The following is a 109067-nucleotide window of genomic DNA, read 5'->3' on the forward strand; positions in this document are numbered from 1 at the left end:
CATGCAGGGAGCCTGATGTGGGACTTGATCCCGGGTCTCCAGGATCACACCCGGGCTGAAGGCGGCGCTAAACCGCTGAGCCACCCGGGCTACCCTCTTCTGATTTTTCTTAATAACATTTTTCTCTAGCTTACTTTATAAGGAGAATATAGAATGGAATACATATAACACACAAAAAATAGGTTAATTGACTGTTTTGGTACAATATTCTGGTCAACAGTAGATTAGTAGTAGTTAAGTGCCTGGGGAGTCAAAAGTTCACAGATTTTCACACAGAGGATCAGTGCCCCCCTAAGCTCCACATTATTCAAGGGACAATTGTATTAGTGTTGATTTTCTGATTGGCAGGGTTGTACGGTAGCTATGTGGAATGTACTGACTTGCAGGATATAGGGGCCACAGGAATTGGGCATAAATTAACAATTTACTTTCAAACCATTCTGGAGGGAAAAGGTCGTTTTCTCTATTTTTTCTTTTCTCTAATTTTAAGACTCTTCTCAAAAAGTAAATTAAAAAAAAAGAAAAGATAAAAAGCCTTAGGCAAATCTTTTTCACCATGAGGAAAGAACTATGAATAATAAGTATTTAAAATTGAAATTATACACAGGGTTTATGGCACTATAAAAATTGAAATACATACAAACATTGGTGATAGCTTTAGCAGCAGTATATCAAAATGATGTGTGTCTAAATCCATATGTCTAGTAATAAAACATAGAAAATACAAAAAAAAAAAAAAACAACTACCAATTACCAGCCCCAAAACATTATCAACAACTTGGTCCGATCTACTTGGGCAGATTGGAGCCTGTAAAACTCAATAATGCTGGTTTCCATGTAGAAAATATGCTTAAATTTAATCAGATGCCAAGAAACATAGCTTAAAATAATATATAAACCTTCATTACACACGATATAACAAAATTTCCTTTAATAAAGATTTTTTGTACATCAGATATTTACTGGGAAACAATTAAAATGTTATATTAAACATCTAGGTAATAAACTTTTACTATATATCTTTCAGATCATATACTTTCTATTCAAAATCTCTACATATTCTCGTGATGCTTGCAGTACTAGATCTTGATTTACATTTGATTCGTCAGTAGGTCCTAAAGGAGAAGATCTACAGAATCCTGATTCTCAATCATGAGCAACTGAAAAAGAGAAAGAATAATATTCTTTATCTGAAATACTTTGTAGTTAACTAGAAGTTAGTAAAAAAAAAGTTGGAATCTTCTGAGTGTTAAAAGGATGAAAAATATCTACATATAACTACAATATAAAATACAAGATTACTATTAAATCAAGTTTGCTCACGATTGCCCATTGAATTAATTACTACTGTGGATAAACACTAGAGCTTCTGGTTTTCTCATTATAAGATGAGATTGCGGGATCCCTGGATGGCGCAGCGGTTTGGCGCCTGCCTTTGGCCCAGGGCGCGATCCTGGAGACCCAGGATCGAATCCCACATCAGGCTCCCGGTGCATGGAGCCTGCTTCTCCCTCTGCCTATGTCTCTGCCTCTCTCTCTCTCTCTCTCTCTCTCTGTGACTATCATAAATAAATAAAAATTAAAAAAAAAATTAAAAAAAAAAAAGAGATTGCAAGCTGATGGCACAGTCCACCCCTGAACAATCATATACTATCAACTGAAAAATCTAACAGGCAATATCTAGAGTCAAATATATCATGGCAGGTTTAAAACAAGACATTATAAGAACACACAGAAGGGACATCCTGGTTTTCTATCAATATTGTCTGCTTTTCGGTGGAGGGAATAGGAAGGCTGATACCTGAAAGATTACTCTCTTCAAAGCAGCAGAGTAGGGTAATGGCGACAGAGAAGGCTCACCAATGTGGCAAGAACCAAATTGATTTGGGTGCTTATATTCCATGCTAAGAAACCCGGAATTTTACCCAATGGCAAAACCAGTGGCTGGAGATTGAAATGTCACCTGTCAAGGGACAGCTATATGAACTACATAATTGCTTAACTAAGTATTACTAAGACAAGTCTGGTCTGTTTGGTCTTCTATCACTAGCAGAAACAAGAATTTGAGAACGCCCACATTTTCAGATTGACAGTTCCATAGCGATGGCACAAGTGAAGGAAGATTACAGCCAAAAGTGCTAACAGGCATACAGGCTGCAGGTTTTTAAAAAAGGTATGAAACACGATGACCAAATGAGGAATAAGTCTCTTATTCATTATGTTTATGTTTTACATTTTTTATTAGATATATCTAGACAAATTTTAACAAGGGGAAGGGATGCCAGTTACTATTTGTGGTTTATTTCAGAAATTAATGACCATCTAAATTTGTAAATTTGGCAACATACCTTCTTTTAGTTCTCTGATTATACTGTCTTCCAACATCTGCTGCATCTGAAATAAGTTAAACGTTACTTACAATGTTCAAGTTAAACAAGAGACATTATTGTAGGAATTTTATTTTGCTTATGAAACGTGGTCTGGAAATGATACTTTTAGAAAGTAAAAGCTACAATTTGCTTAAATAGAAAGATAATCACATAAATAAAATAAATCCCTACTTATTTTAATCTGGATAACTGAGAAGAAACCTATAATGCTGTTTAGAGGATTCTAATAAAAAGTACAATTAATATTGATCAATCGAATATACAGAATTTCTGGAAGAAGAGGACGATGGTGGAGGAGTAGGAGACCCTAGTTTTGTCTGGCGTCTGGGATTCAGCTACATAGGTATCAAATCATTCTGAACACCTGTGGACTCAGACAGAGATCCAAGAAAAGAATTGTTGCAATTCTACAAATAGAACAGCGACCGCTTTCTGCAAGGTAGGAGGTGTGGAGAAATGAATCAGAGGCATATATCAGAAGATTAAACCAGGGGGGCAGGGAACCTCTGGAAGCCAGAAGGCAAGTCCTGGAAAGTGATATAGCAGCAGAGTGCACAACCAGAACTTTTAAGAGGTCTGTTCCAGTGAGGACATCCCTGTCTGAAAGATGCTCAGGTGGCAACGGGGGGCAGCATCCTAAGTGGGACGGACAGTGTGGTCTCAGGATCCCTGGGGGGGCGGGGTCACAGAAGGAATGGGGGCGGCGCCTGAGTATGGCAGTTGCCAAGGCGTTTGAGCGGGGAAGCCAGTTGCAATCAGTGAGCCCAGGAGTGGGCATTCAGCTCAGTGTTGCCATAAACCCCAAACCGAGGAACAGTCAGGTGACCACTTTCCAAGCAGGAAAAACTGGGCAAGACCTCCTCCTTCCCCCCGGAGGCACAGTGTGAATGGGGGCTACAGGGGTCTGCAAGGTTTGGAAAATCGAAAGGGGGTCTGTGCTTGAGATAAAAATGCTTGGTCACAGGCTGGGTGAATACAGAGTGCAGACAGAAACCAGGGAGACACAGTAGGGAGTGAGATCTTTCAATTCCAGGGCTGGAAATTAGGAGGCCACCATTTTCATTCTCATCCTCTAAAGCTGCCCAGAAAGCCTTCAGGGAACAAAAGCCACAGAGAGCAATCTGGAGCTGCTTACCTGGCCTGGCCCCCTGGCAAGGGTGGTGCAATCCCACCCTAAGCAAAGACACCTAAGAATCAGTGCAACAGGCCTTTCCCTCAGGAGGTCAGCAACAACTTCCTGCTAAGACCAACTTTACTCATCATACAGAGCTGCAGAACTCTAGTGCTAGGGGCAAACAGTATACAGAACTCATGGCTATTTCTCATGACTCCTTAGTCTTTCTATTTTAATTTTCTTTTTGCTTTCAACCAATTTCTTCATTTATCAACTCTTACAATTTAACTTTTTACACTTGCATTCAATCCTTTCATTGCTCTTAATATTATTCCTGTATATATTGAAGTTTTTCTTTCTGTACCATTTCGGGAAGTAGTTCCTTCTAAGAAATAGACTAAAATACAACCAGAATCTACTATACTGCTCTATTCTCTTCATCTGTCTGATTATAATATTTTTAAAATCTATCTTAATTTTCATATTTACAGTTACATTCTATCCTTTCATTGCATTTAATTTTATTTTTGCATATAATGAAGTTTTTCATTCTTTACAATTTTGGGATGTAGTTTCTTCTAACAAACAGACCAAAATAAACTTACGATATAGTATATTGCTCTGTTCTGTTCAACTGGCTGATAATATCCTTTTTATTTTGACTTTTAATTTCCATTTTTACACTTACATTCTAGACTTTCCTTGTATTTAATTTTATTTTTGTATATATACAAGGTTTCCTCTTAACCATTTGGGGGTGCAATTTCCTAACAAAAAGACCAAAATTCACATAGTATCGGTGTACTGCTCTGCTCTCTTGATCTCTCTAATTCTATTATCTCCTTTGTTAACCTTTAAATTGGCTTCGGGTCTCTTCTGATTTGTTTAGCATGTATTTATCTGGGGTCATTCTTGATATTTTTCTATTCTGTTCTCTCACTCATCTCTTCTTCTCTGGACAGAATGACAAGATGGAAAAACTCACCGCCACAAAGAGAACAAGAGGTAGTACTGACTGCCCGAAACCTAATCAGCATGGATAGAAGGAAGAGGCTGGAGCGAGAGTTCAGAAGAATGACCATCAAGATAATAGCTGGGCTTAAAAGACACACAGAGGACATTAGAGAATGCCTTTCTGGAGAAATAAAACAACTGATATCTAATCAAGTTGAGATAAAAAAGGCTAATCTTAGTGAGATGCAATCAAAAATGAAGGTTCTAACTGCTAGGATAAATGAGGCTTCACAGAGAAGTAGTGATATAGAAGACAAAACAATGGAGAATAAACAAGCTGAGGAAAAGTGAGAGAAACAACCACTGGACTATGACAGGAGAATTTGAGAGATGAGTCGTACCACACAGCAAAACAATGTTAGAATAATGGGGATCCCAGAAAAAGAGGGGAAGGAGGGGGCAGAAGGCATATTTGAGCAAATTATAGCAGAGATCTTCCCTCATCTGGGGAAAGAAACAGGCACTCGAGTGCCAGGAGGCACAGAGAACCTTCCTCAAAATCAATAAAAAACAGGTCAATATCTCCAATATAATAGCCAAGCTTGCAAATTTCAGACCCAAAGAGAAAATCCTGAAAGCAGCTTGGAACACGAGGCCCTGAACCAAGAAGGAGAGAAATATTCAACTGGCAGCGGATCTATCCAAAGAGACCTAGCAGGCCAGAGAGAGCTGGCATGATATACTCAGGGTGCTCAAGAAGAGTCTACAGCCAAGAATTTTATCCAGCAAGGCTTTCATTCAAAATACAAGGGGAGATAAAAAGCTTCCAGCACAAACTGAAACTAAAAGAATTTGTGATCCTTAAAACAGCTTTGCAAGAAGTGGTAAAGGGGAAACTTTAAGCAAACAGAGAGCCCAAAAGTAACACAGACCAGAACACGGACTTTACACATAATACAATGGCACTACATTCATATCTTTCAATCCTTTCTCTGAATGGAAACAAGTCAAATGCCCCAACCAAAACACACAGGGTATCACAGTAGATAAAAAAAAAGCAAGACCCATTGATATGCTATCTGAAAGAGACTCATTTTAGACACAAAGACAACTTCACATTGAAGGTGAGGGAGTGGAAAACCATTTATCATATTAAAGGACATGAAAAAAAACTGGAGTGGCAATATTTATATCAAACAAATTGGATTTTTTTTAAGATTTTATTTATTCATGAGAGACACACAGAGAGCGAAAGGCAGAGGCACAGGCAGCAGGAGAAGCAGGCTCCGTGCGGGGAGCCTGATGTGGGACTAGATCATGACCTGAGCCGAAGGCAGATGCTCAACCACTGAGCCACCTGGTCATCCCACAAATTGGATTTTAAACCAAAGACTGTATTAAGAGAAGAAACAACAACAACAAAAGATGAAGAAACTCACTATGCCATAATTAAAGGGTCTATCCAAAACTAAAATTGGACAATTATAAGTTTTAATGTGTCTAAAGTGGGAGCAGCCAACTATATAAATCAACTTTCTGTTAAGATTTCATTTATTTATTTATTTGACACACACACACACACACAGAGAACACAGGCAGTGGCAGCAAGAAAGAGAGAAGCAGGCTCCCCACTGAGCAGGCAGACTGATCAGGGCTTGATCCCAGGACCTTGAGAACATGACCTAAGCCAAAGGCAGAGCCTTAACCGACCGAGCCACCCAGGCCACCTTATAAAGCAATTAATAACAAAAATAAAGGAACACATGGATAGTCATATAATAATAGTAAGTACTTTAACACAACACTACTGTAATGGCCAGATCATCTAAGCAGATGATCCACTAGGACGCAAGGGCTCTGAATGACACATTGCACAAAATGGACTTCACAGATAACTTCAGAGCACTCCATCCTATGACAACAGAATACACATTCTTCTCGGGTGCACATGGAACAAACATTCTGCACAACAGATCACATACTCAGTCACAAATCAGCTCTCAACTGGTACCAAAAGACTGGGATCATTCCCTGCATACTTTCAGACCACAATGCTTTGAAACTGGAACTCAATCTTGACAGGAAATTTGGAAAGAATTCAAATACACAGAGATTAAAGAATCCAACTGGGGCACTAAGGCACATTTTAAAACCTCATAGAAACAAATGAAAATGGAAACACAACTGCTCAAAACATTTGGGATGCAGCAAAGGTCATCGAAAGAGGATAGTATATAGCAATGCAAGCCTTTCTCAAGAAATGAGAAAGGTCCTAAATACACAACCTAACCCTACACCTAAACGAGCTGGAAAAGAACAGAATATTAAAGCCTAAAACCAGCAGGAGAAGAAAATTCGTAAAGATCAGAGCAGAAATCAATGAAATAGAAACCAAAGGAACAGTAGAACACATCAATGAAGTCAGGAGCTGGTTCTTTGACAGAATTAATAAGATCGATAAACCCCTGGCCAGACATATCAAAAAGAGAACGGAGCCAAAAAATTAGGCAATCTAGAAGAAATGGACGCATTCCTGGAAAGCCACAAACTACCAAAACTGGAACAGGAAGAAACAGAAAACCTGAACAGGCCAATAACCAGGGAGGAAATTGAAGCAGTCATCAAAAACCTCCCAAGACACAAAGGTCCAGGGCCAGATGGCTTCCCAGGGGAATCCTATCAAACGTTTAAAGAAGAAACCATGCCTATTCTACTAAAGCTGTTTGGAAAGATAGAAAGAGATGGAGTACTTCCAAATTTGTTCTATGAGGCCAGCATCACCTTAATTCCAAAACCAGACAAAGACCCCACCAAAAAGGAGAATTACAGACCAATACCCCTGATGAACATGGATGCAAATATTCTCAACAATATACTAGGCAATCGGATCCAACAGTACATTAAGAAAATTATTCACCATGACCGAGTAGGATTTATCCCCGGGACACAAGGCTGGTTCAACACTCGTAAAACAATCAATGTGATTTATCATATCAGCAAGTGAAAAACCAAGAACCATATGATCCTCTCTTTAGATGCAGAGAAAGGATTTGACAAAATACAGCATCCATTCCTGATCAAAACTCTTCAGAGTGTAGGGATAGAGGGAACATTCCTCAACATCTTAAAAGCCATCTACGAAAAGCCCACAGCAAATATCATTCTCAATGGGGAATCACTGGGAGCCTTTCCCCTAAGATCAGGAACAAGACAGGGATGTCCACTCTCACCACTGCTATTCAACATAGTCCTGGAAGTCCTAGCCTCAGCAATCAGACAACAAAAAGACATTAAAGGCATTCAAATTGGCAAAGAAGAAGTCAAACTCTCCCTCTTTGCCGATGACATGATACTCTACATAGAAAACCTAAAAGCCTCCACCCCAAGATTGATAGAACTCATACAGCAATTTGGCAGCGTGGCAGGATACAAAATCAATGCCCGGAAATCAATGGCATTTCAATACACTAACAATGAGACTGAAGAAAGAGAAATTAAGGAGTCAATCCCATTTACAATTGCACCCAAAAGCATAAGATACCTAGGAATAAACCTAACCAAAGACGTAAAGGACCTATACCCTAAAAAGTATAGAACACTTCTGAAAGAAATTGAGGAAGACACAAAGAGATGGAAAAATGTTCCGTGCTCATGGATTGGCAGAATTAACATTGTGAAAATGTCAATATTACCCAGGGCAATTTACACGTTTAATGCAATCCCTATGAAAATACCATGGACTTTCTTCAGAGAGCTACAACAAATTATTTTAAGATTTGTGTGGAATCAGAAAAGACCCCGAATAGCCAGGGGAATTTTAAAAAAGAAAACCACATCTGGGGAAATAAGATCATGAATGAAAGAAGACAGATCACGACCAGCACCAGAGAAATACAGACAACTATAAGAACACATTCTGAGCAACTATATGCCAACAAACTAAGCAATCTGGAAGAAATGGATCCCTTCCTACCAAAACTGAAACAGGAAGACACAGGAAACCTGAACAGACCCATAACCAGCAAGGAAATGGGAGCAGTCATCAAATATCTGCCAACAACCAAGAGTCCAGGACCAGGTGGCTTCCCAGGAGAATTCTACCACACATTCCAGGAAGAATTAATCTATTCTTCGGAGCTGTTTATAAAAATTAGTAATGGAAGGGAAACCTTCCAGCGTTCTCTGTGAGGCCAGCATTACTCTGATCGCAAAACCAGAGCAAGACCCCACCCAAAAGGAGAATTACACTCCAATATCCCTGATGAACATGGATGCCAAAATTTTCACCAAGACACTGGCTGGGAGGATTCAACAGTACATTAAAGGATGATTCACCATGTCCAAGTGGGTTTTATGCCTGGGCTGCAAGGGTGATACGACATCTGCAGATGAATCAATGTGATACACTACAGAAATAAAAGAAAGGATAAGAACCATAGGATCCTCTCAAGAGATGCAGAAAAAGCAGTTGACAAAGTGCAGCACCCTTTCCGGATCAATACTCTTCGCAGTGCGGGGGGGGGGAGCATATCTCAATATCGTAAAAGCCATCTACGAAAAGCCCACACCCGATGCCATTCTTAAGGGGAAAAACTGAGAGCTTTGCCGCTAAGGTCAGGAACACGACAGGGAAGTCCACTCTCTGGACAACCAGTGTTGTTCGACATAGCCTCAGCATTTAGACAACAAAAAGAAATAAAAAGGCGTCTGAATCAGAAAAGAACTCAAACTCTCACTTTTCTCAGAGGACATGATATCCTATGTGGAAAACCCAAAAGACTCCACCCCAACATTGCTAGGACCCTTTCCTGAATTCAGCAAAGCAGCAGGATAGGAAATCCATGCACAGAAATCAGTTGCATTTCTATACACTAACAATGAGATGGAAGAAAGAGAAACTGAGGAGTCGATTCCATTGACCATTGCAGCAAACACCATAAGATGCCTAGGAATAAACCTACCCAGAGAGACAAAGGATCTATACTCTGAAGATGACAGGACATTCTGGAAAGAAATTGAGAAAGGTGTAAAGAACTGGAAATACATTCCATGCTCATGGATTGAAAGAATTAAATATTGTTAAAATGTTTATGCTAGCTCCATCAATCTACATATTCAATGCAATCTCTATCAAAATACTACCAACTTCTTTTCATACAGCTGGAGTAAATAACGGTAAGATTTGTTTGGAACCTTAGAAGACCCCGAGTAGCCAAACATATCTTGATAGAGGTAGCCATAGCTGGTGGCATTACAAGCCAGACTTCAAGCTCTATTTTAAAGCTGTGATCAACAAGACAGTATGGTACTGGCACAAAAGCAGACATGTCGATCAATGGCCCAGAAGAGAAAACCCAGAAGTGGACCCTCAACTCTATGGTCCACTCCTCTTCAACAATACTGGAAAGAAAATCCAATGGAGACAAAGCAGTTTCTTCAACAAATGGTGTGGGAAATCAGACCACCACATGTAGAAGAATAAAACTGGACCATTTTCTTATGCTATACACAAAAATAGAGTCAAAATGGATGAAACACCCAAATGTGAGATAGGAATCCATCAAAATCCTAGAGGAGAACACAGCCAGCAACCTCTGTGACCTCGGCTGCCGCAACTTCTTGCTAGAACATGTCACCAGATGCCAAATTGACCTCCTGGGAATTCATCAAGATAAAAAGCTTTTGCACAGCAAGGAAATAGTTGACAAAACCAAAAGACAACTGACAGAATGGGAGAAGGTGTTTGCAAATGCCTTATCAGATAAAAGGCTGGTATGCAAAGTCTATAAAGAGCTGATCAAAGTCAACACCCAAAGAAAGATAACCCAATGAAGAAATGGGCAGAAGAAATGAAAGGACATGTCTCCAAAGAAGACATACATATGGCCAACAGACACATGAAAACATGCTCAACATCAGCTGGCACTAGAGAAATACAAATCAAAACCACGGTGAGTTTCCCCCTCACACCTTTCATAATGGCCAAAATTAGCAAGTCTGGAAATGACAGATGTTGGCGGGAATGCAGAGAAAGGGGGATCCTCTTATGATGTTGGTGAGAATACAACCTGGTGCAGCTCCTCTGGAAATCAGTACCGGAGGTTCATCAAAGAGTTGAAAAAGGAGCTACCTATGTAAAACCCAGCAATTGCGCTAGAAGGTATGAATCCCGAAGATCACTTTGGTCGGGATCCAAAGGGGCACCTGCACCCATATGTTTATACCAGTAATATCCTCAATAGCCAACCTGAGAGATATGGATGTTCTTTGAAAGAGGTATGCATAAAGAAGATGTGATGTAGATATAAATAAATAAGTATCATATTTATTTATTAGACAGAGAGAGAGAGGAAGGGAGAGAACAGAATATTACTCAGCCAATAAATAATTAAATCTTTGGACCTTTGGGTGGCTCAGTGGCTGAGAGTAGGGCTTTGGCTCCGAGCATGATATATATATCATAACATTATAAGCTAGTTAATTGAATTTAAATAAAAAATAGTAAAGAAACCAATGGAGCTAGGAATGTGAAATAAAAGAATATACATAACTTCTGAAGGATCTTTGTAACTTCTGTTACAAAATTGTAAACAAGAGTCATTTTACACTTTAATAGTTTGTGATTTTCAGAAAAAGTGCCCTTTATGAGAGATTAATCATTTGTTTAATAAATTATTCCTCCGAATGAACTTTCCACTTTTGCACTTTTGATTTTGCACTCAACAAAATCTTGAGGTATGTTGTATGCTCTATTTTTCAGCACAGACTCTTAAATACATAAAACAATGGAAGTGGGACTACATAAAGTCATGTGGAATTTCTCCTGGTAATATTGAGTAAAACTATTTTGTTATCTATATGATGACTGATGTACTTCTTTTCATGTGAACACAGAGATTTCAGAAAATCTGCTTCAGGAAAGGAAAAAATATAAGCTAGCACCAGTTTTCCAACTTAGTTTCGCATTGATAAGTTTCTAGAATTAGAAACAAGGAAAAGAAATTTTAACTGTAACTTTGTTTCCTTTCTATGAATTAGGACCAATTTTTGAAGCACCTGACTTACTATAGTTATCATTATCTACTTAATTATGAAATATTTAGGAATATTTCAGACTACAGTTGACCTTTGAGCAACACAGTGGTTAGGTGCACTTACCCCCGTGCAGTCAAAACTCTGTATAATTTCTGATTCTCCCCAAATTTAATTACTAATAGCCTACTGGTGATGGGAAGCCTTACCAATAACACAGTCCATTAACACATGGTTTGTACATTACATGTGTTATATAATATATTCTTAAAATAAAGTAAGCTAGAGAAAAAAAGGTTATTGAGAAAAACATAAGAGAAAATACAGTACAACACAACAGCCAAGAAAGTCCATGTGTAGGCTAACTAGACCTGCAGCTACAATTCCATGTTGGTCAAGGATCAAATGTGCATTACAAATATTCCCATCTAGAATGCTCTTATTTCTTATAAAAGGCATCCTCTCATTGAATTCCCAAAATAGGGTCTAAATACGGTACTAAGTGGTGCCTAGGTGGCCCAGTCACTTAAGTGCCTGCCTTCATTTCCTTAAGGAACGATCAAAGTAATATAATGATCTTTTCGCCAAAAGTCTTTTCCTAAATACTTGCTTCTGTGACCCTGGTTTATTTCCAGGTGAGAATTGAGTTAGATGGTAGAAATAGCTTGCAATCCATTAATAAAGAGAACATATTTGCAATTTTATTTATACTTTTCCATTTATCAAAAACATAAGAGGGTAAGAAAATTATACACATAAAAACAACGTATCAGCAAATTTTAATTCGAAGACTCATTAATTAGTAGGATTTTCTCATAACAGTTTGTTTCCAAACTACCAATCATAGAAATCTAAGGTTCCATTGGGGATACTGTAGGATTGAGGGACAAAAGTCTACAGCTGTAGTCTCATCTCTCTTTTAGCTACACAGCTCCACTGGTCTCGGTTTTGTATAATACAGTTTAATGCAAAAACAGAAACAAACAAAAAAGCAAAACAAAACAAAAACAAATTAAGTTCCATTCTTTGAAAAAAATATTGTTTTCCAAAAGGTAGTCACTAATTTAGTCAAAGTCCCTAATTTTTTTATTTTAATTTTTATTTATTTATGATAGTCACAGAGAGAGAGAGGCAGAGACACAGGCAGAGGGAGAAGCAGGCTCCATGCACTGGGAGCCTGATGTGGGATTCGATCCCGGGTCTCCAGGATCACGCCATGGGCCAAAGGCAGACGCCATACCACTGCGCCACCCAGGGATCCCAAAGTCCCTAATTTTACATAAGAGACAAGAAGGCCTCAGAAAGATTGAAGTTTGCCTCAGGTCAAAAGACCAAAGAGTTGCAGGCCAGGAATGTGCTTTAGGCCCTCCTGAGCTGAGAGTTTTTATGCCAGTTACTTCATCATCTTCAGGAAAAATACCTACATTTTTAACTATAACTGACTGTAAATGAACACATAAAGGTTTGTCATGTGGCTCAATAACGACTAGGCATGAGGCACAAAACAGCTTTCTAATTAAATTATAAATTTTAAAGTCTAAAGTGTAATTTAAATTATAAATTTTAATGTTTTATGAATAAAAATACAGCAATGGAAATGATCTTTACTCCTATTGGGAACAGTTAATAGACTGCATTTATAAGCACAAATTTTTTAAACCACAAGACACGGAACTTGAAGGAGAAAATCTTTAGTTGAACCAAAGAGGCTGAAATGGAGGAAACTCTTCCTGGAAAGAATTATTCTTTTCCTCCAGATAAAACTTGGTTTACCAAAATCAATCAACAAATGAGTTATCTATGTTGTGGATTATTAAACACAAAACAGACTTCTCTTTACCACCTAGTATGCTCTGTCCAACCTCTCATCATTATGAGAGTTGGTATGTACAAAAGACAGGACTAACTTTAATTTAAATCCAGTCAGAAATTAGAGGTAAACCATCATTACCCACAAGTGGATTTATCTCTACCTCCCTCACAGCAGGAAGGGAGATTTGCCTAATGAGTGAATTGGGGAGAAGGCACTAGGCAGTGCTTAGGAGATTCCAAATCTCTTTTTTGAAAAGATGTGCTCACCCATGGTAACATGAATTCAGGTCTGCTCTCATCTTCGTGGGATGGGCATCAAACATTTGTTTCCTCCATTTACAACTGTGTGGGGAAGTGCCTAATTTGGGATAAAGAATTGGGAAGCCCACTGTGGCTACATACCCACCCAAACCACATCCTCCAATCTGTTAGCATGTATTAGTAACAAAGGCTACTAAGTTTAACTCCATCTGCCTGACTCCTGTGCTCTGAACTCAGAAAAAGAAGAGCACTGTCCTCTGCCACCTACCCCACCACAGCTCCAATGAGAGAAATGACCAGACAATACTTTGAAAAATGTTTCTTCTTGCTTGACTTTATAACTAACATTCATTGTTCAAAGCAACATATTTTGAAGAGGGAAAAGTTGGAAAGAACAATTTTAGAAACAAGCAGAGAAAGTCAGACAAAACGAGGAGACAGAGGAGTATGTTCTAAATGAAAGAACAAGGCCACGAGATAGAACCTCAGAAAAACAACGAAATGAAACAGAGATAAGGAGTCAGCCTGATAAAGAGTTCAAAGTAATGGTCACAGAGATGCTCAGCAAACTTGGAAGAATGGACGGATTCAGTGAGAACTTCAACAAAGAGAAAATATACAAAAGAACCAATTAGGGCTGAAGAATACAATAACTGAAATGAAAAATACACCAGACACAATCGACAGCAGATTAAAAGATGTGAAGAACAGATCAGCAATCTGCAAGAAAGGGTAGTAAAAATCATCCAAGCTGAAAAGCAAAAAGAAGAAATAATTTGAAAAATTAAGATACAGGGACCTCTGGAATAGCATCAAGTATAATAAAACTCACATTAGAGAGGTCCCAGAAAAAGAAGAGAGAAAAGGGTGAAGAACTTATTTGAAGAAAGAATACCTAAAAACTTCCCTAACCTGGGGAAGAAAACAGGCCTCCAGGCCCAGGAAGCATTGCCAGTCCCAAATAAAAGGAACCCAAAGAGTTTCACACCAAGACACATAATAACAAGTCAAAAATGAAAGAGAAAAGGAGAATCTTAAAAGCAGAAAAAAAAAAAAAGAAAAGAAAAGAAAGGAAAAGCAATTAGTTATATCAAAGCGAACCACTACAGGGATATCAGTGGATTTTTCAGCCGAAACTGTGGCATGCACTCTGGAAAACTTTGTGGAGGTTCCTCAAAGAGTTAAAAATAGACCTGCCCTACGACCCAGCAATTGCACTGCTGGGGATTTACCTCAAAGATACAGATGCAGTGAAACGGCAGGACACCTGCACCCCGATGTTTCTAGCGGCAATGTCCCCAATAGCCAAACTGTGGAAGGAGCCTCGGTGCCCATCGAAAGATGAATGGATAAAGAAGATGTGGTCTACGTATACAATGGAATATTACTCAGCCATTAGAAACGACAAATACCCACCGTTTACTTCAACCTGGAGGGACCTCAAGGGTATTGTGCTGAGTGAAATAAGTCCATCGGAGAATACAGACATTAAAATGGTCTCATTCATTTGGGGAATATAAAATTTAGTGAAAGGGAATAAAGGGAGAGAAAATGAGTGAAAATATCGCTGAGGGTGACAAAACATGAGAGACACCTAACTCTGGCAAATGAACAAGGTGTAGTGTAAGGGGAGGTGGGCGGGGGGTTGGGGTGACTGGGTGATAGGCACTGAGCGGGGCACTTGGGATGAACACTGGGTGTTATGCTAAATGTTGGCAAATCGAACTCCAATAAAAATCGGAGAAGGACAAACATTATATGGTCTCATTCATTTGGGGAATATAAATAATAGTGAAAGGGAATGGAAGGGAAGGGAGAAGAAATGGGTAGGAAATATCAGAAAGGGAGACAGAACGTGAAGACTCCTAACTCTGGGAAATGAACTAGGGGTGGTGGAAGGGGAGGAGGGCAGGGGATGGGGGTGAATGGGTGATGGGCACTGAGGGGGGCACTTGACGGGATGAGCACTGGGTGTTATTCTGTATGTTGGTAAATTGAACACCAATAAAAGATAAATTTATCATATAAAAAGAAAGTTAAAAAAAAAGAAAAGAAATTGTCGCATGATATTTTCCAAGTGCTAAGAGGAAAAAACCTAGGATATTTTTGGCAGGTTTATAATTCAGAACTGAAAGAAAGATAAAGAGTTTCCCACACAAAACTTAAAGAAGTTCATCACCACTAAATAGGTCTTATAAGAGATGTTAAAAGGACTTCTTTAATCAGAAAAGGCCAGGGTACCTGGACGGCTGTCAGTGAAGAGTCTCCCAGGACCCTGGGATCAAGCTCTGTAAGGGACTCCCTGTTCCCTGCTCAGAGAGGAGCCTGCTTCTCCCTCTCCCTCTGCCCCTCCCTCCCCTTCACTTGTGTTCTCACTCACTTTGCTCTCAAAGAAAGAAAGAAAGAAAGACCATAACTAGAAATAAGAAAATGAGACAGTTTTTGTTTTAATTTTTATTTATTTATGATAGTCACAGAGAGAGAGAGAGGCAGAGACACAGGCAGAGGGAGAAGCAGGCTCCATGCACCGGGAGCCCTATGTGGGATTTGATCCCGGGTCTCCAGGATCGCGCCCTGGGCCAAAGGCAGGCGCCAAACCGCTGCGCCACCCAGGGATCCCCGAGACAGTTTTATCATAAAAACAAACATACAGTAAAGGTAATAGACCAATCATTTTTATAAAGCCAGTATGAGGGTTACAAGACAAAAGGAATAATATCAATTATATCTACAGTAACTAGTTAAGGGATACACAAAATACAAAGGTGTAAACTATGACATCAAATTTATAAAACAAGGCAGGGTGTAAAAATGCAGTGTTTTTAAAATCTGTTTGAACTGAAGTAACCATCAACTTAAAAGAGATTGCTATACATACACAGGATGTTATATATGAACTTCATAGTAATCACAAACCAAATATTTATAACGGATACACAAATGGAAGAAAAGCATCCAAACATAATACTAAAAGTCATCGAATCAGAAGAGACTAGAGCAAGAAAACAAGGAAGTCGAATGAAAGAACAAGACTAAGGCTTCATTTAACATGAGTCTATGCTACATTTTTCTACATTAATAAAACCATGAATATACTATCAAAATCATAAGCCTATGTGCATTGATTGAAATGGGTATTTTAACAACAATGATACACAATGGAAATGGGTTGTTATTAAAGGCTCCCTATCACTGCCATCTTAGTCATCAATCATTCAAGTGATGGCATCAAGGTAAATATATGTGAATTTCATTTGAAATATCCAATTATTTGTGGGGTGCCTGGGTGGCTCAGTCAGTTAAGTGTCAGAATCTTGATTTTGGCCCAGGTCATGATCTTAGGGTCATGAGATCCGGCTCCACTCTGAGCATGGAGCCTGCCTAAGAGTCTCTCTTCTCTCTTTCCCATTGCCCTTTACCACCTGCTTGCTTTCCTTCATTTTTTCTCTCTCTCTCTCTCTCAAAAAAAAAAAAAAAGAAAAGAAAGAATCAAATATTTCTTTGACTTACTTATTTAGAAAATCTCTACAGTTGCTCAGCAAGCCATTTTATAAAAATTGAAATAGAAGTAATATAAGTTAAAAAAAAGGTGTTATAAGAAAGCAATTAGGGATGTGCTCTCATGTAAGAAAATGCCAAAACTTACAACATTTTTTAAACTGTTTTATTTATTTATTCATAAAAAGTACAGAGAGAGAAGCACAGACATAGGCAGAGGGAGAAGCAGGCTCCCTATGGGGATCCTGTTGCGTGACTCAATCCCAGGACCTCTGGATCATGACCTGAGCCAAAGGCAGATACATGCTAAACCACTCAGTCATACGGGTGCCCCCAAAACATAGAACTATCAATTTAGTGTTACAAGTTTATTTAATTCATAAAAAGGACTTACCGTGGAATCGTTAAAATCATAAATATCCCTACATGGTTAAGCGTTTGGATTCTAATCATTCACTTATGCATAGGGGTGGAAAATTGAGTTACAGCAAACTTTAAACATAGTATAAACTATTGCTAATCAGAGAATAAGTCAAAGCATCTAAGTGTACTTTGGGTTAGTAGGTAATAATATTTACTTTCCAAAATCCAATTTAACATAGCTTTTCAAGGAAATGGGTCTGTTTGGGGGTGCCTTGGGAACTCAGTTGGTTAAGCATCCAACTCTTGATTCCAGCTCAGATCATCATCTCGGAGTCATGGGATCAAGCCCTGAGTCAGGCTCCACACTCAGTGGGGAGCCTGCTTGAGATTCTCCCCCTCCCTCTACCTCTCTCCCCACTCATGGGCACACTCTCTTCTCTCTCAGATACATAAAATCTTTAAAAAATAAGAAGATAAAATGTGTCAGTTTAGTGGTATTTATTGAATAAAGTTAATAATAGGTATCTCTTGACAATAAGAGCTCCAGGAGCTTTAAAAAATACCATAAAATTTCTGTCCCATTTCCTTATTAGCACAAACCAGTATAACTTTTACTTAATGAGTATTATTCAGTTAACTCAGAATTTCACCAAATTAAAAACAAAAATTTTATTGGAAATCTGAAACTCAAGAAAAGAAAGATAATATAACTAACCTTGAACAAGTGAGTTTCAATGCTGCTAACTGAAGTCTGCGGCCTTGAGGTAGGAATCATTACATTTTCTCTTGGAGTAACATTTCTATCCAGCAGTAAACTACTAGTCCAATTTCCAACATAAGGCCCTTCCAAGACTGGTCCCATAGTAAGAGTGCTGTGGAAAGGTCTGTTCTGCTGTCTCTCCACCAGATATTTGGTAGTGATATCTGCCAGCCTCTCATTAGTCCTGTGAAGATTACACAACACAAGTGCTTAGTATTTTATTTCTACCCAAATCATTCCTGCATGACCTGCATTTTTTTAAGTTTCCATAATAGCAAACAGAATGTGCCAGTAAACAGTGTTTTAACACTGAAAATGTGACAGAGCAGAGCTACTACATATATTTATAGGTTTAAAATTATTCCAAAGGAGTATATATGATTCCAGGGATAACTAACTAACAAGAAATTCAAATTAGGGGAGGGAAAGAAATGGCTGACAGTGATGCACATGGATTGACAGGTAATACTTGCTACCTTCTGGAATGGCTGTAATTACAAGATTCTGGAGAATGCCGTTACACATATTTGTATTTAGTAAAGCAGCTCAGAACATAAAAATAAACCATCCCTCAAAGACATTTTCAAGGATGTGCTTTCACCACTCTTGTACATTTTACTCATTGCCTCAGAGAAATTGAGGGTTTTGCACCGAGGAATACCTCAGACCAACAACCTCTAGGGGCCAGGTAGATGGCAGAGCAGTGATCAGAAGGACCGAAACAGCTCCAGAGGCAATTAGCTGATAACACACTTACCAAGGCCCTGGAAGTAGAATCTGCCCTTTTTGTCTTCCACACACCCCCTCATGCCCACCATGATGCTATTTTTAGCCACGTTGGGATTTATACTGCCTTTCACCCCAGTGTGAATCTTTCTCTGTTTCACATGTATACTTTTATATAAAGTAGAAAACATACAAAGGTTTCCCCCACCCTCAGGCTCTCTAGTAATAATACCAAAGACACAATCAAGAAAGTTAATTTACCAACCTGTATACTATTGGCACTTGATCTTTTGGGTTAAAGGTGTAATCTTCCAAAAATGAACTCATTAATATTTCTATTTAGGGTAATTCTGACAAAAAATTTTATAGTAATATGCTGTCTAAATACCCACTATTTGCTTCGACGTGGATGGAACTGGAGGGGAGGGTATTATGCTGAGTGAAATAAATCAATCGGAAAAGGACAAATATTATATGGTCTCATTCATTTAGGGAATATAAAAATTAGTGAAAGGGAATAAAGGGAAAGGAGAGAAAATGAGTGAAAATATCAGTGACGGTGACAAAACACGGGACACACCTAACTCTGGGAAACAAACAAGGGATGGTGGAAAGGGAGGTGAGCAGGGGGTTGGGGTGACTGGGTGATGGGTACTGAGGGGGACACTTGGGCGGGATGAGCACTGGTTGTTATGTAATATGTTGGCAAATTGTTATGCAACATGTTGGCAAATTGAACTCCAAAAAAAACAAAACAAAACAAAACAAAAAACCTTTTAAGTAGGGTTGTAAAGATGCAGGTATGTGAATCTGCTCTTTCCACTACAAATTTTATGAAGTTTAAATATAGACACGTATTCCCAATGAAAATTTAGTGTTCTAATTGAAATATACCATAATTGTAAAATACATGCTGGATTTTTAAGACTTCGAATGAAAAAAATATGAAATATCTCAGTAATAATTTTATATTGATCACAAGTTGAAAGGATATTTTTTGACGTATTGTGTTAAATAAAATATATCAACTTTAAAAAAATAATATGCTGTCTAAATTATAAAGTTTTAAACAATTAGTTTGTAAAGACAACAAGATAGAGTAACTGAAAATATTAACGGGAAAAAGTAAAATCATATACCCCCCCCACACACACACACAAAAAGAGGAGAGAGGCAAACTATCCTGGATGAACATAAAATGGTAAGTTTACTTACAAACGTTATTTTCCAAAATTATACTATCCAGTTGGCTTTCACTTCCTACTAATCTCATGAACCCATCTCCATAAAAATTATGCTTTAGAGGCAAATCAATAAGCTAAATCTATTTTCATTGATTCTGTTTTAACTTACTTGCTCAGTTTTTTTGTCAATGACATTCGCATTTCTGATTCTTCTAGGTAGAGTTGCCTGTACTTTTCCAATTCTATTTTAAGTTCCTGAGAATTTCTTATTTGGGATTGAAGTTCAGATTCCAGCTCTTTAATTCTGAGTGCCACTTGACTTCTTATTGAAGCATCATGACTTGCTCTTAACTGCTCTAAGTTTTCTTGAGATGCTGCTTGTCTCTAAAGCAAATTAAAAGCACAGTTTTAAAACAGCTAAAACTTGAGTAATTATAGTATATTTCTTTCCTTCAGTTGGGACTCAATGATTCAGAGAGCAATTTTAAATGTGTAAAAAAAAGCTGAAGTGTAAAATATTTATCACCAATGTCACCTGAATTGAATCTGAATGATAAAAATAAAGTTTAATCATTCTTATATTAGTACTCATGCAATCTGATACTTCAAAGAACAAGAGAATCAATTAAAAATTTTAAAAAGTGCATAATACAACTTGAGAATAACCTGTTTCTTGATTTCTGCTCAGAGCATGTTCTCAGTCAGAGGTCCTGAGGCCAAGCCCTGTGTCGCACCCAGTATGGAGTCTACCCAGGATTCATTCTGTCTCTCTGTCTCTCTGTCTCTCCCCCTCTGCCAATCCCCCTGCTCATGTTCAATAAATAAATAAGGAAATAAATAAATAAATGAAATCTTCAAAAAGGAAGAATAACCTAGGAATGGAACATGGAGCCCAATGCAGGGCTTGATTTCACAAACCTGAGACCAAGACCTGAGCTGAGATCAAGAGTCTGCTGCTTAACCAACTGAGCCACCTAGATACTCCATGGTAAAAGTTTTATTTTTTTAAATTTATTTATTTTTAAAGATTTTATTTTATTTATTCATGAAAGCCAGAGAGAGAGAGAGGGGCAGAGACACGGGCTGAGAAGGAGGCTCCACCCTGGGAGCCCGATGTGGGACTCGATCCTGGGACTCTAGGATCACGCCCTGGGTCAAATGCAGGTGCTAAAACCACTGGGCCACCCAGGAATCTCCATGGTAAAAGTTTTATTTTATTTTATTTTTTTCCCCATGGTAAAAGTTTTAAATCACAATTTTTTCTTTTCCTCTTAATAGTCTTGTTTCAGGGGATCCCTGGGTGGCTCAGCGGTTTACCACCTGCCTGCGGCCCAGGGTGTGATCCTGGCATGGAACCTGCTTCTTCCTCTGCCTGTGTCTCTGCTTCTCTCTTCCTCTCTCTGTGTATCTCCTGAATACATAAATAAAATCTCAAAAAAATAGTCTTGTTTCATACATACTGGTCATAAATCATTCTGAAAGATCAATTTAGTGAGAATAATGATGAAAACTGAAATCTTTACAGGGAGGAACGAATGCCTCCAGAAATATACCAAACAGATTGCTGTAAAGGAAGCAGAGGAAACCTACACAATGCATATAACCAAAGTGTAATTTGTAATGAAATAAATGAAAGCATATCACAGATCAATAAACTAACCTGGAAAAATAGATTGACTTCTTTTAATCTTTCTTCTACAATCAATCTTACTCTCTGGTCAATCTCCCATTTATAATACTTTTCTACTTGAATGCCTTGTACCACATTGACTTCTGCGTGACTTCTGAGGTTTACTACTTTTTCTTCCAAGTTCTTTTTAATCTGTTTTAGTTTTTCACATTCCCTCTCTGTTGCTTTCATAGATAATAACTCCTGTTGAAGAACTTGATTTTTTGCATCCAGGTCTATACATCTTGAAGATTCAGTTTCCAATCTTGCTCTAAGATCACCAATCTGCATGAATAGAACAATACAGTTCGGAAATGGAATGAAATTAGTTTAACTCAAAACTATAACCAACATTTTAAAAAACATTTTATGTTTAAGTCTCTGTACTGAACCGTAGGCTCGAATTCATAACGTCAAGATCAAGAGTCATATGCTCTACTGACTGAGTCAGCCAGGTGCTCCCATTTTAAAATAAATTCATTTGCAATAAAATATAATCTATATTGTAGTAGAGTCTTAGAATGTGGAACCCTGAAGCACTTAGAAAATTAAGAACAGTGTTAAAACCACTAGGAGTTATTAAAAAAGATCTCTGCTATCATTGTCTTTGCCACACAACATTTGTACTTCATTTTATGTATTTTTCTATGACTGCTTCAGATCTTTCCTCCATAAAATAACTGTAAGTCACCTCTTAGTATAAAGTCTCTTATATAGTCAAATTGAATTCAAATAAAATTTTAAAAAAGAAAAGAAAGTCTCTGGCCCCTTCCCCTATCCTAACACACCATAATTTTTAAAAATTATTTATTCATGAGACACATAGAGAGAGGCAGAGATATAGGCAGAGGGACAAGCTCCACAGGGAGCCCGATGAAGGACTCGATCCCAAGGCCCTAGGATCATGCCCTGAACCAAAGGCAGATACACAAACCACTGAGCCACTCGAGTGTCCCAATGAATACTCCCATTAATTTTTAAAAAGTTTTAGTAATATCATATTGACTTATGTAGGTCTGAACCAATAAATGCTTCCTAAGAGAAGACCTTGAAAATAAGACTCTAATTATTGAATCTATAAATACTGATTCTAAGCCACAAGCCTTTTTCTGAATTACAAATGATTTACATTAATTTGAATTGCATTCCCAGGAGAAATGATTCTCAGGATTAAGAAACCACACCTCTCAGTATAAAAATTTAGTGAGATGAAACTTATACTTTCGGACAAAAAAAAAAAAAACCCGCCTAATTGAATAGTATTATCTTATAATCCTCTGTTACTCCCACAAAACAAGGGAACATACTAAGCACCAAAAACCACCACTGAAAAACCTGACAGGGTTTCAGTGATTCTGAGTTGGGAAGAACTTCTTTCTTCTGGATATGATTGATAAGACAGGGTAAGTGGATGTGGTGGTTTTATAAATTTTTTGACACTTCTCCCATGATAATCCCACCCCTTAAAATGTGCTGACCTTAGTAATTGGTTTCCAGTGAATAGAATTCGGCAGAACTGCTGTGTGATTTTTTTAAGGCTAGGTTAAAAAATGTGATATAGCTTCCATTGACATTCTTCTTCTAGGGAAACTAACCCTTAGAATCTAGCTGCTGTGGGAAGCCCAGGCCACCTGGTGTGTCTTCATGTAGACATTTCAGCTGAGACTGACCCAGCTAACGTCCTTGCCAAAAGCCAGCCTCAACAGCTAAACATTTGCATGAACATGATTTTAGATGATTCTAGTCCCCAGCTTCCAGTCATCTCAGCTGACACCAAATGAAGAAGAAATGAGTTGGCCTTACTCGGCTTTGCCTAAACTAAATACTTGTGAACCAAATAAATGCTGTTTTGAGCAACTAGGTTTTCAGGTGGTTTATGATGCCGCAATAAATAACTGGCACAGAAACTGATATTAAACATGGGGTGCTGACATTAAAATATTTAAACCTGAACCTCCTTTGAACCGAGAGGTAGGTAGAAACTGAAAGGATGTAGGGAAGAGTAAGAATGAAAACCAAAAGGGCTTCCAACAGACTGTTAATGGAAACCTGATGGCCCTTGAAGAGGCTGACAGTAAAGGTTCCAGGCAAGTGAAGAAAATGACACTAGAGGAAAAGGAACTTGCGCCACAAACCACTTGAAAGTAAAACGGGACACAAAAGATAAACTAAACAAGGTCTATGCAGTATGAAAGACCCAGACAAACTGGGTGCAAATATTTTGTCCACATTTATAGCCTTTCCATATGCTGAAATGTCAAATAATGCTAAAATAAAGAATTGCATCCTGGGTCAAGAGCAAATCCAGGAAAACATGGCCTATGGATGAAGCCAAGATTATAAAAACTTTTGTTAAGACCTCAGAAGGATTTCAGGTATGCCTCAAATTTCTTTTAAGGATCTTAAGAGTATGAGCTTCACAGGAGAGCCCAGTTGAAAAGTTTATCTCAAAAAGATCTGCGAGACTGGCTTTTCTACTGACATAAAATCAACCCATTGATTCTCACAGAAAAACTCAAGAAGTTAAGAAAATTATAGCATCAAAACCACTGTTTGCGAGCTTGGACTAAAAGAGACCTAGATAGCACGGACTGAAAATAGGCCTTTGGGTCTTAGAAGTCCCCACAGGGAGGCAGCAGGCTGAAAACACAACTGCAAACACAGGTCATTGGACAGAACCAAGAGCTCAGAGAGGAGAGACAGCAAAGAGCCATGGAGAAAAATTTCCATGGTTTCAGACTAAGTCTGACTGAAAAATGGACAGCATGCATCAGGCTGCATTTCAAACCTGCTATGGTCTAGTGTGACTTCCATCTTCTTTCTGAATGGAAGAGTCTTTAGCAAGTAACCAGAATGTTGTGTTTTCAATAGTAGAGAACTGTTCTCTTTAATTCTCAAGTCTTCATTCCTATTGAGAGAACCTGCACTCCAGGGACTAAAATTTAGACAACATAACCCTGGCACCTTATCCCCGCTGCACCTGATTAAGATGGCAAGATCTTGGACTCCATCCTGAACCCGATGCCATGATAACTGAGATTTGTCGGAGGTACTGGGAGGAGGTGAGTGCATTTTTCATGTGAAAGGAATATAGAACACTGTGGCCAGTGGGTAAATTACACTAAAAATTGCGTTCTTCATGTGTTCATAGGTGTTCCAGTATTCCATTAAAACTAAACAAAACAGGGATCCCTGGGTGGCGCAGCGGTTTGGCGCCTGCCTTTGGCCCAGGGCGTGATCCTGGAGACCCGGGATCGAATCCCACGTCAGGCTCCCGGTTCATGGAGCCTGCTTCTCCCTCTGCCTGTGTCTCTGCCTCTCTCTCTCTCTCTGTAACTATCATAAATAAATAAAAATTAAAAAAAAAAAAAAAAACTAAACAAAACAAAAAGACCGTGGGCTAACCTTAGTGACTTGCTACTAACGAACAGAATATGGTCAATGTGATGTTGTGTGTATTCCAAGGCTAGGCTACGAAAGGCAACACAGCTTCTGCCCTGTTCTGTATCTCAGCCTGCTTACTCGGAATTTAGCCCCTCCTCTTGTGAGGAGGCTCAGGCCACAAAGAGAGTCCAGGTGTGCCAGTGTAAGCATTTTGGCTGCCTGCCCTAACTATAAATCTAGGCAACAGCCAGCATCAACAACACCAGACATGAACTTTTTCTCTTGGTTTTTCCCCATTTAGGAGGACATTATCTGTGCATTTTTTCATATATTCCCTTTATTATGTTGAGGTATGTTCCCTCTTAAACCTACTTTGTGGAGGGTTTTTATCATGCATGGATATTGTACTTCATGAAACGCTTTTCCTACATCTATGGAAATGATGATGATTCTTCTTTCTTTTATTAATATGGTGCATCACACTGATTGATTTGCAGATACTGAATCACCCGTGTAACCCAGGAATAAATCCCATTTGATCATGGCGGTGATTTTCTTAATGTATTGTTAGATTCAGTTTGCTACTATTTTGTTAAGGATTTTTGCACTAGAAAATTGGCCTGTAATTCTCTTTGTGGTGTCTTTATCTGGTCTTGCTGTCAGGGTAATGCTGGCCTCATCAAATGAATTTGGAAGTTTTCCTTCCTCTTCTGTTTTATGGGACGGTTTGAGAAGAACGCATACTAACTCTTTCTTTAAATGCTTGGTAGAATTGGACTCTGAAGCCATCTGGTCCTGGACTTGTGTTTGTTCCAAGTTTTTGGATGAGTGATTCAATTTCTTGGCTGGTTAGCATTCTGTTCTACTTTCTTCCTGCTTCAGTTTTGGCAATTTATATGTTTCTCGGAACTTATCCATTTCTTCTAGGTTGTCCAATTTGTTGACATATATTTTTCATAATATTCTCTTATAATTGTTTGGATTTCTGCAGTGTTGGTTATTCTCCTCTGTCATGTGTGATTTTATTTGGGTCCTTTCCCTTTTCTTTTTGAGAACTATGGCTAGAGCCTTATCAATTTTATTAAATTTTTCAAAGAACCAGCTACTGTTGATCTGTTCTATTTTTATTTGTGTTTAGTTTCTTTATCATTTATTTCCACTCTAATGTTTTTTTAAAGATTTATTTATTGGGGCGGGGGGGAGGGGCAAAGGAAAAGGGAGAGAGAGAATCCACCAGTAGACTGAGGTTGGAGGCTGAAGCAGGCTTCAATCCCAGGACCCTGAGAACGTGACCTTAGCCAAAATCAAAGAGTTGGTCAGTTAACCAACTCAGCCACCCAGGACCCCCATTTTTCCTCTAATTTTTATTATCTCCATCCTTCTGCTGGCTTTAGGTTTCATTTGTTGTTCTTTTTCTAGCTTCTTTAGGTGTAAGGTTAGTTTGTGTTGAGATTTTTTTTTTTTTTTTTTGCTTCTTGAGGTAGGCCTGTATTGCTATATATACTTCCCTCTTAGAATCAGTTTGGCTGCATCTGAAAGGTTTTGGGGGGATCCCTGGGTGGCGCAGCGATTTGGTGCCTGCCTTTGGCCCAGGGCGTGATCCTGGAGACCCGGGATCGAGTCCCGCATCAGGCTCCCGGCATGGAGCCTGCTTCTCCCTCCTCCTCTGTCTCTCTCTCTATCATAAATGAATAAATAAATATTAAAAAAAACATTAAAAAAAGGTTTTGGACAATTGTGTTTTCATTTTCATTTGTTTCCATGTCTTTTGAAATTTCTTCATTTATTTCCCGGTTGGCCCACACATTGATAGTACGATGTTATTTCACCTCCATGTATTTGTGGTCTTTTCAGACGGTTTTTTGTAGTCCACTTCTAGTTTCATAGTATTGTGGTCAGGAAAGGTGCATGGTAGGACTTCAATCTTTTTGTACTTCCTAAGGCCTGTTTTGTGGCCTAATGTATGATCTAGTCTAGAGAATATTCCAGATCTGTATTCTAATTTCATTTATTGCACTCTTCATCTCAGATTCTTTTTAAACTCTTCTATCTCTGTTGTAAGGGTCTCACTGATGTCTTCCATTCTTTACTCAAGTCCACTGAACATCCTTATGGTCACTGCTTTAAATCCTCCATCAGGCACGTTATTTCTCTCTCTCTCACTTAGTCTCTGGCCCTGTGGCATTATCCTGTTCTTTCATTTGAGATAAATTCCTCTGTCTTCTCATTTTGTCTAGGTCTCTGACAGTTTCTCTGGGTTAGAAAAGCCAGTTATGTCACTTGTTCCTGAAAGTAATGGACCACTGAAAATGGTCCCGTAGTGCCCAGGGCCTGGTGCTTGAGGGAGGGTCTCCAGGGTGTGCGGCATGCACTCTGCTACTGGGTTCTGGCTCCTCTATCCCTCAGGCCAGTCATCTGAGAGATAGGCTCTCAGTATCTGCTGTGGGCAGTGTTTGGTACTTGGCCTGAATCTAGCGGGTTTGAACTAGCTTGCGAAATGAGACCTGTCACAGTCCACTGGAACTGAGACCCTGCAAAACTCTGGTCAGGACACATGGTGTCCGCAGGGGTTTGTACTGGTCTTCTGGGGGAAGGGCTTGCTGTGCTGGAACTGAGGCAAGCATGATTCAAAAGGGCAGTTCCCCTGGAGTGCAAACGGGTGGTGGCTGGTGTAAGCAAGTTAGGCAGCTGGTGTCAGAGTGGCACTGATTCCCACAGGTGGCTCTGTGTTTGTGCTCAGGGCCAGGGGAGGGAAATGGCACCAGCCAGCTGCTTCCGTTCTGTGTGCCTCTCTCCAAGTATAGTGCCCTACACATTCTACCATAGCCAAGCCCAATAACCTTTAAAATTCCAGGCTTTAAGCCCTCCATAGTTGCAAGAACTCAGGAAATTCAGCCACTCTCCTTTTCCAAGCCAGTGGCTACGTGCATTCCCAGGTGTTCTCTCCTGCCCTTCGCTGGGACCACTACTCCCTCCCATCTGCTGCAGATAGGATCTCTTTCTCTTCTAAACTATATCTCTGTACTTCCGACTTTCTTTAAAGTGGCCTCTTCTCTCTCTTTAGTTGTGACCTTTGTTCTGTCAGTATTCAGGTAGATTTCTGGGGTATGTAGGATGAGTTGATAGGTATCTAGTTGTATTAGTGGGATGAGGTGAGTCTAGGCTCCTCCTACCCTGCCACCATCTTCCTTTCTCTAAGACATTTTTTCTAAAGAATCCCTTCAATTACAAATTATTAAAACTAGACAAGAACTCCTCTTTTAAATTTCCCCTCATGTTAGGGGAGAAAAACGACTGGCAAGCAGAGAGACATGTGATTTGAAGTATAACAGCTGAACAACTAGTAAAAGTTTAATAAGCAAAACGGAACCTTTTATCTGAATTCAAGTAACTGCAATTCTAAAAGAAAGGCAGCATTGAGTGCTTTTAAATCAATAATCTTCATTCTCCCTTCATCAGTGATGACATAAGGAGAACGTTATGGAATAATTTCTAATCTTTTCATTAGCGAAACAAATGTATTGTCCTTTGGCACACTTAAATTAAATATAATTTCTCCTTTATCTTACTGCAAGCTTATTTTTCAGGGGAGGTAGTAAGACTATCTCATCTTTATATCGTACTAGAATGCTTCTCCATATCATATAGGTTCACTTTGAAATTTTTTTGTGATTCAAATTGCTCGCCTACTATTTGTCTCTGATAATTTGATTGTTTTTAAAAATATTTTATTTATTCATGAGAGACACACACAGAGAGACAGAGGCAGAGACACAGGCAGCGAGAGAGGTAGACTCCATGAAAGGAGCCTGACGTGGACTCAATCCTGGGTCTCCAGGATCACGCCCTGGGCTGAAGGCAGTGCTAAACCACTGAGGACCCGGGCTTCCCTGATAATTCAATTAAATGCAACAAGATATTTTACAGGTGTATTCTTGACATAATGTAATGAAATGTTTATTCTATTAATTACGTATTGACCTATCAAAGTACAGCTATGCATATCTTTCTATTTCAGTAAAAGAAGATGGATACAGGCAACTCTGTTTTCCAAGAATGTAGGATCTGTGCCAAGAACGGGATCGGCGCCAGTCTTGTATGCACAAGAACCAGGTCAAAAGAGTATCTAATTGTGAACTTTAAGATGATGGATTAGCAAGACTTCCAAACAGGAAGGCTGATAACCCAGAGTTAATCCTTTATATCCTAGATGGTGAAATCTATGGGTGAGTCTATGCATTATAACAAGTTAATAAAACACAACGAAGTACATAGTAGACAGTGGATCCTACAACCAAGACGATGGAAATGGATGCGGGAGGCACTGAGTGAGAAACTACAGGTATTACTGGAGAAGAGAAATGGGACTCTATCTTTTTGAGCCTGGCTTCTCATTGTGTCAGGTAGTCAGCAAGACATAAGCTGGCAAAAGGCTCCTTCAAAAAGTATAAGTCTCTACAGGAGTAAAGTTAGGTTCTACTACATTGACTTATTACATAATTGTAATATAAATGAGTGGTAATTTGCAAGAGGACTAGGAAAGAATTCTCATAAAATTTGATTTGGTAGTGGCCTAAGGATAGACATATAGGTCAATGTATTAGAATTGAGAATCTAAAAATAAACTCTCAAATTATAAGGGGATCCCTGGGTGGCGCAGCGGTCTGGCGCCTGCCTTTGGCCCAGGGCGCGATCCTGGAGACCCGGGATCGAATCCCACGTCGGGCTCCCGGTGCATGGAGCCTGCTTCTCCTCTGCCTGTGTCTCTGCCTCATTCTCTCTCTCTCTGTGACTATCACAAATAAATAAAAAAATTAAAAAAAAAAAAAACTCTCAAATTATGGTGGATTGATTTTCAACAAGGGTGTCGAGACACTAAAATGGAATAAGAATAGTCTTTTTAACAAATGGTACTGAGACAAATGGATATCCACACACAAAGTAATAAAATTAGACCTCTACCTCACAACATATGTACAAACTTAACATGAAATATTAAGAGCTAGGGATCCCTGGGTGGCACAGCGGTTTGGCGCCTGCCTTTGGCCCAGGGCGCGATCCTGGAGACCCGGGATCGAATCCCACATCGGGCTCCCGGTGCATGAAGCCTGCTTCTCCCTCGGCCTGTGTCTCTGCCTCTCTCTCTCTCTCTCTCTGTGACTATCATAAATAAATAAAAATTGAAAAAAAATATTAAAAAAAAAGAAAAGAAATATTAAGAGCTAAAATTATAAAACTCATAGAAAAAACAGGTGTGTATGTTCGTGATTGCATTTGGCAACAGTTTCTTAAATATGGCATCAAAAGACAGAAACAGATTAAGGATTTCATCAAAATCTAAAAAATAAAAGCTTCTATGCTTCAAATGTAACCATCAAGCAAAAGTGAAAAGGCAAGGTGATGAATAAAATATTTGAAAATCATATCCCTGATAAGGGGTCTGTAGTTAGGATATAGATAGAACTCTTACAATAATGAAAAGACAGTCCAATATAAAAATGGGCAAAATAAATGATTAGTTCTTTAAGCAAGATATAGAAATGAATAATGACCACATATAAAGTGAGATGCTCAACATCACTAGTTCTAAGAAATATGCAAATTAAAACCACAAGACAGATGGAACTCAACAAGTGTATTATGCTAAGTGAAATAAGTCAGAGAAAGACAAATACCATATGATTTCACTCCTATGTGGAATTAAGAAAAAAAAAAGCCAACAACAGATGAACATAGGGGAAGGTGGAAAAAAAGGAGAGAAAGAGAGGCAAACCATAAGAGACTCTCAACCACAGAGAATAAACTAAGTGTTGCTGTCGAGGTGGGCAGGGGGGACTAGATGAGTGATGGGTATTAAGGAAGGCACTTGTACTGATGAGCACTGGGTATTTAAGTGAGGAATCACTAAATTCTACTCCTGACACCAAGATTACATGATATGTCAACTAACGAGAATTCAAATAAAAATTTGAAACAAATGAAAATACCCCTACAACGTGTCATTTTACACCCAATAGGATAGCTATAACAAAAACAACAGATAATGACAAACATTGACAAGAATCAGGGAAAATGAGAATCCTCAAACACTGGTGACATAAATGTAAAATGGTGCAGCCAGTTTGGAAAATAGTCTGGCAGTTCCTCAAAAGGTTTAAACCAAAAATGTTAAAGGTCCTTTAACATATGAACTAACAATTCCATTTATAAGTATATACCCAAGAGAAGTGAAATGTTCACGCAAAAGCTTGTACATGCGTATTCACAACAGCATTATTAACAACAGCCAAAAAGTGTAACAGCTCAAACGTCCACCAAATGATAAATACATAAATAAAACGTGGGCTGTCCATATGGTGGGATAGTATTCAGAAATAAAAAAATAATAAAGTTCTGACACATGGCACAAAATAAATCTAAAACCATGCTAAACCAAAGAAGGCAGTCACAAAGGATCAAATATTTGGTGATTCCATTGAGATGACCTGTCCAAAATCAGCAGCAAATCGATAGAGACAGAGACTAGAACGGTGACTACCTATGGCTAAGAAGAATAGGGAGGGGGAAACTAGCATGAGGTGCCAGTTAAAGGGCATAGGGTTTATTTTTATGGTGACAAAATGTTCTAAAATGGATTGTGGTAGTCTTTGAATATGCATCTTTTTTTTTTTAATTTTTTTTAATTTTTTATTTATTTATGATAGTCACATAGAGAGAGAGAGAGAGAGAGAGGCAGAGACACAAGCAGAGGGAGAAGCAGGCTCCATGCACCGGGAGCCCGACGTGGGATTCGATCCGGGGTTTCCAGGATCGCGCCCTGGGCCAAAGGCAGGCGCCAAACCACTGTGCCACCCAGGGATCCCTGAATATGCATCTTATGTTCATTATATCTCAATAAAGTTATTACCAAAAATATATATCAAGTATGTAAGATTACTAGGAAAATCTGTATTTTACTGCTCAAAGCACAGAGGGATTTATTTCCCAATGATTTTAGAGTCCCAAAACTAATTAAAAATTACCTTCTGTCTTAGCATATTAATCTGAATTTCCATTTCCGTTTGACTGGTTTTTAAATCTCCATAGAAAGGAAGCTCTCCATTTTCATATTTACTTAATATCCTTCTTAACATGTTTATTAAGTGGTTCTTAAGCCTGCAGAAGGTATAGAATGAGTAAGTCAGGTCCTTTAAGAAGAAATATTTAATACTTATTTAAATAGATAATATGTTCTATCACATAAACAAATCTATACTTATGATATCTCATTTGTTCCAATCTCTCATTGTTTGAGAGAATACCAACTAAATTACATTGCTAAGTAAAAAAATATGGAAAAGATTTTTATGACACATATGGCAGTTGAAGGGTTAACAGGGTAACTATATTAAGAGTTCTTGTAAGTTATTATTAATATCTATTTTCAGTATGTGAATATAAAAATTAATCTATTATTAGGTAGTAGAGGCTAGTAATCCACGGTGAGGAAGAAAAGCATCCTCATCTATTAATGTTTTATAAAGACACAAAAATACATTTTGGTACCCACCTACCCCAGTCTAAAAGAAGGAAAGAAAATACAGACAAAAAACATCAAAGGAGATCATTCAAAACAGAAAGAGAAACAGGAAAGAAAAATATTTATAAAGTTTGAATTCAGAGGAAGAAGGAAGAGGCAGAGCTTTAGAAGAAAGGAAATCAGCAGAGAGAGAATGTATGATGATGGCCTATGAGACTGTTTTAAACAAAAATCTAATACCTTGGCTAGTACATTCTTAGGAAAGTGAAGGATGCCAAACAATGCAGAGAAACAAAGTTAAATGACAGAAAAGTTTTGGCGGATCAGAGCAAAACTTAAATACTCAGCAAATAAGCAGAAAGGAAGCCAGGTGGGAGCTTCAGAGACATCGGAAAGACTTTTTTAAAAATCTGAGTAGTGAAGTTGCTCATTTTATTCTTCATGAAGTCAGACATGTATTTTTGTATGAATGACATATTTTATAACTAGAAAACGCAGGAAGAAAATGTAAGCCACTTGAGTCAGAGATGGCAGAGCAAGAGGAGAACATAGTTTTGTCTGATCCCAGAAATTCAGCCAGAGAGCTTTCAAATCATTCTGAACACCTGTGAAATCAACCAGACATCTAAGGAAAGAATTGCAGCATTTCTACAAATAGAAAAGTGACCACTTTTTGCAAGTCTTGGTTAACTTTCACCTTCAGAGTTACATTCTATTCTTTCACCGTACTTAATTTTATTTCTATATACATGTAAGTCCTGCTTGTTTTTCCTTTGGGATATATTTCTCTAACAAAAAGACATAGGATATGGTATATTGCTCAGTTCTGTTCAACTGGGTGATAATATCCTTTTTTAAAAATTTATTCATGATAGTCACAGAGAGAGAGAGAGAGAGAAAAGAGAGAGAGAAAAAAGACAGAGAGAGAGAGGCAGAGACATAGGCAGAGGGAGAAGCAGGCTCCATGCACCAGGAGCCCGACGTGGGATTCGATCCCGGGTCTCCAGGATCACGCCCTGGGCCAAAGGCAGGCGCAAAACCACTGCACCACCCAGGGATCTCTGATAATATCCTTTTTATTTTGACTTTTAATTTCCATTTTTACACTTACATTCTAGACTTTCCTTGTATTTAATTTTATTTTTGTATATATACAAGGTTTCCTCTTAACCATTTGGGGATGCAATTTCCTAACAAAAAGACCAAAATTCACATAGTATCGGTGTACTGCTCTGCTCTCTTGATCTCTCTAATTCTATTATCTCCTTTGTTAACCTTTAAATTGGCTTCGGGTCTCTTCTGATTTGTTTAGCATGTATTTATCTGGGGTCATTCTTGATATTTTTCTATTCTGTTCTCTCACTCATCTCTTCTTCTCTGGACAGAATGACAAGATGGAAAAACTCACCGCCACAAAGAGAACAAGAGGTAGTACTGACTGCCCAGAACCTAATCAGCATGGATAGAAGGAAGAGGCTGGAGCGAGAGTTCAGAAGAATGACCATCAAGATAATAGCTGGGCTTAAGAGACACTCAGAGGACACTAGAGAATGCCTTTCTGGAGAAATAAAACAACTGATATCTAATCAAGTTGAGATAAAAAAGGCTAATCTTAGTGAGATGCAATAAAAAATGAAGGTTCTAACTGCTAGGATAAATGAGGCTTCACAGAGAAGTAGTGATATAGAAGACAAAACAATGGAGAATAAAGAAGCTGAGGAAAAGCGAGAGAAACACCACTGGACTATGACAGGAGAATTTGAGAGATGATTCGTACCACACAGCAAAACAATGTTAGAATAATGGGGATCCCAGAAAAAGAGGGGAAGGAGGGGGCAGAAGGCCTATTTGAGCAAATTATAGCAGAGATCTTCCCTCATCTGGGGAAAGAAACAGGCACTCAAGTGCCAGGAGGCACAGAGAACCTTCCTCAAAATCAATAAAAAATAGGTCAATATCTCCAAGCAAAGCTTGCAAATTTCAGACCCAAAGAGAAAATCCTGAAAGCAGCTTGGAACACGAGGCCCTGAACTAAGAAGGAGAGAAATATTCAACTGGCAGCGGATCTATCCAAAGAGATAGCAGGCCAGAGAGAGCTGGCATGATATACTCAGGGTGCTCAATGAGAAGAATCTACAGCTAAGAATTTTATCCAGCAAGGCTCTCATTCAAAATACAAGGGGAGATAAAAAGCTTCCAGCACAAACAGAAACTAAAAGAATTTGTGATCCCTAAAACAGCCCTGCAAGGGGAACCTTTAAGAAAACAGAGAGCCCAAAAATAACACAGACCAGAAAGGAACAGACACAGTACACCAAAACACAGACTTGACACGTAATACAATGGCACTACATCCATATCTTTCAATCGTTATTCTGAATGTAAACAAGCCAAATGCCCCAACCAAAACACACAGGGTATCCCAGTGGATTAAAAAAAAAAAAAAAAAAAAGCAAGACCCATCGATATGCTATCTGTAAGAGACTCATTTTTAGACACAAAGACAACCCCAGATTGAAGGTGAGGGGGTGGAAAACCATTTTATCATATTAAAGGACATTAAAAAAAACTGAGGTGGCAATCTTGATATCAGACAAGTTGTATTTTAAACCAAAGACTGCATTAAGAGATGAAGAAAGACACTATGCCATAATTAAATGGTCTATCCAAAGAGAAAATTGAACAATTATAAGTTTTAATGCCTCTAAAGTAGGAGCAGCCAACTATATAAACCGATTTTCTGTTAAGATTTCATTTATTTATTTATTTGACACAGAGAGAGAACAGAAGCATGGGCAGCAGGAGAGGGAGAAGCAGACTCCCCACTGAACAGGGAGCCTGATGAGGGCTTCATCCCAGGACCCTGAGAACATGACCTGACCAAAGGCAAGGGCTTAACCGACTGAACCACCCAGACCCCCTTATGAACCAATTAATATCAAAATTAAAGGAACACATTGATAGTCATACAATAATAGTAGGCACTTTAACACACCACTCACTGTAACGGCCAGATCATCTAAGCAGAAGATCCACAAGGGCACAAGGGCTTTGAATGACACACTGCACAAAATGGACTTCACAGATAACTTCAGAGCATTCCATCCTACAGCAACAGAATACACATTCTTCTCGGGTGCACATGGAACATGTTCCATACTAGATCACGTACTGGGTCATAAATGAGGTCTCAACTGATACCAAAAGATTGGGATCATTCCCTGCATACTTTCAGACCACAATGCTTTGAAACTGAAACTTGATCACAAGAGGAAATTTGGAAAGAATTCAAATACACGGAGGTTAAAGAATCAAGCCAGGGAATAAAAGCACAGTTTTAAAAACCTCATAGAAACAAACAAAAATGGAAACGCAACTGCTCAAAACATCTGGGATGTAGCAAAGGTCATCCTAAGAAGGAAGTATATAGCAATACAAGTCTTTCTCAAGAAATGAGAAAGGTCCTAAGTACACAAGCTAACCTTACACCTAAAGGAGCTGGAAAAGAACAGAAGATTAAAACCTAAAACCAGCAGGAGAAGAGAATTCATAAAGATCAGAGCAGAAATCAATGAAATAGAAACCAAAGGAACAGTAGAACACATCAATGAAATCAGGAGCTGGTTCTTTGACAGAATAAGATCAATAAACCCCTGGACAGACATATCAAAAAGAGAACGGACCCAAAGAAATAAGATCGTGAATGAAAGAAGACAGATCACGACCAGCACCAGAGAAATATAGACAACTATAAGAACACATTCTGAGCAACTATATGCCAACAAAGTAAGCAATCTGGAAGAAATGGATCCCTTCCTATCAAAACTGAAACAGGAAGACACAGGAAACCTGAACAGACCCATAACCAGCAAGGAAATGGGAGCAGTCATCAAATATCTGCCAACAACCAAGAGTCCAGGACCAGGAGGCTTCCCAGGAGAATTCTACCACACATTCCAGGAAGAATTAATCTATTCTTCGGAGCTGTTTATAAAAATTAGTAATGGAAGGGAAACCTTCCAGTGTTCTCTGTGAGGCCAACATTACTCTGATCGCAAAACCAGAGCAAGACCCCACCCAAAAGGAGAATTACACTCCAATATCCCTGATGAACACGGATGCCAAAATTCTCAACAAGACACTGGCTGGGAGGATTCAACAGTACATTAAAGGATGATTCACCATGTCCAAGTGGGTTTTATGCCTGGGCTGCAAGGGTGATTCGACATCTGCAGATGAATCAATGTGATACACTACAGAAATAAAAGAAAGGATAAGAACCATAGGATCCTCTCAAGAGATGCAGAAAAAGCAGTTGACAAAGTGCAGCACCCTTTCCGGATCAATACTCTTCACAGTGCAGGGAGGAGGGGAGCATATCTCAATATCATAAAAGCCATCTACGAAAAGCCCACACCCGATGCTATTCTTAATGGGGAAAAACTGAGAGCTTTGCCGCTAAGGTCAGGAACACAACAGGGAGGTCCACTCTCTGGACAACCAGTGTTGTTCGACATAGCCTCAGCATTTAGACAACAAAAAGAAATAAAAAGGCGTCTGAATCAGAAAAGAACTCAAACTCTCACTTTTCTCAGAGGACATGATATCCTATGTGGAAAACCCAAAAGACTCTACGCCAACATTGTTAGGACCCTTTCCTGAATTCAGCAAAGCAGCAGGATAGGAAATCCATGCACAGAAATCAGTTGCATTTCTATACACTAACAATGAGATGGAAGAAAGAGAAACTGAGGAGTCAATTCCATTTACCATTGCACTAAACACCATAAGATACCTTGGAATAAACCCACCCAAAGAGACAAGGATCTGTACTCTGAAGAAGACAGGACATTCTGGAAAGAAATTGAGAAATCATAAAGAACTGAAATCATTCCATGTTCATGGATTGGAAGAACAAATATTGTTAAAATGTCTATGCAAGCTCGAGCAATCTCTACATTCAATGCAATCTCTATCAAAATACTACCAACTTTTTTTTAAGATTTTTTATTTATTTATTCATTAGACACACAGAGAGAGAGAGAGAGAGAGAGAGAGAGGCAGAGACACAGGTAGAGGGAGAAGCAGGCTCCATGCAGGGAGCCCAACGTGGCACTCGATCCTGGGTCTCCAGGATCACACCCTGGATTGAAGGCAGAGCTATACCACTGAGCCACCTGGGCTGCCCCCAACTTCTTTGCATACAGCTGGAGTAAATAATACTAAAATTTCTTTGGAACCTTAGAAGACCCCGAATAGCCAAAGGTATGTTGAAAAACGTAGCCAAAGCTGGTGGCATTAGAAGCCAGCCTTTAAGCTCCATTGCAAAGCTGTGATCAACAGGACAGTATGGTCCTGGCACAAAAGCGGACATGTCAATCAATGGCCCAGAAGAGTAAATCCAGAAGTGGACCCTCAACTCTATGGTCCACTCCTCTTCAACAATACTGGAAAGAAAATCCAATGGAGACAAAGCAGTCTCTTCAACAAATGGTGTGGGAAAATCAGACCACCACATGTAGAAGAATAAAACTAGACCATTTTCTTACACCATACACAAAAATAGAGTCAAAATGGATGAAACACCCAAATGTAAGATAGGAATCCATTAAAATCCTAGAGGAGAACACAGCCAGCAACCTCTGTGACCTTGGCTGCAGCAACTTCTTGCTAGACATGTCACCAGACGCCAAAATGACCTACTGAGACTTCATCAAGATAAAAAGCTTTTACGCAGCAAGGAAACAGTTGACAAAACCAAAAGACAACTGACAGAATGGCAGAAGGTGTTTGCAAATGCCTTATCAGATAAAAGGCTGTATGCAAAGTCTATAAAGAGCTAATCAAAGTCAACACCCAAAGAAAGATAACCCAATGAAGAAATGGGAAGAAATGAAAGGACATGTCTCCAAAGAAGACATACATATGGCCAACAGACACATGAAAACATGCTCAACATCAGTTGGCACCAGAGAAATACAAATCAAAACCATGGTGAGTTTCCCCCTCACACCTTTCATAATGTCCAAAATTAGCAAGTCTGGAAATGACAGATGTTGGCAGGAATGCAGAGAAAGGGGGATCCTCTTACGATGTTGGTGGGAATGCAACCTGGTGCAGCCACTCTGGAAATCAGTACCAGAGGTTCCTCAAAGAGTTGAAAAAGGAGCTACCTATGTAAAACCCAGCAATTGCACTAGAAGGTATGAATCCCAAAGATCACTTTGGTCAGGATCCAAAGGGGCACCTGCACCCATATGTTTATACCAGTAAATATCCACAATAGCCAAACTAGGAGATCCGATGTTCTTTGAAAGAGGTATGTATAAAGAAGGTGTGATATAAATAAATAATCATATTTATTTATTTATTGGACAGAGAGAGAGAGAGAGAGGGAGGGAGAGAGAGAACAGAATATTACTCAGCCAATAAATAATGAAATCTTGGGACCCCTGGGTGGCTCAGTGGCTGAGAGTAGGCCTTTGGCTCCGGGCATAGGGGAAGGGAAGGAAAAGTAAAACAAGATGAAATCAGAAAGAGACACAAACCATAAGTCACTCAATACTAGAAAACAAACTGTGGGTTGCTGGAGGGGAAGGGATTGGGGGCGATGGGGTAACTGCCTGATGGGGATTAAGGAGGGCACGTGATGGCATGAGCACTGGGTGTTACATAAGACTGATGAATCACTGAACTCTACCTCTGAAACTAATATTACACTATAAGTTAATTAATTTGAATTCAAATAAATAATATAAAATAAAAAGAAATACAAGCAAATCCAAGATAACTTTTGATGTTGTTATATGACACAGTTAAGTTTTTAGAGATTAGGATATCTGCTCTAAGAAAAGAACACTATTAAAAGGAAAGATTACCTAAGAACAAAGATATCTTGCAGAAAAAATTCACGGTGGACAATGAAAAGCGCAGTTGACAATATATGTCAAAGGCATTGTTGTTATTATTTAAGGAATCACGGAAGAGTAAATGTAGTATTTTGGCAAGAATTTCTATTTAGGTTTTTATAAACTACAATTACAGATAAATTAGTTAATTAATGGTTAAAGTGATGTGAAATATTAGTCTTACCCAGTATTCTCTTTTTCCAATTCCTCATTTTTCTTCACTTCTTGATCCAACCTGAACTGCAAAGGCTGTTTTAACTCCATACATTTCTTTAGGTTTTCCTTTTCATCACCACACTTTGGAAACAATTTTTTAAGAACATTAGTTTCAAAAATCAAGAGACTCCTTCTTCTTTTATAAAATGCTATTTCTCATGAATCCATGAGTAATATGTGTTTAGACAGGTTTATAAAATACATATAAAATGTAGGTTATGAACCAAATGTCAATGAAAAGAAATCTCAAAAATAAGGATGTTTGTTAAAACAGCTTCAACTGAGTTTATATTTTCATCATTTTTGTTTCTAGAATTTAAATTGCCAAAATTTACTTGGGAAATACAGAGGTTTTTAATCCACATTAATGAAAAAATCTTTAAGGTGGCTATACTTACATCTGAGTTTCTAGAGATGTCCTAGAAGCAGTTTCACCAATGTCTTAAGATACTCTGGGTTTTGTGAGATCACAGCTTAAGATACAGTCTCTGAAAAATTCCCATACTGTCCCCATTATAATTTTGATGATCATCTGACTTTAGGATGAGATACTCTCCTTCTCTGCAAGCATTTCAAACATTTCTCTGCAAGATTTCAATGTCTTCTTTTCTATTGACCACTTTTCTCTCTAAATAAAATTCAAGGCTTCCCAATATTCTATAAAAACGTTTCCTTACTCTTGCAGCATTTTCGATCATCTTGCTTTTCCCCTTTCACTGGACTCGAACATTCTTTAATGTGTCATCTCAGCCACAGATTCATCTTTTCATCGCGTCTTTTACACTAAAATCTGACTTTCAATCCTGGAATTCCACTAAAAAGTTTTGACAATCATCAAGGATCTGTTTTTACAAGTCCTGATCCTGCTTTACTTCTCAGCAGCAGCTGAAAACAATGCCACATCTTCCCTCTGCTCTTCTAATCCCATTTCATTTCTAAATGACAGCAAACGCTGACATTCAGTCCTTGGACCCTTGCTATTCCTCTTTTTCACATCCTCTCAGAGTTCTCCAAATCCCAAGGCTTCAAAACCAGATGCTCTATTCTATACTTTCAGCCTTGACCCATTTACTGAGGTCATGTGTATGCTTCCATCTTCCTTCTAGTTCCTCATAGACAATATTTTCAACCACACATTCAATACCTGTTACCTGATGTGCATTACCTTTCTAGTTAGCTAATCTGTTATTTTTATATATTTTTTTAATTTATGTATTTGAGAGAGAGAGAGCATGAATGGGGAGAGGAGCAGATACAGAGTGAGAAGCAGACTCCCTGCTGCAGAGGGAGCCTGATGTATACAGGACTCGATTCTGGGACCTTGAGGTGATGACCTGAGCCTAAGGTAGATGTTTAACCCACTGAGCCACACAGGCACCTCACACAGTTAATCTTGTACATTTTATCTTGACTCTTTTTGGGATTACTTTGAGTTATTTTTTAAAGATTTTATTTATTCATTTATTTATTCATGAGAGGTACGGAGGGAGAGGGCGGGGGGGCAGGGAGAGAGAGGCAGAGAGAGAGAGAGAGAGAGAGAGAGGCAAAGAGACAGGTAGAGAGAGAAGCAGGCTCCATGCAGGGAGCCCCATGGAGGACTCCATCCCAGGACTCCAGGATCATGCCCTGAGCTGAAGGCAGACGCTTAATGAGAGAGACACCCAGGCATCCCGAGTGTATTTTTTTTAATTTTTTAAAATTTATTTATGATAGTCACACACACACACACACACACACACACACACACACACACACAGAGGCAGAGACACAGGCAGAGGGAGAAGCAGGCTCCATGCACCGGGAGCCCGACGTGGGATTCGATCCCGGGTCTCCAGGATCGCGCCCTGGGCCAAAGGCAGGTGCCAAACCGCTGTGCCACCCAGGGATCCCAGTGTATTATTTTTTAATCTGGGGGGGGGCACCTTTACCCTCAGGATGCTGACCATTGTACTTTGTCTTGCTTTTCTTTTATAATGCAAAAGTTCAAAAAAAAAATAATGCAAAAGTTCTTCCCAAGGGTTGGATTATGAACGGTTTGCCTTTGTTTCCTTTTGAATACTTTCCTATTCCATAGAGACGTGAACTTACGGAAGTCTTCTTCTAAGTTCTTTTCAGACACATACTTGACTATTTTCTTCAGAGGCTTAAGTCAGCTAGAGCTAACTCTTCTTCCCAATCCATATTTCTTCACCTCAAAATGGTGTCCATGAAATATCTTAACACAGATGTAGTCTCTGTCCTGGGGATTCATGAGGTGAGAACCTTCTAGAGAAATTAGGGCTATGAACTAAGTTGCTGGAAAGCTATTTAAGTTTTTATTTTATAGGGTAAGCTTAAAGTGGCTAATCATTTTATACCATAACCCTAATTCATTTCTATAGGAATATGCAGAATTATCTATGGATATTCTTACAAACTCTGTAATATGTGGTGGCTTCCTAATAGATTCCTGTGTGATATTGTAGGGGGACAACTCATGGCACTCTCAGTCAGAGAGAAGACTCCTTGTCAAGTTAACTGCATGAAAAGTACAGTAAAGCAACTTGAGCAGTTTTATATGAAGTCAGGAAAAAAAGTTTTTTTCGATGTTTCTTTGGCCACAGAAAGGACCAGTCAACAGAATGTGCTAGTTCCCCTGATAGGTATGATTGTTTAATGAAATTTGCATGTACCTAACTTATGTCACTGAAAGAAACTAGTTGTAGGTCCATCTACCTCATAGTTCCAACTTAGAAGTCCCAAAGCAATCTTCTCATCTTAAATCATTGGTAGCCACTCCTACAAAGGACGGTATGAATGGCACGATAATCCTGTACTGCTTATAAATGGTTATATAGTTTTCACTACCTATCAATAAACTGGAGTCCTGGATTGCACATTAATCTTTTCTGAGATTGGACTGTTAAATCTCTGAAAGTATGATTAACTCAAGGTAATAGAAAAACATTCGTTTCTGAACTTGCAATGAATGCTAGGAGCACTAGGTTACTCTCTAAGGCCCTGACTGAGCAGTCATTTCTACTTTTTCACTGGCATCTCTTTTCCTTTACAAAATCCAACAAGGAGAAAACTACATCCCTTTGAGAAAAATGTTTGCATAATTACCTAGTAGTCATTCTGCTTTTTTCTAAGATTCTATTTATTTATTTATGAGACACACACAAACACACTCACACACACACACACACAGAGGCAGAGACACATGCAGAGGAGGAGCAGGCTCCATGCAGGGAGCCCCATGTGGGACTCAATCCGGGGACTACAGGATCATGCCCTGGGCCCAGGGCAGGCACCAAACCACTGAGCCACCCAGGGATCCCCCTCGTAGTCATTCTTAATGAAGGCAACACACTACCAATTTGTAATTACAAATCACCACAAATTATTAGTAAAGTAATTCATTCTCAAAATCTCAGTGAAGGGTTGAGATTACAAGAGAAAGTCAGCATTCAAGATCAAATTATTACTCAAAGTTTGGGGAATTTTAAACATATTGAAAAATATTAGCAGGGACTCAGACATTAGTATACCAATATTCATAGCAGCATTACCAACAATAGCTAAGAGGTAGAAAAACCCAAATGATCACTGACAGATAAACAAAATGTGATATATATATATATAAAATACTGTTTTGCTTAGGCTATCACAATCCTTTTTATTAAAATCTTACTACAAAAATGATTAATTTATGCATTCAGTCAACTTTATCTATAAAGAGGAATTATACCAAGAGTAGTTAAATAGCAACCATATGAATATAATAAATATTTTTATGAGTGAGAATTTTCATATTATCCAAAATGTTCTTATACACTACTACTAGAGATATAAAAATTCCTTCTCCTTAGGACAGAAATTAAGAGACTGACTTACCGAACTTGAACTTAACAGGTCTTTCTGAAGCTGTTCAATTTGGCCTGCTTGCTCCTTGACTGTAACTTTTAACTCGGCATTTTCAACTTCAAGCCTAAAATGCATATTTTAAAATATTTATTCTCAGACACAAATTTTAAACATACCACATAATTTCTAAACAAACATCTAAAGGTCTTACATAAATTCTTAGAAATTTAAAAAGTAGATTTGGCAATTGTGCCATTTTTCTGGTTGTGTTTTGGGGTTAATGTACAAAATTTAAAGATCGTAAGCAAAAAAGAAAAAAAAAAGGATCGTAAGCAAAAATTATGCATTTCAAAATCCCACAAAGCTGATATTTTTACCCAGCTAAACAACGATGTATTTATCATAATGGATATATTTCTCATACTATACTACTTATCTGCTTTATAAATACTCAAGTTATTTTCTGTGCTGCTTTCACTTGTCCTGTTGCGGGACGCCTGGGTGGCTCAGTGGTTGAGAGCCTCCCTTTGGATCAGGGCACGATTCTGGAGTCCCAGAATTGAGTTCTGCATCAGGCTTCCTGTAGGGAGGCTGCTTCTCCCTCTACCTATGTCTCTGTCTCTCTCTGTGTCTCTCATGAATAAATAAAATCTTAAAATAAATTGCATACTTTTTTATGTCATCTCTGAACTTCTGAATGCACCTTACAACCTTTGTTTGTAACTCCTTTGCTTCTTGTAGCTAAAAAAGAAAAGAAATACTTTTAACTACTGACAATCTAGTATAAAACCACCATCATCTGTTTTTGTAAATACAATGTCACTGGACACAGCCACATTTTCCTCTACATACTGATTTAAGGCTTCCCCAGAATTATACTGCTACAATAGAGACCTATGACTTGCAAAGCCCAAAATATTTACAATCCCCTGACAGAAAAGCTTTCTGAGCACTCTTCTAGTATTAAAAAACAACATTCTAACGTTTTTAAATTATATTTTATCAGGTACACATACAAATTTACGTATTGTTCAAAGGCAGAAAGACAGGAAATTACCTTATGGTAAACTTTTCTAGTTTTCTATTCCAAGCACCACATCAATTATAATTTTAAATATTCACATTTACAAATCACCATGGGCATTCCAGTGATTATACAAGTTAACATGCTGCTTTCAGGGACACTCAGATATTTCAAGTAACAGCTTCTGAGGCAGGATCTCTGTAGGAACCAGAATGCCTGGATTTGAATTCCCAGCTCCCCTGGGCATTTGCTGTTTGACCTTGAAAAATTACTTCAAATTCTGTGTCTCAGTTTCTTCATGTGTAAAATGAAGTTAATAATAGTATCTACCTCACTGTGATAGTCGGAAGTTTAAATTAGGGAATATACATAAACTACTTAGAAGAGTATGTGGCACATACCAAATTCTAAGTGTCTGCAATTAGCATTATTATTGTTGTTGTGTTTTACGTTCTAATGATATTTGATATTTTAGGCAGACGGCAGGCCAATGAAAGTGGTCTCTTACACAAGTTATATTGAAATCATTCTTCATACCACTGAAAGCGGTAGCAAATGGGGAGCATAAGGCCCAGGATATAGCCTCAGGACTTCAAAACACTTTCACTACAGGTGCCTCAGTGGCTCAGTCAGTTAGGCATCTGCTGTGGGCTCAGATCATGATTTTGGGGTCCTGGGATTGAGACCCCAACATCAGGGTTCCTGCTCAGCAGGGAGTCTGCTTCTTCCTTTCTCTCTGCCCCTCCCCCTGCTTGTGCACTCATGTTCTCTCTCTCTCTCTCTCCCTCTCCCTCTCTCTCTCTCTCTCTCAAGTAAAATATTAAAAAAAGGGACGCCTGGGTGTCTCAGCGGTTATGTATCACTTGAACTGGGACTTGGCTCAGGCTTGATCCTGGAGTCCTGGGATCAAGTCCCACATCAGGCTTCCTGCATGGAGCCTGCTTCTCTCTCTGCCCGTGTCTCTGCCTCTCTTTCTGTCTCTTATGAGTAAATAAACAAAAGTTAATTTTTTTTAAATCTTCAAGAAAAAACTTTCAAAAATTCCACTAGCCAATGGTACTTTCCTCCACTTATAATAATTTTAATTTACCTCCTCTCTATACTACTCAGTGAACAATGCTCATGGACTACAGTGCAAACAGTAACTCCTACACTGAGTGATACATAACTTACATGACCATCAGAGGCAAGGTAAAGCCACTGACGTGGAAATAATGGACTCTTGCTAAACCAATGTTCCCAAATCATTTTATGTTCATATTGTTCATCTTAGCAACTGTTTATGTTAGAGGGCTTTAGCAAGTACTCTGATGAGTAGAGATTAAGGCTCCGTGGTGTGGCATATCAGAAAAGCTGCCCTCAGGGGCACCCGCTGGCTCAGTTAAAAGAACATCCAACGGTTAACCTTCAGTTCCTGTTCAAGCCCCACAATAGATGTAATGATTATATAAAATAAATAAACTTAAAAAAAAACCTGTCCTCAGAGCTTTATAGTTGGTAAAGTGCTGGAACTCTGTAAATCTCAGTTCTGGTTGCATAATGAAGGCAGGCATATTTAGACTGTTTTGCCATAATCAGAAAAAAACAGCATCTGATTGAATACTTTGTCCGATCGGATTAAATGCTTTCAGTTTTACACTTAACTGCTTAAAATACATTTAGAATACAGCTTTGTTATGTCAATGTGTTTCAATCAGAAATTACTGCTATGGTATAAAGTACTTAATTTTATCCTAAAAACTGTTAAGATATTCTCAAATTTAGGCAAGGACAGGTACCATACACATAAAATATTTTCCCTCTTAGATACATTTGTACATAAGAAGACAGAATTATCGCTCATGAAAAAAAATAAAAACAATGTAAAATAAAGGACTAAACTGGTCTGCACAGACTAGATAATACATGTAAAATAAAGGACTAAACTGGTCTGCACAGACTAGATAATACGGGTGAAGAAAGTAAGTTCAGGGGGAGTTACAATAATCAGAGAAAGCCTCATGGAGAATGAGAGACAATGAGCCAGGACTCAATAGTGTAGGATTAGGCAAGAGGAAGGGAAACTAAAAAGACAGAAAGGGTAGAATGAGTAAATAAAAAAGGGTGAGAGATGGTAAAATCACCCCAATTAACTTAAAGGATAAAATCTGATGGCAGAGAAATACAGATGTCCACACAACTAAACCAATGTTCACAGCAGCATTATTAATGGCCACAAAGTGGAAATAACCCAAAGGTGCATTAAATGATGAATGAACAAGGGCGTTAGCCCACAATGGAGGACTGTCTGACCAGAAAAAGAAATGAAGCACTGACAGATGCTAGAACACAGGCGAACCCTGAAAACAGGAAGTGAAAGAAGCGAGTCGCAAAGGACCACACATGGTGTGACTCCCTTTATAGGAAACATTCACAATAGGCAACTCTATGGAGACAAGAAGTAGACTTCTGGTTGCCCGAGGTCAAGGGCAACAGCTAAGGGTTTTTTTTCAGGGTGACGAAAATGTTCTGATGGCAGTGATAGTTGCAAAACCCTATAAATATACTCAGCGACAACAACACATGTTAAATGGGTCAACTGTATGGTAGGTGTATTTATAGCTCAATAAAGCTTTTAAAAAGAGTCAATGGCAGGACCTAGATAATTTTCTTAATTCTCTCTTTTGGCTTTATATACATCATCTGAATATTTCCATGCATTTTAATATATAAATATTAAAAATATAAATATTTTATAATATTTATAAATAAATATATTAAAAATAAATATATAAAAGGAAAAGAAAATGAAGGAAATGCCTCAGTTCCACTAGTCGTAACCTTTCTTTACAAGTTTTCCTGAAATCAGTACAGAGTCTATATCCATCAATAAAAGTGAAGATGAGAAGTAAGACGATTTTCTGAAACATTCCGTTAAACCTTATCTTCTGATTTTATCTAGCTCGCCTCATCATGGTAATAGAGATCTCATTAGAAAACATTGTTTTTAGGGCACCTGGGTGGCTCAGTTGGTTTAGGCGTCCAACTCATGATTTCAGCTCAGGTCATGATCTCATTGGTGGTGGGTTTAAGCTGGCATGGGGCTCTGTACTCAGCAGGGAATCTCCTGGAGATTCTTTCTCTCTCCCTGTGCCCCTCCCCCTACTCATGAGTGTGCATGGACATGCATTCTTTCTCTCTCTCTCAAATAAATAAATAAATCGTTAAAAAAAATCGTATAGCAGGAGAAAAAAAGTCCCTCAATTTCTGTGAATGGGTAAATGGAAAAACATAGAACACAGAGAGAGCAGAATGAAAAGTCAGAATTTAATAAATAAGTGCATGGTGAAGACACTAAAATTATGCTAAATTGAAATGAAAATACAAAAGAAAGTGGTCCATGGAAATTAGCATCCTAAAACATTTATATTATTTAACCAGCTACAGATGAACTGTTGACATGTTATATGTAATACATATCTGACTTTCGATTTGATCCAATGTTTTTAAATCCTGTACCTCATCTTCTAAATTAATACGATAATGTGATAACTCCGGTGAAGCCTGTGACATACATTGCTTTTTTAGGGCATCAGCCAGTTCTTGTTGAAGTTCTCTCATAACTACCTAATAAGACCTTCTGTTACTGATTTTAGAAATCATCCTATTATTATGTTAATAATATAATTCTAACGTATGTACTTTATCACCACATACATCAACTCACCTTTTATTCCTAGAATGTACACACTGCTAAGTGAATTCAGTTAAAGACACAAAAAGTGTTATCCCTCCTGCCTAGTCAGTATTATGTTACACAGATAATTATTTCAGCCCCACTCTCCATTCCTTGTTGATGAATTTGCAAAGCTTCCCAGCCTGCTGAAGTCTCAAAAAGAAATGGGTATTGTATAGGTGAGACTAGCAGTGGTAAATTCTACATTAATCAAATATTTTCTCTCTTTTTTATTAGAGGCTAAAATTAGCTTCCAAGTTCTTCACATACTCAATCCTCTGCTCAAATCCTTCCAATAGGTTACTATCTCAGAACAAATGTGAAGTCATACTAATGGCCCTCAAGCCCCCTACATAACCTGGCTTCTGCCTCCCTCCTGGCCTCAGCTCCTAGAGATCCCTCCCCTGTTCATGCTCACTCCACTCCTGCTATACAAGAATCCTGCCATCCCTCCCTCAGTAGCCTGAAAATGGAGATCCAGTGCCAAATTAATAAATCACAAAGATACAATTCTATTGGAAAATTTTAAGCCCAAATGGTAGTTACCAATGGAGTTTTGAAATGAGCAAATTATTTAAAAAATGCTTAAATTATAAACCGTGGTGGGAAGATGAAATCAAATACAGCTTTGCTAAGTCACCAGTTATCTCAAATTATGATTTAGTGAAAAGTAGATGCCTTCAAAGAGTGAAAAGGTCACAAGAATAAATGATTTGAGACTAAACATTTAAATTTACATAAATAAAAATAAAAGTATGCTAACTGAAAATGCTTAAAAAGCTATCAAAAAAAAGTACTGAGATACAGCACCTACACTTCAGTTCATGTGACAAATCTGGAGTTAGTTGTCAAGGTAATCCACTTATTTGAACCTCAAGGTCAAAACACTCAGGTATGAGCATTTCCACTTATCTGTTCATCATGGTATTAAAACGTGGTGACAAGAATTAAAACTATTTTAGTAGTACTAACAATAAATTATTAATATCAGACTCCTTTCTTTAACAATGTATAACTTAACCTCTTGAAGTTTCTCATAGATGACGTGCATTTTTATTCAAATTAAAGAACCTTTCAGGTCTAATTTTTATTTGCTGGATACAAGTTATGAAGATTCAAAACTGACCCATAATCATTCAGGTTGTGATCTCGGGGTCATGAAGTGGAGCTCTGCACTGGGCATAGAGCCCACTTTGGATTCTCTCTCCCTCTCCATCTGCCCCACTCCCATTTAGGTGCAGGTGCACTATTTCTCTCCAAAAAAAAAAAAATAGTACTAATAAGCCATAACCAAACATTACTTTGAACTTTCTAATAGGAAGCTTGAAAAATATTTGTCTTTCTGAATACTTACTTCTCTTTCTTCTTTCTCATCTTCATATCTAAATGCTCTTTCCATTATCTGTTTACATTTATTGATTAACTCCTTATTTTTTTCTCGCAGTAGAAGAGCTCGTTTTTCACCTGCAACTCGAACCATTCTTACAATAACCTGAACCTGGTCTTCGAGATCAATTATAGTCTTTTCTTTGCATTCCACTCTGCTGTAGGCATCATCTAGTTGCTCTCGGAGCAACATATTTTCAATTTTTAGTTGAGATAATTTCTCTTCTAAGGATTCATGCTTTCCCATGTATTTATTCACTTTACCTTGTTCGTTTTGAGATTTCTGCTCAATTTCCTTCTTCTGACCCTGTGTTTGTTTTGGGTTTCTTTGTAAATGTTCTAAAGCCAACGTCTTTTCTCTGAGAGCATCTCTTGTATACTGGAGCTCAATTTCTAGGGCATTAAATTTACTTTCGACTTCAGAAAGTTGCTGAGAAAGCACCTCATTGTTATCTTTTAGGTTAGACATCTCAAAGTTCATTTTGTCCTGTAAATGACACCACTCATCTTTTGCTCTCTGGAAAGCAAGTTCTAGGTCTCTTTTTGATGCCTGACTTTGATCACGATCCTGTATAGCTGTAGCGAGTCTAGCTCGGTATGATTGAAGTTTTGCTTCCAGTCTTTCTCTGTTTAGCTTTTCATCCAGCAATTTAGAGTTCAGCATGGTATTCTCAGTTGTCACAACATTCAGCTGCCCACTAGATTGGAATACTGTATTTGTTAATGTTACCTCATTCAGTTTTATGGCGTTTTGAAGACTGTCATTCTTTTCTTTTTCAGTTTCAGTGTCTTCACAATACCTCTTTTCCTGCTTCTGATTCCTTATTGTGTCTATTTCCAGTCTTAGCATGGCAAGTTCATCTTGCAACATGCGGTTTTCATGTAACAGACCTTTTTCTTTTTCATGAGGAGGAGAAACCTAAGTAAAACAAGAGTCTTTTAGCTGGAACTCAATAAAATGACATTATCATGATTTTCTCTGAAATCAAAGAATATCCTATGTTTATACAAGGAATGGGTTGCAGTTAAGTGGATATCCAACTGGAAAAACACAAAGTTGGATCCAAGCTCAAACTTTTATACAAGCATAAATTCCCCAAAGTTCAAAAGTTTAATTGAAAGCAATGAATGCATGAAAGGAAAAAGAAATCATGACAAAATCCTAAGAATCTCAGAATTGGAAAGGTCTTTCTCTGGTTTACAACAAACTCAGAAGGCTTGAAAGAAAAAAACTAATACATCTGACTACACTAAAATTGAGTTTATAGTCTCATGTCTAACACAGTCCACAGGAAAACCCTTAGCTCTGCATATATTTGGACAGATTCAATTTCCTAACCTCACTTTGTCCTGAGAATATTCCATACGTATTCGACTTTTCTAACATTTCTATACTCAGTTATAAGAATTTTATCTACTGATAACTAATAAATCTAGGCATTGTACTACAAACATGTCTGCACACATTAATTATCTCTTTTAGTTATCACAATTCCAGAATGGAGAGGTTAAAAATACTAAGTGAGCTGCAGGACATTCCCCAGGTCTTTGTACCCACTACCACTATTCTGGCACCAAACTGCAGCTACTTCTCTAGTGTGAATCTTAAATACAAAAGAAGCCTTGTATTTCAGGAGTGGCTGGGTGGCTCAGTCAGTTAAGCCTCTGCCTTCGGCTGAGGTCATGGTCCCCGGATCCTGAGAGCAAGTCCCGTGTCAGGCTCCCTGCTCCACAGAAAGCCTGCTTTTCTCTCTCCCTCTGCCTCCACTCCCCCTGCTTGTGCTCTGTCAAATGAATCCATAAAGTCTTTTAAAAAGAAAATAAAAAGCCTTATATTTCAAAATACCAATACTAACTAAGGTAAAATTTATGTAGCTCCTAGAAAAATCATGAGATTATTTGTGGCTGCAACTAATTTTATTTCCTCTTCAGATGTTTAAAATGGCAATAAATGCAGAAGAGGGGAAAATACACTGAGCTATTTTACTAGGAACAAAAGACTTATCAATAAATTATCAGTAAGTATATATTACAGCATATGATTATTTCAAAAGCTCCTTGTAGGGATCCCTGGGTGGCGCAGCGGTTTGGCGCCTGCCTTTGGCCCAGGGCGCGATCCTCGAGACCCGGGATCGAATCCCACATCGGGCTCCTGGTGCATGGAGCCTGCTTCTCCCTCTGCCTATGTCTCTGCCTCTCTCTCTCTGTGACTATCATAAATAAATTAAAAAATTTAAAAAAAAAGCTCCTTGTAATGAAATCAGATACTACTTGGAGCAAATTGTTACTCATCTCAAAAGTAGGAGACTAACATCTGAAGTAAGGTCTTAAAACGGGCTACACTTTTCCTCCTGTTCATCAGTGGAAGTGTGAAACTAACCCCTCTATGAATATAGAGGTGGTGAAGGAATTGCCAAAAACTAAAACATATGTTGTTAGTAGCAAGAGTTTTGTGCTTATGGAAAGCTCATAAATTCCATACTATTTTCCAAAATAATAAAAACTTCTACTTCAGATAAGGGCATTATGAATGTCACTATTTGACACCTGCAGACAAATGCATTTAAATTAATGAATGGACTACAAACTTCACTCCTCCCTATATAGACCCGTATGTGTATGTATGTACGTATGTATATATGTATATACATACACACACACTCACCCACAAATATATATGTATTCTTTTAAAATCCTCTGTACTTACCATAATGTACAGGGTTGGTTTTTTAGAAATATACACATGCATGGAGAAAAATAATAATTCCAAAAAATAAAATATACATACGTACAAATACATACACACGTACTTCAAAATAACTAAAGAAAATACCTCAGAATTCATTTTAGTATGAGACATTTCTGACTCATTTCGTTTGCAAAGGTGATTGTTTAGAATCCCATCTTGGGTGGGGCGGGGGCAAGGTGAGGGAGGAGTAGGGATCCTCAAGCACCTGGCCCCACCAACTTACCTTGATAACTTTCAAATCATCCTGAACACCTACGAATTCGACCTGAGATTGATTGATGATTGATTTTTATTTACTTTTTTACTGGAGCTCGATTTGCCAACATATAGTATAACACCCAGTGCTCATCCCGTCAAGTGCCCCCCCTCCCCCGGCAAGTGCCCGACCTGAGAATTTTTTTTTAAAGATTTATTTATTTATTTATGATAGAGAAAGAGAGAGAGAGAGGCAGAGACACAGGAGGAGGGAGAAGCAGGCTCCATGCTGGGAGCCCCACGTGGGACTCGATCCGGGACTCAGCCCTGGTCAGCCCTGGGTCAAAGGCAGGCGCCAAACCGCTGAGCCACCCAGGGATCCCCCCGAACTGAGATTTAAAGAGAGAACAGTCAGAACGCTACAGAGAGAAGGGTTTTCGCTCCTAACAAGGTAGGGAGGCGGAGAAAAATAAAAAAGAATCAAGTGGGGAGGGGCACCGGAGGAGCCGGGCTGAGGCCTGCAGCGGGGAAAGCCTCCCAGGCGGGTAAGCGCAGCCCTGGAGAAGCAGACAAGTGGGAGCTTTAAAATCCGCCCCGGATTCCTCCGGGATGGAAAGGCGCTCAGCTGGGAACTCCGCCAGGACGTGGGGGGTGGGGACCTCCAGTCTCCGGGGTCACTGACAGAGGAAGTGCGCAGGGTCGAGCGCCCCCCACACCGGCCCAGCTCCGTAAAGGGCTGGAGCGCGCTGCGCGGGGCCTCGGGGAGAAGCCGGTGTGTCGGGAGGGGCTCCGGGAGCCAGACTCCAGCAGCGCAGGCCCCGGACCCCAGGGGACACAGCCGGGATCCTGCTCCCCCCGGGACAGGCCGAGGCGGGGAGGGCCCAGGACAGCGAGGACGCTCCTGCCCCTCCTGCCCCGGGAGCATCCAGGCCCCTGTGGACTGGGAGATGGGGGGAGTCACTGCAGGGGGCGCCCTCCAGGGCCAGGGAGACCTGGCCGCCGCCGGTGTGGTTGTCCCTCCTGGTGTCACCCGGTGCCTGGGAGAGGCGTGGCCGCCAGGGGACACGGGCCTCACAGGAGGTCAGGTCGGCTCCCCGTGACCCTGCACCCAGCAGGGGGCGGGGCAGCTCCCCAAGGTACACACACCTGAGAATCGGCACAGCCCGCCCCTCCCCCAGAAGACCAGCTGGAAGGACAGGGGAAGAGCAAGTTCCCCACCCAGCAGCGCTGGAAAGCTCCAGGGGAAGTCGAGGGATCTACAGTATATAGAACTAGAGGGTACCCCTCTTCCCCGCCCCCCCCCATGTTCCAGTACAACTCATTTTTATATCAGACTGTAAGTTTCCAATTTTCTTTCTCTTTTCCCACCTTAACTACAATATTTTGCCACCTCTTCATTTTCAGGTTTCTTCCTTTTTGACTCATATTTTTACAATTACACGTCTTAGATAGATTTTCCACTTCTAGATTCCCTTCAACATACTCAACTTAATTTTGGGAGCTAGACGAGATATGTTTTGTGTGTGTGTGTGCTTTTTTGTTTTCTCTACCTCATTTTGTTCTACAATGGCACAATACCTTCTAAAACAGGACGAGCATGCACCCAGAACCAAGTGGTATACCGTGCTGGTTCATTCTGTGAGACTCTATTCTCTCTTCGTTCCCATTCTGCCCCCCTTTTTATCTCATTTATGTTTTGGGGAACAATGTTGGGTCTCTCTACAAGTATTTCTGGTTTATAGAAATTTGGGACTCAGTATCTTCTAACATACAGAACTTAATACACCCAGGACCAAGAGGATCACCCCCTAGGACCCCTCAGGTAGACTACATTCTCCCTCCACTACAACTTCATCACCACCACCATGTCCCAGTCCCCCCCAACATTTTATTTTTCTACTTCTTTTTTTCTTTTTCCCCTCTTTACCCTTGCTTTTTTTTTCTCTTTTTTTCTTCCTTGGCATTCTTGGCCTTTTATTTTCTACTACTTTGTTTTAAAATTTGTTTTTCACTTTAGTGGTCATTTTGTGTTATTTTGTTCTTCTCTTCGTTTTCAATTTCATGTCATGGACCTTGTCAGAATCATCGAAGGATAAGAAACCTTGGGTGGCTCAGTGGTTTAGTGCCTGCCTTCAGCTCAAGGCATGATCCTGGAGTCCCAGGATCAAGTGCCACATCAGGCTCCCTGCATGGAGCCTGCTTCTCCCTCTGCCTGTGTCTCTGCCCCTCTCTCAGTGTCTCTCATGAATACATAAATGAAATGTTTAAAAACAATCATCTAAGGTGAAATTGACTTAGATTGTGGTTGATATTCTTGACTCAGCCCGTTCATACAGCCACTCTGCAGTGAGCAAAATGACTAGAAGGAAGATCTCACCACAAAAGAATCAGAAACAGTACTCTCTTCCACAGACTTATAGAATTTGAATTACAATTCGATGTCAGAAAGCCAATTCAAAAGCACAATTATAAAGCTAGTGGTGGCTCTGTAAAAAAGCAGAGAGTATTAAAGAAACTTCATGACTGCAGAATTTTGATCTACTTAGTCCAAAATTAAAAATTAATTAAATGAGATGCAATCCAAACTGAAGGTCCTAACGATGAGGGTTAATGAGTTAGAGGAAAGAGTGAGTGCCACAGAAGACAAGTTGATGGCAAAGAGGAAAGCTTAAGAGAAAACAGAAAAACAATTAAAAGACCATGAGGAAAGGTTAAGGGAAATAATCGAGAGCCTCAGAAGGAAAGAAAAAATATACGCATAATTGGGGTTCCACAGGAGGGCCAGAAAGGATATTTGAACAAATCATACCTGTGAACTTCCCTAATTTTGGGGAGGGAAAAAGGCATTCAGGTCCAGGAGATAGAGAGGTCCCCCACCAAGGGGAAGGGAAAAAAAGCAGAACTCGACATTTAATGGTGAAACAAGCAAATTCCAAAGAAAAAGAAAGTCCTTAAAACAGCAAGAAACAAGAGATTTCTAACTTATATGGGGAGAAATATTAGATTAACAGCAGACCTCTCCACAGAGATCTGGCAGGCCAGAAACAGCTGGCAGGAAATATTCAGGGTTCTACATGACAAGAACATGCAGCCAAGAATACTCTATCCAGTGAGCCTTTGGTTCAGAATAGGATAAAGAGCTTCTAAGATAGGCAGAAGCTGAAAGAATATGTGACCACCAAACCAGCTCTGCAAGTAATATTAATGGGGACCCTGTAAAAGAAAGAGGAAGCCCAAAGAAATAATCCACAAAAGCAGGGACTGAATAGACATTACAATGACAGTAAATTAACATCTTTCAATAGGTACTCTGAATGTGAATGGGCTAAATGATCCCATCAAAAAACGCAGGGTTTCAGACTGGATAAAAAATTCAAGACCCATCTATTTGCTGTCTACAAGAGACTCATTTTAGATATAAGGACACCTACAGCATGAAAATAAAAGGTTGGAGAACCATTTACCATTCACATGGTCTTCAAAAGAAAGCAGGGGTAGCCATCCTTATATCAGATAAATTAAAGTTTATCCCAAAGACTGCAGTTAAGAGATGAAGAGGGACACTATATCATACTTGAAGGGTCTATCCAACAAGAAGATCTAACAATCATGAATATTTATGCTTCTAATGTGGGAGCTTCCAAGTCTATCAATGAATTAATAACCAAAGTAGGGGCATACTTAGATAATAATACACTAGTAGTAGGAGACTTAAACACGGCACGTTCTGCAAATGACAGATCTTCTAAGCACAACATCTCCAAAGAAACAAGAGCTTTAAATGATACACTACACCACATGGATTTCACAGATATTTACAGAACTTTACATCCAAAAGCAACTGAATACACAGTCTTCTCATGGAACTTTCTCAGAATAGGCCACCCGATACCAAAACATTGGGACTGTCCCCTGCATATTTTCAGACCACAATGCTTTGAAACTAGAACTCAATCACAAGAAGAAATCTGGAAGAAACGCAAACACAGGGAGGAGAAAGACCATCCTGCTGAAAGATGAATGGGTCAACCAGAAAATTAGAGAAGAAATAAAAAGATTCATGGAAACTAATGAAAATGAAGATACAACCATTCAAAATCCTTGGGATACAGCCAAAGCAATCCTAAGCGGGAAATGCATTGCAATACAAGCATCCCTCAAAAGATTGGAAAAAAACCTCAAAGACACAAGCTAACCTTGCACCTAAAGTAATTGGAGAAAGAACAGTAAATAAAACCTACACCAAGCAGAACAGAGAGAGTGAAGATTTGAGCAGAACTCAATGAAATAGAGACCAGAAGAACTGTGGAACAGATCAACAAAACCAGAGGTTGGTTCTTTGAAAGGAAGAATAAGATACGTAAACCATTAGCCAGCCTTTTAAAAAACAAAGGAGAAAAGACTCTAATTAATAAAATCACGAATGAAAAAGGAGAGATCACCACCAATACCAAGGAAAACCTAACCAAAGAGATAAAGGATTTATACCCTAACAACTACAGAACACTTCTGAAAGAAATCCAGGAAGACACAAAGAGATGGAAAAATATTCCATGCTCATGGATTGGAAGAATTAATATTGTCAAAATGTCTATGCTAACCCAGGGCGATTTACATTTAATGCTTTCCTATCCACATACCATGGACTTTCTTCACTTTCTTCAGAAAGCTGGAATAAATAATCTTAAGATTTGTGTGGAATCAGAAAAAACCCCGAACAGCTAGGGGAATATTGAAAAAGAAAACCAGAGCTGGGGACATCACAATGCCGGATTTCAAGTTGTCTTACAAAGCTTTGATCATCAAGACAGTGTGGTACTGGCACAAAACCAGACAAATAGATCAATAGAACAGAAGAGAGAATCCAGAAATGGGCCCTCGACTCCATGGTCAAGTTATATTTGACAAAGCAGCAAAGACTATCCACTGGAAAAAGGACGCTCTCTTCAATAAATGGTGCTGGGGGGGATCCCTGGGTGGCGCAGTGGTTTGGCGCCTGCCTTTGGCCCAGGGCATGATCCTGGAGACCCGGGATCAAATCCCACATCAGGCTCCCGGTGCATGGAGCCTGCTTCTCCCTCTGCCTATGTCTTTGCCTCCCTCTCTCTCTCTCTGTGACTATCATAAATAAATAAAAAATAATAATAATAAAATAAATAAATAAATAAAATAAATGGTGCTGGGAAAACTGGACAGCCACGTGCAGAAGAATGAGACTAGACCACTCTCTTGCACCACACGCAAAGATAAACTCAAAATGGAGGAAAGATCTAAACGTGAGACAGGAATCCATCAGAATCCTAGAGGAGGGATCCCTGGGTGGCGCAGTGGTTTGGCGCCTGCCTTTGGCCCAGGGCGCGATCCTGGAGACCCAGGATCGAATCCCACGTCGGGCTCCCGGTGCATGGAGCCTGCTTCTCCCTCTGCCTGTGTCTCTGCCTCATTCTCTCTCTCTCTCTCTGTGAGTATCACAAATAAATAAAAATTAAAAAAGAAAAAAAAAGAATCCTAGAGGAGAACACAGGCAACAGCCTTTGTAAACTCGGCCACTGCAGCTTCTTGCAAGATAGATCTATGAAGGCAAAGGGAAACAATAGCAAAAATAAACCATTGGGACCTCATCAAGATAAAAATCTTCTGCACAGCAAAAGAAACAGTCAACAAAACTAAAAGATAACCTACAGAATGGGAGAAGTTATTTGCAAATGACCTATCAGGTAAAGGGCTAGTATCCAAGATCTATAAAGAACTTAGTAAACTCAACAGCAAAGAAACAATCCAATCATGAAATGGGCAAAAGACATGAGCAGAAATTTCACCAAAAAAGACATACAAATGGCCAACGAGCACATGAGAAAACACTCCACATCACTTGCCATCAGGGAAATACAAATCAAAACCACAATGAGATACCACGTCACACCAGTGAGAATGGGGAAAATTAACAAGACAGGAAACAACAAATGTTGCAGAGGAGGTGGAGAAAGGGGAACCCTCTTGTACTGTTGGTGGGAATGTGAACTGGTACAGCCACTATGGAAAACTGTGTGGAGGTTCCTCAAAGAGTTAAAAATAGAGCTACCCTATGACCCAGCAATAGCACCACTCGGGATTTACCCCAAAGATAGAGATGCTGTGAAAAACCGCGACACCTGCACCCCAATGTTTATAGCAGCATTTTCCAGAATAGCCAGACGGTGGATGCAGCTTGAGTATCCATCAAATGATGAATGGATATAGAAGATGTGGTCTATATATAAAATGGAATATTACTCAGTCCCTAGAAATGACAAATAACCAGCATTTGCTTCAATGTGCATGGAACTTCAATGTGCATGGAACAAACTAGGGGTGGTGGAAGGGGAGGAGGGCAGGGGGTGGGGGTGAATGGGTGACGGGCACTGAGGGGGGCACTTGACGGGATGAGCACTGGGTGTTAGTCTGTATGTTGGTAAATTGAACACCAATAAAAAATAAATTTATTATAAAAAACAAGAAGTAAAGAAGAGCAATATAGTAAAGAAGTTGAAATCAAACAACTTCAACTTAATCTTAGAAGACGAAACTTGGAATTGAAGGGTGTAAAAAATAATTTGAATCAGGTAAATTTTTGGCAGTAATTGTATATTTCCATCAATATTATTTATAGTATCCCTTTGATATAATACATATTGTTAGGCTTCAAATAGATTAAACATTTCATTTTAACCTAATAGCAACCATGATCTTTGTAGCCACAATTACTACCTTATTGGAATTCTTGACCTCTCACATATGCCCTATGTATATATTTTGAATGAAGGGATGGAAGGTAAAATGAGATAAATGTTATATTGATTTATTGATTTATGGAATTGTATTTATTTTTACACAGAGCATGGGCTGGGGGGAAAGGAGTAGAGGGAGAGGGAGGGAAATGAATCTCCAGCAGACTCTGGTTCTGAGTCTCATGATCTGAGTCTCCAGCCTCACCTGGTTCGGAGTCTCGTGATCGTGAGATCATGACCTGAGCCATAAAAAGAGTTGGACACTTAACCCACTGAGCCCCCAGGTGTCCCAGTTTTGAATTTTTTAATGTTGAAATATGAGCTAGATTTCCTTGAGATGCTGATGAAGCTAGTTAAATGTTTTACACAGAAATTTTATTTCACAATACTATGTCTACTTGTATTTTTACTCTATGGCACATTTTGCTGTCATTTAATTTAAAATTTGAATTATTCATTGAGGATGAAAAGCCTTGTTATAAAAAAGACCACTCTTGAACATTTTTTTTAAGTTCTCTTAAGCCTTTTGACTTTTTTTTAATGATAAGATCCAAAATCCTAATGAAAATGTGTCTCTAGGTTATAGAAGAGCAAAATGATGTTCAGAGGCAGCTTTCGCGAGAACAGAATGCCCAGAGTATTACATGATGGAATACTATTTTTTTTTGTATATTTGTTATTGGAGTTCGATTTGCCAACATACAGCATAACACCCAGTGCTCACCTGTCAAATGCCCCCTCAGTGCCCGTCACCCAGTCTCCCCACCCCCCGCCCACCTCCCCTTCCACTATCCCTTGTTCATTTCTCAGAGTTAGGAGTCTCTAATGTGTTGTCACCCTCTCTACTTTTTCCCACTGATTTTCTCTCCTTTCCCCTATAATCCTTTTCAGTATTTTTATAGTCCCCATAGAGTGAAACCATATGATGTTTGTCTGTCTATGATTGACTTACTTCACTCAGCTCTTCTTTACTTCTTAATTGCTCCTTAATATTTATATATAAAATTTCAGCACTTCTTCTTTTTTCTTTTTCTTGTTTTAAGGTCAATCTGCAAATGCATGTGTTCATTTTAAAATTTGTTTTGTTAGCAATAAAACTTTTATTTTATGATCTGGTTCCACATATGTTGGTTCATTATCCAAAGGAAATTTTTCTGTTCTCAATTTTTTTCCCTTTCTAGGGCTCATGTTTTTCAATTTATCACTTCAATATCTTCAAAAAGATATATAGTTTAAAAGAAGCAATGAGAAAGCATTTTGCAACTTAGTAAGTTTTAGTCAGTAATAACTCTGGGAGATGTTGTAAGCAAAGGAATTCTGAAATTATTTAAGAAAGGGTTCAAAATTGTCATTTTTCTCCACAAAGTCATAATTACACTTCAATTAAGACAAATCATTTCATTACTAATTAAAAAGAGAAGTTGCTGTTTATCAACAACTTTATAAATTCACTAGAAATACATTTTTATTTCACAAAACATCACAGGTACCTCTAAAAATGATCTTCAGTGTAAGACAGCATCAGCAGATGTCGTTTACACACCATACACCTGCAGATGACTCTGATCCAGCACTAGACTAGGGAGCCTAAAATCTATTGCCCATGCTTTTTATGTTTCTTATTCTGTAATATTCTCAACCTTGTTGATCATTATGTATTTTATAAATCATTTGAAAACTCCTTTGAAAACATCACAGGATCCATATTAATTAAGTAAAGAATAGAGTAAGATGTGCTTTCAGCATAGACTTTTGAATTAATTTTCTTTATATATGTGAGAAATGTTAAAAAAAACTTAACCATTAATCATTTTTCCATTTTACTTTTTAACCCCTGCATATGTTAAGAATAAACCAATTTTTCTGTCTTGAGAAAAATTGGCCATTTCACACTCTGTTGGGGGGCATATAATATAAAATTTCCTGAGAAGAATTTAAAAATGTGGATCAGAGACCTCTACTAAATATTTTTATACATTAACACAATACTATATTAAAGAATTTATTCCAATTAACCAAGACTGTAGAAACAGAATTAAATAAAAGACATTCCTTATAGCATTAATTAAATTATAGGAAAATGGAAAACAACCAAAATTCAATTTGTTAAATAATGAGGTTTACATATGATGGACTTCTACATGGTCATTAAAATTATGCTTTAGAATATACATTAAATTATTAGAAGTATTCACTGTTAAAACCTTGCAGTATTATTTCAAAGAATCTCACACTTTACAACTTTTTTTTAAAAAAAAATTGGAGTTCAATTTGCCAACATACAGCATATCACCCAGTGCTCACCCCGTCAAGTGCCCCCCCTTAGTGCCCATCAGCCAGTCACCCCAGCCTCCACTCACCTCCCTTTCCACTACACCTTGTTCGTTTCCCAGAGTTACGTGTCTCTCATGTTCTGTCACCCTCACTGATATTTCCCTCTCATTTTCTCTCCTTTCCCCTTTATTCCCTTTCATTAATTTTTATATTCCCCAAATGAATGAGACCATATAATGTTTGTCCTTCTCCGATGGACTTATTTCACTCAGCATAATACCCTCCAGTTCCACCCACGTGGAAGCAAATGGTGGGTATTTGTCGTTTCTAATGGCTGAGGAATATTCCATTGTATATACATAGACCACTGCTTCTTTACCCATTCATCTTCTGATACTTCACATTTCTAACGGAGTTTCCTTCCCTATAAAATCCCAGAAGGCAAATTAGCAATTACAAAACTTCTCCTACACATCTGCAGCATAAAAGTAAGTATTTCAAGGGGTTCCTGGCTGGCTCAGTTGACAGAGCATGTGACTCTTGATCTCATAGTTGTGAGTTCAAGCCCCACGCTGAGTGTGGAGTCTATTAAAAAAAAAAAGTAAATAGTTGAAATATTTCCTTAAAACCAAGATCGTCATATCTTAAACTGTAGAGTTCTCGTTCCCATTCCACTTTTTGATGCTCTAACTGAGATTTCATTTCTTTTGTTTCTGATAGCAACTTTTCTAGTCCATTGACCTTATATTCCACTTTTAAATTTTTTCTTGTAAGTTGTTCACAGTCTTTTCTTTTTAATTCTATTGATCTTTTGTATTTAAGAATTGCATTCTGGATTGTCAATACGCTAACAGAATCTACACCAGAGGAAAAACAAAAACAGAAATAAAATACAGGAGGCATCAGGGTGGGTCAGGTGGTAAAGCATCCAATTATTGGTTTTGGCTGAGGTCATGATCTCACAATTGTAGGATTGAACCTGGCACTGGGTGCTGCACTCAGCACAGAGTCTGCTTAAGGTTCTTTACCCCCTCGTTCCCTCCCTCTCTGTTCCTCTCCCCATCTCCTGCTCATGCTCTCTCACAAATTTGTTCTTTTAAAAAGTAAAATAAAACAATATGAGTATTTTTTGCATATAAGGGACCGAGCATGTTCACATTAACTCATTCATACATGAAATAAATATTGAGTAACTTCAACGTAAAGAGATTATACCAGGTGCCTGGGTGGCTCAATCGGTGGGTGTCTGCCTTCGGCTCAGGTCATGATCTTGGTGTCCTGGGATCAAGCCACATGGTGGGCTCCCTGCTTAGTAGGGAGTCTGCTTCTCCCTCTTCCTCTGCCTCTCTCCCTGCTCATGCTCTCTCAAATAAATGAATAAAATCTTATTATCAATAGAACTTTAAAATCTTTTAAAAAGAAAAGAAAACATAACTGAAACCTTTCTAAACTGAATGAAAACTATAATCCCACAGACCCACAAAGGATCTGGCTAGGAGAGAAGAAATGGAAGTAAACTATTGTAATTTTAAAAAAAGATTTTATTTATTTATTCATGAGAGACATGGAGAGAGAGAGAGGCAGAGACACAGGCAGAGGGAGAAGCAGGTTCCCTGAGATAGCCTGATGTGGGACTTGATACAAGGACCCTGGGATCACACCCTGAGCCAAAGGTAGATGCTCAACCACTAAGCTACTCACGTGTTCCCTATTGGAATTTTCTTAAACTACATATAATGTGGTATAACACTACAAGAAGGTGGACTGTGATGCTTGAGTCATATGCTTTAAACCCTAAAGCAATCACTAAAATAGCAAATCTTAAGCTTTGTTAAGTAATAAACAAAGCCCATACATACACATATGTGTATATTTATATATATGTATAAATTGAACTCGTAAAAATTAGTTTATTAATCTAAAAGAAAGCAGAAAGCAAAGAAAATGGGAACAAAGCAGGTCAAACGGAAAGCAAACAGGATGAGAGATTTATATCAACTGTATCAATAATCAGAGTAAATGAAAATTGTCAAAAAATAAAAGAAAGAAAGAAAATGGTCTAAAAGCCTCGATTAAAAGGCAGACTGTCAGAATGGATAAAAATGTAAGAGACAACCATAGGCTGCCTATAAAAAATTCAATTTATATGTAAAGACACACACACACAAATAAATAAAATAAATAAATAAATAAATAAATGTAAAGACACAAATTTGTGAAAAGGACAAAAATAAGGATATACCACACACACTTGACAAAAGAAGGCTGAGCTTGGGTAGCAATATTAATGCCAGGCAAAATAGATTTCAAAGCAATATATATTCTCATGATGTATAAGGTCATTTGTTAATGATGAAAGGGTCGACAAATAAGCATAACAAACCTAAATGCTTATGAATCTATTAATAACATCAAAATACATAAGGCAAAAATCAACAGAACTGCAAAGAGAAGCAGGCAAATTTACAATTTTAGTCTGAGATTTTAATAGGCAGAAAATCATCAAGGATATAGAAGACTTGACCACCACCATCTTTCTCAAGTATCCATGGAGCATTTACCAAAAGAGATTATATTCTGGGTCATAAAATAAACCTTAATAAAGGGAGTTAAGTCAAAAGGATTGAAGTCATGAAAGTGTGTTCTGTGACCACAAAGTGATCAAATTAGAAATGAAGAACAAACCTACCTCTGGAAAATACTCAAATACTTGCAAACTGATTAATAATGCACATCTAAATAACCCCTGGGTCTGGGTACCTAGGTGGCTCAATGGATTAAGTGTCTGCCTTTAGCTCAGGTCATGATCTCCGGGTCCTGGGATTGAGCCCCATGTTGGGCTTCCCACTCAGAGGGAAGGACGCTTACCCCTCTGGACCTCCCTTCGCCTATGCGCTCTCTTTCTCTCTCTCTCCTTCTCTTTCAAATACATAAAAATCTTTAAAAAACCCTTGGAATAAAGAAGTAATGAAAAAAGAAATTACAAAGTATCACATATTGAATGAAAATAAAAACATAATATGTTAAAAATTTCTGGAATCCTCCAAGAGTAGCACTCATCTCACCATTTATAGCACTGAGGTATATATGAAAAAGAGAAGGAGGCGGGGCAAGATGGCAGAAAAGTAGGGTCCCGAAGTCACCAGTCCCCACCAACTTACCTAGATAACTTTCAAATCATCCTGAAAACCTATGAATTCAGCCTGATATTTAAAGAGAGAAGAGCTGGAATGCTACAGTCAGAAGAGTTCGCGCTTCTATCAAGGTAGGAAGACGGAAAAACATAAAGAAATAAAAAAGCATCCAAGGGGGAGGAGCCCCCATGAGGAGCCAGGCAAAGGCCACGCAGCTAGTGCCCCCAGGACAGGAAAGCCCAGTCCTGGAGAAGCAGAAACTTTACCAATCTTCCTGGAAGGAACGGCGCTTGCAGGGAGCTCGGGCAGGATCCCAGAAGGGGTACAGATGCCCTCAGGCTCCCAGGGGCACTAAAAGAGCAACTGCACTCTGGGGGAGATCCCTCCACACACTACAGGCTGAGCTCCCTAAAGGGCTGGACGCCGCGCCCAGTGGGGCCCCGGGAGCAGCTCAGGTGGCGGCCACTGCGCGGCCCCGGGAATGTGATTCCAGCGGTGCAGGCCCCAGAGCCCAGGGCACCGGGGACACAGCCCAGGATCCGGCACTCCCCCCGGGGCAGGTAGAGGCCGGGAGGACACAGGGCAGCAAGGACGCTCCTGCTGCCATGCGGCCCCGAGCTGTGCAGATCTATGCCCCCTTCCCCCGGACCACCCAGGCCCCTGCGGACTGGGAGCTGTGGTAGTTACTGCGGGAGCTGACTCAAGAGATGGAGAGCTGGCTGCCGCCACTCTTGTTGTTCCTCCTGCTGTCACCTTGTACCTGGGACTGAACAGGAGCTTCACAGGATAAACAGCTTGCACTGAGCCCTGCACCTGGCAAGGGGCTGGGCAGCTCCCCCAGGTGCACACACCTGAGAATCACCACAGCGGGCCCCTCCCCCAGAAAACCAGCTGGAAGGACAGGGGAAAAAGCATTGACCAAGCAGCACTGGAAAGTCCCAGGGGGAAGTCAAGGGATTTACAGTATACAGAATCAGAGGATACCTCCTCTTGCTTTTTGTTTTCTGTTTGTCCTCCCCCTTGCCCCCCTTTCCTCTCTTTTTCTCCTTTTTCCAGTACAACTTCTTTTTGGCCACTCTGCATTGAACAAAATGACTAGAAGGAAAAACTCACCTCAAAAGAAAGAATCAGAAACAGTCCTCTCTCCCACAGAGTTACAAAATCTGGATTACAATTCAATGTCAGAAAGCGAATTCAGAAACACAATTATAAAGCTACTGGTGGCTCTAGAAAAAAGCATAAAGGACTCAAGAGACTTTATGACTGCAGAATTTAGATCTCATCAGGCAGAAATTAAAAATCAATTAAATAAGATGCAATCCAAACTGGAGGTCCTAACAATGAAGGTTAAAGAGGTAGAAGAACCAGTGAGTGACATAGAAGACAAGTTGATGGCAAGGAAGGAAGCTGAGGAAAAAAAGAGAAAAACAATTAAAGGGTCATGAGGAAAGGTTAAGGGAAACAAATGACAGCCTCAGAAGGAAAAATCTAGTTTAATTTAGGGTTAATAGGGGTTTCAGAGGCCGCCGAAAGAGACAGAGGACCAGAAAGCATATTTGAACAAATCATAGCTGGGAACTTCTCTAACGTGGGAAAGGAAACAGGCAACCAGATCCAGGAGATAGAGAGATCGCCCCCTGAAATCAATAAAAACCACTCAACACCTTGATAGTTAACAGTGAAACTTGCAAATTCCAAAGATAAAGAAAAGATCCTTAAAGCAGCAAGAGACAAGAGATTCCTAACCTTTATGGAGAGAAGTATTAGGATAACAGCAGACCTCTCCACAGAGACCTAGCAGGCCAGAAAGGGCTGGCAGGATATAGTCAGGGTCCTAAATGAGAAGAACCTGCAGCCAAGAATACTTTATCCAGCAAGGCTCTCATTCACGATAAAAGGAGAGAGAAAGAACTTCCAAGACAGACAGGAACTGAAAGAACATGTGACCACCAAACCAGTTCTGAAAGAAATATAAAGGGGGACTCTGTAAAAGAAAGAGGAAGTCCAAGGAAAAAATCCACAAAAACAGGGACTGAATAGGTATCATGATGGCACTAAATTCATAACTTTCAAGAGTAACTCTGAACATGAATGGGCTTAATGACCCCATCAAAAGGCGCAGGGTTTCAGACTGGATAAAAAGAGCAAGACCCATCTATTTGCTGTCTATAAGAGACTCATTTTAGACCTAAGAACACCTACAGCCTGAAAATAAAAGGTTGGAGAACCCTTTACCATTCAAATGGTCCTCAAAAGAAACCAGGGATACCTATCCTTATATCATCTAAATTAAAGTTTATCCCAAAGACTGTAGTGAGAGATGAAGAGGGACACTATATCATACTTAAAGGATCTCTCCAACAAGAGGACCTAACAATCATGAGTATTTATGCCCCGAATGCGGGAGCTGCCAAGTATAACAGTCAATTAATAACCAAAATTAAGACATACTTAGCTAATAGTACACTAAAACGGGGAGATTTTAACATGTCGCTTTCTGTAAATGACACATCTTCTAAGCCCAATATCTCCAAAGAAACAAGAGCTTTCAATGATGCACTGCACCAGATGGATTTCACAGATATTTACAGAACTTTACAGACAAATGCAGCTGAATACACGTTCTTCTCAAGTGCACAAGGAACTTTATCCAAAATAGACCACATACTGGGTCACAAATCAGGTCTCAACTGATGATAAAAATCTGAGATTGTCCCCAGCATATTTTCAGACCATAATGCTTTGAAACAGGACTAAATCACAAGAAGAATATTAGAAGAAATGGAAACATGTGGAGGTTAACTACCATCCTGGTAAAAGATGAAAGGGTCAACCAGTAAATTCAGGAAGAATTAAAAAGAGTCATGGAAACTAATGAGAATGAAGATACGACTGTTCAAAATCTTGGGATACAGCAATAGCACTCCTGAGGGGGAAATATATCGCAATATAAGCATCCCTCAAAAAACTGGAAAGAACCCACATGTAAAAGCTAATCTTGTATCTAAAGTTGCTGGAGAAAGAACAGCAAATAAAACCTACACCTGGCAGAAAAAGACAATTAATAGATTTGAGCAGAACTCAATGAAATAGAGAGTCGAAGAACTGTGAAACAGATCAACAAAACCAGGAGTTGGTTCTTTGAAAGAATAAGATACACGAACCATTAGCCAGCCTTATTTTTTTTTAATTTTTTATTTATTTATGATAGTCACATACACACACACACACACACACACACACACACACAGGCAGAGACATAGGCAGAGGGAGAAGCAGGCTCCATGCACCAGGAACCCGACTTGGGATTCGATCCCGGGTCTCCAGGATCGCGCCCTGGGCCAAAGGCAGGCGCTAAACCGCTGCACCACCCAGGGATCCCCATTAGCCAGCCTTATTAAAAACAAGAGAGAAAAGACTCAAATTAGTCACAAATGAACATGGAGAGATCACCACCAATACCACGGAAATACAAACGACTTTAAACACTTAGTATGAGCAGCTATACGCGAATAAATTAGGCAATCTAGAAGAAATGGGACTCATTTCTGGAAAACCACAAAGTAGCAAAACTGGAACAAGAAGAAATAGAAAGTCCAAAAAGGCCAAACACCAGGGAGGAAATTGAAGATATCATCAAAAACCTCCCAAGACACAAAAGTCCAGGGCCAGATGGCTTCCCAGGGGAATTCTATCAAACATTTGTAGAAGAAACAATACCTAGTCTACTAAAGCTGCTCCAAAAGATAGAAAGAGATGGAGTACTTCCAAACTCATTCTATGAGGCCAGCATCCCCTTAATTCCAAAACCCAAGACCCCACCAAAAAGGAGAGGTAGAGAGAATAACCCTGATGAACACAGATGCAAAAATGCTCAACAAGATAGTAGCCAATAGGATCCAAAAATACATTAGGAAGATTATTCACCATAACCCAGTAGGATTTATCCCCGGGATGCAAGGCTGGTTCACCACTCGTAAAGCAATCAATGTGATTGATCATATCAAGAAGAGAAAAAACAAGAACCATATGACCCTCTCAATAGAGGCAGAGAACGCATTTGACAAACTACAGCATCCATTCCTGATCAAACCTCTTCAGGGTGTAGGAATAGAGGGAACATTCCTCAGCATCTTAAAAGCCATCTATGAAAAGCCCACAGCAAATATCATTCTCAATGGGGAAGCACTGGGAGCCTTACCCCTAAGATCAGGAACAAGACACGGATGTCCACTCTCACCACTGCTACTCAACAGAGTACTAGAAGTCCTAGCCTCAGCAATCAGAAAACAAAAAGAAATAAAATGCATTCACACTAGCAAAGAAGTCAAATGCTCCCTCTTTGTGGTTGACATGATACTGTACATAGAAAACCCAAAAGACTCCACCCCAAGACTGCTAGAACTCATACAGCAATTCAGCAGTGTGGCAGGATACCAAATCAATGTCCAGAAATCAGGGGCATTTCTATACACTAACAATGAGACTGAAGAAAGAGAAATTAAGGGATCAATCCAATTGACAGCTGCGCCCAAAACCATGAGATGCCTAGGAATAAACCTAACCAAAGAGGTAAAGGATCTCTACCCTCAAAAGTACAGAACACTTCTGAAGGAAATTGAGGAAGACACAAAGAGATGGAAAAATATGCCATGCTCATGGATTGGAAGAATGAATATTGGGAAAATGTCAATGGTACCCAGGGAAACTTATACATTTAATGCAATCCCTATCAAAATACCATGGACTTTCTTCACAGAGTTGGAACAAATCATCGGAAGAGTTGTATGGAATCAGAAAAGACACCGAATAGCCAGGGAAATATTAAAAAAGAAAACCAGAGCTGGGGTCATCAAAGTGCCAGATTTCAGGGTGTACCACAAAGCTGTGATCATCAAGACAGTGTGGTACTGGCACAAAAACAGACACCTAGGAAAATGAAAAAGAATAGAGAATCCAGAAATGGGCCCTCGACTCTATGGTCAAGTTATATTCGACAAAGCAGGAAAGACTATCCACTGGAAAAAAGACAGTCTCTTCAATAAATGGTGCTGGGAAAACTGGACAGTCACGTGCATAACAATGAAACTAGACCATTCTCTTAAACTATACACAAAGAAAAACTCAAAATATATGAAAGATCTAAATGTGAGACAGGAATCCATCAGAATCCTAGAGGAGAACACAGGCAACACCCTTTTTGAACTTGGCCACAGCAACTTCTTGCAAGATACATCCATGAAGGCAAGAGAAACCAAAGCAAAAATGAACAGCAAAATAAACAGTCAACAAAACTAAAAGACAGCCTCCAGAATGGAGAAGATATTGGCAAATGACCTATCAGATAAAGGGCTAGTATCCAAGATCTATAAAGAACGTAGTAAATTCAACAGCAAAGAAACAAACAATCCAATCATGAAATGGGCGAAAGACATGAACAGAATTTTCACAGAGGAAGACATAGACACGGCCAACAAGCACATGAGGAAATGCTCCGAATCAGGGGCCATCAGGGAAAAAGAAACAACAACCACAATGAGATACCACCTCACACCAGTAAGAATGGGGAAAATTAACAAGGCAGGAAACAACAAATGTTGGAGAGGATGTGGAGAAAAGGGAACCCTCTTACACTGTTGGTGGGAATGTGAACTGGTGCAGCCACTCTGGAGAACTGTGTGAAGATTCCTCTAAGACTTAAAAATAGATCTACCCTATGACCCAGCAGTTGCACTGCTGGGGATTTACCCAAAGATCCAGATGCAGTGAAACGCCGGGACACCTGTACCCCAATGTTTATAGCAGCAATGTATAGTAGCCAAACTGTGGAAAGAGCCTTGGTGTCCTTCGAAAGATGAAAGGATAAAGAAGATGTGGTCTATGTATACGATGGAATATTACTTAGCCACTAGAAACGACAAATACCTACCATTTACTTCGACATGGATGGAACTGCAGGGTATTATGCTGAGTGAAGTAAGTCAATCGGAGAAGGACAAACATTATATGGTCTTATTCATTTGGGGAATATAGAAATTGCATCCCCAAATGGTTAAGAGGAAACCTTGTATATATACAAAAATAAAATTAAATACAAGGAAAGTCTAGAATGTAAGTGTAAAAATGGAAATTAAAAGTCAAAATAAAAAGGATATTATCGGAGATCCCTGGGTGGCGCAGTGGTTTAGCGCCTGCCTTTGGCCCAGGGCGTGATCCTGGAGACCTGGGATCGAATCCCACGTTGGGCTCCCAGTGCATGGAGCCTGCTTCTCCCTCTGCCTATGTCTCTGCCTCTCTCTCTCTCTCTCTCTCTTTTCTCTCTCTCTCTGTGACTATCATGAATAAATTGTAAAAAAAGATATTATCACCCAGTTGAACAGAACTGAGCAATATACCATATCCTATGTCTTTTTGTTAGAGAAATATATCCCAAAGGAAAAACAAGCAGGACTTACATGTATATAGAAATAAAATTAAGTACGGTGAAAGAATAGAATGTAACTCTGAAGGTGAAAGTTAACGAAGACTTGCAAAAAGTGGTCACTTTTCTATTTGTAGAAATGCTGCAATTCTTTCCTTAGATGTCTGGTTGATTTCACAGGTGTTCAGAATGATTTGAAAGCTCTCTGGCTGAATTTCTGGGATCAGACAAAACTATGTTCTCCTCTTGCTCTGCCATCTCTGACTCAAGTGGCTTACATTTTCTTCCTGCATTTTCTAGTTATAAAATATGTCATTCATACAAAAATATATGTCTGACTTCATGAAGAATAAAATGAGCAATTTCACTACTCAGATTTTTAAAAAAGTCTTTCCGATGTCTCTGAAGCTCCCACCTGGCTTCCTTTCTGCTTATTTGCTGAGTATTTAAGTTTTGCTCTGATCCGCCAAAACTTTTCTGTCATTTAACTTTGTTTCTCTGCATTGTTTGGCATCCTTCACTTTCCTAAGAATGTACTAGCCAAGGTATTAGATTTTTGTTTAAAACAGTCTCATAGGCCATCATCATACATTCTCTCTGCTGATTTCCTTTCTTCTAAAGCTCTGCCTCTTCCTTCTTCCTCTGCATTCAAACTTTATAAATATTTTTCTTTCCTGTTTCTCTTTCTGTTTTGAATGATCTCCTTTGATGTTTTTTGTCTGTATTTTCTTTCCTTCTTTTAGACTGGGGTAAGTGGGTACCAAAATGTATTTTTGTGTCTTTATAAAACATTAATAGATGAGGATGCTTTTCTTCCTCACCGTGGATTACTAGCCTCTACTACCTAATAATAGATTAATTTTTATATTCACATACTGAAAATAGATATTAATAATAACTTACAAGAACTCTTAATATAGTTACCCTGTTAACCCTTCAACTGCCATATGTGTCATAAAAATCTTTTCCATATTTTTTTACTTAGCAATGTAATTTAGTTGGTATTCTCTCAAACAATGAGAGATTGGAACAAATGAGATATCATAAGTATAGATTTGTTTATGTGATAGAACATATTATCTATTTAAATAAGTATTAAATATTTCTTCTTAAAGGACCTGACTTACTCATTCTATACCTTCTGCAGGCTTAAGAACCACTTAATAAACATGTTAAGAAGGATGTTAAGTAAATATGAAAATGGAGAGCTTCCTTTCTATGGAGATTTAAAAACCAGTCAAACGGAAATGGAAATTCAGATTAATATGCTAAGACAGAAGGTAATTTTTAATTAGATTTGGGACTCTAAAATCATTGGGAAATAAATCCCTCTGTGCTTTGAGCAGTAAAATACAGATTTTCCTATTAATCTTACATACTTGATATATATTTTTGGTAATAACTTTATTGAGATATAATGAACATAAGATGCATATTCAAAGACTACCACAATCCATTTTAGAACATTTTGTCACCGTAAAAATAAACCCTATGCCCTTTAACTGGCACCTCATGCTAGTTTCCCCCTCCCTATTCTTCTTAGCCATCGGTAGTCACCGTTCTAGTCTCTGTCTCTATCGATTTGCTGCTGATTTTGGACAGGTCATCTCAATGGAATCACCAAATATTTGATCCTTTGTGACTGCCTTCTTTGGTTTAACATGGTTTTAGATTTATTTTGTGCCATGTGTCAGAACTTTATTATTTTTTTATTTCTGAATACTCTCCCACCATATGGACAGCCCACGTTTTATTTATGTATTTATCATTTGGTGGACGTTTGAGCTGTTACACTTTTTGGCTGTTGTTAATAATGCTGTTGTGAATACGCATGTACAAGCTTTTGCGTGAACATTTCACTTCTCTTGGGTATATACTTATAAATGGAATTGTTAGTTCATATGTTAAAGGACCTTTAACATTTTTGGTTTAAACCTTTTGAGGAACTGCCAGACTATTTTCCAAACTGGCTGCATCATTTTACATTTATGTCACCAGTGTTTGAGGATTCTCATTTTCCCTGATTCTTGTCAATGTTTGTCATTATCTGTTGTTTTTGTTATAGCTATCCTATTAGGTGTAAAATGACACGTTGTAGGGGTATTTTCATTTGTTTCAAATTTTTATTTGAATTCTCGTTAGTTGACATATCATGTAATCTTGGTGTCAGGAGTAGAATTTAGTGATTCCTCACTTAAATACCCAGTGCTCATCAGTACAAGTGCCTTCCTTAATACCCATCACTCATCTAGCCCCCCCTGCCCACCTCGACAGCAACACTTAGTTTATTCTCTATGGTTGAGAGTCTCTTATGGTTTGCCTCTCTTTCTCTCCTTTTTTTCCACCTTCCCCTATGTTCATCTGTTGTTGGCTTTTTTTTTTTTTCTTAATTCCACATAGGAGTGAAATCATATGGTATTTGTCTTTCTCTGACTTATTTCACTTAGCATAATACACTTGTTGAGTTCCATCTGTCTTGTGGTTTTAATTTGCATATTTCTTAGAACTAGTGATGTTGAGCATCTCACTTTATATGTGGTCATTATTCATTTCTATATCTTGCTTAAAGAACTAATCATTTATTTTGCCCATTTTTATATTGGACTGTCTTTTCATTATTGTAAGAGTTCTATCTATATCCTAACTACAGACCCCTTATCAGGGATATGATTTTCAAATATTTTATTCATCACCTTGCCTTTTCACTTTTGCTTGATGGTTACATTTGAAGCATAGAAGCTTTAATTTTTTAGATTTTGATGAAATCCTTAATCTGTTTCTGTCTTTTGATGCCATATTTAAGAAACTGTTGCCAAATGCAATCACGAACATACACACCTGTTTTTTCTATGAGTTTTATAATTTTAGCTCTTAATATTTCATGTTAAGTTTGTACATATGTTGTGAGGTAGAGGTCTAATTTTATTACTTTGTGTGTGGATATCCATTTGTCTCAGTACCATTTGTTAAAAAGACTATTCTTATTCCATTTTAGTGTCTCGACACCCTTGTTGAAAATCAATCCACCATAATTTGAGAGTTTATTTTTAGATTCTCAATTCTAATACATTGACCTATATGTCTATCCTTAGGCCACTACCAAATCAAATTTTATGAGAATTCTTTCCTAGTCCTCTTGCAAATTACCACTCATTTATATTACAATTATGTAATAAGTCAATGTAGTAGAACCTAACTTTACTCCTGTAGAGACTTATACTTTTTGAAGGAGCCTTTTGCCAGCTTATGTATTGCTGACTACCTGACACAATGAGAAGCCAGGCTCAAAAAGATAGAGTCCCGTTTCTCTTCTCCAGTAATACCTGTAGTTTCTCACTCAGTGCCTCCCGCATCCATTTCCATCGTCTTGGTTGTAGGATCCACTGTCTACTATGTACTTCGTTGTGTTTTATTAACTTGTTATAATGCATAGACTCACCCATAGATTTCACCATCTAGGATATAAAGGATTAACTCTGGGTTATCAGCCTTCCTGTTTGGAAGTCTTGCTAATCCATCATCTTAAAGTTCACAATTAGATACTCTTTTGACCTGGTTCTTGTGCATACAAGACTGGCGCCGATCCCGTTCTTGGCACAGATCCTACATTCTTGGAAAACAGAGTTGCCTGTATCCATCTTCTTTTACTGAAATAGAAAGATATGCATAGCTGTACTTTGATAGGTCAATACGTAATTAATAGAATAAACATTTCATTACATTATGTCAAGAATACACCTGTAAAATATCTTGTTGCATTTAATTGAATTATCAGGGAAGCCCGGGTCCTCAGTGGTTTAGCACTGCCTTCAGCCCAGGGCGTGATCCTGGAGACCCAGGATTGAGTCCACGTCAGGCTCCTTTCATGGAGTCTACTTCTCTCGCTGCCTGTGTCTCTGTCTCTGTCTCTCTGTGTGTGTCTCTCATGAATAAATAAATAAAATATTTTTAAAAACAATCAAATTATCAGAGACAAATAGTAGGCGAGCAATTTGAATCACAAAAAAATTTCAAAGTGAACCTATATGATATGGAGAAGCATTCTAGTACGATATAAAGATGAGATAGTCTTACTACCTCCCCTGAAAAATAAGCTTGCAGTAAGATAAAGGAGAAATTATATTTAATTTAAGTGTGCCAAAGGACAATACATTTGTTTCGCTAATGAAAAGATTAGAAATTATTCCATAACGTTCTCCTTATGTCATCACTGATGAAGGGAGAATGAAGATTATTGATTTAAAAGCACTCAATGCTGCCTTTCTTTTAGAATTGCAGTTACTTGAATTCAGATAAAAGGTTCCGTTTTGCTTATTAAACTTTTACTAGTTGTTCAGCTGTTATACTTCAAATCACATGTCTCTCTGCTTGCCAGTCGTTTTTCTCCCCTAACATGAGGGGAAATTTAAAAGAGGAGTTCTTGTCTAGTTTTAATAATTTGTAATTGAAGGGATTCTTTAGAAAAAATGTCTTAGAGAAAGGAAGATGGTGGCAGGGTAGGAGGAGCCTAGACTCACCTCATCCCACTAATACAACTAGATACCTATCAACTCATCCTACATACCCCAGAAATCTACCTGAATACTGACAGAACAAAGGTCACAACTAAAGAGAGAGAAGAGGCCACTTTAAAGAAAGTCGGAAGTACAGAGATATAGTTTAGAAGAGAAAGAGATCCTATCTGCAGCAGATGGGAGGGAGTAGTGGTCCCAGCGAAGGGCAGGAGAGAACACCTGGGAATGCACGTAGCCACTGGCTTGGAAAAGGAGAGTGGCTGAATTTCCTGAGTTCTTGCAACTATGGAGGGCTTAAAGCCTGGAATTTTAAAGGTTATTGGGCTTGGCTATGGTAGAATGTGTAGGGCACTATACTTGGAGAGAGGCACACAGAACGGAAGCAGCTGGCTGGTGCCATTTCCCTCCCCTGGCCCTGAGCACAAACACAGAGCCACCTGTGGGAATCAGTGCCACTCTGACACCAGCTGCCTAACTTGCTTACACCAGCCACCACCCGTTTGCACTCCAGGGGAACTGCCCTTTTGAATCATGCTTGCCTCAGTTCCAGCACAGCAAGCCCTTCCCCCAGAAGACCAGTACAAACCCCTGCGGACACCATGTGTCCCGACCAGAGTTTTGCAGGGTCTCAGTTCCAGTGGACTGTGACAGGTCTCATTTCGCAAGCTAGTTCAAACCTGCTAGATTCAGGCCAAGTACCAAACACTGCCCACAGCAGATACTGAGAGCCTATCTCTCAGATGACTGGCCTGAGGGATAGAGGAGCCAGAACCCAGTAGCAGAGTGCATGCCGCACACCCTGGAGACCCTCCCTCAAGCACCAGGCCCTGGGCACTATGGGACCATTTTCAGTGGTCCATTACTTTCAGGAACAAGTGACATAACTGGCTTTTCTAACCCAGAGAAACTGTCAGAGACCTAGACAAAATGAGAAGACAGAGGAATTTATCTCAAATGAAAGAACAGGATAATGCCACAGGGCCAGAGATCTAAGTGAGAGAGAGAGAAATAACGTGCCTGATGGAGGATTTAAAGCAGTGACCATAAGGATGTTCAGTGGACTTGAGTAAAGAATGGAAGACATCAGTGAGACCCTTACAACAGAGATAGAAGAGTTTAAAAAGAATCTGAGATGAAGAGTGCAATAAATGAAATTAGAATACAGATCTGGAATATTCTCTAGACTAGATCATACATTAGGCCACAAAACAGGCCTTAGGAAGTACAAAAAGATTGAAGTCCTACCATGCACCTTTCCTGACCACAATACTATGAAACTAGAAGTGGACTACAAAAAACCGTCTGAAAAGACCACAAATACATGGAGGTGAAATAACATCGTACTATCAATGTGTGGGCCAACCGGGAAATAAATGAAGAAATTTCAAAAGACATGGAAACAAATGAAAATGAAAACACAATTGTCCAAAACCTTTTTTTAATGTTTTTTTTAATATTTATTTATTCATTTATGATAGACAGAGAGAGAGAGAGAGAGAGAGGCAGAGGAGGAGGGAGAAGCAGGCTCCATGCCGGGAGCCCGATGCGGGACTCGATCCTGGGTCTCCAGGATCGCGCCCTGGGCCAAAGGCAGGCACCAAACCGCTGCACCACCCAGGGATCCCCCCAAAACCTTTCAGATGCAGCCAAACTGATTCTAAGAGGGAAGTATATATAGCAATACAGGCCTACCTCAAGAAGCAAAAAAAAAAAAAAAATCTCAAACTAACCTTACACCTAAAGAAGCTAGAAAAAGAACAACAAATGAAACCTAAAGCCAGTAGAAGGAAGGAGATAATAAAAATTAGAGGAAAAATGGGGGTCCTGGGTGGCTGAGTTGGTTAACTGACCAACTCTTTGATTTTGGCTAAGGTCACGTTCTCAGGGTCCTGGGATTGAAGCCTGCTTCAGCCTCCAACCTCAGTCTACTGGTGGATTCTCTCTCTCCCTTTTCCCTTGCCCCTCCCCCCCGCCCCAATAAATAAATCTTTAAAAAAACATTAGAGTGGAAATAAATGATATAGAAACTAAACACAAATAAAAATAGAACAGATCAACAGTAGCTGGTTCTTTGAAAAATTTAATAAAATTGATAAGGCTCTAGCCATAGTTCTCAAAAAGAAAAGGGAAAGGACCCAGATAAAATCACACATGACAGAGGAGAATAACCAACACTGCAGAAATCCAAAAAATTATAAGAGAATATTATGAAAAATATATGTCAGCAAATTGGACAACCTAGAATAAATGGATAAGTTCTGAGAAACATATAAATTGCCAAAACTGAAGCAGGAAGAAAGTAGAACAGAATGCTAACCAGCCAAGAAATTGAATCACTCATCCAAAAACTTGGAACAAACACAAGTCCAGGACCAGATGGCTTCAGAGTCCAATTCTACCAAGCATTTAAAGAAAGAGTTAGTATGCGTTCTTCTCAAACCGTCCCATAAAACAGAAGAGGAAGGAAAACTTCCAAATTCATTTGATGAGGCCAGCATTACCCTGACACCAAGACCAGATAAAGACAACACAAAGAGAATTACAGGCCAATTTTCTAGTGCAAAAATCCTTAACAAAATAGTAGCAAACTGAATCTAACAATACATTAAGAAAATCACCGCCATGATCAAATGGGATTTATTCCTGGGTTACACGGGTGATTCAGTATCTGCAAATCAATCAGTGTGATGCACCATATTAATAAAAGAAAGAAGAATCGTCATCATTTCCATAGATGTAGGAAAAGTGTTTGATGAAGTACAATATCCATGCATGATAAAAACCCTCCACAAAGTAGGTTTAAGAGGGAACATACCTCAACATAAAAAGGGAATATATGAAAAAATGCACAGATAATGTCCTCCTAAATGGGGAAAAACCAAGAGAAAAAGTTCATGTCTGGTGTTGTTGATGCTGGCTGTTGCCTAGATTTATAGTTAGGGCAGGCAGCCAAAATGCTTACACTGGCACACCTGGACTCTCTTTGTGGCCTGAGCCTCCTCACAAGAGGAGGGGCTAAATTCCGAGTAAGCAGGCTGAGATACAGAACAGGGCAGAAGCTGTGTTGCCTTTCGTAGCCTAGCCTTGGAATACACACAACATCACATTGACCATATTCTGTTCGTTAGTAGCAAGTCACTAAGGTTAGCCCACGGTCTTTTTGTTTTGTTTAGTTTTAATGGAATACTGGAACACCTATGAACACATGAAGAACGCAATTTTTAGTGTAATTTACCCACTGGCCACAGTGTTCTATATTCCTTTCACATGAAAAATGCACTCACCTCCTCCCAGTACCTCCGACAAATCTCAGTTATCATGGCATCGGGTTCAGGATGGAGTCCAAGATCTTGCCATCTTAATCAGGTGCAGCGGGGATAAGGTGCCAGGGTTATGTTGTCTAAATTTTAGTCCCTGGAGTGCAGGTTCTCTCAATAGGAATGAAGACTTAAGAATTAAAGAGAACAGTTCTCTACTATTGAAAACACAACATTCTGGTTACTTGCTAAAGACTCTTCCATTCAGAAAGAAGATGGAAGTCACACTAGACCATAGCAGGTTTGAAATGCAGCCTGATGCATGCTGTCCATTTTTCAGTCAGACTTAGTCTGAAACCATGGAAATTTTTCTCCATGGCTCTTTGCTGTCTATCCTCTCTGAGCTCTTGGTTCTGTCCAATGACCTGTGTTTGCAGTTGTGTTTTCAGCCTGCTGCCTCCCTGTGGGGACTTCTAAGACCCAAAGGCCTATTTTCAGTCCGTGCTATCTAGGTCTCTTTTAGTCCAAGCTCGCAAACAGTGGTTTTGATGCTATAATTTTCTTAACTTCTTGAGTTTTTCTGTGAGAATCAATGGGTTGATTTTATGTCAGTAGAAAAGCCAGTCTCCCGGATCTTTTTGAGATAAACTTTTCAACTGGGCTCTCCTGTGAAGCTCATACTCTTAAGATCCTTAAAGAAATTTGAGGCATACCTGAAATCCTTCTGAGGTCTTAACAAAAGGTTTTATAATCTTGGCTTCATCCATAGGCCATGTTTTCCTGGATTTGCTCTTGACCCAGGATGCATTTCTTTATTTTAGCATTATTTGACATTTCAGCATATGGAAAGGCTATAAATGTGGACAAAATATTTGCACCCAGTTTGTCTGGGTCTTTCATACTGCATAGACCTTGTTTAGTTTATCTTTTGTGTCCCGTTTTACGTTCAAGTGGTTTGTGGCGCAAGTTCCTTTTCCTCTAGTGTCATTTTCTTCACTTGCCTGGAACCTTTACTGTCAGCCTCTTCAAGGGCCATCAGGTTTCCATTAACAGTCTGTTGGAAGCCCTTTTGGTTTTCATTCTTACTCTTCCCTACATCCTTTCAGTTTCTACCTACCTCTCGGTTCAAAGGAGGTTCAGGTTTAAATATTTTAATGTCAGCACCCCATGTTTAATATCAGTTTCTGTGCCAGTTATTTATTGTGGCATCATAAACCACCTGAAAACCTAGTTGCTCAAAACAGCATTTATTTGGTTCACAAGTGTTTAGTTTAGGCAAAGCCGAGTAAGGCCAACTCATTTCTTCTTCATTTGGTGTCAGCTGAGATGACTGGAAGCTGGGGACTAGAATCATCTAAAATCACATTCATGCAAATGTTTAGCTGTTGAGGCTGGCTTTTGGCAAGGACGTTAGCTGGGTCAGTCTCAGCTGAAATGTCTACATGAAGACACACCAGGTGGCCTGGGCTTCCCACAGCAGTAGATTCTAAGGGTTAGTTTCCCTAGAAGAAGAATGTCAATGGAAGCTATATCACATTTTTTAACCTAGCCTTAAAAAAATCACACAGCAGTTCTGCCGAATTCTATTCACTGGAAACCAATTACTAAGGTCAGCACATTTTAAGGGGTGGGATTATCATGGGAGAAGTGTCAAAAAATTTATAAAACCACCACATCCACTTACCCCTTCTTATCAATCATATCCAGAAGAAAGAAGTTCTTCCCAACTCAGAATCACTGAAACCCTGTCAGGTTTTTCAGTGGTGGTTTTTGGTGCTTAGTATGTTCCCTTGTTTTGTGGGAGTAACAGAGGATTATAAGAGAATACTATTCAATTAGGTGTTTTGTTTTTTTTTTTTGTCCGAAAGTATATGTTTCATCTCCCTAAATTTTTATACTGAGAGGTGTGGTTTCTTAATCCTGAGAATCATTTCTCCTGGGAATGCAATTCAAATTAATGTAAATCATTTGTAATTCAGAAAAAGGCTTGTGGCTTAGAATCAGTATTTATAGATTCAATAATTAGAGTCTTATTTTCAAAGTCTTCTCTTAGGAAGCATTTATTGGTTCACACCTACATAAGTCAATATGATATTACTAAAACTTTTAAAAAATTAATGGGAGTATTCATTGGGGCACTCGAGTGGCTCAGTGGTTTGTGTATCTGTCTTTGGTTCAGGGCATGATCCTAGGGCCTTGGGATCAAGTCCTTCATCGGGCTCCCTGTGGAGCTTGTCCCTCTGCCTATATCTCTGTCTCTCTCTATGTGTCTCATGAATAAATAATTTTTAAAAATTATGGTGTGTTAGGATGGGGGAAGGGGCCAGAGACTTTCTTTTCTTTTTTAAAATTTTATTTGAATTCAATTTGCCTATATAAGAGACTTTATACTAAGAGGTGACTTACAGTTATTTTATGGAGGAAAGATCTGAAGCAGTCATAGAAAAATAAAAGCATAAAATGAAGTACAAATGTTGTGTGGCAAAGACAATGATAGCAGAGATCTTTTTTAGTAACTCCTAGTGGTTTTAACTTTGTTCTTAATTTTCTAAGTGCTTCAGGGTTCCACATTCTAAGACTCTACTACAATATAGATTATATTTTATTGCAAATGAATTTATTTTAAAATGGGAGCACCTGGCTGACTCAGTCAGTAGAGCATATGACTCTTGATCTTGACATTATGAATTCGAGCCTACGGTTCAGTACAGAGACTTAAACATAAAATGTTTTTTAAAATGTTGGTTATAGTTTTGAGTTAAGCTAATTTCATTCCATTTCCAAACTGTATTGTTCTATTCATGGAGATTGGTGATCTTAGAGCAATATTTGAAACTGCATCTTCAAAATGTATAGACCTGGATGCAAAAAATCAAGTTCTTCTACAGGAGTTATTATCTACGAAAGCAACAGAGAGGGAATGTGAAAAACTAAAACAGATTAAAAAGAACTTGGAAGAAAAAGTAGTAAACCTCAGAAGTCACGCAGAAGTCAATGTGGTACAAGGCATTCAAGTAGAAAAGTATTATACATGGGAGATTGACCAGAGAGCAAGATTGATTGTAGAAGAAAGATGAAAAGAAGTCAGTCTATTTTTACAGATTAGTTTATTGATCTGTGATATGCTTTCATTTATTTCATTACAAATTACACTTTGGTTATATGCATTGTGTAGGTTTCCTCTGCTTCCTTTACAGCAATCTGTTTGGTATATTTCTGGAGGCATTCGTTCCTCCCTGTAAAGATTTCAGTTTTCATCATTATTCTCACTAAATTGATCTTTCAGAATGATTCTCAGGAGAGAATCATTTTATTTTTATGACCAGTATGTATGAAACAAGACTATTTTTTTTGAGATTTTATTTATGTGTTCAGGAGATACATAGAGAGAGGAAGAGAGAAGCAGAGACACAGGCAGAGGGAGAAGCAGGCTCCATGCCAGGATCACACCCTGGGCCGCAGGCAGGTGGTAAACTGCTGAGCCACCCAGGGATCCCCTGAAACAAGACGATTAAGAGGAAAAGAAAAAATTGTGATTTAAAACTTTTACCATGGGGAAAAAATAAAATAAAATAAAACTTTTACCATGGGGATTCCTGGGTGGCCCAGTGGTTTTAGCACCTGCAGTTGACCCAGGGCGTGATCCTGGAGTCCCGGAACCGAGTCCCACATCGGGCTCCCAGCGTGGAGCCTCCTTCTTCTCTGCCCGTGTCTCTGCCTCTCTCTCTCTCTCTCTCTCTCTCTCTTTCTCTCTCTCTCTCTCTCTCTCTCTCTGGCTCTCATGAATAAATAAAATAAAATCTTTAAAATTAAATAAATTTAAAAAAATAAAACTTTTACCATGGAGTATCTGGGTGGCTCAGTTGGTTAAGCAGCAGACTCTTGATCTCAGCTCAGGTCTTGGTCTCAGGTTTGTGAAATCAAGACCTGCATTGGGCTCCATGTTCCATTCCTAGGTTATTCTTCCTTTTTGAAGATTTCATTTATTTATTTATTTCCTTATTTATTTATTGAACATGAGCAGGGGGATTGGCAGAGGGGGAGAGACAGAGAGACAGAATGAATCCTGGGTAGACTCCATACTGGGTGCGACACAGGGCTTGGCCTCAGGACCTCTGACTGAGAACATGCTCTGAGCAGAAATCAAGAAACAGGTTATTCTCAAGTTGTATTATGCACTTTTTAAAATTTTTAATTGATTCTCTTGTTCTTTGAAGTATCAGATTGCATGAGTACTAATATAAGAATGATTAAACTTTATTTTTATCATTCAGATTCAATTCAGGTGACATTGGTGATAAATATTTTACACTTCAGCTTTTTTTTACACATTTAAAATTGCTCTCTGAATCATTGAGTCCCAACTGAAGGAAAGAAATATACTATAATTACTCAAGTTTTAGCTGTTTTAAAACTGTGCTTTTAATTTGCTTTAGAGACAAGCAGCATCTCAAGAAAACTTAGAGCAGTTAAGAGCAAGTCATGATGCTTCAATAAGAAGTCAAGTGGCACTCAGAATTAAAGAGCTGGAATCTGAACTTCAATCCCAAATAAGAAATTCTCAGGAACTTAAAATAGAATTGGAAAAGTACAGGCAACTCTACCTAGAAGAATCAGAAATGCGAATGTCATTGACAAAAAAACTGAGCAAGTAAGTTAAAACAGAATCAATGAAAATAGATTTAGCTTATTGATTTGCCTCTAAAGCATAATTTTTATGGAGATGGGTTCATGAGATTAGTAGGAAGTGAAAGCCAACTGGATAGTATAATTTTGGAAAATAACGTTTGTAAATAAACTTACCATTTTATGTTCATCCAGGATAGTTTGCCTCTCTCCTCTTTTTGTGTGTGTGTGTGGGGGGGGTATATGATTTTACTTTTTCCCGTTAATATTTTCAGTTACTCTATCTTGTTGTCTTTACAAACTAATTGTTTAAAACTTTATAATTTAGACAGCATATTATTTTTTTAAAGTTGATATATTTTATTTAACACAATACGTCAAAAAATATCCTTTCAACTTGTGATCAATATAAAATTATTACTGAGATATTTCATATTTTTTTCATTCGAAGTCTTAAAAATCCAGCATGTATTTTACAATTATGGTATATTTCAATTAGAACACTAAATTTTCATTGGGAATACGTGTCTATATTTAAACTTCATAAAATTTATAGTGGAAAGAGCAGATTCACATACCTGCATCTTTACAACCCTACTTAAAAGGTTTTTTGTTTTGTTTTGTTTTGTTTTTTTTGGAGTTCAATTTGCCAACATGTTGCATAACAATTTGCCAACATATTACATAACAACCAGTGCTCATCCCGCCCAAGTGTCCCCCTCAGTACCCATCACCCAGTCACCCCAACCCCCTGCTCACCTCCCTTTCCACCATCCCTTGTTTGTTTCCCAGAGTTAGGTGTGTCCCGTGTTTTGTCACCGTCACTGATATTTTCACTCATTTTCTCTCCTTTCCCTTTATTCCCTTTCACTAATTTTTATATTCCCTAAATGAATGAGACCATATAATATTTGTCCTTTTCCGATTGATTTATTTCACTCAGCATAATACCCTCCCCTCCAGTTCCATCCACGTCGAAGCAAATAGTGGGTATTTAGACAGCATATTACTATAAAATTTTTTGTCAGAATTACCCTAAATAGAAATATTAATGAGTTCATTTTTGGAAGATTACACCTTTAACCCAAAAGATCAAGTGCCAATAGTATACAGGTTGGTAAATTAACTTTCTTGATTGTGTCTTTGGTATTATTACTAGAGAGCCTGAGGGTGGGGGAAACCTTTGTATGTTTTCTACTTTATATAAAAGTATACATGTGAAACAGAGAAAGATTCACACTGGGGTGAAAGGCAGTATAAATCCCAACGTGGCTAAAAATAGCATCATGGTGGGCATGAGGGGGTGTGTGGAAGACAAAAAGGGCAGATTCTACTTCCAGGGCCTTGGTAAGTGTGTTATCAGCTAATTGCCTCTGGAGCTGTTTCGGTCCTTCTGATCACTGCTCTGCCATCTACCTGGCCCCTAGAGGTTGTTGGTCTGAGGTATTCCTCGGTGCGAAACCCTCAATTTCTCTGAGGCAATGAGTAAAATGTACAAGAGTGGTGAAAGCACATCCTTGAAAATGTCTTTGAGGGATGGTTTATTTTTATGTTCTGAGCTGCTTTACTAAATACAAATATGTGTAACGGCATTCTCCAGAATCTTGTAATTACAGCCATTCCAGAAGGTAGCAAGTATTACCTGTCAATCCATGTGCATCACTGTCAGCCATTTCTTTCCCTCCCCTAATTTGAATTTCTTGTTAGTTAGTTATCCCTGGAATCATATATACTCCTTTGGAATAATTTTAAACCTATAAATATATGTAGTAGCTCTGCTCTGTCACATTTTCAGTGTTAAAACACTGTTTACTGGCACATTCTGTTTGCTATTATGGAAACTTAAAAAAATGCAGGTCATGCAGGAATGATTTGGGTAGAAATAAAATACTAAGCACTTGTGTTGTGTAATCTTCACAGGACTAATGAGAGGCTGGCAGATATCACTACCAAATATCTGGTGGAGAGACAGCAGAACAGACCTTTCCACAGCACTCTTACTATGGGACCAGTCTTGGAAGGGCCTTATGTTGGAAATTGGACTAGTAGTTTACTGCTGGATAGAAATGTTACTCCAAGAGAAAATGTAATGATTCCTACCTCAAGGCCGCAGACTTCAGTTAGCAGCATTGAAACTCACTTGTTCAAGGTTAGTTATATTATCTTTCTTTTCTTGAGTTTCAGATTTCCAATAAAATTTTTGTTTTTAATTTGGTGAAATTCTGAGTTAACTGAATAATACTCATTAAGTAAAAGTTATACTGGTTTGTGCTAATAAGGAAATGGGACAGAAATTTTATGGTATTTTTTAAAGCTCCTGGAGCTCTTATTGTCAAGAGATACCTATTATTAACTTTATTCAATAAATACCACTAAACTGACACATTTTATCTTCTTATTTTTTAAAGATTTTATGTATCTGAGAGAGAAGAGAGTGTGCCCATGAGTGGGGAGAGAGTTAGAGGGAGGGGGAGAATCTCAAGCAGGCTCCCCACTGAGTGTGGAGCCTGACTCAGGGCTTGATCCCATGACTCCGAGATGATGATCTGAGCTGGAATCAAGAGTTGGATGCTTAACCAACTGAGTTCCCAAGGCACCCCCAAACAGACCCATTTCCTTGAAAAGCTATGTTAAATTGGATTTTGGAAAGTAAATATTATTACCTACTAACCCAAAGTACACTTAGATGCTTTGACTTATTCTCTGATTAGCAATAGTTTATACTATGTTTAAAGTTTGCTGTAACTCAATTTTCCACCCCTATGCATAAGTGAATGATTAGAATCCAAACGCTTAACCATGTAGGGATATTTATGATTTTAACGATTCCACGGTAAGTCCTTTTTATGAATTAAATAAACTTGTAACACTAAATTGATAGTTCTATGTTTTGGGGGCACCCGTATGACTGAGTGGTTTAGCATGTATCTGCCTTTGGCTCAGGTCATGATCCAGAGGTCCTGGGATTGAGTCACGCAACAGGATCCCCATAGGGAGCCTGCTTCTCCCTCTGCCTATGTCTGTGCTTCTCTCTCTGTACTTTTTATGAATAAATAAATAAAACAGTTTAAAAAATGTTGTAAGTTTTGGCATTTTCTTACATGAGAGCACATCCCTAATTGCTTTCTTATAACACCTTTTTTTTAACTTATATTACTTCTATTTCAATTTTTATAAAATGGCTTGCTGAGCAACTGTAGAGATTTTCTAAATAAGTAAGTCAAAGAAATATTTGATTCTTTCTTTTCTTTTTTTTTTTTTTTGAGAGAGAGAGAGAGAGAAAAAATGAAGGAAAGCAAGCAGGTGGTAAAGGGCAATGGGAAAGAGAGAAGAGAGACTCTTAGGCAGGCTCCATGCTCAGAGTGGAGCCGGATCTCATGACCCTAAGATCATGACCTGGGCCAAAATCAAGATTCTGACACTTAACTGACTGAGCCACCCAGGCACCCCACAAATAATTGGATATTTCAAATGAAATTCACATATATTTACCTTGATGCCATCACTTGAATGATTGATGACTAAGATGGCAGTGATAGGGAGCCTTTAATAACAACCCATTTCCATTGTGTATCATTGTTGTTAAAATACCCATTTCAATCAATGCACATAGGCTTATGATTTTGATAGTATATTCATGGTTTTATTAATGTAGAAAAATGTAGCATAGACTCATGTTAAATGAAGCCTTAGTCTTGTTCTTTCATTCGACTTCCTTGTTTTCTTGCTCTAGTCTCTTCTGATTCGATGACTTTTAGTATTATGTTTGGATGCTTTTCTTCCATTTGTGTATCCGTTATAAATATTTGGTTTGTGATTACTATGAAGTTCATATATAACATCCTGTGTATGTATAGCAATCTCTTTTAAGTTGATGGTTACTTCAGTTCAAACAGATTTTAAAAACACTGCATTTTTACACCCTGCCTTGTTTTATAAATTTGATGTCATAGTTTACACCTTTGTATTTTGTGTATCCCTTAACTAGTTACTGTAGATATAATTGATATTATTCCTTTTGTCTTGTAACCCTCATACTGGCTTTATAAAAATGATTGGTCTATTACCTTTACTGTATGTTTGTTTTTATGATAAAACTGTCTCGGGGATCCCTGGGTGGCGCAGCGGTTTGGCGCCTGCCTTTGGCCCAGGGCGCGATCCTGGAGACCCGGGATCAAATCCCACATAGGGCTCCCGGTGCATGGAGCCTGCTTCTCCCTCTGCCTGTGTCTCTGCCTCTCTCTCTCTCTGTGACTATCATAAATAAATAAAAATTAAAACAAAAACTGTCTCATTTTCTTATTTCTAGTTATGGTCTTTCTTTCTTTCTTTCTTTGAGAGCAAAGTGAGTGAGAACACAAGTGAAGGGGAGGGAGGGGCAGAGGGAGAGGGAGAAGCAGGCTCCTCTCTGAGCAGGGAACAGGGAGTCCCTTACAGAGCTTGATCCCAGGGTCCTGGGAGACTCTTCACTGACAGCCGTCCAGGTACCCTGGCCTTTTCTGATTAAAGAAGTCCTTTTAACATCTCTTATAAGACCTATTTAGTGGTGATGAACTTCTTTAAGTTTTGTGTGGGAAACTCTTTATCTTTCTTTCAGTTCTGAATTATAAACCTGCCAAAAATATCCTAGGTTTTTTCCTCTTAGCACTTGGAAAATATCATGCGACAATTTCTTTTCTTTTTTTTTAACTTTCTTTTTATATGATAAATTTATCTTTTATTGGTGTTCAATTTACCAACATACAGAATAACACCCAGTGCTCATCCCGTCAAGTGCCCCCCTCAGTGCCCATCACCCATTCACCCCCATCCCCTGCCCTCCTCCCCTTCCACCACCCCTAGTTCATTTCCCAGAGTTAGGAGTCTTCACGTTCTGTCTCCCTTTCTGATATTTCCTACCCATTTCTTCTCCCTTCCCTTCCATTCCCTTTCACTATTATTTATATTCCCCAAATGAATGAGACCATATAATGTTTGTCCTTCTCCGATTTTTATTGGAGTTCGATTTGCCAACATTTAGCATAACACCCAGTGTTCATCCCAAGTGCCCCGCTCAGTGCCTATCACCCAGTCACCCCAACCCCCCGCCCACCTCCCCTTACACTACACCTTGTTCATTTGCCAGAGTTAGGTGTCTCTCATGTTTTGTCACCCTCAGCGATATTTTCACTCATTTTCTCTCCCTTTATTCCCTTTCACTAAATTTTATATTCCCCAAATGAATGAGACCATTTTAATGTCTGTATTCTCCGATGGACTTATTTCACTCAGCACAATACCCTTGAGGTCCCTCCAGGTTGAAGTAAACGGTGGGTATTTGTCGTTTCTAATGGCTGAGTAATATTCCATTGTATACGTAGACCACATCTTCTTTATCCATTCATCTTTCGATGGGCACCGAGGCTCCTTCCACAGTTTGGCTATTGGGGACATTGCCGCTAGAAACATCGGGGTGCAGGTGTCCTGCCGTTTCACTGCATCTGTATCTTTGAGGTAAATCCCCAGCAGTGCAATTGCTGGGTCGTAGGGCAGGTCTATTTTTAACTCTTTGAGGAACCTCCACACAGTTTTCCAGAGTGCATGCCACAGTTTTGGCTGAAAAATCCACTGATATCCCTGTAGTGGTTCGCTTTGATATAACTAATTGCTTTTCCTTTTCTTTTCTTTTCTTTTCTTTTCTTTTTTTTCTGCTTTTAAGATTCTCCTTTTCTCTTTCATTTTTGACTTGTTATTATGTGTCTTGGTGTGAAACTCTTTGGGTTCCTTTTATTTGGGACTGGCAATGCTTCCTGGGCCTGGAGGCCTGTTTTCTTCCCCAGGTTAGGGAAGTTTTTAGGTATTCTTTCTTCAAATAAGTTCTTCACCCTTTTCTCTCTTCTTTTTCTGGGACCTCTCTAATGTGAGTTTTATTATACTTGATGCTATTCCAGAGGTCCCTGTATCTTAATTTTTCAAATTATTTCTTCTTTTTGCTTTTCAGCTTGGATGATTTTTACTACCCTTTCTTGCAGATTGCTGATCTGTTCTTCACATCTTTTAATCTGCTGTCGATTGTGTCTGGTGTATTTTTCATTTCAGTTATTGTATTCTTCAGCCCTAATTGGTTCTTTTGTATATTTTTTCTTTGTTGAAGTTCTCACTGAATCCGTCCATTCTTCCAAGTTTGCTGAGCATCTCTGTGACCATTACTTTGAACTCTTTATCAGGCTGACTCCTTATCTCTGTTTCATTTCGTTGTTTTTCTGAGGTTCTATCTCGTGGCCTTGTTCTTTCATTTAGAACATACTCCTCTGTCTCCTCGTTTTGTCTGACTTTCTCTGCTTGTTTCTAAAATTGTTCTTTCCAACTTTTCCCTCTTCAAAATATGTTGCTTTGAACAATGAATGTTAGTTATAAAGTCAAGCAAGAAGGAACATTTTTCAAAGTATTGTCTGGTCATTTCTCTCATTGGAGCTGTGGTGGGGTAGGTGGCAGAGGACAGTGCTCTTCTTTTTCTGAGTTCAGAGCACAGGAGTCAGGCAGATGGAGTTAAACTTAGTAGCCTTTGTTACTAATACATGCTAACAGATTGGAGGATGTGGTTTGGGTGGGTATGTAGCCACAGTGGGCTTCCCAATTCTTTATCCCAAATTAGGCACTTCCCCACACAGTTGTAAATGGAGGAAACAAATGTTTGATGCCCATCCCACGAAGATGAGAGCAGACCTGAATTCATGTTACCATGGGTGAGCACATCTTTTCAAAAAAGAGATTTGGAATCTCCTAAGCACTGCCTAGTGCCTTCTCCCCAATTCACTCATTAGGCAAATCTCCCTTCCTGCTGTGAGGGAGGTAGAGATAAATCCACTTGTGGGTAATGATGGTTTACCTCTAATTTCTGACTGGATTTAAATTAAAGTTAGTCCTGTCTTTTGTACATACCAACTCTCATAATGATGAGAGGTTGGACAGAGCATACTAGGTGGTAAAGAGAAGTCTGTTTTGTGTTTAATAATCCACAACATAGATAACTCATTTGTTGATTGATTTTGGTAAACCAAGTTTTATCTGGAGGAAAAGAATAATTCTTTCCAGGAAGAGTTTCCTCCATTTCAGCCTCTTTGGTTCAACTAAAGATTTTCTCCTTCAAGTTCCGTGTCTTGTGGTTTAAAAAATTTGTGCTTATAAATGCAGTCTATTAACTGTTCCCAATAGGAGTAAAGATCATTTCCATTGCTGTATTTTTATTCATAAAACATTAAAATTTATAATTTAAATTACACTTTAGACTTTAAAATTTATAATTTAATTAGAAAGCTGTTTTGTGCCTCATGCCTAGTCGTTATTGAGCCACATGACAAACCTTTATGTGTTCATTTACAGTCAGTTATAGTTAAAAATGTAGGTATTTTTCCTGAAGATGATGAAGTAACTGGCATAAAAACTCTCAGCTCAGGAGGGCCTAAAGCACATTCCTGGCCTGCAACTCTTTGGTCTTTTGACCTGAGGCAAACTTCAATCTTTCTGAGGCCTTCTTGTCTCTTATGTAAAATTAGGGACTTTGGGATCCCTGGGTGGCGCAGTGGTATGGCGTCTGCCTTTGGCCCATGGCGTGATCCTGGAGACCCGGGATCGAATCCCACATCAGGCTCCCAGTGCATGGAGCCTGCTTCTCCCTCTGCCTGTGTCTCTGCCTCTCTCTCTCTGTGACTATCATAAATAAATAAAAATTAAAATAAAAAAATTAGGGACTTTGACTAAATTAGTGACTACCTTTTGGAAAACAATATTTTTTTCAAAGAATGGAACTTAATTTGTTTTTGTTTTGTTTTGCTTTTTTGTTTGTTTCTGTTTTTGCATTAAACTGTATTATACAAAACCGAGACCAGTGGAGCTGTGTAGCTAAAAGAGAGATGAGACTACAGCTGTAGACTTTTGTCCCTCAATCCTACAGTATCCCCAATGGAACCTTAGATTTCTATGATTGGTAGTTTGGAAACAAACTGTTATGAGAAAATCCTACTAATTAATGAGTCTTCGAATTAAAATTTGCTGATACGTTGTTTTTATGTGTATAATTTTCTTACCCTCTTATGTTTTTGATAAATGGAAAAGTATAAATAAAATTGCAAATATGTTCTCTTTATTAATGGATTGCAAGCTATTTCTACCATCTAACTCAATTCTCACCTGGAAATAAACCAGGGTCACAGAAGCAAGTATTTAGGAAAAGACTTTTGGCGAAAAGATCATTATATTACTTTGATCGTTCCTTAAGGAAATGAAGGCAGGCACTTAAGTGACTGGGCCACCTAGGCACCACTTAGTACCGTATTTAGACCCTATTTTGGGAATTCAATGAGAGGATGCCTTTTATAAGAAATAAGAGCATTCTAGATGGGAATATTTGTAATGCACATTTGATCCTTGACCAACATGGAATTGTAGCTGCAGGTCTAGTTAGCCTACACATGGACTTTCTTGGCTGTTGTGTTGTACTGTATTTTCTCTTATGTTTTTCTCAATAACCTTTTTTTCTCTAGCTTACTTTATTTTAAGAATATATTATATAACACATGTAATGTACAAACCATGTGTTAATGGACTGTGTTATTGGTAAGGCTTCCCATCACCAGTAGGCTATTAGTAATTAAATTTGGGGAGAATCAGAAATTATACAGAGTTTTGACTGCACGGGGGTAAGTGCACCTAACCACTGTGTTGCTCAAAGGTCAACTGTAGTCTGAAATATTCCTAAATATTTCATAATTAAGTAGATAATGATAACTATAGTAAGTCAGGTGCTTCAAAAATTGGTCCTAATTCATAGAAAGGAAACAAAGTTACAGTTAAAATTTCTTTTCCTTGTTTCTAATTCTAGAAACTTATCAATGCGAAACTAAGTTGGAAAACTGGTGCTAGCTTATATTTTTTCCTTTCCTGAAGCAGATTTTCTGAAATCTCTGTGTTCACATGAAAAGAAGTACATCAGTCATCATATAGATAACAAAATAGTTTTACTCAATATTACCAGGAGAAATTCCACATGACTTTATGTAGTCCCACTTCCATTGTTTTATGTATTTAAGAGTCTGTGCTGAAAAATAGAGCATACAACATACCTCAAGATTTTGTTGAGTGCAAAATCAAAAGTGCAAAAGTGGAAAGTTCATTCGGAGGAATAATTTATTAAACAAATGATTAATCTCTCATAAAGGGCACTTTTTCTGAAAATCACAAACTATTAAAGTGTAAAATGACTCTTGTTTACAATTTTGTAACAGAAGTTACAAAGATCCTTCAGAAGTTATGTATATTCTTTTATTTCACATTCCTAGCTCCATTGGTTTCTTTACTATTTTTTATTTAAATTCAATTAACTAGCTTATAATGTTATGATATATATATCATGCTCGGAGCCAAAGCCCTACTCTCAGCCACTGAGCCACCCAAAGGTCCAAAGATTTAATTATTTATTGGCTGAGTAATATTCTGTTCTCTCCCTCCCTCTCTCTCTCTGTCTAATAAATAAATATGATACTTATTTATTTATATCTACATCACATCTTCTTTATGCATACCTCTTTCAAAGAACATCCATATCTCTCAGGTTGGCTATTGAGGATATTACTGGTATAAACATATGGGTGCAGGTGCCCCTTTGGATCCCGACCAAAGTGATCTTCGGGATTCATACCTTCTAGCGCAATTGCTGGGTTTTACATAGGTAGCTCCTTTTTCAACTCTTTGAGGAACCTCCGGTACTGATTTCCAGAGGAGCTGCACCAGGTTGTATTCTCACCAACATCATAAGAGGATCCCCCTTTCTCTGCATTCCCGCCAACATCTGTCATTTCCAGACTTGCTAATTTTGGCCATTATGAAAGGTGTGAGGGGGAAACTCACCGTGGTTTTGATTTGTATTTCTCTAGTGCCAGCTGATGTTGAGCATGTTTTCATGTGTCTGTTGGCCATATGTATGTCTTCTTTGGAGACATGTCCTTTCATTTCTTCTGCCCATTTCTTCATTGGGTTATCTTTCTTTGGGTGTTGACTTTGATCAGCTCTTTATAGACTTTGCATACCAGCCTTTTATCTGATAAGGCATTTGCAAACACCTTCTCCCATTCTGTCAGTTGTCTTTTGGTTTTGTCAACTATTTCCTTGCTGTGCAAAAGCTTTTTATCTTGATGAATTCCCAGGAGGTCAATTTGGCATCTGGTGACATGTTCTAGCAAGAAGTTGCGGCAGCCGAGGTCACAGAGGTTGCTGGCTGTGTTCTCCTCTAGGATTTTGATGGATTCCTATCTCACATTTGGGTGTTTCATCCATTTTGACTCTATTTTTGTGTATAGCATAAGAAAATGGTCCAGTTTTATTCTTCTACATGTGGTGGTCTGATTTCCCACACCATTTGTTGAAGAAACTGCTTTGTCTCCATTGGATTTTCTTTCCAGTATTGTTGAAGAGGAGTGGACCATAGAGTTGAGGGTCCACTTCTGGGTTTTCTCTTCTGGGCCATTGATCGACATGTCTGCTTTTGTGCCAGTACCATACTGTCTTGTTGATCACAGCTTTAAAATAGAGCTTGAAGTCTGGCTTGTAATGCCACCAGCTATGGCTACCTCTATCAAGATATGTTTGGCTACTCGGGGTCTTCTAAGGTTCCAAACAAATCTTACCGTTATTTACTCCAGCTGTATGAAAAGAAGTTGGTAGTATTTTGATAGAGATTGCATTGAATATGTAGATTGATGGAGCTAGCATAAACATTTTAACAATATTTAATTCTTTCAATCCATGAGCATGGAATGTATTTCCAGTTCTTTACACCTTTCTCAATTTCTTTCCAGAATGTCCTGTCATCTTCAGAGTATAGATCCTTTGTCTCTCTGGGTAGGTTTATTCCTAGGCATCTTATGGTGTTTGCTGCAATGGTCAATGGAATCGACTCCTCAGTTTCTCTTTCTTCCATCTCATTGTTAGTGTATAGAAATGCAACTGATTTCTGTGCATGGATTTCCTATCCTGCTGCTTTGCTGAATTCAGGAAAGGGTCCTAGCAATGTTGGGGTGGAGTCTTTTGGGTTTTCCACATAGGATATCATGTCCTCTGAGAAAAGTGAGAGTTTGAGTTCTTTTCTGATTCAGACGCCTTTTTATTTCTTTTTGTTGTCTAAATGCTGAGGCTATGTCGAACAACACTGGTTGTCCAGAGAGTGGACTTCCCTGTCGTGTTCCTGACCTTAGCGGCAAAGCTCTCAGTTTTTCCCCTTAAGAATGGCATCGGGTGTGGGCTTTTCGTAGATGGCTTTTACGATATTGAGATATGCTCCCCCCCCCCCGCACTGCGAAGAGTATTGATCCGGAAAGGGTGCTGCACTTTGTCAACTGCTTTTTCTGCATCTCTTGAGAGGATCCTATGGTTCTTATCCTTTCTTTTATTTCTGTAGTGTATCACATTGATTCATCTGCAGATGTCGTATCACCCTTGCAGCCCAGGCATAAAACCCACTTGGACATGGTGAATCATCCTTTAATGTACTGTTGAATCCTCCCAGCCAGTGTCTTGGTGAAAATTTTGGCATCCATGTTCATCAGGGATATTGGAGTGTAATTCTCCTTTTGGGTGGGGTCTTGCTCTGGTTTTGCGATCAGAGTAATGCTGGCCTCACAGAGAACGCTGGAAGGTTTCCCTTCCATTACTAATTTTTATAAACAGCTCCGAAGAATAGATTAATTCTTCCTGGAATGTGTGGTAGAATTCTCCTGGGAAGCCACCTGGTCCTGGACTCTTGGTTGTTGGCAGATATTTGATGACTGCTCCCATTTCCTTGCTGGTTATGGGTCTGTTCAGGTTTCCTGTGTCTTCCTGTTTCAGTTTTGGTAGGAAGGGATCCATTTCTTCCAGATTGCTTAGTTTGTTGGCATATAGTTGCTCAGAATGTGTTCTTATAGTTGTCTGTATTTCTCTGGTGCTGGTCGTGATCTGTCTTCTTTCATTCATGATCTTATTTCCCCAGATGTGGTTTTCTTTTTTAAAATTCCCCTGGCTATTCGGGGTCTTTTCTGATTCCACACAAATCTTAAAATAATTTGTTGTAGCTCTCTGAAGAAAGTCCATGGTATTTTCATAGGGATTGCATTAAACGTGTAAATTGCCCTGGGTAATATTGACATTTTCACAATGTTAATTCTGCCAATCCATGAGCACGGAACATTTTTCCATCTCTTTGTGTCTTCCTCAATTTCTTTCAGAAGTGTTCTATACTTTTTAGGGTATAGGTCCTTTACGTCTTTGGTTAGGTTTATTCCTAGGTATCTTATGCTTTTGGGTGCAATTGTAAATGGGATTGACTCCTTAATTTCTCTTTCTTCAGTCTCATTGTTAGTGTATTGAAATGCCATTGATTTCCGGGCATTGATTTTGTATCCTGCCACGCTGCCAAATTGCTGTATGAGTTCTATCAATCTTGGGGTGGAGGCTTTTAGGTTTTCTATGTAGAGTATCATGTCATCGGCAAAGAGGGAGAGTTTGACTTCTTCTTTGCCAATTTGAATGCCTTTAATGTCTTTTTGTTGTCTGATTGCTGAGGCTAGGACTTCCAGGACTATGTTGAATAGCAGTGGTGAGAGTGGACATCCCTGTCTTGTTCCTGATCTTAGGGGAAAGGCTCCCAGTGATTCCCCATTGAGAATGATATTTGCTGTGGGCTTTTCGTAGATGGCTTTTAAGATGTTGAGGAATGTTCCCTCTATCCCTACACTCTGAAGAGTTTTGATCAGGAATGGATGCTGTATTTTGTCAAATCCTTTCTCTGCATCTAAAGAGAGGATCATATGGTTCTTGGTTTTTCACTTGCTGATATGATAAATCACATTGATTGTTTTACGAGTGTTGAACCAGCCTTGTGTCCCGGGGATAAATCCTACTCGGTCATGGTGAATAATTTTCTTAATGTACTGTTGGATCCGATTGCCTAGTATATTGTTGAGAATATTTGCATCCATGTTCATCAGGGGTATTGGTCTGTAATTCTCCTTTTTGGTGGGGTCTTTGTCTGGTTTTGGAATTAAGGTGATGCTGGCCTCATAGAACAAATTTGGAAGTACTCCATCTCTTTCTATCTTTCCAAACAGCTTTAGTAGAATAGGCATGGTTTCTTCTTTAAACGTTTGATAGGATTCCCCTGGGAAGCCATCTGGCCCTGGACCTTTGTGTCTTGGGAGGTTTTTGATGACTGCTTCAATTTCCTCCCTGGTTATTGGCCTGTTCAGGTTTTCTGTTTCTTCCTGTTCCAGTTTTGGTAGTTTGTGGCTTTCCAGGAATGCGTCCATTTCTTCTAGATTGCCTAATTTTTTGGCTCCGTTCTCTTTTTGATATGTCTGGCCAGGGGTTTATCGATCTTATTAATTCTGTCAAAGAACCAGCTCCTGACTTCATTGATGTGTTCTACTGTTCCTTTGGTTTCTATTTCATTGATTTCTGCTCTGATCTTTACGAATTTTCTTCTCCTGCTGGTTTTAGGCTTTAATATTCTGTTCTTTTCCAGCTCGTTTAGGTGTAGGGTTAGGTTGTGTATTTAGGACCTTTCTCATTTCTTGAGAAAGGCTTGCATTGCTATATACTATCCTCTTTCGATGACCTTTGCTGCATCCCAAATGTTTTGAGCAGTTGTGTTTCCATTTTCATTTGTTTCTATGAGGTTTTAAAATGTGCCTTAGTGCCCCAGTTGGATTCTTTAATCTCTGTGTATTTGAATTCTTTCCAAATTTCCTGTCAAGATTGAGTTCCAGTTTCAAAGCATTGTGGTCTGAAAGTATGCAGGGAATGATCCCAGTCTTTTGGTACCAGTTGAGAGCTGATTTGTGACTGAGTATGTGATCTGTTGTGCAGAATGTTTGTTCCATGTGCACCCGAGAAGAATGTGTATTCTGTTGTCATAGGATGGAGTGCTCTGAAGTTATCTGTGAAGTCCATTTTGTGCAATGTGTCATTCAGAGCCCTTGCGTCCTAGTGGATCATCTGCTTAGATGATCTGGCCATTACAGTAGTGTTGTGTTAAAGTACTTACTATTATTATATGACTATCCATGTGTTCCTTTATTTTTGTTATTAATTGCTTTATAAGGTGGCCTGGGTGGCTCGGTCGGTTAAGGCTCTGCCTTTGGCTTAGGTCATGTTCTCAAGGTCCTGGGATCAAGCCCTGATCAGTCTGCCTGCTCAGTGGGGAGTCTGCTTCTCTCTTTCTTGCTGCCACTGCCTGTGTTCTCTCTGTGTGTGTGTGTGTGTCAAATAAATAAATAAATGAAATCTTAACAGAAAGTTGGTTTATATAGTTGGCTGCTCCCACTTTAGACACATTAAAACTTATAATTGTCCAATTTTAGTTTTGGATAGACCCTTTAATTATGGCATAGTGAGTTTCTTCATCTTTTGTTGTTGTTGTTTCTTCTCTTAATACAGTCTTTGGTTTAAAATCCAATTTGTGGGATGACCAGGTGGCTCAGTGGTTGAGCATCTGCCTTCGGCTCAGGTCATGATCTAGTCCCACATCAGGCTCCCCGCACGGAGCCTGCTTCTCCTGCTGCCTGTGCCTCTGCCTTTCGCTCTCTGTGTGTCTCTCATGAATAAATAAAATCTTAAAAAAAATCCAATTTGTTTGATATAAATATTGCCACTCCAGTTTTTTTTCATGTCCTTTAATATGATAAATGGTTTTCCACTCCCTCACCTTCAATGTGAAGTTGTCTTTGTGTCTAAAATGAGTCTCTTTCAGATAGCATATCAATGGGTCTTGCTTTTTTTTTATCTACTGTGATACCCTGTGTGTTTTGGTTGGGGCATTTGACTTGTTTCCATTCAGAGAAAGGATTGAAAGATATGAATGTAGTGCCATTGTATTATGTGTAAAGTCCGTGTTCTGGTCTGTGTTACTTTTGGGCTCTCTGTTTGCTTAAAGTTTCCCCTTTACCACTTCTTGCAAAGCTGTTTTAAGGATCACAAATTCTTTTAGTTTCAGTTTGTGCTGGAAGCTTTTTATCTCCCCTTGTATTTTGAATGAAAGCCTTGCTGGATAAAATTCTTGGCTGTAGACTCTTCTCCTTGAGCACCCTGAGTATATCATGCCAGCTCTCTCTGGCCTGCTAGGTCTCTTTGGATAGATCCGCTGCCAGTTGAATATTTCTCTCCTTCTTGGTTCAGGGCCTCGTGTTCCAAGCTGCTTTCAGGATTTTCTCTTTGGGTCTGAAATTTGCAAGCTTGGCTATTATATTGGAGATATTGACCTGTTTTTTATTGATTTTGAGGAAGGTTCTCTGTGCCTCCTGGCACTCGAGTGCCTGTTTCTTTCCCCAGATGAGGGAAGATCTCTGCTATAATTTGCTCAAATATGCCTTCTGCCCCCTCCTTCCCCTCTTTTTCTGGGATCCCCATTATTCTAACATTGTTTTGCTGTGTGGTACGACTCATCTCTCAAATTCTCCTGTCATAGTCCAGTGGTTGTTTCTCTCACTTTTCCTCAGCTTGTTTATTCTCCATTGTTTTGTCTTCTATATCACTACTTCTCTGTGAAGCCTCATTTATCCTAGCAGTTAGAACCTTCATTTTTGATTGCATCTCACTAAGATTAGCCTTTTTTATCTCAACTTGATTAGATATCAGTTGTTTTATTTCTCCAGAAAGGCATTCTCTAATGTCCTCTGTGTGTCTTTTAAGCCCAGCTATTATCTTGATGGTCATTCTTCTGAACTCTCGCTCCAGCCTCTTCCTTCTATCCATGCTGATTAGGTTTCGGGCAGTCAGTACTACCTCTTGTTCTCTTTGTGGCGGTGAGTTTTTCCATCTTGTCATTCTGTCCAGAGAAGAAGAGATGAGTGAGAGAACAGAATAGAAAAATATCAAGAATGACCCCAGATAAATACATGCTAAACAAATCAGAAGAGACCCGAAGCCAATTTAAAGGTTAACAAAGGAGATAATAGAATTAGAGAGATCAAGAGAGCAGAGCAGTACACCGATACTATGTGAATTTTGGTCTTTTTGTTAGGAAATTGCACCCCCAAATGGTTAAGAGGAAACCTTGTATATATACAAAAATAAAATTAAATACAAGGAAAGTCTAGAATGTAAGTGTAAAAATGGAAATTAAAAGTCAAAATAAAAAGGATATTATCAGCCAGTTGAACAGAACAGAGCAATATACTATATCGTAAGTTTATTTTGGTCTGTTTGTTAGAAGAAACTACATCCCAAAATTGTAAAGAATGAAAAACTTCATTATATGCAAAAATAAAATTAAATGCAATGAAAGGATAGAATGTAACTGTAAATATGAAAATTAAGATAGATTTTAAAAATATTATAATCAGACAGATGAAGAGAATAGAGCAGTATAGTAGATTCTGGTTGTATTTTAGTCTATTTCTTAGAAGGAACTACTTCCCGAAATGGTACAGAAAGAAAAACTTCAATATATACAGGAATAATATTAAGAGCAATGAAAGGATTGAATGCAAGTGTAAAAAGTTAAATTGTAAGAGTTGATAAATGAAGAAATTGGTTGAAAGCAAAAAGAAAATTAAAATAGAAAGACTAAGGAGTCATGAGAAATAGCCATGAGTTCTGTATACTGTTTGCCCCTAGCACTAGAGTTCTGCAGCTCTGTATGATGAGTAAAGTTGGTCTTAGCAGGATGTTGTTGCTGACCTCCTGAGGGAAAGGCCTGTTGCACTGATTCTTAGGTGTCTTTGCTTAGGGTGGGATTGCACCACCCTTGCCAGGGGGCCAGGCCAGGTAAGCAGCTCCAGATTGCTCTCTGTGGCTTTTGTTCCCTGAAGGCTTTCTGGGCAGCTTTAGAGGATGAGAATGAAAATGGTGGCCTCCTAATTTCCAGCCCTGGAATTGAAAGATCTCACTCCCTACTGTGTCTCCCTGGTTTCTGTCTGCACTCTGTATTCACCCAGCCTGTGACCAAGCATTTTTATCTCAAGCACAGACCCCCTTTCGATTTTCCAAACCTTGCAGACCCCTGTAGCCCCCATTCACACTGTGCCTCCGGGGGGAAGGAGGAGGTCTTGCCCAGTTTTTCCTGCTTGGAAAGTGGTCACCTGACTGTTCCTCGGTTTGGGGTTTATGGCAACACTGAGCTGAATGCCCACTCCTGGGCTCACTGATTGCAACTGGCTTCCCCGCTCAAACGCCTTGGCAACTGCCATACTCAGGCGCCGCCCCCATTCCTTCTGTGACCCCGCCCCCCCAGGGATCCTGAGACCACACTGTCCGTCCCACTTAGGATGCTGCACCCCGTTGCCACCTGAGCATCTTTCAGACAGGGATGTCCTCACTGGAACAGACCTCTTAAAAGTTCTGGTTGTGCACTCTGCTGCTATATCACTTTCCAGGACTTGCCTTCTGGCTTCCAGAGGTTCCCTGCCCCCCTGGTTTAATCTTCTGATATATGCCTCTGATTCATTTCTCCACACCTCCTACCTTGCAGAAAGCGGTCGCTGTTCTATTTGTAGAATTGCAACAATTCTTTTCTTGGATCTCTGTCTGAGTCCACAGGTGTTCAGAATGATTTGATACCTATGTAGCTGAATCCCAGACGCCAGACAAAACTAGGGTCTCCTACTCCTCCACCATCGTCCTCTTCTTCCAGAAATTCTGTATATTCGATTGATCAATATTAATTGTACTTTTTATTAGAATCCTCTAAACAGCATTATAGGTTTCTTCTCAGTTATCCAGATTAAAATAAGTAGGGATTTATTTTATTTATGTGATTATCTTTCTATTTAAGCAAATTGTAGCTTTTACTTTCTAAAAGTATCATTTCCAGACCACGTTTCATAAGCAAAATAAAATTCCTACAATAATGTCTCTTGTTTAACTTGAACATTGTAAGTAACGTTTAACTTATTTCAGATGCAGCAGATGTTGGAAGACAGTATAATCAGAGAACTAAAAGAAGGTATGTTGCCAAATTTACAAATTTAGATGGTCATTAATTTCTGAAATAAACCACAAATAGTAACTGGCATCCCTTCCCCTTGTTAAAATTTGTCTAGATATATCTAATAAAAAATGTAAAACATAAACATAATGAATAAGAGACTTATTCCTCATTTGGTCATCGTGTTTCATACCTTTTTTAAAAACCTGCAGCCTGTATGCCTGTTAGCACTTTTGGCTGTAATCTTCCTTCACTTGTGCCATCGCTATGGAACTGTCAATCTGAAAATGTGGGCGTTCTCAAATTCTTGTTTCTGCTAGTGATAGAAGACCAAACAGACCAGACTTGTCTTAGTAATACTTAGTTAAGCAATTATGTAGTTCATATAGCTGTCCCTTGACAGGTGACATTTCAATCTCCAGCCACTGGTTTTGCCATTGGGTAAAATTCCGGGTTTCTTAGCATGGAATATAAGCACCCAAATCAATTTGGTTCTTGCCACATTGGTGAGCCTTCTCTGTCGCCATTACCCTACTCTGCTGCTTTGAAGAGAGTAATCTTTCAGGTATCAGCCTTCCTATTCCCTCCACCGAAAAGCAGACAATATTGATAGAAAACCAGGATGTCCCTTCTGTGTGTTCTTATAATGTCTTGTTTTAAACCTGCCATGATATATTTGACTCTAGATATTGCCTGTTAGATTTTTCAGTTGATAGTATATGATTGTTCAGGGGTGGACTGTGCCATCAGCTTGCAATCTCTTTTTTTTTTTAATTTTTTTTTAATTTTTATTTATTTATGATAGTCACAGAGAGAGAGAGAGAGAGAGAGAGAGGCAGAGACATAGGCAGAGGGAGAAGCAGGCTCCATGCACCGGGAGCCTGATGTGGGATTCGATCCTGGGTCTCCAGGATCGCGCCCTGGGCCAAAGGCAGGCGCCAAACCGCTGCGCCATCCAGGGATCCCGCAATCTCATCTTATAATGAGAAAACCAGAAGCTCTAGTGTTTATCCACAGTAGTAATTAATTCAATGGGCAATCGTGAGCAAACTTGATTTAATAGTAATCTTGTATTTTATATTGTAGTTATATGTAGATATTTTTCATCCTTTTAACACTCAGAAGATTCCAACTTTTTTTTTACTAACTTCTAGTTAACTACAAAGTATTTCAGATAAAGAATATTATTCTTTCTCTTTTTCAGTTGCTCATGATTGAGAATCAGGATTCTGTAGATCTTCTCCTTTAGGACCTACTGACGAATCAAATGTAAATCAAGATCTAGTACTGCAAGCATCACGAGAATATGTAGAGATTTTGAATAGAAAGTATATGATCTGAAAGATATATAGTAAAAGTTTATTACCTAGATGTTTAATATAACATTTTAATTGTTTCCCAGTAAATATCTGATGTACAAAAAATCTTTATTAAAGGAAATTTTGTTATATCGTGTGTAATGAAGGTTTATATATTATTTTAAGCTATGTTTCTTGGCATCTGATTAAATTTAAGCATATTTTCTACATGGAAACCAGCATTATTGAGTTTTACAGGCTCCAATCTGCCCAAGTAGATCGGACCAAGTTGTTGATAATGTTTTGGGGCTGGTAATTGGTAGTTTTTTTTTTTTTTTGTATTTTCTATGTTTTATTACTAGACATATGGATTTAGACACACATCATTTTGATATACTGCTGCTAAAGCTATCACCAATGTTTGTATGTATTTCAATTTTTATAGTGCCATAAACCCTGTGTATAATTTCAATTTTAAATACTTATTATTCATAGTTCTTTCCTCATGGTGAAAAAGATTTGCCTAAGGCTTTTTATCTTTTCTTTTTTTTTAATTTACTTTTTGAGAAGAGTCTTAAAATTAGAGAAAAGAAAAAATAGAGAAAACGACCTTTTCCCTCCAGAATGGTTTGAAAGTAAATTGTTAATTTATGCCCAATTCCTGTGGCCCCTATATCCTGCAAGTCAGTACATTCCACATAGCTACCGTACAACCCTGCCAATCAGAAAATCAACACTAATACAATTGTCCCTTGAATAATGTGGAGCTTAGGGGGGCACTGATCCTCTGTGTGAAAATCTGTGAACTTTTGACTCCCCAGGCACTTAACTACTACTAATCTACTGTTGACCAGAATATTGTACCAAAACAGTCAATTAACCTATTTTTTGTGTGTTATATGTATTCCATTCTATATTCTCCTTATAAAGTAAGCTAGAGAAAAATGTTATTAAGAAAAATCAGAAGAGGGTAGCCCGGGTGGCTCAGCGGTTTAGCGCCGCCTTCAGCCCGGGTGTGATCCTGGAGACCCGGGATCAAGTCCCACATCAGGCTCCCTGCATGGAGGCTGCTTCTCCCTCTGCCTGTGTCTCTGCCTCTCTCTCTCTCTCTCTCTCTGCCTCTTATGAATAAATAAATAAAATCTTTTAAAAAAAGATCAGAAGGAAGAGAAAATACATTTACAGTACTGTGTTTTTTAAAAATTGGCATATAAGTACACCCATTCAAACTATGTTAGGTATACATTATGTTTTTAAATTTAAATTCAATTTCCCAACATTTAGAAGGGTCATCGTTTTCAGATAAAGTTTTCGATAATTCATCAGTTGCATGTAACACCAAGTGCTCATCACGTCACATGCCCTCCTTCATGACCATCACTGATTTACCCCATCTCCCCATTCACTTCCCTTTCAGCAACCTTCAGTATGTTTTCTGGAGTTGAGTCTCTCATGGTTTGTCTTCCTCTCTGATTTTTCCCCATTCAGTTTCCCCTCCTTGCACTATTTCTTATATTCCACCTATGAGGGAGACCATATGATCATTGTCTTTCTCCAGTTGACTTGTTTCACTCAGCCTGATACCCTCTAGTTCCATGCCCATTGATGTAAGTGGTAGGTTTTCATCCTTTCTGACGTCTGAGTAATATTCCATTTTGTATGTATATCACATCTTTTTTTTAAAAGAATTCATCTATTTACTCATGAGAGAGAGAGAGAGGCAGAGACACAGGCAGGGGGAGAAGCAGACTCCATGCAGGGAGCCGGACATGGGACTCTTCCCGGATCCCAGGATCATGCCCTGAGCCAAAGGCAGACACTCAACCGCTGAGCCACCCAGGGGTCCCATACCACATCTTCTTTATCCATTCCTCTGTTGAAGGACATCTTGGCTCCTTCCACAGTTTGGGTATTGTGGATATTGCTACCATAAACATTGAGGTGCAGGTGCCCCTTCATTTCACTACATTTGTATCTATGGGGTAAATACCCAGTTGTGCAATTGCTACGTCAACTATCCCCTCTATCATCTAAACCTCATATTCTGGGCAGCCCCGGTGGCGCAGTGGTTTAGCACCGCCTGCAGCTCAAGGTGTGATCCTGGAGACCGGGGATCGAGTCCCACATCAGGCTCCTTTCATAGCATGGAGCCTGCTTCTCCCTCTGTCTGTGTCTCTGCATCTCTCTCTCTCTCTCTCTCTGTGTGTGTGTGTGTGTCTCATGAATAAATAAAATCTTCTAAAAAAATAAAATAAACCTCATATTCTTTTAAAGCTCTGACATTTGTCTGTAGTATCCTTTATAGCAAGGAAGGTCCTATTCAAAACCATGTACTGAACTAAGATGTTGTGTTTCTTAGTCTCTTTCAGTTTAGAACAGTTCCTTAGTCTTTCCATTGATTTTTGTGACTTTTAATCCTTTGAAGAGTTCATTCCAGTAACGTAGAATGTCTTTTCAGTGTGGGTTTTTCTTACGTATCTTATGTTTCCTTATGATAAAATTAAGATTATATTTATATACATATACATATATGTATTTTAGCAAGAGCACAACTGAACTGGTCCTCTACTCTTCTCATTGCATCATATCACGTGACCTACAGTTTTGATTTGTCCCATGGTTGGTGACGTTGATCGCTGGAGTAGTATCTTCAGTTTTCTTCCCCAGAATGTTAACTTTGCACTTTACAATTAGTATTTTATGGAGAAGTACTTTGAGATATATAAAAACCTCCTTTCTGAGATACCCTGTACCAGGCCACTTCTGCAGATGATGTGCCTCACTTACAGGCTCTGAAAACCCATGCTGGGCTGTTCTTTCCCTGTGTGGATGCCTCCTGAACCTTTGAAGTCTGTGATACCTCATCCTAAGTTACTCACCTTTCAGAGATGCTATGTCTTGAGCTCTAAGACTGTTCAGGTGGCACTCCTACATTTATGCCTTCCCAATTCTGTGCCAGGCTCCAATACCTCCCTCTGGGACACCACCGCTCCTTGTTTCTGTTCCTGTGCTTTTGGACTGAAATCTTTGGGAACGGAAAGGATAAAGGGGGAAAGGGCTCCATAGGTCTTTTATAATCAACTTATGAAGCTTTACAATGCAAAGATTTGGATTGGGATTGCATTGAATCTATAAATATTTTGAAGGGAAGAGACATTTATAATACTGAGTTTTCCAAACAATATTTTAATTGCTCTACTCTCAGTGTTTAAAAAAATTTCTTATAAAGATCCTGCAAGATATATTTTAGATTTATTTTCAGTTATTTGATACTTTTGATCCTATTTTAAATTATTTTTAAAAATCAACTTCATTTCCTGTTTATAGATTATAGAAATAAAAATACTTTGCATATTGAGCTTCTATCAGCTCAGCTATCTTTTTTTAAGATTTATTTATTTATGATAGATGTAGAGAGAGAGAGAAAGAGAGAGGCAGAGACACAAGAAGAGGGAGAAGCAGGCTCCATGCCGGGAGCCCAATGCAAGACTTGGGCTTGCAAGATGCTGGGACTCCAGGATCATGCCCTGGGACAAAGGCTGGTGCCAAACCGCTGAGCCACCCAGGGATCCCCAGGATCAGCTATCTTGATAAACTATCTTACTATTTCTCATAGTTCTGGAGTCTAGGAAGTCCAAAATCAAGGCACTGACAGATTAGTGTCCAGTGAGGGTCTGCTTCCTGGTTCTGAGTGCCTGTCTTCCTCCTATGTCTTCATAAGGGACAGGGTCAAGGGAGCTCACTCCAGCCTCCTTTAGAAGGGCACTAATTTCAAATCAGGAGGACTACACCTTCATGACTTAATCACTTACCAAAGGCATCACCTCCAAATATCATCACATTGAACACTAAGACTTAAAACCTGAGTTTGGAGGTGTGGGTATAGAAATATTCAGTGAAGAGCAAGGCTGTTCCTTGTTCTTGGCCATATAGACTTCACAATATGGGTGCTTGCAATATGGTTCACAATAATCTCTTGTGATACTTGTATATCTGTGGCATCAGTTCTTTTATCTCCTATTTTATTTTATTTTATTTTATTTTATTTTATTGAGTTAAAAGTTTTTTCTACTTGAGTATAGTTAACCCGTTACAGTAGTTTCAGGTGTACAGCATAGGCATTCGGTTTCTGTATGCATTATACTATGCTCACCACAAATGTAGCATCCATGGATTTTTTTAAGCCACTTTTAAAATAAAAAGGATTTTACTTAAGAGAGCACAAGGAATTCGGCCTGAGATTTAAAGAGAAAACAGCTGGAATGCTACAGTGAAAAGAGTTTTCACTTCTATCAAAGTAGGAAGACGGAAAAAATAAAAAGCATCCAAGGGGGAGGAGGCCCCGCAAAGAGCCTGGCTCAGACCTGGTGGCAAGTGACCCCAGTACAGGAAAGGCCAGTCCCAGAGATGCAGGTTTACCAATCTTCCCGGAAGGAAAGGCACTTGCAGGGAGTTCGGGCAGGATCCCAGGATGGGCAGGGATGCCCTCAGGCTCCCAGGGGCACTAACAGAGGAACTGCGCCCCAAGGGAGAGGGCGCCACATACTATGGGCCGAGCTCCCTAAAGGGCTGCAGCATGCGCCCGGAGGGGCCAGGAGCGGCTCAGGCGGCGGCTCCGCTTCGAGGGGGCTGCATGGCCCAGGAGCATGATTCCAGCGGCACAGGCCCCAGATCCCAGGGCACCAGGGGAAGCAGCCCAGGATCTGGCACTCCCCCCGGAGACAGGCGGAAGCCGAGAGAACACAGGGCAGTAAGGAGGCTCCTGCTCTGGGTGCAGCCCGCCTGTGGAGCACCCAGGCCCCTTCGGACTGGGAGCTGTGGTAATTACTGCGGGAGCTGACTCCAGGGCTGGAGACCTGGCCGCCACCACTGTTGTTCCTCCTACTGTCACTTTTTACCAGGGACTCAGCAGGGGCCTCATAGGATAAACAGCTCCCACTGAGCCCTGCACCTGGCAGGGGGCTGGGCAGCTCCCCCAGGTGCACACACCTCTGAGAATCAGCATTGCTTGTAGAAGCAGGCCCATGCCCCAGAAGACCAGCTGGAAGGACAGGGAAAGCAAGTTCTTGACCAAAGCAGTGCTGGAAACTAACAGGGGAAGTCGAGGGATTTACAATATATAGAATCAGAGGATACTCCCTCTTGTTTTTTGTTTTCTGTTTCCGCCTCCCCCCCCTTTTTTTTCTCTCTCTATCTTTCTCCTTTTTCCAGTACAACTTGTTTCTGGCCACTCTGCACTGAGAAAAATGACTAGAAGGAAAAATTCACCACAAAGGAAAGAATCAGAAACATCCTCTCTCCCATAGAGTTACAAAGTTTGGAATACAATTCAAATTCAGAAAGCCAATTCAGAAACACAATTCTAAACCTACTGGTGGCTCTAGAAATAAGGATAAGGGATTTAAGATACTTCATGACTGCAGAATTGAGATCTCATCAGCCTGAAATTAAAAATCAATTAAATGAGATGCAATCCAAACTGGAGGTCCTAACAATGAGGGTTAACGAGGTAGAAGAACCAGTGAGTGACATACAAGACAAGTTGATGGCAAGGAAGGAAGCTGAGGAAAAAAGAAAAAAAAAGATCACAAGGAAAGGTTAAGGGAAATAAATGACAGCCTCAGCAGGAAAAAATCTACGTTTAATTGGGGTTCCAGAGGGCACCGACAGAGACAGAGGACCAGAAGGTGTATTTGGACAAATCATAGCTGAGAACTTCCCTTACTTGGGAAGTGAAACAGGCATTCAGATACAGGAGATAGATTACCCCCCCACCCCTGCCCTGGGGAAATGAATAAAAACCACTCAACACCTCGACCTTTAATAGTAAAACTTACAAATTCCAAAGATAAAGAGAAGATCCTTAAAGCAGCAAGAGACAAGAAATCCCTAACGCTTATGAGCAGAAGTATTAGAATAACAACAGAGCTCGCCACAAAGGCCTGGCAGGCCAGAAAGTGCTGGCAGGATAAATTCAGGGTCCTAAATGAGAAGAACCTGCAGCCAAGAATACTCTATCGAGCAGGAGCTCATTCAGAATAGGAGATATAAAGAGCTTCCAAGATAGGCAGAAACTGAAAGAATATGATGAGCACCAAACCAGCTCTGCAAGAAATATTAAGGGGGACTCAGTAAAAGA

At 39.0% G+C, this 109067-nt stretch overlaps 2 protein-coding genes across 3 annotated transcripts; one reads left to right on the plus strand and one right to left on the minus strand.

Moving 5' to 3' along the window:
• Window positions 1–916: 916 nt before the first annotated feature.
• Window positions 917–62463, minus strand: LOC144309647 (ankyrin repeat domain-containing protein 26-like). The gene is made up of 12 exons (XM_077890737.1): window positions 62402–62463; window positions 60425–60533; window positions 49730–50680; window positions 44307–44377; window positions 43667–43760; window positions 39759–39871; window positions 32170–32302; window positions 21755–22048; window positions 20264–20478; window positions 18140–18368; window positions 2349–2394; window positions 917–1160 (listed from the first exon to the last, which is right to left on the minus strand). Exons 1-12 carry the CDS (start codon window positions 62446–62448, stop codon window positions 1147–1149), a joined length of 2316 nt encoding a protein of 771 aa, XP_077746863.1. The 5' UTR covers window positions 62449–62463; the 3' UTR covers window positions 917–1146.
• Window positions 62464–72431: 9968 nt separating this feature from the next.
• LOC144309641 (ankyrin repeat domain-containing protein 26-like) lies at window positions 72432–103078 on the plus strand. 2 transcript variants are annotated; one of them, XM_077890714.1, is made up of 5 exons: window positions 72432–72581; window positions 83509–83723; window positions 85619–85847; window positions 101603–101648; window positions 102835–103078. In XM_077890714.1, the coding sequence occupies exons 1-5, from the start codon at window positions 72471–72473 to the stop codon at window positions 102846–102848; spliced, it is 615 nt and encodes a 204-aa protein (XP_077746840.1). In that variant the 5' UTR covers window positions 72432–72470; the 3' UTR covers window positions 102849–103078. The 2 variants fall into 2 exon arrangements, with proteins under 2 accessions (XP_077746840.1, XP_077746841.1); XM_077890715.1 differs by lacking the exon at window positions 101603–101648.
• Window positions 103079–109067: the final 5989 nt, after the last annotated feature.

This window comes from Canis aureus, unplaced genomic scaffold, assembly GCF_053574225.1.
Source record: "Canis aureus isolate CA01 unplaced genomic scaffold, VMU_Caureus_v.1.0 ptg000132l_RagTag, whole genome shotgun sequence".
NCBI lineage: Eukaryota > Metazoa > Chordata > Mammalia > Carnivora > Canidae > Canis > Canis aureus.

Excerpts from the sequence above, each read along its gene's own strand:
- LOC144309647 (XM_077890737.1), bottom strand. The coding sequence starts at position 62,448 with ATGAAATCTCAGTTAGAGCATCAAAAAGTGGAATGGGAACGAGAACT. Across the intron at positions 50,681-60,424 it reads GTAAAGAAGAGCTGAGTGAA|GTTTCTCCTCCTCATGAAAA; the intron begins GTAAGTCAATCA and ends TGTTTTACTTAG. Across the intron at positions 18,369-20,263 it reads TTGACAAAAAAACTGAGCAA|GACTAATGAGAGGCTGGCAG; the intron begins GTAAGTTAAAAC and ends TAATCTTCACAG.
- LOC144309641 (XM_077890714.1), top strand. The coding sequence starts at position 72,471 with ATGTTAAGAAGGATGTTAAGTAAATATGAAAATGGAGAGCTTCCTTTC. Across the intron at positions 72,582-83,508 it reads TTAATATGCTAAGACAGAAG|AGACAAGCAGCATCTCAAGA; the intron begins GTAATTTTTAAT and ends AATTTGCTTTAG. Across the intron at positions 83,724-85,618 it reads TTGACAAAAAAACTGAGCAA|GACTAATGAGAGGCTGGCAG; the intron begins GTAAGTTAAAAC and ends TAATCTTCACAG.